Source organism: Aquarana catesbeiana, linkage group LG01, assembly GCF_042186555.1.
Source record: "Aquarana catesbeiana isolate 2022-GZ linkage group LG01, ASM4218655v1, whole genome shotgun sequence".
NCBI classification, from domain to species: Eukaryota; Metazoa; Chordata; class Amphibia; order Anura; family Ranidae; genus Aquarana; species Aquarana catesbeiana.
In genome coordinates this window covers 353,483,377-353,627,555 of record NC_133324.1, presented here as the reverse complement: position 1 = coordinate 353,627,555, position 144,179 = coordinate 353,483,377, and the positions used below count along the sequence as shown (strand labels likewise).

At 44.2% G+C, this 144,179-nt stretch overlaps 1 protein-coding gene across 5 annotated transcripts; it reads left to right on the top strand.

Annotated features, from left to right (window-relative positions):
- Positions 1–27,866: 27,866 nt before the first annotated feature.
- RABGGTA (Rab geranylgeranyltransferase subunit alpha) lies at positions 27,867–128,135 on the top strand. Of its 5 annotated transcripts, none has more exons than XM_073632813.1 (18): positions 27,867–28,000; positions 40,549–40,579; positions 41,348–41,458; positions 44,725–44,849; positions 46,073–46,260; positions 46,361–46,558; positions 50,448–50,531; positions 50,640–50,722; positions 53,447–53,539; positions 58,145–58,247; positions 58,336–58,387; positions 60,498–60,586; positions 92,534–92,622; positions 93,926–94,042; positions 94,126–94,239; positions 96,602–96,733; positions 109,151–109,238; positions 127,937–128,135. In XM_073632813.1, the coding sequence occupies exons 2-18, from the start codon at positions 40,577–40,579 to the stop codon at positions 128,083–128,085; spliced, it is 1,818 nt and encodes a 605-aa protein (XP_073488914.1). In that variant the 5' UTR covers positions 27,867–28,000; positions 40,549–40,576; the 3' UTR covers positions 128,086–128,135. The 5 variants fall into 5 exon arrangements, with proteins under 5 accessions (XP_073488914.1, XP_073488930.1, XP_073488924.1 ...); XM_073632823.1 differs by having other exon boundaries at positions 27,889–27,996; XM_073632828.1 differs by lacking the exon at positions 27,867–28,000 and adding an exon at positions 33,365–33,540.
- The last annotated feature ends 16,044 nt before the right edge of the window (positions 128,136–144,179 follow it).

The following is a 144,179-nucleotide window of genomic DNA, read 5'->3' as shown; positions in this document are numbered from 1 at the left end:
GGAGAGGCCCGGGACTTGGCTACATTAGTAAAATATATGGTTGCGTTATTCTGGATGCAGTGCAAAATATTTCTGAAAAATCATAGTGATTTTGGTCAATTTTAAAAATAGATATATATTTGAAAAAAAAATGCAACAGGGTGTATAATAGCACAGCAGGAGATATTGCTGCACCAATGTCGCAACACATGGCGATCTGTCAATCTTTTTCATTCAACCTGCTGGGTGTATCAGGCTTAATAAGAGAACCCAGCACCAGCTCTATTCCTTATCTAGACTTCCCTGTCTCTATTTTTTGAGGGCGAAGGGTAGGCTTCACTTTAATAAGTAATTCAGCTGACTCACTCGAGTTTGTATGATGTGAGATCCCATTGTGCATGTCTGTATTCACAGAATAGCGGCTTTATCCCAGCTATGACTCACACTCGCCACCTGTTGGCTGGACGAGGTAGATGTAAAATATTTACATGCAATATTTAAAATTTTTATGGCTAAAAAGAAATGTAAAAAACATGTTTGTGTTTGATCTCATCTCTCTAGGTGCAGCCACCAGAGCCATTCATTATAATGACAGGTTGCCAGTGGCTGCAGCTCTGTGTACAGCCAGAGATTACCTGGGGTGATCGCTGCTGGATGCACTTTGTGTGCGTTCAGCAGGGATCACCGCAAGCAATCGCTGACTGTGCGGACAGTCACAAAAATCTACAGCCGCCACTGACCTGCCATTATAGCAGCCACACCTAGCTGCTAAGAGCCGCAGCAGAAAACAGAAGATTCCAGCCCTACAATTCTCACTGGCCTTAACCACCAGTGTGAATATAGCATAAGTGATTCTTGAAACTTGAAACAGATACATACAGCACTGATGTTCAAGCTATTGACTGCCAGACATGTCCTACATGTCATGGGAAGCTGCCAACAGCAATAATAGCTATGATACTGTTTTAAAATCTGTAGAAGTGATCTGGGCAACTGTATAGCACCAATTCCTGGTAAATTCTGAAAAGGTATAAAGCGGCCATCAATTGAAAGACCAACTTTGACAGGGATGTACTAATCAGCTAAAAAAAATGGGTTTATGTGATATATTTTTACTCAAAAGGCTTTGACGATGATCTATTTGACGATATCTGTGGTTGCACTGTCAAAAGTACCCCATTGTTGGTACTTAACAAGGCCTTCTTTAATTTTGATTGGCCCCTGGGCACACATTTTCTTGGGTCCCCCAGGGGCACAGAAAAAAGTCAGCACAAGGGGCAGTACTTGCATATTCTCCCCCCCTTCCCCAACGTAACCATCTATTGGTCACCTCTGCACACCACTTTGCTTACCTCTGCTCCCTCATCCACAGCTCACCTTTGTACCCCCCTCCATCCACAGTTCACCTCTGTACCCCCCTCCATCCACAGTTCACCTCTGTACCCCCCTCCATCCACAGTTCACCTCTGTACCCCCCTCCATCCACAGTTCACCTCTGTACCCCCCTCCATCCACAGTTCACCTCTGTACCCACCTCCATCCACAGTTCACCTTTGTACCCCTCCCTCCATCCACAGTTCACCTCTGTACCCCCCTCCATCCACAGTTCACCTCTGTACCCCCCTCCATCCACAGTTCACCTCTGTACCCCCCTCCATCCACAGTTCACCTTTGTAACCCCCTCCATTCACAGTTCACCTCTGTACTCCCCTCCATCCACAGTTCACCTCTGTACCCCCCTCCATCCATAGTTCACCTCTGTACCCCCCTCCATCCACAGTTCACCTTTGTACCCCCCTCCATCCACAGTTCACCTCTGTACCCCCCTCCATCCACAGTTCACCTTTGTACCCCCCTCCATCCACAGTTCACCTCTGTACCCCCCTCCATCCACAGTTCACCTTTGTACCCCCTTCCATCCACAGTTCACCTCTGTACCCCCCTCCATCCACAGTTCACCTGTGTACCCCCTCCATCCACAACTCACCTCTGTACCCCCCCCCCCTCCATCCACAGCTCACCTCTGTACCCCACCATCCACAGTTTACCTCTGTACCCCTCTCCATCCACAGTTCACCTTTGTACCCCCCTCCATCCACAGTTCACCTCTGTACCCACCTCCATCCACAATTCACCTCTGTACCCCCCTCCATCCACAGTTCACCTTTGTACCCGTCTCCATTCACAGTTCACCTCTGTACCCCCCCTCCATTTACAGTTCACCTCTGTACCCCACTCCATTTACAGTTCACCTCTGTACCCTTCCATCCACAGTTCACCTCTGTACCCCCCTCCATCCACAGTTCACCTTTGTACCTGCCTCCATTCACAGTTCACCTCTGTACCCCCCCTCCATTTACAGTTCACCTCTGTACCCCACTCCATTTACAGTTCACCTCTGTACCCTTCCATCCACAGTTCACCTCTGTACCCCCCTCCATCCACAGTTCACCTCTGTACCCCCCTCCATCCACAGTTCACCTTTGTACCCCCTTCCATCCACAGTTCACCTCTGTACACACCTCCATCCACAGTTCACCTCTGTACCCCCCTCCATCCACAGTTCACCTTTGTACCCGCCTCCATCCACAGTTCACCTCTGTTTCCCCGTCCACGTTCACCTCTGTATCCCCCCATCCACAGCTCACCTCTGTACCCCTCTATCCACAGCTCACTTCTCTATCTCCCATCCACCTCTGTACCCCCCATTCACATTCACCTCTGTATCCCCTGTCCACCTCTGTACCCCCCCATCCATGTTCATCTCTGTATCCTTCTGTCCACCTCTGTACCCCCCCCCGTCCACCTCTGTATCCCCCCTATCCACATTTACCTCTGTATCCTTCCATCCACCTCTGTACCCCCCTGTTCACCTCTGTATCCCCCCCATCCACGTTCATCTCTGTATCCTTCCGTCCACCTCTGTACCCCCCTGTTCACCTCTGTATCCTCCCTATCCACGTTCACCTCTGTATCCACCCTATCCACATTCACCTCTGTATCCCCCCTATCCATGTTCACCTCTGTACCCCCATCCACGTTTCACCTCTGTACCCCCCTCCATCCACAGTTCACCTCTGTACCCCTCCATCCACAGTTCACCTTTGCACCAGCCTCCATCCACAGTTCACCTCTGTACCCCCCTCCATCCACAGTTCACCTCTGTACTCCCCCTCCATCCACAGTTCACCTTTGTACCCGCCTCCATCCACAGTTCACCTCTGTACCCTTCCATCCACAGTTCACCTTTGTACCCGCCTCCATCCACAGTTCACCTCTGTACCCTTCCATCCACAGTTCACCTTTGTACCCGCCTCCATCCACAGTTAACCTCTGTAGCCCCCTCCATCCACAGTTCACCTCTGTTCCCCCATCCATCCACAGTTCACCTCTGTACCAGGGCTGGACTGGGACAAAAATTTTGCCCTGGACTTCATCATGACCGGCCCACTTTAATTTTGAATGTCCCCAACAGCGCCCCCCTTACATCAGAGAGTCCCCATCAGAAGTCCGCTTCACATCAGAGTCCCCATCAGAAGTCCCCTTCACATCAAGTAGTAGATAAATGGCGTACTGTTTTTTGAAACGTAAATAAGGTCTGTTGTCAGATTATGGGTTGCTACGAGCAGCAGATGCTTAGTTTAAACGCTATTCATGAAGAAGAGGGTGGATGGAACAGGAAATAGTTGCATTGTGTACGTGTACAAGAAAACTAGAAAAGAGGAAGCTTAGTAGTCAGCCACCGCCCTATAATGGCGTCTGGTCCCCAGGAAGTAGACACTGCCCTTCGTCTACCGCCCCTCTGTTCTAAGTGACACCTGGAGTCCCCATCAGAAGTCCCTTCACATCAGAGAGTCCCCATCAGAAGCCTCTTCACATCAGAGAGTCCCCATCAGAAGTCCCTTCACATCAGAGAGTCCCCATCAGAAGTCCCCTTCACATCAGAGTCCCCATCAGAAGCCCCTTCACATCAGAGAGTCCCCATCAGAAGCCCCTTCACATCAGAGAGTCCCCATCAGAAGCCCCTTCACATCAGAGAGTCCCCATCAGAAGTCCCCTTCACATCAGAGTCCCCCCATCAGAAGTCCCCTTCACATCAGAGTCCCCACCAGAAGTCCCCTTCACATCAGAGTCCCCACCAGCAGTCCCCTTACATCAGAGAGTCCCCACCAGAAGTCCCCTTCACATCAGAGAGTCCCCACCAGAAGTCCCCTTCACATCAGAGAGTCCCCATCAGAAGTCCCCTTCACATCAGAGTCCCCACCAGCAGTCCCCTTCACATCAGAGTCCCCATCAGAAGTCCCTTCACATCAGAGATTCCCCATCAGAAGTCCCCTTTACATCGGAGTCCCCACCAGCAGTCCCCTTCACATCAGAGAGTCCCCACCAGCAGTCCCCCTACATCAGAGTCCCCATCAGAAGTCCCTTCACATCAGAGAGTCCCCATCAGAAGTCCCCTTCACATCAGAGAGTCCCCATCAGAAGTCCCCTTCACATCAGAGAGTCCCCATCAGAAGTCCCCTTCACATCAGAGAGTCCCCATCAGAAGTCCCCTTCACATCAGAGAGTCCCCATCAGAAGTCCCCTTCACATCAGAGTCCCCTTCACATCAGAGTCCCCACCAGCAGTCCCCTTCACATCAGAGGGTCCCCATCAGAAGCCTCTTCACATCAGAGTCCCCATCAGAAGTCCCCTTCACATCAGAGAGTCCCCATCAGAAGTCCCCTTCACATCAGAGAGTCCCCATCAGAAGTCCCCTTCACATCAGAGTCCCCACCAGAAGTCCCCTTCACATCAGAGAGTACCCACCAGCAGTCCCCTTCACATCAGAGAGTCCCCATCAGAAGTCCCCTTCACACCAGAGAGTCCTCCCTCTCCTCCCCCTCCCACATGTACTCGTTTTGAAGGCAGCTTCTCTCTTCAGTCATGTGATAACAAGTGATAAGGGGAGAGAGGAAGGAAAGTCTGCCGGCTGTCCATCTCCCCCTGCAGGCTGGAGGGAGCATAGCGCCTAATGCTCTCTCCAGCAAGTGACTGAAGCAGCTCCTCCTGACAGGAGTGAAATCGCGATCACTCACTGTCAGTGAGGAGCGGCTCCAGGACCGCACCTGACTGGCCCACTGAGCCATCGGCCCACCGGGAAACTCCCAGTAGTCCCGATGGCCAGTCCATGCCTGTTCTGTACCCCCATCCATCCACAGTTCATCTCTGTACCCCTCCATTCACAGTTCACCTCTGTACCCCACCATTCACAGTTCACCTCTGTACCCCCCTCCATCCACAGTTCACCTCTGTACCCCCCTCCATCCACAGCTCAATTCTGTATCCCCTGTCTACCTCTGTACCAGCCTCCATCCATAGTTCACCTCTGTTTCCCCGTCAGGTTCACCTCTGTATCCCCCCATCCACAGCTCACCTCTGTACCCCTCTATCCACAGCTCACTTCTCTATCCCCCATCCACCTCTGTACCCCCCATCTACATTCACCTCTGTATCCCCTGTCCACCTCTGTACCCCCCCGTCCACCTCTGTATCCCCTGTCCACCTCTGTACCCCCCATCCACCTCTGTACCCCCCCATCCATGTTCACCTCTGTATCCTTCTGTCCACCTCTGTACCCCCCCGTCCACCTCTGTATCCCCTGTCCACCTCTGTACCCCCCATCCACCTCTGTACCCCCCCCATCCATGTTCACCTCTGTATCCTTCTGTCCACCTCTGTACCCCCCATCCACCTCTGTATCCCCCCTATCCACATTCACCTCTGTATCCTTCCGTCCAACTCTGTACCCCTCTGTTCACCTCTGTATCCCCCCTATCCACGTTCATCTCTGTATCCTTCCGTCTACCTCTGTACTCCCCCCGTTCACCTCTGTATCCTCCCTATCCACGATCACCTCTGTATCCCCCCTTCCACATTCACCTCTGTATCCCCCCTATCCACGTTCACCTCGGTATCCCCCCTATCCACGTTCACCTCTGTACCCCCATCCACGTTCACTTCTGTACCCCCCCCATCCACGTTCACTTCTGTACCCCCCCCATCCACGTTCACCTCTGTACCCCCCCCATCCACGTTCACCTCTGTACCCCCCGCATGTTCACCTCTGTACCCCCCCATGTTCACCTCTGTACCCCCAATTCTCTGCACATGTGAATCCACTTCCCCTTCTCTCCACGGTGTTCTTTCTCACCTGATGACATGACGGTGCAACACAGTCTCTGCCTATCTGTCTCGTAGCACACAGCCTTAACACTTCACTCAGGTCTGTCAGGCGGGGGTGGGGTTGGGAGGAACACTGTCATTCCCTGTCACTCCGGTCCGCAGCTCCTGACAGAGGGAGAAGCGGGTTTAAACACATGAAGCCCGCAGCTGTCCCGCTCTCTTGTCATACTGTGGCCGCCGCTTGGGACAGCAGGGGGGGGTGGCTGCACCCGCTACTCCGGGGAAACAGCGAGCAGTGCAGGGCTTAAGTGGCAGCTGCTTTAGGCACCACAGCGATGACAGTGAATTTTGGGTTGACCCCAGAAATGTAATAAAGGGGAAATTTTCTAATGGGGTCGCTAGTACTGCTGACCTGGGTGTCCCCAAAGGATTTCCTTAAAGCAGAACTCTGGCCAAATTTTTTTTTCTATGTCCTTGCTGCTGATCTCCTACTTTCACCAACTTTGCCATCCATGTTCTTCTGAGCTCTGTAGTTCCTCTGTAATAGGCTGCTGAACTTGCTGAAAAAACGTTATTGCTTGGTGACTTCCCATTCGTAAGACCACTGGCTTCTTTCCCTCTCCTAAGCTCAAACAGCGGTTGTAGTCCTCTGAAAACGAGCAGGAGGGAAGCAGACATGTTGTGGGCGGAAGGGGTCTCACAGCCCCCAGTCTGTGCTGCCCATGGAGGAGGTGCAATCCGCCCCTCCACTCTGCGACCCCCCCCCCCCCGCCGCACTGCTATATCCGTGCAGAGTGGGGATTATCATGATTATGTGTATGACACAGCGGAGATCTCCCGTGGTGTCAGTTATTGTTATATGAGAACACTAATCGATGACCTCCCGCCCCCCGCTGTTATAGGAACAGTGCGTTGTCAATCATAATAACGGTGGGGGCGGAGCATCAGCGATCGGTGTTCTCATATAACAATACCTGAAACCACGGGAGATCCCCGCTGTGTCATACAAGTGATTTCTGATAATAATCCCTGCTCTGCGCTGGTGGTCCCTGACATGGTGGTCCCTGGCATGGCAGTCCCATGGTGGTCCCTGGCATGGTGGTCCCTGACTGGTGGTCCCTGACATGGCGGTCCCATAGTGGTCCCATAGTGGTCCCTGACATGGTGGTCCCTGGCATGGTAGTCCCATGGTGGTCCCTGGCATGGTGGTCTCTGACTGGTGGTCCCTGACTGGGGTTACCTGGCATGGTGGTCCTTGACATGGTGGTCCCTGACAAGTGGCACTGGTGGTCCCTGACATGGTGGTCCCTGACAAGCGGCACTGGTGGTCCCTGACATTTGGCACTGGTGGTCACTGACATTCAGCACTTCTGGTCCCTGACATGGTGGTCCCTGACAAGTGGCACTTGTGGTCCCTGACATGGTGGTCCCTGACATTCGGCACTGGTGGTCCCTGACAGTTGGCACTGGTGGTCCCTGACAAGTGGCACTGCCGGTCCCTGACATGGTGATCCCTGACATGGTGGTCCATGACAAGCGGCACTGGTGGTCCCTGACATGATGGTCCCTGACAAGCGTCACTGGTGGTCCCTGACATGCGGCACTGGTGGTCCCTGACATGGTGGTCCCTGACAAGCGGCACTGGTGGTCCCTGACATGGTGTCCATATCTGGAATTCAGCTTTAACATGACACATTGGTAGTTTTGGGCTCTTTCCTATGTATTGAAACACAGTATCCAACACAATAGTAACTGATAATTAGGGTGTGACGGTTATTTTATTATAGCACAAATTATTATGAAAGGCACAGGAGACTCATACTGGCAAACTAGCAGATGTGTTTATTGGATTCTACTAATGTATGCTAGAAATGCAAAACTTTGATTGCCATGAGTTTCTATATACTAAGAAAAAAAAAAAAAAAGTTATATCAGGTAATGTCCACATAAGCTGTCTATATTTTTTTCTTGATTTATCATATGAAATTGAGGTTATGTTATCCTGACCTGCTTTATCTGGTTACCTGTGATGAGATGACATAGGTTTTTTTCTTTTGGTCTACATCTGTCTTTAGCAAAACACCTAAAATTCAGATTTCTACATACGATATGCACACCCAAAAAATTATACATAGATAATATACAAGGTGTACATCTCAGCTTGACTGCACATGCCTTTACCAACACCCAGGCACAAAATTTACACTTATCACTGTTAAGAAAATGTTTACTTTGCTGTCTACTCATTGCCCCTAATATTGGAACATTACATTTCTGAAAATAAGCATCATTATGGCTTTTTGTATGTGATTAAAGGTAGATAGATGTATTACAAGTTTAGCTGTCAGACACATCCTGGGCACTGTAAACTGAAGAACAACATCGCCATCATCTGGTACAAAAAAAGAATGTATCTTTTAGCTTAGAGGTGTTCAACTCAAGGCCCACTAAAGTTGCCCAAAGGCATGAGATGACTGTCACTTAACTCAGCAAATACAGTAATTATTCTCAGCCTTTGCAGCTTTGTCTGCTCAGCAGATTGTGGGAAAAAAATGATCATTGGAAACGGATTGTCCCAAGCAATAACTCTAATTTTCCCAACATGAGACTAACCCCAGGGGTCTGTTATGTGCAAAAAATATTTTGGTTGAAATCATTGTACATGTTAATGGAAATAGTTGTGAGAAATATAATTTGGAAATAGATCTATAGTAAGGGTAATGTTGGACACACACTTGGCAAATTTCTTCCAAATTCAATTGCGTTCAACCACCTTGTGAATGTATAAAAATCAAATGGATCAAGATAGAAATTGCTGTTATATACATGGACAGAATAAGACACATTTTCCCCAACTACCTAAATACATACTGTATGTAGCAAGGTCTCTCCGAGTAATCTATGACTTATTGGACAATGCAGGTTAAGACAAGGTTTTTCGTTTTTTGAACTATCCTTTTTTTTAAATCACCACAGAACACTCCATGTTTTACATTCTCAAACAGATGGAAGAGGGTGATCTGAATTATCCTTAACCACCTCAATATCAGGCACTTACACCCCCTTTCTGCCCAGGCCATTTTTTAGCTTTCAGCACTGTCACACTTTTGTCACGTACACACTATTGGCATTTCCCACAACAAATGTTCGATGGGAGCTTGTTGTCGGAAATTCCGACCATGTGTATGCTCCATCAGACATTTTTTGTCGGAATTTCCGACAACAAAAATTTGAGAGCTGGTTCTCAAATTTTCCGATGACAAAATCTGTTGTCGGAAATTCTGACCGTGTGTACACAATTCCGAAGCACAAAATTCCACGCATGCTCTGAATCAAGCAGAAGAGCCGCACTGGCTATTGAACTTCATTTTTCTTGGCTCGTCGTATGTGTTGTACGTCACCGCATTCTTGACGTTCGGAATTTCCGACAAGCTTTGTGTGACCGTGTGTATGCAAGACAAGTTTGAGCCAACATCCGTCAGAAATAAATCCAGGATTTTGTTGTCGGAATGTCCGATCGTGTGTACGCGGCATAAGAATGACAATTGCATGCTACACTGTAACAATGTGAAATTGTTATCATTTTCTTTACACAAATAGAGCTTTCTTTTGGTGGTATTTAATCACTGCTGGGTTTTTTATTTTATTAAAAAGAAGAAAAACACTCATACGAGAAAAGACAAAAAATGGCTGCACACCCCAGATAAAATTGTCAAAAGATGGGATTGTCCCCATGAGGGTTTTTTTTAGCAACCGACAATGATTGAAAAATATACTAGTGTATTTTTCAATAATTGTCGGTTGCTAAAAAACCCCTCATGGGTTTTTTTTTTTTTAGGAAAAAATAAAAGACCATAAATTAAAAAAAAAAAAGTTTTTCTTAGTTTCTGTCAGTAAATTTTGTAAATAAGTAATTTTTCTCTTTCACTGATGGGCGCTGATGAGGCGGCACTGATAGGCTGCACTGATGGGCACTGATGAGGTGACACTTATGAGCACTGATGAGGCACAACTTATTGGCACTGATTAGCTGGCACTGATGAGGAGGCACGAATATGCCGCACTTATGGGCACTGATAGGTGGCACTGATATGTGGCACTGATGAGCACTGATAGGCGGCACTGGGCACAGATAGGCGGCACTGGTGGGCACAGATAGGCGGCACTGATGGGCATTAATGGGTGGCATCGTTTGGCAGCACTGATAGCCAGCACTGACTGGCATGACTAATGGCCACTGATTGCTGGTACTTGTGGGCACTAATTGCTGGTACTTGTGGGCACAGATTGGTGGCAATTGTGGACACCGGTTGGCACTGATTGCTGGCAGTGGTAGGCAAACATTGCTGGCCCTGGTGAGCACTAATTGTAATTAGGGCACTGATGATCAGTGTCCTGATTACATACCTAGCTGTCCCCTGTGAGGAGATCCCGCTGATCTGCTCTCCTCTCCTCACACTCTGTCAGTGTGAGACGAGGAGCCCCGATTACCTACATCTCCGTGTTTACATGTGACCGGCTGTGATTGGACACAGCTGATCACATGATTAAAAAGCCGCAGCCGCGCTCTTTACACAGATCGGGGTCGTGCCGTGTTCTAGCAACACGGCGGGGCTATGATCACCACACTGCGCGCCCCCGGGGGCGTGTGAGAACGGTCGTTCTGGGAGGCCATCATATGACGTCCACCCAGAACGAGAGCCGCACTGCCCAGCCGTCATATGACGGTGGGCAGGTGGCAAGTGGTTAAAGTGTCACTAAACCCACATCATAAAAAAAACTATAGATAAATGGTGTATTAAATGCTGTTCATACTCAGTCAGTCATTATGAGACTCGTTTTCTGTATTCTGAAAAAACCTGGTTGATCCTGTGGCTCTCTTCTGTTCATGTCCCCAATTCAGCTAGGGTTTTTGCAGCTGTGGTGGCAGCTCTGCACATGCTCAGTTTTCAGCATGAGTTTCTATGCTGAGCATTTCTTCCCTATCACATCTGAGCAGACCATGTGACTATAGAGTCACACATGTGGGTGTATACACAGCCCACTCCCTCCCTCCTCCTCCATGCCCATCAACCAGCTAAACACAATGGGGGCGGGATAATATGTGTCGATTAATGGAGGCTTCACTTCCCTCTTATTCCAGGACACAGGCTGGAAGGGCGTAACACAAAATGTGTCTGGCAAAAATCCTCCCACAGATTTGATTTCAAATATATATTTGTATAATAATTTTTTACATGTGACCAGCAGCAGAGGACTAGAAGCTCCTCCTGCTTATGTTTCCCTACAGACAGGCTGGGAAAGATCTGGGTCATGTGACAGCTGTATATTGATTAGTAAAAAGGTACTTACAGTATCTCACAAACGTGAGTGCACCCCTCACATTTTTGTAAATATTTTATTATATCTTTACACTGAACACTGAAGAAATGACACTTTGCTACAATGTAAAGTAGTGAGTGTACAGCTTGTATGACAGTGTAAATTTGCTGTCCCCTCAAAATAACTCAACACACAGCCATTAATGTCTAAACCACTGGCAACAAAAGTGAGTACACTCCTAAGTGAAAATGTTCAAATTGGGCCCAAATATTTTGTGTGGCACCATTGTTTCCAGCCCTGCCTTAAGCCTCTTGGGCATGGAGTTCACCAGAGCTTCACAGGTTGCCACTGGAATCCTCTTCCACTCCTCCATGACGACATCACGGAGCTGGTAGATGTTCAAGACCTTGTGTTCCTCCACCTTCCATTTGAGGATGCTCAATAAGGTTTAGGTCTGGAGACATGCTTGGCCAGTCCATCACCTTTACCCTCAGCTTCTTTACCAAAGCAGTGGTTGTCTTGGAGGTGTGTTTGGGGTCGTTATGTTGGAATACTGCCCTACCGCCCAGTCTCTGAAGGGAGGGGATCATTCTCTGCTTCAATATGTCACAGTACATGTTGGTATTCATGGTTCCCTCAATGAACTGTAGCTCCCCAGTGCTAGAATCACTCATACAGCCCAAGACCATGACATTCCCAAGACCATGCTTTACTGTAGGCAAGGCATACTTGTCTTTGTACTCCTCACCTGGTTGCCGCCACACATGCTTGATACCATCTGAACCAAATAAGTTTATCTTGGTCTCATCAGACCACAGGACATGGTTCCAGTACGGCTTCACTTGCAGATACCCTCACCGAGGATGGCAGCGGCAGCCGAGAGTCGACGGACAGAACAGCTTCGGCTGCTGTCATCGCGGGCTCCCTGGACAGGTAAGTGTCCATATATTAAAAGTCAGCAGCTGCAGTATTTGTAGCTGCTGGCTTTTAATATTTTTTTTTTCAGAGGACCTCCGCTTTAAGGATTGTAAGCTTTAACATATTCAAAATTTTTTTTTGGCTTTAAATACAGTTTAAGTCCAAGGTCCTGTCTGCTATTAGAAAGTTGAACCAGGAAACCCTCATGTATAATCCCACATAAACATAACTTTAAGGCCTCTTTCACATGTGCTGGAGTTTATACCAGCCTCTGAAGAGATCCACAGCGGAAGGCCTTCAAGAGGGTGATTGACAGGCAGCTGTAAAAGCATATGTTGCCTCCACACCATCTGTTTTAACCCCAAAAAAAATCTGTACCACCACCACGCAACAACAAAATTAATTACATGAAAAAATTATTTTAATGAAAAAATATTGGCGCTAGGTTCACCTCAATAAAGTGATTCCAAAATCTAATATAATGCTAATGTAGCACATATGTGTGTCCATCCAAAAATCCAAATAATTAAAACCAAAATCTAAATATCAAAAAAGTGTATATATAGTGATAACCAATATAAACAAATAAAAGGAAATAAATGCACAATTTACATGCATGAGTGAAAATCAAAAAGTCCATGCAAATTGAATATTAGATATTTCACACAGAGTTCATTAAGTGCTCTTCTTTAAACACTTTAAACTTTGCCTTCCACCACATCAATTGTGACTGTGAATCAATCCAATGGAACCGCACTCACCCCAAGAATATGCCTTGCACTCTCATGCTCGGCATATGTGCTTTGTTAACACCCCACCAGGGTTAAACAGGCTGAGTGAAATTCCTCGATCTCCAGCAGTGTTTCAAAAAAGATACATCTCCAATTTGACATGAAATGAAATAATAAAAGTGCCTCCAATAGTGTGATACCGTAAAGAAGGGATTCCGTGAAGAAGTCGATGTGACGAAACATGTCGGGGCGTGGCTATACGGCAACCTAGTCCAACGTATGACGTGTGACGCTGTGACGCTGTGCGTTGTTCGGACGAGACGGGGTTGTTCTGCTGACTGGCTATACGAGTGGAGGGTGAGATTGTCAACTGCATCCCGGGTCCGCCGTGACCTTAGTACACCACTTATGCTCAGCTATAGGAATTACCCAGATATGCTTTTTTTTTTTTATTGGAATCATGTGAGTGCAACAGTTGAAGATTGTGTGTATGTGTTTTAATAAAGTATTTTCCGGTATCACACTATTGGAGGCACTTTTATCATTTCATTTCATGTCAAATTGGAGATGTATCTTTTTAGAAACACTGCTGGAGATCGAGGAATTCCACTCAGCCTGTTTAACCCTGGTGGGGTGTTAACAAAGCACATATGCCGAGCATGAGTGCAAGGCATATTCTTGTGGTGAGTGCGGTTCCAATGGATTGATTCACAGTCACAATTGATGTGGTGGAAGGCAAAGTTTAAAGTGTTTAAAGAAGAGCACTTAATGAACTCTGTGTGAAATATCTAATATTCAATTTGCATGGACTTTTTGATTTTCACTCATGCATGTAAATTGTGCATTTATTTCCTTTTATTTGTTTATATTGGTTATCACTATATATACACTTTTTTGATATTTAGATTTTGGTTTTAATTATTTGGATTTTTGGATGGACACACATATGTGCTACATTAGCATTATATTAGATTTGGAATCACTTTATTGAGGTGAACCTAGCGCCAATATTTTTTCATTAAAATAATTTTTTCAGGTTTATTTTATTTTTAGTTGGCAGCTTTTAGGGATATTTATATATAAGAGCGCAGAGGGGTTAAGAACAGGTTGGGTGCGCGGAACTTGTCTACCGTTTGTATACAAATTAATTACATGCAGTTGCAAGGTGGTTGCAGCATGTCCCCATTTACTCGAATGGGTCACTGAACGTGACATGGGGTATTGTTTTTTCCACTGCCAAACCATGTGTACAACGCTGAGGGGTTGCATGTTCTCTTTTAGGTAGAGATGGTTGGGAGGGAGAGGGTGGCAGTAAAACTACCTTTTTTTACGACCCCCCAGAATCTGATGAAGGTAAAGTTGACTATAAAATTAAATAAAAAGAGGACACCTAGGATCTACTATTCACAGAGAAATTATGCATTGCAATTTCTGATACATACATACCTCCCAATATTTTGAGATGGAAATGAGGGACACCTACTAGCAAACGTATGTAGGCATAGGACACGCCCCCTGCCACACCCCTTTAAAGGAGAATTAACCAAAAAAAGGTTAATTAAGTCCACAAGAGCTTTTTTTTTACCACTACTATTCCTTTATATTGGCTTTAAAAATTTACAAATGCAGTCATTTAGAATTTGGATGAAAGGTTTAGCCTTGGGAAACACTTTTTGAAAGATAAAAAGTGCATTTTATATACAACTATGAGGATCAGACCAAAATGAGGGACAAATGAGAGGGAAAGAGGGACAGAGGGACATTGCTCCAAATCAGGGACAGTCCCTCGAAATCAGGGACAGTTGGGAGCTATGCATATATAAGCATAGATATATCTGTCTAATAAGAATGTATGAGGATAAGTGCATAGAGATGACAAAGCATTATAAAAAAAATTCTGTATATATTATATACAGAATAGTATACTATAGTATGCTATAGTATATACTATTTATATATAAATAATTAGTGCCTAATGTATTAATAAATAAATACACTGTAAAAAAAAAACTATATCTGTACGAATAGTAGACTTTTAAATATATAAATTATATAGAAAATATTCCGTACGAGATGCAGAAATCACAAGTCCATTGGTGGCCAATGTTAACACATGACCACTAGAGGGAGACAGTGTGCTGTATGAAATGTGATAATGGAGAAAAAATAATGGACAAATGTTTTACAGCAGATTGCAACATAACAGTAATTCTACTGGAGGGTACAATCCAACTATCATAATAAATAATATGTAGCAATTTCTTAGGTACCTTTCTGGTATGCCTGTCTGTTTTTCAGGTGGACCCCATCGGACCCTCCATTCTACTCTAAGGAGCGGCGGATATAAACTGACTTGTGTCCATTTACCCTGCCTACCTCCAATCCGGTCCAATCCGCCAAAAACAAACAGAAGGGGACAGTGGCGACTGGAGCTGAAATTTTTTTGGGGGGCGCAAACAAACTGAAAAATTCTGAAAAAAAAACCCCATCAATTGCAGCCTCACTGTGCCCATCAAACGCAGCCACTGTGTCCATCAATTGCAGCCACTGTGCCCATCAATTGCAACCACTGTGCCCATCAATTGCAGCCACTGTGTCTATCAAACGCAGCCACTGTGCCATCAAAAGCAGCCACTGTGCCCATCAAACACAGCTACTGTGCCATCAAACGCAGCCACTGTACCCATTAATATCAGCCACTATGCACGTCAAACGCAGCCACTGTGCCATCAAACGCAGCCACTGTGCCCATCAAATGCAGCCACTGTGCCCATCAAACGCAGCCACTGTGCCATCAAACGCAGCCACTGTGCCCATCAAATGTAGCTACTGTGCCATCAAATGCAGCCACTGTGCCCATCAAACGCAGGCCACTGTGCCCATCAAACGCAGCCACTGTGCCTCATCAAACACAGCCACTGTGCCCATCAATTGCAGCCACTGTGCCCATCAAACGCAGCCACTGTGCCATCAAACTCAGTCACTGAGCCCATCAAACGCAGCTACTGTGCTATCAAATGTAGCCACCGTGCCCATCAAATGCAGCTACTGTGCCATCAAACGCAGCCACTGTGCCCATCAAACGCAGCCACTGTGCCCATCAAATGCAGCCACTGTGCCATCAAACGCAGCCACTGTGTTCATCAAACACAGCCACTGTGCCATCAAACGCTGCCACTGTGCCCCATCAAACGATGCCACTGTGCCCAATCAATTGCAGCCACTGTGCCCATCAATAGAAGCCACTGTGCCCATCAAACACAGCCACTGTGCCATCAAACACAGCCACTGTGCCCATCAAATGCAGCCACTGTGCCCATCAATTGCAGCCACTTTGCCCATCAATTGCAGCCACTGTGCCCATCAAACGCAGCCACTGTGCCATCAAACGCAGCCACTATGCCCAAAAAATGCAGTTACTGTGCCATCAAACGCAGCCAATGTGCCCATTAATAGCAGCCACTGTGCCCATCAAATGCAGCTACTGTGCCATGAAACGCAGCCACTGTGCCCATTAAAGGTAGAGACTGTGCCATCTAACGCAGCCACTGTGCCCATCAAATGCAGCCACTGTGCCATCAAACGCAGCCACTGTGCCATCTAACACAGCCACTGTGCCCATCAAATGCAGCCACTGTGCCATCAAACGCAGCCACTGTGCACATCAAACTCAGCCACTGTGCCATGAAATGCAGCCACTGTGCCCATCAAATGTAGCTACTGTGCCATCAAACGCAGCCACTGTGCCCATCAAATGCAGCTACTGTGCCATCAAATGCAACCACTGTGCCCATTAATAACGGCCACTGTGCCCATCAAATAGTGCCACATCAAATGGTGTCACTGTCCCCATCAAATAGTGCCACATTAAATGCTGTCACCGTGCCCATCAAATAGTACCACATCAAATGCAGTCACTGGCCCATCAAACGCAGCCACTGTGCCCATCAAACCCAGCCACTTTGCCATCAAACGCAGCCACTGTGCCCATCAAATGCAGCCACTGTGCCCCATCAAACGCTGCCACTGTGCCCCATCAAATGCTGTCACTGTGCCCATCAAATGCTGCCACAATGCCCATCAAATAGTGCCACATCAAATGCTGTCACTGTCCCCATCATATAGCGCCACATCAAATGCTGTCACCGTGCCCATCAAATAGTGCCACATCAAATGTTGTCGCTGTGCCCATCAAACAGTGCCACTGTGACCCCCCCCCCCCCCTCCGCTCCTTCATGCTGGAGGCTACCATTTTGTTAACCACTTCAGGACCACCCACTCTCATTATACGTTGGTACTTTGAAGAAGGATATTGTTGTTATGGCAGCAGCTAGCTGCCATAACCCTGGTATACTCTTCTTCAGTGAGCAGTCCGGTTTAAGATAAAAGAGGTCTCTGCGGCGGATTCGCCACGTGATCACTTTTATAGGTCGCAGGAGAGGGGCCCTACACCGCTTACTGGAGCTGTCGGCAGCGGCGGAGGCAATGGGATGTTACCCCTTGCTGGGTATGGAGACGAGTGAGGGGAAGATGGCCTCTACCCGTCTCCATAACATTGCAGGGCGGAAGCGACGTCAAAACGTCACTTCTGCCCATAGCTCCTAAATGTTTTTTTTTTTTTGTTTCATTTTTTTAAATGACAATTGATTTTTTTGTAATTGCATTTTAGTGTAAATATGAGATCTGAGGTCTTTTTGACCCCAGATTTCATATTTAAGAGGTCCTGTCATGCTTTTTTTCTATTACAAGAGATTTTTACATTCCTTGTAATAGGAATAAAAGTGACACCATTTTTTTTTTTTTTTTAAACAGTGTAAAAATAAAAGGTAAAATAAATAAGAATTAAAAAAAAAAATTTTGCTCGCATGCAGAAGCGAATGCATATGTGAGTAGCGCCCGCATATGAAAACAGTGTTCAAACCACACATGTGAGGTATCGCCGCGATCGTTAGAGCGAGAGCAATAATTCTAGCCCTAGACCTCTTCTGTAACTTAAAACATGCAACCTGTAGAATTTTTTAAACGTTGCCTATGGAGATTTTTAAGGGTAAAAGTTTGTCGCCATTCCACAAGCGGGCACAATTTTGAAGCGTGACATGTTGGTTATTAATTTACTTGGCATAACATTCTCTTTCACAATATAAAAAAAATTGGGCTAACTTTACTGTTGTCTTATTTTTAAATTTTTTCCAAAAAAAGTGCGCTTGTAAGACCGCTGCGCAAATACAGTGTGACAGAGAGTATTGCAACGACCGCCATTTTACTCTCTAGGGTGTTAGAAAAAAAATGTATAATGTTTGGGGTTTCTAAGTAATTTTCTAGCAAAAAAAAATGTTTTTAACTTGTAAACAACAAATCTCAGAAAGAGGCTCGGTCCTTAAGTGGTTAAAGCTCAAAGCCCCAGCAGTAAATCATGAACGAGACTAAACCCATCGATTAACCGGTTTCATAAAACAGTTTGATTTGAGTGTCCTCAACCAAACTGTCAAACCACCAGATGGCTGGTGTCCTAACTGATCACATATGCAGCACCATGGCAGTTGCAGATCAAACTGAAGCAGCTTCCTTGGCCGTAAAAGATAGGAGGGTTTTATTCTGCTTTCAGCAGATTGGTCTCTACCAACTCAGCAGTGCTTAAAAATGCCTAAAAATGGAGAGCAACTGAGCACGAGCAGAGCAGGGTGAGACAGTGTATTACTGGATTTTACACAGTATAGGCAATTATTTTTAATGTTTTACATAGCTATACCTGCAAAAGGGGCCAGCATGAAGTGATCTAGCAGGACTTCATTTTCTGACTAAACTTTCACTTTAGACCCCTTTCACACTGAGGTGGTTTTCAGGTGTTTTAGCTCTAGAATAGGGATGAGCTTCGCGTTCGAGTTGAACCCATGTTCGACTCGAACATCGTCTGTTCGATCATTTGCCGAATTGCGAACGATATGGGCCGTTCGCGCCAAATTCGCGTGGCGCGTCACGGCCCATAATTCACTGCGGCATCGCAGTGCATTGCTGGCTGATGATTGGCCAAGCATGCACTATACTAATGGGGGGCTCTGCACTGAGGGGGATTCTATACTAATGGGGGGCTCTGCACTGAGGGGGATTCTATACCAATGGGGGGCTCTGCACTGAGGGGGGATTCTATGCTAATGGGGGCTCTGCACTGAGGGGGATTCTATACCAATGGGCTCTGCACTGAGGGGGGATTCTATGCTAATGGGGGCTCTGCACTGAGGGGGATTCTATACTAATGGGGGGCTCTGCACTGAGGGGGATTCTATACCAATGGGGGGCTCTGCACTGAGTGGGATTCTATATTAATGGGGGTTCAGCACTGAGGGGGATTCTATACTAATGGGGGCTCTGCACTGAGGGGGGATTCTATACTTATGGGGGGCTCTGCACTGAGGGGGATTCTATATTAATGGGGGTTCTGCACTGAGGAGGGATTCTATATTAATGGGGGTTCTGCACCGAGGGGGGATTCTATACTAATGGGGGGCTCTGCACTGAGGGGGATTCTATACTAATGGGGATTACAACATCTCTCTGCTGCCTGTCTCTGGGACACAAGAGACCACCTTAGCAGGTGGCAAGTGACAATCTTCATCTGGTGACAGGCGACGTGGCAAGAGACAATCCGCAACATGTGGCAGGAGACGTGGCAAGTGACAATCTGCATCTGGTGACAGGTGACGTGGCAAGTGACACACTCGGGGCTCCCACTGATTCTGCATTATGGTGAGTTAAACTATTTAATTTTTTATAACAATGTAATAATAGTAATAATGCGCTTTAATCATCCTGACACCATAACCATAACCATGGTGCCGTGATGATTGAAGCGCCAACACCAGCCATTTCCCCGATAGATGTACCCCAAAAAAATATATTTTCTGGCAGTGCCCCTCCCGAGACTAGACTCTGGATCCGCCCCTGCTGCACTTACAGTGTATTGTGTATATATATATATATATGCATCCCAGGTGTTGTGTGTGTATATATATATATATCTATATATATATAAATATATATATATACACTGTATTCAGTTTAGCTAGATCCGTTCCTGTTATCTTCCTACTGACAGGCAGGCTTGTCTTGTTACAGTATTTACAGCTACCTGAAGAAAATTGCTGGTGTTCTTTTGATCCTATTAGTACCACAGTCAGGCAGCTAGACTATTTACAGTTAGTGTAGTGCGTCCTCCTCACAGTGTTCAGTTAAAGCTACAAGTTAGTTTAGTGTGGCCTATGCACAGTGTTCAGCTAAAACTACAAGTTAATGTAGTGCGTCCTCTGAACAGTGTTCAGCTAAAGCTACAAGTTAGTTTAGTGTGACCTCTGCACAGTGTTCAGCTAAAGCTACAAGTTAGGGTAGTGCGTCCTCCTCACAGTGTTCAGCTAAAGCTACAAGTTAGTGTAGTGTGACCTCTGCACAGTGTTCGGCTAAAGCTACAAGTTAGTGTAGTGCGTCCTCTGAACAGTGTTCAGCTAAAACTACAAGTTAGTGTAGTGCGACCTCTGCACAGTGTTCAGTTAAAGCTACAAGTTAGTGTAGTGCGTCCTCTGAACAGTGTTCAGCTAAAGCTACAAGTTAGTGTAGTGCGTCCTCCTCACAGTGTTCAGCTAAAGCTACAAGTTAGTTTAGTGTGACCTCTGCACAGTGTTCAGCTAAAGCTACAAGTTAGGGTAGTGCGTCCTCCTCACAGTGTTCAGCTAAAGCTACAAGTTAGTGTAGTGCGTCCTCCTCACAGTATTCAGCTAAAACTACAAGTTAGTGTAGTGCGACCTCTGCACAGTGTTCAGCTAAAGCTACAAGTTATTGTAGTGCGTCCTCCTCACAGTGTTCAGCTAAAGCTACAAGTTAGTTTAGTGTGACCTCTGCACAGTGTTCAGCTAAAGCTACAAGTTAGGGTAGTGCGTCCTCCTCACAGTGTTCAGCTAAAGCTACAAGTTAGTGTAGTGCGTCCTCCTCACAGTGTTCAGCTAAAACTACAAGTTAGTGTAGTGCGACCTCTGTACAGTGTTCAGCTAAAGCTATAAGTTAGTGTAGTGCGTCCTCCTCCCAGTGTTCAGCTAAAGCTACAAGGTAGTTTTTTGCGAGCTCTGCACAGTGTTCAGCTAAAGCTACCTGTAGAAGGTTGGTGGTGTTTTCTTGATCCTATCACTACCACAGGCAGCTAAATAAGCTACAAGCTATTTTTTGGCGAGCCCTGCACAGTGTTCACATAAAGCTACCTGTAGAAGGTTGGTGGTGTTTTCCTGATCCTACCGCAGGCAGCTAAATAAGCTACAAGTTAGTTTTTTGCGAGCTCTGCACAGTGTTCAGCTAAAACTACAAGTTAGTATAGTGCGAGCTCTGCACAGTGTTCAGCTAAAGCTACCTGTAGAAGGTTGGTGGTGTTTTCCTGATCCTATCACTACCGCAGGCAGCTAAATAAGCTACAAGTTAGTTTTTTGCGAGCTCTGCAGTGTTCAGCTAAAGCTACCTGTAGAAGGTTGGTGGTGTTCTCATACTACAGGCAGGCAGTTGATTTTGCTAGCTGCAGTATCAGTATATATATATATAAATATATATATATATATATATATATATATATATATATATATATATATATATATATATATATATATATATATATATATATCTCAGCTTAGTGCAGCTACAGGCCATTAGTATGTCTGGAAGGCCAACAAGGAGAGGCAGACAGTCACAAGCCAATAAAAGAGGGCAAGCAGGCTCTGTGTCTAGAGGCAATAGTGCTGGTCGTGGAGACGGTGCATCCTCATCAGCACGTGGCCGTGGGACACGCTTGGCCTTTTTTTTGGCAGCTGGCCGTGTTGAGCCGTCCTCATCCTCCTCATCCTCTCTCACCCATGCTCAGGGTACTTTGTCTGGCAAAGCAGCTGCCAACACGGCCTCTTCTCTCAGCTCAATGGCATCAGTGACTCCTTCCCTAGCCCCACCATGTCCTCCTGAGGAGTCCCTCGAACTGTTTGACCACAGTGTTGGGTACATGCTCCAGGAGGATGCTCAGCGTTTAGAAGGCTCTGATGATGATACTGAGATAGATGAAGGCAGTAATGTGAGCACGGACAGAGGGGGTGCCCAAGAAGGATAGCAATCTGGCAGTCATGCTCCCCCTGCTGCAGCATACTGCCAGGTTTGCTCCAGTGATGAGGAGGGAGGGGATGATGAGGTCACTGACTCAACGTGGGTGCCTGATAGGAGAGAGGAGGAGGCACATCACCAACGAGGCAGAATGCCCTCCAGGGGCCAGCCTAAGGGCAGCACACTGACTGCATCACACCCAAAGCTCCGCATGTGCAGGGCGCTGCTGTCTCTGTGCGTTATTCCAAAAGTTCTTCGCTGTGGGCCTTTTTTGAGACGAGTGCATCAGATCGCACCGCTGCTATTTGCAACATATGTCTCAAGCGTATCTTGCGTGGCCAAAACATCTCCCGCTTGGGCACCACATGCTTGACCAGACATATGTTGACCTGCCATGCAGTTCGTTGGCAAGCGTATCTAAAAGACACACACCAAAGAACAAAGAGGACCTCTCCTTGCTCCTCATCAGCTGGGATCTCCAACCCCACTATACCTTCAGTCCTCTCTGAGACTTGCACTGAGAGGAATGAAGGTGTAGAATTAGGTGTGTCACAGCCAAGTACTTGTGGGCAATCTGCTTTCGGTACACTGACGTCAGATTGTACACGGCAAATTTCCCTGCCCTAGCTGCTGCACCGCTGAAAGAAGTTCGCTCCCAGCCATCCACATGCCCAGCGGTTGAATGCTAGCTTGGCAAAATTGCTAGCACTTCAACTGCTGCCTTTTCAGTTGGTAGACTCTGCCCCCTTCAGTGAGTTTGTGGAATGTGCGGTTCCTTAGTGGCAGGTACCCAAACGCCCCTTTTTCTCACGGAAGGCGATTCCGGCTCTCTACTGGCATGTGGAAGGCAATGTTCATGCATCGCTGGACAGCGGTAAGGTGCATATTACCGCTGACTCATGGTCCAGCAGGCATGGACAGGGACGTTACCTAAGGTTCACGGCGCATTGGGTGACTCTGCTGGCAGCTGGGAAGGATGCAGGACAAGGTGCAGTAGTGTTGGAGGTTGTTCCGCCACCACGCCTCCAAAATGCCACTACTAATGATTGTGACACACCTCTCTCCTCCACCCCCTGCTCTTCTTCTTCCTCCATGGCCTCTTCCTGTGCTTTGTCCTCGGAACCAGCGGTGCTCCGTAGCTGTTCAAGGGGCTACGCAAGTATGCAGGCCAAAAGATGCCATGTGGTGCTTGAGCTGGTGTGCTTGGGGGACAGGAGCCACACTGGGGCAGAGGTTCTGTCAGCTCTGCAGGGGCAGGTTCAGAGGTGGTTGACACCACGCCAACTTAAGGCAGGAATGGTGGTTTGCGACAATGGCACCAACCTCCTCTCTTCCCTCCGACAGGGACAAATGACCCATGTGCCCTGCTTGGCTCACGTCCTTAACTTGGTGGTGCAGCGGTTCTTGGCCAGGTACCCGGGCTTACAGGATGTCCTGAGGCAGGCCAGGAAAGTCTGTGTGCATTTCCGCAGGTCATATAATGCCAGTGCTCGGCTGGCAGACCTCCAAAAGGAGTTTAACCTGCCCAAGAACTGCCTAATCTGTGACATGCCCACCAGGTGGAACTCAACGTTATCCATGCTGCAGCAGCTGCATACGCAGCAGAGGGCCATCAATGAGTACCTGTGTGAGTATGGCACCAGGACAGGGTCAGGGGAGCTTGTTTTTTTTTCCCCATGCCAGTGGGCCATGATCAGGGATGCATGCACTGTCCTGTCACCATTTGAGGAGGCCACGAGGATGGTGAGCAGTGACAGTGCATGCATCAGTGACACTGTGCCCCTTGTCCACCTGTTGGAGCACACGCTGCATGGAATAATGGACAGGGCACTTGAGGCAGAACAGAGGCAGGAAGAGGAGGACTTCCTTAGCTCTCAGGGCCCCCTTTATCCAGACAGTGTTCCGTGTGCCCGCCGATCCCACAGGTAGAGGAGGAGGAGGAGGAGGAGGATTGTGTCAGTATGGAGGTGGAGCCTGGCACTCAGCATCAGCAGCAGTCTTTAAGGGATCAGTCCCAAGAAACACATGGACTTGTATGTGGCTGGGAGGAGGTGGCTGCGGACCATGTCGTCCTTAGTGACCCAGAGGACTCCGGACCGAATGACTCAGCAAACCTACGCTGCATGGCCTCCCTGATCCTGCAAAGCCTGCGTAAGGATCCTCGTATTCATGGTATCAAGGAGAAGGACCAATACTGGCTGGCAACCCTCCTTGATGCACGTTACAAGGGTAAGGTTGCGGACCTTATCTTGCCGTCGCAGAGGGAGCAGACGATGAAACATCTTCGGGAGGCCTTGCAGAAAGGTCTGTGCAACGCGTTTCCAGAGACTGGGAGGTTACAAGCTCCTGTTTCTGGACAACGTGTTGCTGAGGCTTCGGTCAGTCAAAGAAGGAGCGGTGGTGCAGGAATACCTAGGGGCAAGATCTGACTTGGACACCTTTCCCACCGAAAATCCTCTGGGTTACTGGGTCTTGAGGATGGATCACTGGCCAGAGCTTGCACAGTATGCAATTGAGCTACTGGCCTGTCCTGCATCTAGCATTCTTTGGGAATGCACATTCAGTGCTGCTGGAGGCTTTGTAACCGATCACAGGATGTGTCTGTCCACCGACTTGTTCGATCGACTGACCTTCATAAAAATGAATCAGTCTTGGATCACCACCAGCTACCAAGCACCTGATGCTGATGTAACCGAATAATTTTTTTTGAAAACTCAGATCCCTTCAAAGACTGCCTATGCTGATGCTGAGTGACTATCCTGAGTAATTATCCTCTTCCTCCTCAATGATCACGCTGATAGCTTGTAAGAACATTTTTGGTTCTGGGCGCCGCCACCAGTGCCTTAAGCCCAATTTTTTAGCCCCTGTTTAACAGAGGCGTGTAATTACAATTTTTGATGCAATACTTTGCAGCAGGGCTCGTTCCTGCGTTCCAACTAGAGTATCTGTGAGGGGTTGCAGTGTTGTGGCACCAGCTCCAGTGCCTAAGTCCCAATTTTTCAGCCCCTGTTTAACAGGGGCGTGTAATTACAATTTTTGATGCAATACTTTGCAGCAGGGCTCATTCCTGCATTCCAACTAGAGTATCTGTTAGGGGTTGCAGTGTTGCGGCACCAGCACCAGTGCCTAAGGCCCAATTTTTCAGCCCCTGTTCAACAGGGGCATATAGTTACAATTCTTGATCTAATATTTCACAGCAGGGCCCGTTTCTGCACCCACCAAGAGCGAGTGAGGACTTACAGTGTTGTGGCACCAGCAAAACCACCACCAAAGGCCCAATTTTTCTGCCCCTGTTCAACAGGGGCATGTAATTACAATTCTTGATCTAATATTTCACAGCAGGGCCCTGTGATGGCTTACAGTGTTGTGGCCACAACAACACCTAAGGCCCCAATTTCTGCAGAGTATATAGGGCAGGCCCCTACTTTCAAACATCCAACTTACAAACGACTCCTACTTGCAAACGGAAGGAGACAACAGGAAGTGAGATGAAATCTACCCCTAGGAAGGGAAATTCTCTCCTGTAAGAGTTAATATGGGAAAAAAATTTCTCCTTTCCACTGATGCTTTATCACCAATCCTTGTTTCACAAAAAAACCCAAATTTTCAAAAAACATTTGTCATTGGGACAAAAAGTGAGGTGAAATCTTCTGAAGAGGAGTACAGACAGCAAAACAAATGTCACAGGGGTGATAACCCTTCCCTATGTTTTCCAAAAAGCTTAAAATAGATTTTTTGGCTGGAGCTAAACACGTTAAAAATGTACCAGTTCAAAATTACAAACAGATTCTACTTAACAGCAAACCTACAGTCCCTGTCTTGTTTACACCGCCTGTATACTGCTGTTCAGAGTACAGAGCCTGTATACTGCTGTTTCCTTTTTTAATTTGGGTGCGGGGTTCCCCTTAATATCCATACAAGACCCAAAGGGCCTGGTAATGGACTGGGGGGTACCCATGTCGTTTGTCTCACTGATTTTCATCCATATTGCCGGGACCCGACATTACATTAAAGCTGCAAGCAGTTTTAAATGACTTTTTTTCCTTTAAAAATGACATTTTGTGCAGGGACTGTTCTAAGCACAGGAAACACGTGCCACTTTACAGGCATACTATAGACACACCCCAGGTACGATATTTAAAGGAATATTTCACTTTTTTTTTTTTTTACTTTAAGCATCATTAAAATCACTGCTCCCGAAAAAACGGCCGTTTTTAAAAGTTTTTTTTGCATTGATACATGTCCCCTGGGGCAGGACCCGGGTCCCCAAACACTTTTTAGGACAATACCATGCAAATTAGCCTTTAAAATTAGCACTTTTGATTTTGAACATTCGAGTCCCATAGACGTCAATGGGGTTCTAACGTTCGTGCAAATTTTCGGTCCGCTCGCAGGTTCTGGTGCGAACCGAACCTGGGGGTGTTCAGCTCATCCCTACTCTAGAAATAGCCTCTAAATAACGCCTGAAAACCACCTCCCATTCATTTCAATGTGTCTTTTCACACTGGGGCGGTGCGCTTGCAGAACATGAAAAAAAGTCCTGCAAGCAGCGTCTTTGGGGCGGTGTAGGAGCGGTGAATACAGTGCTCCTTCACGCCCCTGCCCATTGGAATCAATGGGCAGCGCTGTCAAAGCACCGCAAAACTGGCATATTAACCCTTTCCTTGGCCGCTAGCGGGGTTTAAAACCCCACCCCCTGCTAGCAGCTGAAAAACGCTGCTATAACAGCAGTAAAGCGATGCTAAAACTAGTAGCGATTTACCGCTAACGCTCCCACACCACCCCAATGTGAAAGGGGTCTTAAGCTTTGACAATAAAACCTGGAAGCTGATTGGCTAACATGCATAGTTGCACCAGATTCTAAGGCACCTTTCACACGGACGGCTGTTCTGCCGCAGTTAAAAGCATATAATATGTTCTGTGAAATTCAAGACTCCAGGCACGGCGATCAGTTGCATTTGTACAGTGAGATTACCTGCGTTTACATGCGGCTGCGTTTAGCTGCGTTTAGAACATTCTTGCCATTTCTGATGTGTTTCCTGTTGCTTTTCTTTCCTTGTTGCCGTTGCTATCTACAGGAGAAATAATACACTGCGATTACCTTCAGTTATGTGCAGATAGCTGCGCTAAATCGCTCCTGGACGCAGTCAATTCTATTTTTTCTATCCGCACCAAACCGCATGTAACTAAATCGCAGCTAAACGCAGTGTGTGAATGGGGCCATAGGAAAGCATTGTGTGCTTTTAGCTGCAGTAGAAAACTAGAAAATTCGCAGCTAAAAGCACAATTTTATCCGTCTGTGTGAAAGGGGCCTAAATGCTCCAGTTTTAGTAAATCTCCTCCATTGCATATACAAAAACCAATTGTACTGAAAATATACTGAAAATATGGGTTTGATAAAGAATTGTGCAACATAAACATTGGAAGCTATCATCTTTTTATTCTACAAGCCCTCTGCTTTTAGAAAATATAATATTTGGGGGAGGTCAGTCATTTTTAGGGCAAAACTGCACATTTAAACATGCATGAGGGAAATAGAGAAGGGAATCCACCACACAAAGGGTTACGTTGTTTCCTGAACAGTACAGTCCCCGCCTATTCATCCGTGGTAGCCAATCAGGGACCTGATGTCATGTCTGTAGACTACATGCTTTCCTACTGGTGGCTGAGCGGAGGGTCACGAGGGCAGTTCTCTAGCGATGATTGGTGGGAGTGTCTAGCTGTATTTCCAAGATAGGACATTACAAGGAGCTGGCTGTCACAGGCAGGTAATTGGAGTGTTCATTCATTATATGGGAAGATGGTTGTGTTGTTAGGACTGCAGTCATCAGCAGCACCCGACATTCTCTGTATAGTCTTCATTGTATAACCCTGGGCTTCAGACGTGTACAGTCACAGCACCTCAGGCTTCCATATCTAAAGCGTTGTAATGCTTCTATGTGGCTCACTCACACTGTGCCAACACCCATATGTAGCACCAATCAATAGTGAAACCCTTTATCCAATCCTAGAAGAAGAAAACTGCTAAATGATAAAGTGGAAATGTTCTTTTTTTTTTTTAACCACTTGAACTTCAGAAGATTTTACGCACTTCATGACCAGGCTATTTTTTGCTGTTAAGCATGGCGCTACTTTAACCACTTGCCTACCGGGCAGTTTTACCACCTTCCTGCCCAGGCCAGCTTTCAGCGCTGTCACACATTGAATGACAATTGTGTGGTCATGCTACACTGTACCAAAAATACATTTTCATCATTTTTTTGAGACAGATAAAGCTTTCTTTTGTTGGTATTTAATCACTACTGGGTTTTTATTTTTTGTTAAACAAAGGAAAAAAGTCCGAAAATTTTGAAAAGAAACATTTTTCTTAGTTTCTGTTATAAAATGTTATAAAAAAATAATTTTTCTCCTTCACTGATGTGCGCTGATAGGCAGCACTGATGGGCACTGATGGGTACTGATAGGCAGCACGGATAGGCAGCACTGATGAAGAGTCACTGTCAGGCACCACTGACGGGCACTGACATGCATCAGTGATAGGCACTGAAAGGCATCACTGATGCACAAATGATGGGCACTGAAAGGCATTACTGATGAGCACTGACAGGCATCACTGATGGGCACTGACAGGCATCACTGATGAGCACTGACAGGCATCACTGATGGGTATTGACAGGCATCACTGATGGGCACTGAAAGGTATCACTGATGGGCATTACTGATGGGCACTGAAAGGCATCACTGATGGGCACTGACAGGCATCATTGTTGAGCACTGACAGGCATCATTGTTGAGCACTGAAAGGCATCACTCATGGGCACTGAAAGGCATCACTGATGGGTATCACTGATGGGCACTGACAGGCATCAGTGTTGAGCACTGACAGGCATCAGTGTTGAGCACTGAAAGGCATCACTGATGGGCACTGAAAGGCATCACTGATGGGCATTGCTGATGGGCACTGAAAGGCATCACTGATGAGCACTGACAGGCATCACTGATGGGCACTGACAGGCATCAGTGTTGAGCACTGAAAGGCATCACTGATGGGCACTGAAAGGCATCACTGATGGGCACTGGCAGGCATCACTGATGGGCACTGGCAGGCATCACTGATGAGCACTGACGGGCACTACCGATGGGCACTGAAATGCATCACTGATGGGGCAACTGATGGGCACTATAAGGCATTACTGACGGGCACTGGAAGGCATTACTGATGGACACTGAAAGGCATTACTGATGGGCATCACTGATGGTCACTGACAGGCATCACTGATGGGCACTGAAAGGCATCACTGATGGGCACTGAAAGGCATCACTGATGGGCAACTGATGGGCACTGACAGGCATCACTGAGGAGCACTGACAGGCATCACTGAGGAGCACTGACAGGCATCACTGAGGAGCACTGACAGGCATCACTGAGGAGCACTGACAGGCATCACTGATGGGCACTGAAAGGCATTACTGATGGGCACTGAAAGGCATTACTGACGGGCATCACTGATGGGCACTGACAGGCATCACTGATGGGCAACTGATGGGCACTGACAGGCATCACTGATGGGCACTGACAGGCATCACTGATGGGCACTGACAGGCATCACTGATGGGCATTATTGATTTGCACTGAAAGGTATTACTGATGAGCACTGACAGGCATTACTGACAGGCATTACTGATGGGCATTACTGATGGGCACTGAAAGGCATTACTGGTGAGCACTGATGGGCATTACTGATGGGCACTGAAACGCATTACTGATAGGCACTGTTTGGCAGCACTGGTGGACACTGTTGGGGCTGTACTCATAATCAGGACATTAATTATCAGTACCCTGATTGTCAGCCTCCCTCACGCGCTGTCAGCGTGGGGAGTGAAATGTCGATAATCGTCATTTTCCTGTTTACACTGTGATCAGCTATGATCGGACACAGCTGATCACATTGGAAAGAACCTACGTCATAGGCTTTTTACTGTGATCGGTAATGCACTGTCTGTGATCGCCGCGCTGCGCGCCAAGAAAGGCATTCCATCACATGATGTCCTCCCAGAACAAGAATGCTCCCACCCATCCATCATTTCACCATACATCGGGTGGGAAGCAGTTAATTGGCAATTGTGCGGTCATGCAACGCTGTACCAATACGAAAATTATATAATTTTTTTTTCACACAAATAGAGCTTTCTTTTGGTAGTATTTGATCACCACTAAATTTTTATTTATTTTTTGTGATATAAACAAAAAAAGCGACAATTTTGAAAAACATATCCAATAAAAAAATGAAAAAAAAAATGTATTCATTCATTTTGGCCAACATTTATGTTTTTGATATAAAAAAAATCCCAAAAAGTTCATATTGATTGGTTTGTGTGAAATTTATAGCATCTACAAACTATGGTTTATATACTGGAGTTTTCATATTTTTAAAAATACTTTTAATGGCAGGGATCAGCGACTTATATTGGGACTGCGATAGTGTGGTGGTCAATCTGACACTAACTGATGCTGAGGGGAACTGACTAACTGCCACTGTCATCACCAGTGACATTAATACAATAATCAGTGATAATACTATACACTGTCACTATACTAATTACACTGGCTGGGAAGGGGTTAACATCTAGGCGCGATCAAGGGGTTAAAAGTTTGCCTAACTATGTGTAATGTGTTTACAGTGTACTGATTTTTACTATAGATATCTCAGTTTCTCATCCCTGCTTTGCAGGGATAAGAAACTGACAGATCACTTACTCTGCACAGAGCTCTGTATTGTTTACCAACTGAGCTCTGGGCTGTGATTGCACACAGCCAGTCAGCAGGTCTGGGGTGCGAACCCGGAAGTAGGCAGCGAAGTACGGGTGCAGTATGTTGCCCCATGCACATCGGTGAATTGAGAGCGGGCTGCAGGGGGTGGGGGGCTGCATACGTATGGTTTTTTACCCTAATGCAGAGAATGCAATAAGGTAATAAAAACCTTCAGCCTTTAGAACAACTTGAGGCTTGGTTCACATCTATGCTAATTGGTTGTGGGTTTCCCCGCATCTAATTCGCATAGTAGAAGAATGTGACTAGCTCCCTATGGAGCTGGTTCACATATTTCCATTGCGGCTGCGGAGCGCACTGCACAGAAACGCTGTGCGTCTTTGGCTCCGTTTCAGGGCCGAATTCAGGCATAGATTCGGCCCTGGTTCGTCCCTGAAACGGGGAACAGGGACACACACCGCTCCTGTGCGACTCGCAGCCGGTTCCAGTGTGAAACCGGCCTGAATTCCACAGTATCTTACAGCAGCAATGTCCTTAGCCACATCCACATTGGGGCGAACTAAAGCATACCCCTGTGGAGGGCCGTGTTTACCCACATGGAGATGCACAGATGTTCCATACATCCCCCTTGCAGGCAGTCCTGTCAACTGCATCGCAGTGGCTGCACCGACACAGCTGCTGGTCCCAATTTGACATCTGTCCCTGAACCCACACTGTGTGAGTTCAGGGACACGTACCTGCACCCAAACACCTGTCAATTTGGCGGCAGCAGCAGCTGTGTCCATGCAGCCACTATGTACCAATAGACGTCAGTGGGGCTGTTTGCATGGGGGTGTATGGAACACCTGTGCATCTTTGTGTGGGTAAAAATGGCCTTCCATGGGGGTACGCTCTAGTTTGCCCCATGTGAACAAGGCCTTAAGATCACCACACACTTTACAATCGGTATAATTTCCTTTAGCTCTTAAAAAAATATGTAGTGCATGGGCTTCCCTAATTGGATTGTTTAGGTAGATCCTTGTATTACATCATTTTTGTAGATCTAAGTGTCACCATACACATTACAATCTGACGATAAAATCTCTATACAGTCAACTTCAGATCTACGAAAACTGTAATGTGAGGACCTACCTAATTTATCAAATCAATGTTTATTCAATCAAACAGGCCCTTGCACTACATAAGTGTTGGTATATCAGAAGGCGATTGTACAATCAAAATGTAACTTGTTTGGTGAGCTTTAGGTTGATAGTAAAGAGATTGTGTGGTCAGATTGTAACCTGTATGGGGAGCCTTGAGATGGCTTTGATAAACTATCGATTTCTCTTGTGATAGGAATAATCAATCTATAGTCAACAACAGGGATATGATCTCAGGTGTGTTTGAATACTAGTCGGAACCCACCTGAGCTATCCTGTCAGAAAACTGTCACTGTACTAGGCTAATAATAAGCAGCCGAGGACCCACAATTACACGTATACAAGGGGTGTGCATACGTATCACACATTCACATCATCACAGGGCCACTACACAACCCAGAAGAGACAGCTGACCTCCTAGTGATATCAGAAGAAGATGGTGGTGCAAGACTGGGGGTGCTTTGCTGAAAAGGGGGATCCCTAGAGAACATCACTGCATCACCAGGATTGTGAGTAAGCTTTTGAGAAAGAACCCAGCTATACAGATAAGAGGGAATAAGGAAAAACAGGCAGCGAAGCCAGGAGTTAATGTCCTTTTTACATTTTCTGTTGTCTTTATGTAAAACGTGAGTGCAATATAGTTATCTTTCCAGCAGCTCGTGTCTTGAAATGCTGGCGCTTTATTGGTCACTGCAAACATTCAACAAGTTGGATGGGTCAAATACCTGTTACCCTTCTGTACACTGAGGTTCCTTCCAAAGAGCTTATACGTCCTGTAGTGTGAACAAGGCAGCGGGAGAAACCACAGCATGCAGCGGGGGAGTGTGTATTCCACTAGCCAGAAAGTAAAGAATAGTGGCAGCAAGAAAGATCTAGTGATGCTCTGGTGGCTCCATTTTAAAACTGTCAAATGTAATGTAAGCATTTATTGATAACTCTCAACAGTAAAGTGTGTGTGTGTGTGTGTGTGTGTGTATATATATATATATATATATATATATATATATATATATATATATATATATATATATATATATATATATATATATATATATATATATATATATATATATTATACACACACGCGCACATTTTTTTAGCAGGTATGTTATTGTATAGAAGCGACCCTATAGTGACAGGGTCACTTTAAAGTCTCCCAAACAGAATTTAGAGGATTGCAATCACATGACAAGCAGAGGAGCTCAGAATGAGGCTTGGTTCTGGAAGGGAGCCACAAAGTAACTCAGAGTGAGGCTTGGTTTAGAAAGAGCCCAGTAGAGGAACTAATATCAAGGTTTGGCTCTGGAAGAGAAAGAGGAATTGATTCCAGGAAAAGATACACCACGCTGGATGTGTAATGTTGAAGTGTGCTGTCTGAAGGACACTGCTCTGATCTGCTGTAAGGTACTTTGGATCTGTATTATCATTTACCAGTTTTCTTTATCAATGCCTTGTATAAGTTTGAAAAAGGAGCACCTCGTGCTTGTCACATCAAATGCAGCAAATCTTCTGTCATCGAAATGATGTGCATGGTTTTAGATATTCTTTTCATGGAGAAAACTATATATGTTTGTATTGTTGGTATTAATATTATTATTTTTTGTTTTTTTCAGAGAAGCTGGTATCATATTTATATATACACATATTCCAACCACAATTAAAAAAAAAAAAAAAAAGCCGCTTTTTCTTTAAGTTAAATACTTTCTGTGAAATTGACCTAACACCGGGGAAAGTATAATGTAACAAAAATGTAAATTGGAGTGCCATACCACTGCTAAGTGGTTTAAATACAACTTTTATCAATAAAAATCAGGGGGACAATCCAAAAAGTAACCAATGTGTTTCAGGGGTCAAAGAGTGCCCCCTTTATCAGGACTAGAAAAAAACATATTGACATCTCCACATCAATCTGATATTTAATACAATATCCCCACCTCAGGATCATATTTAAAACCAAATAACCAATACTATTGGAAGTCTAAAATTCATGTCAGGTGACATTGAATAGATAATATGCAAAAAAACACAGACAAATGTGGGAAGATGAATAATAACCCATACCATTTCATCTATTGGGTAAAAATACATTTGAACATTTACCCTCCTATGGACCACACTAATATACCCCCTCCCCTACAGTATGTGTTAACCAGAGATCCATTTTTCATCACCTGGCACTTTGGAGTATCGATACTAATCATCATTTCTCAATAGAATGCATTAAGATAAAAAAAAAAACTTCTGCCTTCACAGCCACTTTAATAACTAAAATGCATTCAGAATAAAATATAGACCTAATAATGATAAATGTTTAAAAATTAATAAAATATATCAAAAACTATACTATAACAAAGATACAGTATCTCACAAAAGTGAGTACACCCATCACATTTTTGTAAATATTTTATATCTTTTCATGTGACAACACTGAAGAAATGACACTTTGCTACAATGTAAAGTAGTGAGTGTAGAGCTTGTATAACTCTATAAATTTGCTGTCCCCTTAAAATAACTCAACACACAGCCATTAATGTCTAAACCGCTGGCAACAAAAGTGAGTACACCCCTAAGTGAAAATATCCAAATCGGGCCCAATTAACCATTTCCCTCCCTGATGTCATGTGATTCGTTAATGTTACAAGGTCTCAGGTGTGATTGGGGAGCAGGTGTGTTAAATTTGGTATTATCGCTCTCACTCACTCATACTGGTCACTGGAAGTTCAACATGGCACCTCATGGCAAAGAACTCTCTGAGGATCTGAAAAAAGAATTGTTGCTTTACATAAAGATGGTCTAGGCTATAAGAAGATTGCCAAGACCCTAAAACTGAGCTGCAGCACGGTGGCCAAGACCATACAGCGGTTTAACAGGAAGGGTTCCACTCAGAACAGGCCTTGCCATGGTCAACCAAAGAAGTTGAGTGCACATGCTCAGTGTCATATCCAGAGCAGTACAAAGACAAGTGTGTCTTGCCCACAGTCAAGCATGGTGGTGGGAGTGTCATTGTCTGGGGCTGCATGAGTGCTGCCAGTTCATTGAGGGAACCATGAATGCCAACAGGTACTGTGACATACTGAAGCAGACCATGAGCCCCTCCCTTCGGAGACCGGACCACAGGGCAGTATTCCAACATAATGACCCCAAACATACCTCCAAGACGACCACTACCTTGCTAAAGAAGCTGAGGGTAAAGGTGATGGACTGGTCAAACATGTCTCCAGACCTAAACCCTATTGAGCATCTGTGGGGCATCCTCAAATGGAAGTTGGAGGAGCGCAAGGTCTCTAACATCCACCAGCTCCATGATGTCGTCATGGAGGAGTGAAAGAGGACTCCAGTGGCAACCTGTGAAGCTCTGGTGAACTCCATGCCCAAGAGGGTTAAGGCAGTGCTGGAAAAAAATGGTGGCCACACAAAATATTGACACTTTGGGCCTGATTTGGACATTTTCACTTAGGGGTGTACTCACTTCTGTTGCCAGCGGTTTAGACATTAATGGCTGTGTGTTGAGTTATTTTGAGGGGACAGCAAATTTACACTGTTATACAAGATGTACACTCACTACTTTACATTGTAGCAAAGTGTCATTTCTTCAGTATTGTCAAATGAAAAGATATTATAAAATATTTACAAAAATATGAGGGGTGTACTTACTTTTGTGAGATACTGTATATGAAAGATGGTTAAATGCCCCCTTACATCTAGGGGATCGGAAAAAGCAGTTTTGCTTACCCTCCATTCCCACAGACTCCACTGCATTGCAAAACTGGTTCCCTATGGCCTCTTTTCCCCTGCTCTCCAGCAGTCCATGGTCCTCTGACATCATTAAAACTGATGTAGGGCTCATAGCCCTACATTAGGCATGAGAGCATTGATGAACAGTCCACCACTGGAGCATAGGAAAGCACCATCTCCCAAAAAAGCAGAGGATTAGGTAAATAAAACTGCTTTTCCCATCCCATCGACCTAAACGAGCATTTAACTCATGCAGTGCAGAGACAGCCCCACTTCAAGGGAGAATTTTTGCTTTAACCCAGAAATTGACTTTAAAGGAAAAGTACAGCCAAAACTATTTTCTATAGCGATACTTCTATGGATCACAGGAGTGCAGTTCATTCTGCACTCCTGTGACCTGTTTTCAGCCAACAGCGGGCTCAAGCCTGCTGTTGGCTGATGTCACAGAGCCGATCCAGGCTCTGGAAAGATCTTGACTATATGGTCAGGATCCACCCAGAAGCCTGAACCAGCACCTGGCTCAGCCTCTTACAGTCTGCCAGGAGCCTGAGCCAGCCGCCCCCCCTCCACAGCCCCTGACAGTCACGGCTCTCTGTTCAGAGCAGGGGGGGGGGGGGGGACTGAGCGATCAGCAGTCTTTGATCACTCAGTTCTCACTGCAGAGCCAGCAGGGGACAGATACAGCATCGGACCCGTGCTGTATCCACCTAGGTGAGTATAAAGATTTTTTTTTTTTTCAAATACCATACGTCTCTTTCAATGTGCTGTGAAATCATATTCCCACTTTGCTTTCCCAGCAGCTAAACTTCCACTAGCAACAGCAAGAATTGAAAGTTCACAATAGGTGGGGCATGTGTGAGATTTTGTTTGTTGTCGGCTGTGGGCAGATGAGGCTGCCCAGAAAATGAACTGGTGGGCTTATGAAAGATTGTGCTAGCTTTAGGAACAGAGGGCTTTGGCAAGGACTGAAGCATTCTTACTGTGCATCTAGAATCAATTGGGGAAATTATGATTATAGGTAATATTTTATAATCAAATATGCTGAGTAAGTTATAGTGCATGGATGTGGTGGGTCTTTAACACAGTTTTTTAACACAGTTTTAACGATCATTAATACATTATTAACCATTTGACTACCAAGAACATGTCCTATAAAATTTGTAAGTGAGCTTGCTGTTTTAAGAATGAATATTTCAACTCTTGTCTAAGCCCTGCAATGGCATGTTCACTTTAAAGTGGAGTTCCACCCAAAAGTGGAACCTCCACTTATCTGCTTCCTCCCCCCTCCGGTGCCACATTTGGCACCTTTCAGGGGGAAAGGGTACCTGTTTTTGACAGGTACCCTTCCCCACTTCCGGAAGACTGCGGCATCGTCCCTCGGAAGGTTGTTCCCCCCTCCTCCTTCCTTCACCGCCGAGCCCGTTAGAAAGTGTTTGGCGCATGTGCAGTAGGGAACAAGCTGTGAAGCCAAAGGGCTTCACTACCAGTTTCCCATACTACGAATGGCGGAGGCAGCACCCGGTAGGCGATCCGAAAATTGGCTGTGGTGCCAACATCGCGGGCTCCTTGACCAGGTAAGTGTCCATATATTAAAAGTATTTGTAGCTGTGGACTTTAACATTTCTTTTACTTGGGCGGAACTCCTCTTTAAATTCTAAATGAAAAAAATAAAGGTCTAGAGCAGAGGTGTCAAACTCAATTTCATTTGGGGCTGCATTAGCATTATGGTTGTCCTCAAAGGGCCGTTTGTATCTGTGAGATTATATAAATTCATGCAGGGCTTTTTTTTCTCAGAGTATAGGTGCAGGAACTCAACCACGTCCCCCACCAAACCACATTGAATGATGGGTGTGGCACAATTGCAGTGAGAGGATCTTAAAGGGGCAATAAATACCCAAATTGCGTTATGTGTGGCATTCAGGGGTGTGCTACATACAGAGTGCGGTGTTCAGGGGTTCACTACGTACAGAGTGCAGTGTTCAGGGGTTCTCTGCGTACAGAGTGCAGAGGTCGGGGGTTCTCTGCGTACAGAGTGCAGAGGTCGGGGGTTCTCTGCGTACAGAGTGCGGAGGTCGGGGGTTCTCTGCGTACAGAGTGCAGAGGTCGGGGGTTCTCTGCGTACAGAGTGCAGAGGTCGGGGGTTCTCTGCGTACAGAGTGCAGAGGTCGGGGGTTCTCTGCGTACAGAGTGCGGAGGTCGGGGGTTCTCTGCGTACAGAGTGCGGAGGTCAGGGGGTTCTCTGCGTACAGAGTGCGGAGGTCAGGGGGTTCTCTGCGTACAGAGTGCAGAGGTCGGGGGTTCTCTGCGTACAGAGTGCAGAGTTCAGGGTGCAGGAATCAGCTGTCTTTCACAGGCTGTTAACATGTCACTTCCACTCCTCCCCCTGGGTGCCAGGGCCACGTGAAATGGCCTGGAGGGCCGGATTCGGCCCGCAGGCCTTGTGTTTGAAACATGGTCTAGGGTGTGCATTTTTTAAAGAAACTGAATATTGTCATTTGCTTCCCCTTAATATTTTGTAAGGTTACTTCATACAGTACCTTGGCCTACATTGAAGGCCTATTCATAAAATACATGCCACTATATGGAGCCTGTAGTGTCCTGTAGAGTTCTCTGTGCTTAAACTATACTGTATGTAAACACAAACTTTCAAATCTTAAATACGCAGTAGGCTGTAGCACCCGCTCTGCTCAGGTTTTAATAGATTAGATTAGAAGAAGGTAGAAAAGTTTTTATTGAGCTTACAAAAGCTAAAACATAAGGTTCAGGTGCCAGATAACAAAGAGCAAGTATTAATAACTATAACTATAGCAACAAGTATAAAAATATTGCTTGCTTACATAATTGGCTTTCTTCCCTTATCTATTGTCTGGCTGTTTGTTGTTCTGCTAAAACTAAAATGGCTGCCCATCCTTTTTGTGGGAATTTTCCATCATCTTTTAAAATTTAGAAACATTATAAGCTGTGGGGGGGGCTGCTTGCCAAGGACCACTCAGTTCCAAATACAAGAAAAAAACAAATCTTTTGTGTTTACTTCCACTTTAACCAACCATCAGATTTGGAAAACCATGCCATCATCTCTGTCATGGATGTAACACAAAGTGGAGTTAATTTACTAAAACTGGAGAGCGCAAAATATTTTTCTCTCAAAGCTTAAAGTGGATGTAAACCCAATGTCATCCTTTCTAAACTACTGCCATAGGGGTTATCTATAAGGATATACATGCCTCCTGCATGTATCTTTACCTGTCAAATGTCTCCCCTCTGTCTGTTATGAGACCTGAAAAACTGCATATTCTGTGGGTGGGTCTGTTGTCTGGAGCTCGGTGGGTGGAGTCGTGATGTCAGTAGACTCCCCGCCCACCTCTACACTCCCCTTGTCAATATTCATTTTCTCCTGTGTATTTCTAACACTGAACTTCTGCTATGATCTCTAACATCCAGTGAAAAGACAGGAAAGTAACCACATGACTTCAGCATGCCAAATCATGCTGAAGTGTGGAACAGCCAATCCTTGCAGAGCTGCTGAAGAAAGGAGTGGGGGAGGGAATTAAAAAATAATGCATGTCTTAGGCTAGTGCACGAGATGTAAATCACCTGTCACTCACAGCAAGGGGGAGGATTTGACAAAGTTTTTCTCAGTTTGTCAAGATTTATCTCACTGAACAATAAAAGAGGATTGCTCAGAGATGGATTAACTCTTTGTGGCAAGACTGGGCTCAAATGATAGGAAATCTTATACTCTACAGTATGATATAAAAAAAAAATTCGGGTTTACATCCACTTTAAATGAACAAGCTAAAGTTAGAAGCTGATTGGCTACCATGCCCAGCTGCACCAGATTTTGCACTCTCCAGTTTTAGTAAATTAACCTCTGTCAGTCATTTTTTGCCAAGCAACATAGTTGTTCTATCCTTAACTGTTATATTTTATATATATATCGTGTATTACACTAATCAGAAGCTTCATTCACTGTCAGCATATCCTAAACTGCTTTCATATGGCCATTGAGTGGGATTTGTGCCTAATAAAATCTGCCTTTCAGCATCGGCTACCCAAGGGTGTGGGGGTATTGGCACTATCTTTATGAGAGTATAAATACCCTTAGGGAAACCACTCACATCTACTGGAAACTGAAATATCAATTAGGGGTAGACTTGGGTTTATGGGATGTGTACTGTTAGTAAAATTGTAAAGGTTATAAAGCCCAGCCGCACCCAAACTAAAAAAATGTAATGCCTCATCGCGTCAAATAAACTCTTTGTGTATTTCTCAATTTTCCCCCAACTTGGCAGGGCCATTTTGCACTGGTATAAAGTTCTCTTTATTGTGACGGTGGAAGTTTCCAGCTATTTTCCTACCCTGTAGTAGACTTAGATAAACTGTCTATATGTAATAAGCAGGTTACACTGCTAGGTTTAAATGACTTTTTTCTTACTTAAAATGTATTTGCGTATTTTTTTTTTATTACATGGTTCTGTGTTCTATTTATTTCAACCAAATTTATTTTTTAATCAATGGTTACATTTTCTACAGTTTGGTTTACCCATACTACACAAAACTAAGGATGGCCAAATTTGAAATACTGAATGGCAGGGTTACATTTCTGTAAATGATTACACACATATTTTATTTACCTCTACTAAGCCATGTTGAATTTCTTGATCTTTTGCAGGTCTATTTTTCTTGAGTCCTGAAACAAAATGGTATGTAAAAGCTCCACTTACATCTCTTGTGTGAATATTCCTCACTTTGCTTGGCTGGATCAAATAATGGGTTATCTTAGGTTCTTAGTAAAATAGTTTTGTCTTCTGTACTTAGTGAGGCAGTATTTAGTTGATGCAGTCCATGCTACCCCAGTTCTGCCTAACATGCCACCTGGTGGTTTCAAATGGTACATATGAAAATATGTAAGAATGTATATATTTCAGTAAAAAACATACTGTACATTTTCTTTTAATATGGGCAGTTAAAGTGATTGTAAACAATAAAAACATTCCATTCAGTTTAAAATAGAAATGAAAGGCAAAACGTGTATAGATATAACATTATACAGTCCATTCCTTTTTTCCCTTTATTATAAGTGATCACATTCCCTCTATTCTCAGCTGCATAAGAGCTGCGGGAGGAGAAACAACAGTACACTGATCTTCCCTATGAAAGGCTGTGCGGAGGGGGGGGGGGGGAGCGTGTCAGGACAAGTCTGATCATTGGTGGAGAGCAGGATGACTTCCCGACACAGCTAGAGAACTGACCATGATGTGTTCTCTTGCCTAGTATGGTCAGTTTTTAATAGGAAAGCAGAGGGACTGGCAAGAAACACCGGGATTTTACACAAAGGAGGCAATACAAAGAGACCAGGATACTACAAGTACATGGTACAGCAGGTACATATCAGGAATATGAAAGGTTGGGGTAACAAATGCTTTAAGCTTTGTTTATTGAACAAATCACAGCTGAACCTTTATTTCTAGCATGGGCGAGTTAAAGTAAAGACTACGCTGGAACAGCAGGAGGCGAAACGGAAAGAGAGGGAAAAGAAGCTAGAGCTGTATGTGAGTGCCACTCAGGCTGCATTGAACAAGGTAGGAACCTTTTACTGTTTTGTAATTATTAGGGTTCATATACACTGGTACTAAAATTATATTAAACAGAGAACACTTACTGTAGTGGCCGAAAACAAAGTACTGTGGACTGATGGTAAATTTTGCAGCAAAGGCAGGTTTTGTTATTTTATCTTTTAACCGCTTGCCGACCAGCCGCTGTAATTTTACTACAGCAGGTCCGCACAATCCCACAAACCGTCGTAGCTATACGTCAGCTCGCAGGATAGGGATAGCAGGTGCTGCACTGCGGGGGGTGCCGATGCTCGTGGCCAACGGTCGCTATGACCGTCTGCCACGAGCACGAGGGACAGAACACGGAAGTGTGTGTAAATCCCTGTTCTGTTCTGAGAGGAGTGACAGATCGTGTGTTCCTATTAGCTAGGAACCACGATCCGTCACTTCCTCTAGTCAGTCCCCTCCCCCTTCAGTTAGAATCACCTACCAGGGAACACAGTTAACCCCTTGATCGCCCCTTAGTGTTTATCCCTTCCCTGCCAGTGACAGTAATCGGTGCATTTTTATAGCACTGATCGCTGTATAAATTCCAATGGTCCCAAAATGGTATCAAAAGTGTCCGATGTGTCCGCTGTAATGTCGCAGTCCCGATAAAAATCACAGATCGCCACCATTACTAGTAAAAAAAAAAAACCCAAACCAATCAACGCTTATTGCGATTTTTTTTTTTTTTTTTCTTTTTTTTACCAAAAATATGTAGAAGTATACATATCGGCCTAAACTGAGAAAAAATTAGCTTTTTTCAAAATTGTCGCTCTTTTTTTGTTTATAGAGCAAAAAATAAAAAATGCAAAGGCGATCAAATACCACCAAAAGAAAGCGCTCTTTGTGGGAAAAAAAGGACGTCAATTTTGTTTGGGTGCAACGCCGTAGGACCGTGCAAATGTCAGTTAAAGGGACGCAGTGCCGAATCGCAAAAAATGGCCCGATCGTTCAGCGGCCAAATCTTCCAGGGCCGAAGTGGTTAATGGGCTATTCCCTTTTATCTTCTTATTATTGACTGGAGTTCTGCTTTCATTTTTACATTTCACAACTTGATTAAAAGGTATATTTTTTTAATCATCTCGAGTTGTGCTTTAACTATGTTGCAACAGTGATAACATAAATCTTCCAGTGTAGGCAGCTTAAAGTGATAAAGTCTCCAGCTTTCTCTAACTAAAATACAAAAGATTGTTATACTCACCTGCTCTGTGCAAGAATATTGCACAGAGTGGCCCCGAACCTCCTCTTATGGAGTCCCCTGCCAGCGCTCTCCACTCCTCTTCTCTGTGTACCCCCATAGCAAGACGCTTGCTATGGGGGTACACATGTGGACACGCTCCCTGGCCAGACTGTGCGTGTCTACAGAAACACATAGCATAGCTCGGCCCTGGCCCCCGATCCCTCGTCACAGGATTTGATTGACAGCAGCAGCAGCCAGTGGCTTCTACTGCTGCCTCTGTGCTTGTGGAGGAGAGGGAGAGAAGACAACCGCTGCTGCAGATGGGCACAGCACTGGATCGATACAGGACTTGGGTAAGTATTTTTGGGAGGAGGGGGGAAGCAGCTAGTGGAAGTTATATTTTACCTTAATGCAGGTAATGCCTTTTGGCTTTAAAACCACTTGAAGTTTTTTTAAAGTGATATATTGGTGGACCTAACCACCACTAGCACTGGTATACATGATGTACCACCATGAAGTTCGGAGACATATTGGGGTTGATTTACTAAAACTGGAGAGTGCAAAATCTGGTGCAGCTCTGCAAAGAAACCAATCCGCTTCCAGTTTTTTTTTTTGTCAAGGTTAAATTGAATAAGCTGAAGTTAGAAGCTGATTGGCTACCATGCCCAGATGCACCATATTTTGCATTCTCCAGTTTTAGTAAATAACCCCCATTGTGTTTTTTCCAGCATGTGTATTATACTTACCATCAGTACTTTATCTATTGTAACATAGCAATGTGCATACCTTAAAGTGATTGTAAAGGCAGAAGTTTTTTTACCTTAATGCTTTCTGTGCATTAACAGAAAAGTATGGCCAAAGCTTTTTTGGCCATACTTCTCCTATGGATTGCAGGAGTGCAGTTCGAGAGCTGACAGTTCGTTTTGTCGGCTGACATCACAGAGCTAGTGCAGGCTCTGAAAAGATGCCAACCATATGGTCGGGATCCACCCAGAAGCCTGGATTGGCAGCTGGCTCAGCCTCTCAGCAAACCACTGAAAGGCTGAGCCAGCCCCCTCCACAGCCCAGCATTCCAGTAAGAGCTGGAGGGGAGAGCAGAGAGCCGCTTACAGACAGTCGCAGCTCTCTGCTCAAAGTGGAGAGGGAGAACTGAGCAATCGGCAGTGTTTGAGCACACAGTTCTCACTGCAGAACCAGTGGTGCTCAGATTGATGCTGCATCCACCTAGGTGAGTTTTTTTTTTTTTAACCCCCGAACTTCTCTTTTAAAAGAGAAGTATGGGGTTTATTTTTTTTGGCCCATTTATACTTACCTAGGTGGATGCAGCATTGGTCCGATGCTGCATCTGTCCTCCACCGCCTTTGCACTGAGAACCGAGCCATCGAATATCGCTGATGCCTCAGTTCTCACAGATCCCCCGAGAGGAGAGCTGGTGACTGTCAATCAGTGGCTCTCCTCTCTGCTCCTCCACGCTCACTGGAGCGCTGAGCTGTAGAGGAGCGGGGAGCGGCCATCTCAAGCTCTCAGCGGCTCGCTGAGAGGTTGAGACGGGCACCGGTCCAGGCACCCCCCAAATACTTACGATCCAACATGGTGCCCGACGAGCAGTGGCTCTCTCCTTTCTCTCTCTCTCTCTCCTCACTGGACATGGAAACGGCAGTGGAAGCCATTGGCTCCTTGTGCTGTCCATCCCAGGCTGTGAGGAGAGAGTGGGGTGCGGGGCTGAGGCATGCTGTGTGTGCCAATGGATACACAGAGCTCAGCTGTGGATTAAGCCCGTACGAGCACCCCCAAAGCAAATGGCTTGCAATGGGGTCACTCGGAAGGGGAGAGGAGCCAGGAGCACTAGCGGGGGGACCTCAGAGGATCTGGACTGATCTGCAAAACTATTGCACAAAGCATGTAAGTATAACATGTTTGTTATTAAAAAAAAAAAATTTTTACCTGTACAATCACTTTAAAATTCACATGAGCACATTTTAAAACTAGGGCAGTTTTTAAAACAGCTGATATATTTCTCTTGTTTTTGTCATAACCTGAGCCCACTCTTATGCACTGTTTCCTGCAGCGTGAAGCTGGGCAGTTGGATAAAGAAGCACTGGAACTAACAGCTCAAATATTGGCATTAAACCCAGACTTTGCTTCCCTATGGAACTTGAGACGAGAAGTCTTTCTTGCACTTGGCACTGAAAGGTAAATGCCAAACTATTTCTGCTGCCTTTAGCTAATAATCAGAATGCAACTAGAAAAAAAGAAGCTGAAAACAAACATTTAATAAAATCAATGTGCTGCGCTATGCTTTGCAATCAAATACTTCCTGTGAATTTGTGCAATAATAAATATCCAGTGCTCAATATTAATTGACAAAGTGTATAGTACAATATGATTCCATTCCAAACATGCATAAAGTGCTAATGTGCTAACAAAAGATACAATAGATATAATTGCACAATTTGCAAACGTATTTATGTTCTATCCCATATGTGCACTAAAGTGCTTAATAAGAAAAGTCCATCAATCAATATTCTCAAAGATTTTCAGTTGAAATGGATCCTTGTGATGGTGCTCCAAACTTATCCAAAGTGCCAACACTCTCGAGCTCCCCCCCCTTTGTGATTCTCCTCACCTCAGGGCGTGTGACCGCATAGTTAAGTTTGGTCAAACAGTGCTGTTGAACCACCCCTGGGTTCTGTGATGTATAGACTGCGGATTGTATCCTCTGTGTATATATAAAGAAAAGCTACATGGTGCTTTATTGTTTAAACCACATTTATTTAAAATATTGATCAGGGTACTCGCACATCAAAGGTGCTTTTAGCGCACCACTCTGTAACACACAGATCTGTATATAACCCAAATGAGGCTGTATGTCTATTTGGTTTATGTGCAGCTGCTTGTCCTAGCAATGCTGCTGCTGCTTACACCACCCTGTCCCCTCCCCAAAGCATGTCGATGTGGGGATCACGTGTCTTCCTCAGGGGGATTGCTGACATTCCCCCTGCTTTGATTCCCTCCACCACCTATAATTGCCACGAGCTTCCTGCCCCTCCATTTACCTGCCTGAGCAAAGGGAAACATCCCTGTGAAAGCTCTAAATTGATCGGATTGTAGTTTATACAAGCCTATGGACTTTCGCCTTCTTACCCTAATGTGATGATGCTAAAGTCTGTCAATTTACCTTCCAGGCATCCAGCACTGCTTAATACTCCCTTATGGCCTGAAGTGCTGAGTAATTAGTTTTGCCCTGATGGATGAATAGAGCAACATGTGAGCAAACTGGTACTATAAGCCCTGAAAATGACAAAGCACAGGATCATCATAATGTCTATTTTAAGGCAATAGAAGCAATGGACATAAACAGGGTCATAGCAGAAGACAGGTGTGTTTCTAGATGTTTTTCCATTTCTACCTATCAGGTCAGAAGAGGAGATACGCACTCTTTATGTGGGAGAGCTGTCCTTCCTAGAGAGCTGTTTACGTGTAAACCCCAAGTCTTATGGGACGTGGTACCATCGTTGTTGGGTAATGCAACATATGCCAGAGCCAGATTGGTCAAGGGAACTGCAACTCTGTAATCGTTTTCTGGAGATCGATGAAAGGAACTGTAAGTAACACTTGGTATATAAAGAATTTCTCAAGAAATGTCGAAAAAAGGTTTAATAACTTAAACTCCCATTACCTATTTTTTTATAACCTTTTCACAGTTCATTGCTGGGATTACAGAAGAATTGTAACTCACTCATCACAGGTCCCTGATGCTGATGAACTTGATTTAACCAGTAGTCTTATCACCAAAAATTTTTCCAACTACTCCTCCTGGCATTACCGCAGCAAACTGCTCCCACGGATCCACCCTGACCCAGAACGACATGGCAGACTGTCAGAAGAGACCTTGCTTTCTGGTGAGACAAAATTATTAGAGGAAGACTAGAAATGTAGTAGAGACTCACATTGATCAATTTAAAGTGATATTAAAGCCTTTTTTAAATAACAAACGTGTTATACCTACCTGCTCTGTGCAGTGGTTTTGCACAGAGCAGTGCGAATCCTCCTCTTCTCGGGTCCCAGCCCGGCGCTCTCTTGCCGGGTGCCCCACAGCAAGCAGCTTGCTGTGGGGACACCCATCCAGGCACGCTCCTGAGTCGCAGCTCTGTGTGTCCCTTCACACACGGAGCCGCAGCTCGGCCCCATCCCCCCTGTCTCCCTATTGGCTTACTGTCTGTGATTGACAGCAGCGAGAGCCAATGGCTCCCGCTGCTGCCAAAAGCCAATCAGGTATGCGAGTCCCCAGAGAGGCAAGGCTCTCGTGGACATCGCTGGATCAAGAGGTGCCTCAGGTAAGTATTTGGGGGAGCTGCTGCACACAAAAGGTTTTTTACTTTAGTGCATAGAATGCATGAAGGTAAAATGGAAGGTAAAAAACCTTGTGCCTTTACAACCACTTTAACCACTTGCCATCTGCCCACCGACGGAGGGACGGTGCTGCTCTCATTCTGGGAGGACGTCATATGATGGCACCCCAGAACAACCACTGCCGCGCGCTTTTGAGGACTGCTTCTCTGTGATATCTTCTGACCAATTGGACCATCTTCCTTCCTGATCTGGAGCCCAGATGTGGAGGTTCCATATATCGGTGTTTACACCACATGCCTTGTTGATTGAGCTTATGCCCATTTGAGTCTTCTTACTCCAGTAAGCCTCCTCTCTAACCGGTGGTGGTTTCATTATCTGTGTCTTTACTCCCAACACTGATGGCATGTGGAATCCCCTTTCTGGTTATATTGTTTTTCTCGCTGGTTATCCATGGATTGTTGTATTCACGGTTTAAAAATCTTTATCTGATGGAACACGGACTTTAGTTTGGGTGTGAATTTCACATAATTTTTCACTGTTTTATTTTTGTGGACATTTCACATTATACATTAGTTTGTGTGTATATATATATATATATATATATATATATATATATATATATATATATATATATATATATATATATATATATATATATGTGTGTTGCATGAATGTTTGAGCACTGCACAAAATGTATTTTTCACAGTGCCCATCAGTGAAGGAGAAAAATTACCTATTTACAAAACTTACTGACATCAACTAAGAAAAACAATTATTTTCAACATTTTCGGTCTCCTTTTTTTTTTTTAAATAAAAATCCCAGCACTGATTAAATACCACCAAAGAAGAAAGCTCTATTTGTGTGAAGAAAAAAAATGAAAATTATTTGAGTACAGTGTAGCATGACCACGCAATTGTCATTCAAAGTGCGACAGCGCTGAAAAATGGCCTGGGCAGGAAGGGGGTGAAAGTGCCCTGTATTGAGGTGGTTAATTGATGCTGAGTAGAAGAGGAACATTTCACCTGTTCCACTGCATGTAAAGAATGAAATTACAAACGCCCAATGAAACCAGGTATTAAGCTTATTTTTATTTTGGATACAGAGAATCTTCAGAAATAAATTAACCACTGCATCTATGGAAGATTTTCCCCCCTTCATGACCAGGCCATTTTTTGCTGTTTGGCCCTGTGCTACTTTAACTGGTGATTGTACCCAAACTAAATGTGTATCTTTTTTTCACACAAAAAGAGCTTTCTCTTGATGGTATTTGATCACTACTGGGTTATTTTATTATTAAGACCAAAAATTTTGAAAAAAAAAACAATATTTTTACTTTCTGCTATAAAACCTATCCAATAAAAAAAAGAAATCTCATAAAATAATATTCCTTCATAAATTTTTGCCAAAATGCATTCTGCTACACGTTTTTGATTAAATTTAAATAAAAATAAAATCCTAATAAGTGTATATTGATTTGTTTTGTGTGAAAGTTATAGCACCTACAAACTATGGTATACTGTATATACTGGATTTTTTTTTTTTTTTTTTTTATACTACTGACAGTGATTGCGATATTGCGGCAAACAATCTGACACTAACTGAGGGGAACTGACTAACTGCCACTGACATAATACAGTGATCAGTGCTAAAAATTTATACTATCACTGTGTTAATGACACTGGCTGAAAAGGGGTTAATTACATGCCTAACTATGTGTAAAGTGTGCTGCTTTTTACTAATGATCCCTTGGTTTCTCAGGATCTTATCCCTGCTTTGCAGGGATGAAAAACTGACAGATCACTCTCCCTGTACAAAGCTCTGTGTTGAATGTCAACACAGAGCTCTTGGCTGTAAGTGTACACAGCCGATCAGCAGGTCTCGGCCGTGAATCTTTGCCTGGGACTTGCTGACAGACTCCCGCTGTGTACAATCACAGCGGAAGCCGACCGGGGGGTGCTTGCATATGCTCTAAACCCCTAAGTAAGCAGCAACGTACCAGTACGTTGCTATGCCTACAGCGGCTGCCCAGCCCCAGTGCAGTGCGAGTGGGCAGTCGTTAAGTTCTTAAAATGTAGCTAAACTAAGGAACAAATATGTAATACATTGCAGTTTTCCAGTCCTTAGACATGGGGGGGGGGGGGGGGGGCTGCAGTCGTTTTCTTTTTCTGTTTTTTTTTTTCTTTTGATCCTGCTAGTAGAATAACTACATTTACTCACTGTACTGTATCTATGGAGGTGCAGTGTTTGTCCTCCTAGGAAGAGAAGTGTGTTTGGACTACAGAAATCCTCCTTGTCTCCTCATCTCCATAACATGTGGGAGGTGTGCAGTAGTCCTTACACGTCCTAACTGCTTTCTTTAGGTTAACATTGCAGAGCACATGGGATGCAGAATGACACTGGAATTCTCACATGATCAACAGGGAGTTTTTGCACTTATTAAACAGATATAACCAAAAGCTTTTGAGCTGAATCGTATGGCAGAAGTCACCAAGTTGTGAGTGATACATTCCACTTTGCAACCCTTTGGCATATATTCTGAACCCTTACTACCAGTTTTCATAGTTAAAGTGGTTGTAAACCCATATATATATATATATATATATATATATATATATATATATATATATATATATATATATATATATATATATATATATATATATATATATATATATATATAGCCAGTGAAGTGACTGACCTCAGGTGATTCACAGAGATGAAACAAATCATCCTAGTTGTACCTGTTTACCTGCAGTCTTGTCTTCTCTACATCTGTTTTGAAGTGCTGAATTATTATAAAGCTTGACTGAGCATTTAGAAAAAAGGGGACAGGGAGCTGAAGTTACACTACACAGAGCTCAGTGAGGAGAGATCTGAGAGGTGATTGGAGGGAAGGGACACACCCCCTGAACAATGGAACAGAACCGAGGCTGTCAATCAGCTGGAGATCCCTCCGTCACCTTTTTTCTCTTGGTGTCAGGAAAACTTGTCAGAAGTGATTCATGCTGATAGCAGAGTAACAAAGCAGCAGACAAAAGTGACACTTATTGCTCTTAATTGCGACAAATGCATACTATAGAGGGATACTTTGTTCATATTTCATGTCTTAGCTTTACAACCACTTTAATGCACAGTTAACAGTGAAATGCACAGGCTTCAAGGATTTACTGGTATCAGTACCAGTATTGTGAACTTTGCAGGTGTGTAGCCTAAGCAACAAATCCAATTAATGTATTATTAAGGTTATCTGACTTTCATATTAAGTGACATCTGTAGGTCTATGGGTTTTCCCCCCCCCCCCCACCTATTTATATAATGTTATGATTGTACACTATGTAGTGCATATGAAGTATTCAGATTTTATTCCTATGGAGCTCACAATCTAATATCCCTACCAAATTCACACACCATATTAATAAGTTGCCTTTTGTTGACAGAACTGGAGCTTGTACAAAATGCCTTCTTTACTGATCCAAATGACCAGAGTGCCTGGTTTTATCATCGCTGGCTTCTTGGAAGAGGTGAGCAATCTGAAACCAGGTTATGTTTGTTTTACAGTAAACTGTTTCCCTTGGTATTATTATTTCTTTGGTAAACACTGAATAATAGCTGTTTGTTTTTTATGTCAGGTGATCCTCCACTTTCCATTCGATGTATCTTAGCTGATCTGGAAGTTCCTTTTGTAACTGCCACTTTTTCTCATCCAGTCCTTGTAAGTTAATGCTTCTGATTGACCATTTTATTTCTCAAGAATAGACCTACAGTGCATCCGGAAAGTATGCACAGCGCTTCACTTTTTTCACATTTTGATATGTTACAGCCTTATTCCCAAATTAAATTCATTATTTTGTTCAAAATTCTACAAACGATACCCCATAATGACAACGTGAAAGAAGTTTGTTTGAAATCTTTGCAGATTTATTAAAAATAAAAAAGTTGAAGTGCTTGGCAGGAGATTTTTTGCATTTGACCCTGCAAAACAATGCAGCAGCAATCAGTTGATTGTCCATTTTTTTGCAAAATGGATGCATTAAAAAAAAAAAAAAAAAAAAAAAATTATATATATATATATATATATATATATATATATATACCCCCCTTCATGACCAGGCTATTTTTTGTGATACAGCAATGATTGGTTTGTGCATCCGTTATCCGCTGATCAGCTTCTGCTGTGACTAATTACAGCAGAATAGGTGCACACGGGCTCGCCCCCTACCCAGAACTGCTAAATCACAGGAGGGGTTGAAGTAGTGGTTTATATTGCTTGAGGAGCTTGGGTGTTCTCTAAACCTTAGTAGAGTGACTACTAAAATGTAATGAAACACCAAGTGGGCATTATGTTTTGTAAACTTTCTGGGGATCTTTATCTACAGTAAAGTTCTGCTTTAGGGCTAGTTCACACCATATGCAGTCCAGTGCGTTTTTTTCTGCATCACAAACGCATGGAAAGTAGGTTATATTCCATGGCATAGTTCACACCAGTGCTTGTAGTTCCAGTGCGTTCCAGGTCCAGAAAAAATAGAACATGCTGTATTTTTCCTGCACTGGACTGTACTGGAACGCTGTAAAATGCACCAAAAATGCACTGGAACATACGTGTCTTTAAGGTTAAGAAAATAGTGGGGGGGGGGGGCACTGGACTGCATCAAAAATTCACCGAAAACGTACTGGAATGCATCAAAAACACACATGCAGAAAAACATCTGGAACGCATCTGGACAGCGTTTCTATGGTGAGAACTGGCCCTCAATCTAATCATTTTCCACGATTTCTAAATAATCAGTTGACAAGTGCTCTCAAGGGATGTACTGCAAATGGACCAAATGGTCCCTGAATCCTTGTCCCAGACATGTTTTCCTGTAAATCTTACTGACCACAATATCTCTACTTACATTCAATTATAATGACACTTAGAAACCTAAAAATGCCTACTTTGGAAGAAGTATAAGCAGTATAAACCATTAGGAAGAGTAGGTTTTTAAGCACAATGCAATATTTGAGGTGCTTCCTTTTGTGGTCATTGTTGCTGCCCATTTATTCACCGTGAGGAAGAGGATTTTTTTTTTAAATTCCTAGCACATCATGTGGCTTCCTTCGGGGTGGGTCATGTGGAGTCTGGCTACATAATGATTCATCCGTGCAGCAATAGTATTTTGCACAAACTTTACTGCTAAAATAAATGTTTCTGTACTCCACATTGCTATTAAAGTAATGAATTGGAATGCTATAGCGGAATGGCACTGTTGTTGTAGTGGATTGTTTTCACTGTGGGTGTTGAATAGCTGGAAATGGTTTTGGAGTGAGTTCCTCATTACCTCCAGATATGCCCCTGTTTTTATAATGTTTTAAATGTGTGAACCAATTACCGTATTTATCGGCGTATAACACGCACATTCCTTTTAAGAGGGAAGTTTCAGGAAAAAAACTTAAATTTTAAATAAGGGACTTTGAAGCAAAATAAGGGTCAGTGCCCATCTGCAGCCTCACAAGTGCCATCAATGCAGCCTCATCAGTCTACATCAAAGCAGCCTCACCATTGCCATCAATGCAGCCTCACCATTGCCGTCATTGCAGCAGCCTCACCATTGCCATCAATGCAGCAGCCTTACCATTGCCATCAATGTAGCAGCCTCACCATTGCCATCAATGCAGCCTGATCGATGCCCATCTGCAGCCTAGAGGGGACAGGGAGGGGGGCGGGATGAGCGCCGACAGATTACATACAGTGAGAATCTCCTATGATAGACAGAACAGTGGTCCAATGGCAGCCCAGGAGATGGGCCTTCTTTTTACAGAGGCAGCCAAGTAAACAGGAGATTCTCACTGGACGTAATCTGACGGCGCTCGTCCCGTCCCTTCCCTGTCCCCTCCGAGGCAGCTAAAATTGAAGTATTGGCGTATAACACGCACACGCTATTTGCACCCGATTTTCATGGTAAAAAAGTGAGTGTTATGCGCCAATAAATACAGTATATCAAAAGTGCAATGCCTTTAGGGCTAGGGCTAGTTCACACCACAGAAACGTAGTCCGGATGCAGTTCTGCAAGAGTGCGTTTTTGATGCACTTTTGATGTGTTCCTGTGGGGTTTTTTTTTTTTTTTTGCTGTAACACATTCCAGTGCATTTTTGTTGCGTTTTAGATGCATTCCAGTGCATTTTTGATGCATTTTGCCACTTTCCAGTACAGTGTCTTGCACAAAAAATGTAGCATGTTCTACTGTTGTTGACTGTACTGGAACACACTGCAGTGGTGTGAAATTTGCCATTGAAATCTATGTAACCTACTGTCCATGCGTTTTTGATGCAGAAAAAAAACATGCTGGATTGCATGTGGTGTGAACCAGCCAGTCCTTAAAGAAGACTAACATTTCAGTCCATATTTGTTGTCGTGTATGTCCTCAAATCACCTATATTCTTGTTCCAAATGTCCTAGGTGGGGAGTGATTTAATACTGTTTATTGATGAGAGACCGGTCATGGTCACCTGGAAAACTCCTGAAGGCAAAGAAAAGCCAAGTTTAGTCTGGGTAACAAAATATTAATTTACATTGTGTGCTGATTATTAACTGTGTTTCTCTTGTGTTTATTGATCTTTCTCATAGTCCTGATCTCAAGTTTCTAGAATTTATGTTTTTTACATGTTCTGGCCTCACTTCACTCATAGGGGGGCATCTCAAGAAGCTGATTCTAAAAAATAGTTACACAAGTAGCTTTTTTTTTTTTAAATCAGGAAGGTTTTTATTGTGTCACAAGATCAAATGTAAAATATAAACAAATACATTAATATATCTTCAGGGTGTACGTTAATAACAGCATAGTATACAGATGGTGGCCTAGAGCAAAAAACGTGGATATAATATTTATAACAGGTGTGCTCTGTCTTTGCTTTTAGCACTGTGCATTTTACTAGTAAGTTGATAACTATGTAAGTGACACACTGATATTCATAAACAAGAGGAAACTGAAGTTGAACTAACTACCTTCCAATAGGAAGGTGAAACTAACCGAAGCTTCTTATCACAACCAAGACCTTGTTGGGACATAGCAGTTTATATCGCTGGCAGGCCAGGAAAAAAGGGGGATTTTAAACTGATCCCTGATTCCTTGATCAGGCTCAAGACTTTATGCTATCTTGATATGGTGCAGATAGTTAATGAATGTTTTACGGATCTAGAGGGTTACATTTGGAGCAGTCTATTGAGAACTAGCTGGGAGGGTGCCAGGCCCGGGGAGTCCAGCCAAGGCTGCCAGATTTTATAGAACTTATTGACCCCATTTCTGTGTTGGTACGTCAGCTTTTCTTTAATTAGTGTATTATTGACCTGTTCAATCTGCTGTTTCGTTGTTGGGCTAAGCTGTGATAGCCATAAACGAGCTATCTGCTTGTGGGCAATATACAACAATCTTGAAACAGCTACATTAGTTGGGGGGGTAAAAATTTCCTCATCCACCGCGCCCAGCAAGCAAGTGACAGGGTTTAGTGGAACAGTGGATTGATAGACCGATGATATGGTATTTGTTACCGTCCTCCAATGTCTGAATAGTTTGGGGCAGCGTCACATCCGGTATATTAGATCCCCATTAGCCCCCCCACATTTGGGGCACAGAGAGGACTCCCTCCTGCCCAAACTGTAAAGCAGCACCGAGGTACGGTAGGTTCTATGCAAAATGAATAATTGGGAGAGCCTATACGATGGCGATACCGAGACGATCAGCAGAGACTGTAAACATAGATCCCAGTCCTCGCCCCCAATCTCCCCCATGTCCTGCTCCCACCGGTGTCTACACGGCAGTTTGGCTGCGTCCTGTGTTCTAGATGAGAGTGTGCTGTATATTTGTGAGATCATACCTTTTTTATGCTGTTTGTTAAGTATGTGGGTTATTACCGGATGTTCTATGTGTACCATCTTAGACAATTGTGTCTGCGATTGCATAGCATACCGAAGTTGGAGGTACCTGTAGAAGTTATGTTTTGGTAGCCGAACTCCTCCTGTAGATCTGAAGGATTTAAAAATGGTCTGTGTATAAAGTTGCGATATATACCTAAGGCCTTTAGCCTCCTCAAGACTAGAATCCCTCTAATTTCAGCAATTCTGTGTAACAAGGATTATGCCACAGTGGAGTGTGGATCGTGAAGCCCTCCATACCCAAGCTATGTTTAATGAGGCCCCATATTTTGGACAGTAAGTTTATGGTAGGCTTCGATTTAGGGTGCTGGGGGAGATCTGCCTCCAGATGTGAAGCGGCGGGAAGGCCTAGTGAGCCATGGAATAGGATATTACGGATAGGGTCTGCCATATTAACTCCTTCCCAACCCCCTAGATGCTGAAGCTGTGAGGCCAGAAAATAGAGTCTCATGTTGGGTACTACCAACCCACCCTGGTCCTTGCTATACTGTAGTGTGGATAGTTTAATTCTAGCTATCTTTTTTTATCCATAGGAGGCTTCTAAATATAGTGTCGATGCGTGTGAACCATCTAAGTGGGATCCATTGCGGGGAGATATGCAATATGTATAATAGCTGAGGCGCCCACACCATCTTTATGAGATTGGCTTTACCGGTGATAGAAATGGGTAGCTTACACCATGCGCTGCATTTGATTTGTAACTTAGCGATAATAGGGAGCAATTTCAGGGTTAGGTATTTGGAGGCATCCGGAGTAACCTGTACTCCCAGGTATTTAAAGGTGGAGACAACCTGAAGAGGTTGGGCGCACTCTGGCAGTAATGCTGGGAGCTCATCCAAGGGTAGGAGGGCTGATTTGCTCCAGTTTATGGAGAAGCCAGAAAAGGTGATTAGAGACATCCCGTTCTGTAGTGAGGTGGAGGTATCTCCCAAGTATAATAGTGTCGTCCGCATATAGTGATATTTTATCGACTACAGGGCCCCTCACGAATCCGCATATCAATGGTGATGCTCTCACCCTCTCCGCCAACGGTTCCAAAGCGAACAGCAGGGGCGACAATGGGCACCCCTGCCTCGTACCTCTGAAAATAAGGAAAGGGTCAGAGAGATCACCATTAATTCGCAGTCTGGTGGTAGGGTTTGTGTAGAGTAACTGAACCCATCTAATGAAGTTTTTCCCCAGACCGAACTTCTCCAGGACTTCCCATAAATATGGCCACTCGACGCTGTCAAAAGCCTTGGCAGCCTCAAGGAATAGCACTGCCCTATTACCTGGGTTGTCCACTGGGATCTGTAGATTGAGAAATAAACATCTTATGTTTAGTGCCGTAGATCTGGAGGGAATGAACCCCGATTGATCACTGCGAATGAGTTTTTGAATAACAGACGCTAGACGAGTGGCCAGCACTCTGGCCAGAAGTTTCACGTCTGTCATTAGCAGGGAGATGGGCCTATATGAGTCCAGGAGGAGGGGATCCTTGCCTGGCTTAAGTATTAAAATTATAGTGGCCTCCGACATGGATGGGGGCAATTGGCCTAGTTCTAGGGACTCAATTAAAGTCTGCTTTAGTTGTGGTAGCATAGTGTCAGCATATTTTTTGTATACCTCCGCCGGTAGTCCAGCTGCTCCCGGGGACTTACACAAGTAGCTTTAATCGGTATTCTAAGATGGTTGCCTGCCATCAGCTCTGCAGTCCAACATGGCGTGCAAAGGCCATGGATAATGATTTGTTTGAAGCAGTTGTAGCATTCTGAATACTAGGAGAAACTGCATAAAACTCTTGGCTTTCTCACCCAAATCAAGCTTGGTGAGCTAAAAGGGGTCTAGTATGTCACAATAACATGGACAAGATTTATTCTGACTGCCTCTGCACACATTAAACAGTAAATCCATAGTAGAAAAAATGTAGTGCATGTAAATCAAGTGTGAACGAAGCACAAACAGTACTCCTAAATTGTGCCTCAATCAGCGAAATATAAGTGACTCATAAACCAAATAACATGTGATATGTGTATAGAGTCCATAAGGTAAAATGAATAAAGGGTTATAGTGTCCCACTGGATAAAAATGGATGAAGTAGAAAGAAGCTGATGTTCCAACGTGGGCAGAAGATTAAATCAGCAGGGAGGGCACATCAACCAAAAGAGAATCATGGTAAAGGTGGTGTGTAGAAAACCCTTACCAGATCTTGTAGATTCCCTTGTCAGCGACAGGGAATCACATGAGCAGGGTGCCACTCAGGGCATTGGAAAGGATGTCCCGACACTCGAACCGTCCAGGCTGGACTCTGCATGGATCTCCGGGGGCCACCGGGTAGGTCCTCACAGTGGATAACCAAGACACAGATCAGAGGAGCCAAGACATCTCACGTAAAACATTCATTGCACAGAAGGAGGACACATCTCGATGTCTGCAGGAGTTATGTCAGTTTGGATTCTTTTCTGGTTGATGTGCCCTCCCTGCTGATTTTATCTTCTGCCCATGTTGGAACATCAGCTTCTTTCTATTTCATCCATCTTTATCCAGTGGGACACTATAACCCTTTATTCATTTTACCTTATGGACTCTATACACATATCACATATTATTTGGTTTATGAGTCACTTATATTTCGCTGATTGAGGTGCAATTTAGGAGTACTGTTTGTGCTTCGTTCACACTTGATTTACATGCGCTACATTTTTTCTACTATGGATTTATTGTTGTTGTAACACTGTACTGTATGTAGCTGCTTTTTCTTTTTTTTTTGCATTTTTTGATAGTGCAGTGTTTACTTTCATACATTAAACAGTAAAATGAAATAACATGATAACCTTTAGAATTTAAAGTATGATTTACATAGTTTGGAAATTCTATGTAAAACAGCAGGAAAGGCTTTTCAAAACGGTAAACAGACAGCAATACTTCTACAATACTTCTAATGCAAAGGTTACCCCCCCCCCCTGCACTGCCTGGCCCGAATAACACATTGCAGTATTTTGATTAGTAATCAAGCCACCTGCATCCTTTTTGTTTGCGTTTCTCCATTAATTTCTATGAACTGAGCACCTTGCCTCAGTACTGCCGCAAACGCGAACAGAGCTTCCTTAGACCTGGTCAAGTCACAAATCTTTTATTCTGTCTTAAATAGCCAACTAAGGCAAAACTGGATACTGTAGACTTGGTTGACTGGACCAGTGTAAATATGTTTTGCCGTCTGACATGATATCTGCATTTTCTTTATAGGTCTGTGATGTTCCCAAAGACCGTTTAAGTGCCCATTGTCAGCATAAGATCAAGGTAATCTGGAAAGATGGTGAAGCTAAGAAGGAGTGTTCCTCATATCCAGGTGACCAGCAGACCTTGTAATCAGTGCAGTGCATCTGTAAATGTATTCATCCTCCGTATTGGAAACTGATGTTTTTGCTTTAATATAGGAAAACGGGTTACATGGTTTAGAGATTCTGTAACAGAAGATAAAATTTTCAGGTAATTTTTTTGTTTCTGGTGTAGTGTCCTTTTCCTTTTTTGTGCATTTCTTATATTCTAATACTACTCCAAAAGTATAGTTTACCCCACACACACTCTCTAGTGGAGCATATATAAGATAGGATCCAATTCAGATTTTTTAGTAACATGGAAGTTCTGGGAAAAAAAGAAAAGGTCTGAGAAAAGAAGTGAGAACAGTAGGCAGAGACCTAACTAGAACCTTCAAGGCCCCAGTGGAAGAAACCATGAAGGGCCCCTTGGTCAGGGCCCTTAACTCCGGGCCCAGGGTCCTTCCCACTGATCACAGAGCCCTTTACTTCCATTATGGGGCCCTTTATTACTGTCCCGCAACGGGACCCTTTCACGTGTTCTGCAGCGGCCCGTTCCTGCCATCTTGCCCCCCCCCCTCCCCACGGTGCCCCACGGTGGTGGAACACAAGGACTTGGTCGCAAATGTGACCTTTGCAACTCTGGTAGTTCTGCCACTGGTGTCAGTAGTTTTTATTTTGTTTTATAACCATTTTATTTTTTTAGGAGCCTCATTGGGGGCTTTGGTGAGATTTCAGAGGTCTAAACAGACCTCTGATGTTCCAGCTTTGAGACAGTGAAAGGAGGTTGAGAACACAGCCCACAATCTCCATCTCTGCAGCCTCAGCTGCACAGAATGAATGGACAGGAATATTTCAGTACAGAGCTTCCCCTTCATTCACAAACAGAAGCATAGTAAACAAGGTTGACTATGTTTCAGTTATGAATGAACAGTCAGTGATCGGTACCAATCACTGACTCTGTCCACCCAGAAAAGGAAGGAGCTGGTAAATTACATACAGCCAGGTCCATAAATATTGGGACATGGACACAATTCTAATCTTTTTGGCACTATACACCACCCCAATTTGAAATGAAACGAACAAGATGTGCTTTAACTGCTGACTTTCAGCTTTAATTTGAGGGTATTTACATCCAAATCAGGTGAATAGTGTAGGAATTACAACAGTTTGTATATGTGCTCCCACTTTTTAAGGGACCAAAAGTAATGGGACAATTGGCTGCTCAGCTGCTCCATGGCCAGGTGTGTGTTATTCCCTCATTATCCCATTTAAAAGGAGCAGATAAAAGGTCCTGACTGTATTTGCCAGCCCTTTCACCACTCTCCCATCCTAAAAGCATCTCCTACAGCAGCTGACCGGAGAGGGAAGGGGGGAAGTCGGCAGAGCTGTGGGAGAAGAGGGGGGCCAGGAGAGTACAACAGGCCCTGGGACAGCAGGACCTGGATAGGAGGGATGGCAGCAGCGACATATAGAGGAACTGATGCATTCCATTTTCCTCCTGCAGCCACTAAATGCCCGCTTCTCCTCCTCTCCCTCCCGCAGGCATTCAGCAGTTACAGGAGGAAAATGGAGAGGATTGGTTCCTCTATATGCCACCCCTCATATCCAGGTGTACAGGGGAGCCGCACAGACCCCCTGGAGCATGGGGCTGGGTTGCAATTGCGACCCCTGTAGTTACACCCCTGATTGCAGGCTTACTTTGGTGACAAAAAAGCAACAGTCCCCAGAAATTTATACTAAGCTGTAACTATCCTCTGCTATTGATTTATAAACTATAACACTCACTGTGATGGTGATTCTCTGCACAAATAGAAATGCTCTGCAAAAGTTCCACATTCAGTTTCCTGGTGAAGTTGAACTTTTACTTTTTATTTTATTTTCATCTGGTAATACTGCCAGCAGCACTATTCTTGTCCTAGTGTGACAATCATAGAATTGTCAGTCTAGGACAGGGTGTGTGTTAAGACTACATAAAACCTCCCACTCTTCTCCATAATGTGGAGGCTCACAGAGAAAGTAGGCAACAATACATAGGAAGAGAGTTCAAAAGTTTCAGCTTACAAGATTTCCAGCTGGATGAACAGCTACATTTATATTTGTATTTGTTAAACAACAAAATGCACTCAATGGTATATTTAACCGAACTAAAGTGAGCAAATAAGATTAATGTATTGTTAGAGTTTACCATATGCTTTAATGACATAATAATTAGCCATTTCTTTTTCTATTGAGAAAGCCTTTGATGGTTCCATCTTAATAGTGTTGCCATTTTTCTCTAGCTTGGAGCTCTCTGAGGGGAAGAGCAATGTCCTGCAGCGAGAGTTACAATCCTGCAAGGAGCTTCAGGAACTGGAACCTGACAATAAGTGTAAGTTTTTTTTTTTGTTTTTTGTTTTTTACTGTAGATTGCTGATGTTATAGGAAATAAATGCCTTTTTTGTTATTCACTCAGTATACAAAGGCATTTTTATGATTTTATAGTAAAGGATACCTTTCTACATACTTTACATGCCCAGTTGTACAAAGCACATGAAAAAATTGCCTGTGTTATATTTATGGTGTGAAGAGTCAATCTGAGACCCTGGTTGATGAAGCACAGAGCATTGTTTGTCTGAAGTCTTATGACTTTTATGGTTGAGTAAAGCAGTTTTACAAAATCCATCTCTCTCTCTCTCTCTCTCTGTGAGGACGTGCAACTATGGCAGCTCCATGATACACAGTGCAAACCTTATTCCTGACCAGACAACGGCACTGGAAACTTTTACCATGTAATCTATATGAATTTGAAATGGGATGTTATATATATTTTCATTTAATCCAAGGCCCACTTAAGTGCAGGTGAGGCTTTCAGGATTTATATTAAAGAGTAATTCCACTTTTTTGTTGAGAAAAAAACATTTCCCGCTGGGTGATCTATGTACATTTAACAAACTTTGTTGCAGATTCCTACATTTTGCTATTCTAAAGAAATCACTGTTTGTTCCTCTGTGCCAAGTGAGTCTAATGGGAGTAGTTTCATAATCATCAACCACCTGCTGCAGTGTCAGGGTCTGCATCCCTTTAGACGTGATTTCCTGTAGGGAGTATCTTACCAAAAATTATGTTTTTGTTGCAGGGGATGCCAAAAATCTGACTTGCATCTTAATGTAGGCTTCTGGGAAAACCGGTGAGCCAATTACACAAGCAGGAAATTATGTTTCTGGCAGGCGTTCTATACACATTCTGTGTACAGAACACCTCCAGGTAGCCATATTGCATTGCATTTTACAGAAATTTACAGCGCTGCAGATTGAAAAGGAAAGTTAATTTTTAATAACATTCAATGACTTGAGTCGCAACTGTATATGCTATTTTTTTTTTCCCCATGAAAGTGGAGTTACCCTTTAAAGGAAAATGAACCCTATTTGTAAAATAGATCTTTATTGCACACGCATGAATTACAGTATGTACTTTGCAGCCACGCTTATGATGAAACCCCATTCTCCTGTAAAGGACAGCTCCTAATCACTATGCTACCTGGCATCAATTAACATCTCAACTCTTTTTAAAACCATGGTAGTGGAAAAACTATCCCATCAGTTCTTAGCTAGCCTGCTGTGTGAAGCAGTATTGGCAGTGTTTTTTAAATAAAACTTTTGATTAATAAAGCACTGACATGAAAGAATCAAAATGGTTTTATTGGAAAAGTATAGTTTAGTGGAGACCTGTATGACAGACATATGTAGACTGCCATTGCCTTTGGCTGTCCTTCTGACCTAATGGCTTCAGTATTTTCTGTGTCAGTGAGTTGGAACAAGTATGAAGATCAGGTTTTCTGACCTTATGTCTAACATTCCTGAGCTGCCTACTTTTTACAGACAGGATTGAAGATTGGGGATACATTTGGGACATTTTCAGAAATGGATCAGTAATGGCAGCCTTTACATTTCTCTCAGGATGAACTTCCTTTAATAACCAGCAGGTGTCACTGTCCATGAAGAAGTGCTTTACGTTGTATTTACAGTTATATAGGCTATTTTATAGCCACATTGGGATAGAGCATACAGTTCCTTGAAAAAGTATTTGTACCCCTAGAAATTTAACACATTTTGTCATGTTACAACCCAAAACGTAAATGTATTTTATTGGGATTTTATGTAATAGACCAACACAAAGTTGCACATGATTGTGAAGTTGAAGGAAAATGATAAATGGTTTCCAAATTTTTTACAAATATCTGAAAAGTCTGGTGTACATTTGTATTCAGCCCTTCTGAGTCAATATTTTGTAGAACCACCTTTCGCTGCAAATCTTTTTGGGGATATCTCTACCAGCTTTGCACATCTAGAGAGTGACATTTTTGCCCATTCTTCTTTGCAAAATAGGTCAAGCTCTGTCAGATTGGATGGAGAGCGTCTGTGAACAGCAATTTTCAAGTCTTGTCACAGATTCTCAATTGGATTAAGGCCTGGACTTTGACTGGGTCATTCTAACATATAAATATGCTTTGATCTAAGCCATTCCATTGTAGCTCTGCCTGTATGTTTACGGTCATTGTCCTGCCGGAAGGTGAACCTCCGCCCCAGTCTCAAGTCTTTAGCAGACTCTAATAGTTTTTCTTCTAAGATTGCCCTGTTTTTGGCTCCATCCATCTTCCCATCACCTCTGACCAGCTTCTCTGTCCCTGCTCAAGAAGAGCATCCCCACCACATGATGCTGCTGCTGCCAGCACCATGTTTCACGGTGGGGATGGCGTGTTGAGGGTGATGTGCTGTGTTAGTTTTCTGCCAAACATAGCGTTTTGCTTTTAGGCCAAAAAGTTAAATTTTGGTCTCATCTGACCAGAGCACCTTCTTCCACATGTTTGCTGTGTCCTCCACATGGCTTCTTGCAAACTGCAAATGGGACTTTTTATGACTTTCTTTCAACAATGGCGTTTTTCTTGCCACTCTTCCATTAAGGCCAGATTTATGGAGGGCACAACTAATAGTTGTCCTGTGGACAGATTCTCCCGCCTGAGCTGTGGATCTCTGCAGCTCCTCCAGATAGCAAGGATAACTTTCCACAAATTTGTGGCAGTGTTGAATTGTAAGTCTCTTAACTTGCTTCACATTTTCACTGGCAAGTTGTACACTTGCAAGAGCACTTGAAGCTCAAGTTCTAGTTGACACTTTTCCAATTTGTAGCAAATGTGTGTAGCAAGTCTCTAGCAAGAGCTGTGCAAGTCCACAGCATGAAAATTCAACCACAGTGACCCCTCTGGTGGGATGACTATTGTACAACATAACTGAACCAGAACTTGCAGCAGAGTTGCAGAGTGTTTGCAAAGAAAGTTGATCTGGAGTCATGTGATGGGGACTTGCTGCAATTGTGCAAAAAACTTGTGAAGCCTGGCAAGTCTAGCAATAGCTTGTTTTTTTAACAGATGAAAGTCTAGCAATAGCTTAGCAAGTCATTTTCAAACTTTCAGCACAATTGTTTGCTATCTGGGACCATGGGCCTCTTGGCTGCTTCTCTGATTAATGCTCTCCTTGCCCAGCCTGTCAGTTTAGGTGGACGGTCATGTCTTGGTAGGTTTGCAGTTGTGACATACTCTTTCCATTTTCGGGTGATGAATTAAACGGTGCTCCATGAGATGTTCAAAGCTTTGGATATTTTTTTATAACGTAACTCTGGTTTAAACTTCTCCACAATTTTATCCCTGAAGAAGAAGAGGAATTGATTGCACACTAGAGTCCAAAGGATGCTGTTAAAGTTTTCATTATTGTCAAAAGCCAGACAAACTTGCAAGGATGAATAGTTAATATAGTCTTGACTATTCACCCTTGCAAGTTTGCCTGGCTTATGACAATAAAGAAAACTTTAACAGCATCCTTTGGACTCGAGTGTGCAATCAATTCCTCCTCTTCTTCTTCATACTACTAACGGTTGTGAGCCAGGATTAGCACCTTGAACCTTGTCCACTTTTGTTGCCTGAAGCGGCGTGTGCCCTTGCTTGTTTCCTGATTACAACTTTATCCCTGACCTGTCTGGTGTGCTCCTTGGCCTTCATGATGCTGTTTGTTCACTAAGGTTCTCTAACAAACCTCTGAGGGCTTCACAGAACTGCTGTATTTATACTGAGATTATACTAATTAGGTGACTTCTGAAGGCAATTGGTTCCACTAGATTTTAGTTAGGGGTATCAGAGTAAAAGGGACTGAATACAAATGTACGCCACAGTTTTAAGATTTTTATTTGTAAAAAAAATGAAAACCATTTATCATTTTCCTTCCACTTCACAATTATGTGCCACTTTGTGTTGGTATCACATAAAATCCCAGTAAAATACATTTACGTTTTTTGGTTGTAACATGACAAAATGTGGAAAATTTCTAGGGGTATGAATACATTTTCAAGGCACTGCACTTTACATTTTTTTTCACTCACATAGCATAACCTGAATCAAAATAAAAACTGCTGCTTCAGTTTTACTTACTGTTTTCTAAAAACATCAAAAGTGATGTTTCCTCTGCAGAGCTGTAAAGTTAGTGTTAACCATAAATAACCATGTCTGTACTGTGCTTGCAGATTTCATTATCATTTGTAAACAGTCTGATCAAGGTTAATGAGGAGAAACTGTGTATTCCTCTTTGTCAGTGGTGACAGATTGTGTTCCGTTTACAATGGCACTTTATGCATTGACATGCCTCTATAGATTCAGTCTGCCTGTACAGTCTGGTCATCTGCTGACTTGGCACCATCCATAGGCAGCTTAACTCTGTAGGACACTGAAGTTGAATCAAAACTGCTTTATTTCAGATAATTGCAGTACAGAGAATGTTTTCCAGTCTTTTGAACTATAAGAAGTGAGATTTCTAAACCAAACAAACACTGAGAAAGTTAAATATGTTTGTATTACATTTAGGTATGTTGTGTGAATGCGAACACATAATAAACATATAGTGGGGTTTTCTCAAAAATTACTAAAGTGGAAATACCCTTTACAGATTCCTGATATGTGCCTGCTGTGCCATGTACTTGTGTTAAAAAGTTTTCTGTTCTTTTTGTGTTGCTCCCTTTGTATGAAATACCTGGTGACCCAGTCCCCTTGCTTTCCTAATTCAAACTGACTACACTAGGCATAGAAGCACATTCCCAGCGTGGTCAGTTTTCTGGCTGTGCTGGGAGCACAGCCTGCCTGTCCTCTAACAACTAAGACATGTATTGTCACACCCCTTGCACAGCTCTTCACTGGGAAGATCAGTGTATTGCTCTTTCTTCCTGGTACTATTCTAAGGTACTTATGCTGGAAATGAAATTAAAGTGTGTGTCAAGCAAAATAAAATAAAAAATGTATTTATTACACCTCTGGAATACATGCACTTTTCTCCATGTTTTATTCCTATTAAACATGCTGCAAGTACAGAACAAATAATTGTGCTGGATGAATGGTGTATTTTGATTACTGAATATAAAAAAAACTGTCATGGTCAGGCTTGGAGACCAGTAGCTATAGCAGTAGAGAGGCTCCCACCACCCAGCTGGTACGCAAGCAAGTACACAAGCAGGTCACCCTGGCAGATGATGCAGGCTCCCTGAGGTGCAGGGGCTAAGCACTAACTGGTCTTGACCAGAGCTGTTGATAGTGGAAATGGGTTTTGCTGCATTTTAGTGCCAGGTTGCATGCCCCAGGATCACTCCACCAGGAGGTCTGCAAGCCGGGCTCCAGTAGAAGGTAGGGATCAAGCAGATATAGCAGGTAGGGATTAGGCAGAAGTGTAATTAATAAGCCAAAGGTCAGTAACTAGTGGTTGTAGGTTGGGAGCAAGTGAAAACGTAGTCGAGGAATAAGCCAAAGTTTAATAATGAGTGGTAGAGAAGATACGGACGGCAGCAGTAGTGAAAGGAGCAAGATATTGGCTGGAAAAGGGTACAATAATCTGGCAAACAGGAAGTGCAAAGACATGGGGTAAATTAGGAAGTTCATGGGAGGAGCAAAGAGTTCAAGGTTTACCAGAGACAAGGTACAAGGAAGGATTGTCTAAGAAATCAGGCAGGAAGCTGTCCAGCATCTCAGGTGGCACACTGAGATGATCTACAGCCAGACCCTGAAAAAACCTTGATATCAAGGAGTTTTCCATTCTCACTAATAAGTAATGAACTCTAATTGATCTTACTTATAGAACATTACTATGGTAGATAGAGACCATTTTCACCAAAAGAGAACAAAGCTGACTGGCCAGTAATAGGCTTTGTCAACACTGGTTTATCAGGAAAACATTCAAAAAAGATTATTCACGAGACAAAGGGGCTTTCCACTTGATTCCTGAATATGAAAAAAACTTTGAACCCTTCAAACTTCAACTTTTTAATTGATGCTAAGGTGTTTATTATTAGTTAAAGTTTTTCTAAACGAATTGCCTTAATACGTTCTCTACATTAAAAACCTTCCAACACCAGACTAGAAATAATTATAATACAATGTGGAAATTAATATATGATTTTAGATTTTGACCATAGATACGCTTTAAACAATACAGCCCTGGGATCTGTATAGTCCTGGCTATAAAAGCCCTTTTAGTGAGTGCAAGTCTGTTTATAACACTCACCACTTAGTAATTGGTCTTTTTGCTGTGTTTCAGCAGTTTCTTTATCGTACATCACGGGACACAGAGCCATAGTAGTTACTATGTGGGTTATAGGCCACATTCAGGTGCTGGACACTGCTGGCACACCCTAAGACAAGAAGTCCACTCCCTATATAACCCCTCCCACTACTGGGAGTACCTCAGTTTTTTCGTCAGTGTCTTAGGTGTTGGTCACGAGTAAAGATGTGCTATGCTGAGCTCCACTGGAATACTCCTTACTGGGGCAGGCTATGCAACCGGATCCATTCAAAGTGTCTTTTCAGGCCCAATTGAATGGTACTCGGGCCTTGTGGCAGAAGAAACGAGGTTTATCCCGTAACGCTTCTCTTTTTAGAGCGCTAGACCCCAGGATCCAGTGCTTTTGGTTTTTTTCAGCCATAAAGTTTCCTGGCGGGGTGTTTTACGGGTCCAGGAGTGTGGATCCCCCGATAAAAAGGGGCCCCGGTTCCTGAAGGTTTTTTAACAGCCCACCGTGAGGGGTGAAGATTGGGTCTGTTGGTTTTACCACAGAATCCCTGCGGCGGGAAAGGTAAGTGGAGATTTCTAAGGAATTTTAAATTCTATTATGAATTGTCTCCTTTTAAAATGTAAACGTTGTCATGCCTAAAAGTCACCACTGGGAGGTGTATAGAGCACGTACCTTTCATGCTTTCCTCAGATCACTCTGTAATCAGCAGAAGCTGCAGACTTCCCTCCGGCGAGCAGTCCCAGGCCTCCAGTAAAGTGTTGGGGGGGAATTTTTTTCCTAAAAAACACCCCCCACCTGTACAGAGGCCCTCCCCCCCTCTCTGGATAGAGGGAGAAACCAGAAACGATTGGCGGATGCCGCTCCATTTTCACCGCCTTCGGTCTCATGGCGGCGCTTTGTCAGCCTCCTCTCTGCCCCCCAGCACACACATGCCGATCCCTTCGGATCGGAGGCCCGCACTCGCGTGGGGAACGCTCTTTTTTAAAAAAAAAGAGAGAGGGGGGCGTGGCTTAGCGCGGCGTTGGTGTGCAGCAATGTCCAGCGCGGGAGAACTTTTAAAGAGCTCCATTATGCTGGCTGCAAGGTGTTGGAGGGACACAAGAGCAAAGGGGGCATGTAAGTGGTGACACAGGCATTTCCTTGGCACATTTACTAAAGCACCAAGCTGAGCACTAATAGCAGCGATAGTTGCTGGACTATTTACTCAAGCAGTGGGTGCAATTTCTTCTGGTAGTACCTCTGCATTTGTGCATCGGGCTATGGTCAGAGTGGGAGGTAGAAACACCCCAAAAAAGGGCGTTTAAGAGGGACTCCTTCAAGCTCTAAAAAGCCTAAACTCATCTCTACAATGGCATCCTCCCCTGAGAGATCTGAGGTGGCTGGTCTGAGTGAGCCATCAGGGTCGTCAAGTGTTGCAACTGTTTCCAACACTGCAGTCCCTGTCTATATTACTGAAGAAGTTTTTTGCTGCAGCCATGATAGGTTTGGAAGCATGGGCATCCGCAGGTAGGGGCAAGGGGGGTCAAGTGCCCCCCTTTGGAATGAGGGATCGGATCGACACATTCAGCACAGTGGCATTGCTATGGGGGTGCGGGCAGCCAGGGGGTGACACCATCAAGGTGCTGTCAAGCCCCCCATCAGTGTAGTGTGACTGCAGGCTCTTTTCCCTGCTCAGTCCAGCAGAGAACTCAGCGGCGCTGTGTCAGGAGAAAGGTGAGCTGCGGGCTGTCATAGGTTTCCCCCACTCGCCCTCCTTTTCCTGTCAGGGAGAAGCAACGGCGGCTCTGACCAGGTTCCCCACCTAGCTTCCTACCCGCTCCGTTCCTTCCCCATTGGCCATAACTGAGGACCAATCAAAAGACACTAGGAACGGAGAGCATCATGGGACATGTAGTCCCGAAGATTGGTGGCTCCATTTTCCACAGGAAGGAGGCTACAGCTCGATCAAGAGAGAGATTGAGAGACTGCAGCCTGGAAAAAAGCTGGACAAAGAAAGAGGCGTGTGCTGGGCAGAAGCCAGAGAGAGAGCCACGCTACCCAGCACCACCAGAGAGAGCCACGCTACCCAGCGACACCAGGGAGAGCCACGCTACCCAGCGCCACCAGGGAGAGCCACCCTACCCAGCACTACCAAGGAGAGCCACGCTGCCCAGCACCACCAGAGAGAGAGCCACGCTGCCCAGCGCCACCAGAGAGAGAGCCACGCTGCCCAGCGCCACCAGAGAGAGAGCCACGCTGCCCAGCACCACCAGAGAGAGAGCCGCGCTACCCAGCACCACGAGAGAGAGAGCCACGTTGCCCAGCACCACAAGAGAGAAAGCCACACTGCCCAGCGCCACCAGAGAGAGAGCCGTGCTGCCCAACGCCACCAGAGAGAGAAAGACTGAGCCACTGCCAGGGTGCAGACATGCTACACTACTGACCAGAATCGACCCCGGGGAACCCAGAGTGAGCCATCGTCCACCCGGAGGGATCACTGCTGTAGTTTCGCTAGGTCTGGTAAGAGGGCCTGTCGGCCATTATCCATTACTTATTCCTAGGGACTGTACTACGCCTGCTGTCTCTGACCATGACAATGTGATAATGACATTGTCGAAAAGGGGCAGCACATGGGTGATCCTAAAATGATGCCCCCCCCAAAAAAGTTCTGCGGACGCCCATGTTTGGAAGATAGGTTAGCGGCTTTAATCGCATCCCAGTGTGGGACAAAACACGACAGGTCCCCTTCCATTTCCCAGGACCCTCAAACTGAGGATCTCGGGGTGGGGCAAGATGAATTTCCTTCAGGGGACCATGAAGACCCTCTTCTGAGGGGTCAAATGCGGAAGGATCAGCTTCACAATCTGATAGATTGTTGGTGCAATCTCTTACTGAGATGGTCCGTTCCACATTTTTGCTACCCTTAACTGAGTCGGTTGATAAGCCCACTTCTTGTTTGGGTTCGCTCAAGCCATGCATGCCTTTCCTGTCCATTCATTGCTGGAAAAGCTTATGTATTCTGAGTGGGATCACGCAGATAAGCATTTTTTTCCTCCTAAAAAGTTTTCAACACTTTATCCTATGGAAGAAAAATTTACTAAGAAGTGGGAGATACCAGCAATTGATGCTATATCCTCTGTGAATAAAAGTTTGACTTGTCCGGTAGACAATGCTCAAATGCTTAGGGATCCAATGGACAAAAAGTTGGAATTCCTATTAAAAAACACTTTTTTTCTCTGGCAGGTTCAGTGACTCAGCCTGTGCTGGCAGCAATTGGTGTATGTCAATCCTTGAGAGACCAGTTTAAACAAGTGCTCAAGGTTATTCCTGATCAGCAGGCCTAGGATTTAGCCGAACTACTAGCTGCGTTATGTTTTCGCAATAGACGCCATAAGAGATTCTATTCTTCAGGCCTCACGCCTTACGCTTGGGCTGGTGCATATGCGTAGAATCTTATGGTTAAAAAATTGGTCAGCCGAGGCGCCATGCAAAGAGCTCCTGGCTAGTTTTCCTGTTCACGGTGAACGGCTGTTTGGGGATGATATGGATAAATACATCCAAAGAATTTCTGGTGGAAAAAGTACTCTTTTGCCAGTGAGGAAAAGGAGTAAACATGTTTCATTTAAACAAGCTCCTTCTCCAGTGCCAGGGGCATCAGCCTCCAGGTAGTCAGGACGGCCTCTGCCGTCAGGTTCAAGAGGTAAACTTTAGGGTCAAAAGAAGTCCTGGGGGAGAAAACCTACAAAACAAAATACTAAAGCCTCCTTATGAAGGGGCCCCCCCACTTGCTCGAGTGGGGGGAAGACTTCTGCAGTTCTCAAGGATCTGGCAGGAAGAGTGTCGAGACAAATGGGTGACTTCTTCAATAGCTGCAGGCTACAAACTAGAGTTCCGAGATTCCCCGTCTCAGCGTTTTCTCAGATCAAACGTTCCCAGGGATCCAGAGAAAAAGAACACTCTCTTTTCAAGCATTGGACCGTCTTTTGTCTCAAAAAGTGATCTCAGTGGTCCCCATGCAAGAGTAGGGATTGGGGTTTTATTCAAACCTTTTCATGGTGCCAAAACCAAATGGTGATGTCAGACCCATTCTGGATCTCAAAGATCTAAACCGTTTCCTAAATATCTGCTCTTTCTGCATGAAGTCAATCCGATCAGTAGTCTCCATCCTGCAAGGAGGAGAACTTCTGGCGTCAATCGACATCAAGGATGCATACCTCCATGTGCCGATTTTCCCCGCTCACCAGAAATATCTACGCTTCGAAGTAGAAAATTTTCATTTTCAGTTTGTAGCTCTGCCTTTCGGTCTAGCTACTGCACCTCAGATGTTTACAAAGGTCCTGGCCCCTCCTCTAGCCAGATTGAGGGCCCAAGGTATAACGATTATAGCGTACCTAGGCGATCTACTCTTGATAGACCAGTCTATTTCTCTATAAAGAACCTGTGGATGTGTCTAATGTAGGATAGCCTTATATTGTTGGGGAGATACATTTCCTTTGAAAATGTTGAGTCACTTTACTCTGGCTATGAAATTGCCAGTTGATGACAAGTGACACTTTTTAACCATGTAGATGGTTTCCATTGATTTTCTTCCCACTTTTGATCTTTTGTTAACCGGAAACTATGAAACCATGCTTCTTGAAATTGCTAAAATATCATCTTGTGTTTTCATAGTTTCTCAGAATAGGAAGGAACTAATGAAACACTTTCTTCTTATCATGCAAACTATTGTGAAAATAGCAAAGGCACCTATTGCATAGTGTATTAGGTTCGTTATCTTGACACAAATGGGTTTATTTACTAAAGCTGGAGAGCGCAAAATCAGGCTCGCTTTTGCATAGAAACCAATCAGCTTCCAAGTTTTATTGGCAAAGCTTAATTAAACAAGCTGATTTTAGAAGCTGATTGGTTTCTATGCAGAATTGAGCATGATTTTGCAGTCTCTAACTTTGGTAAATAAACCCCAAACTTTGTTGTGATGCTAATATAAGAAAAGTATGCAGTCAGAACTTCAACTCTGGACCTAACTGAGTACATGGAAATAACAACTTTGAATTTGGCTCCATTTGCATGGGTGATTACATACCCTACGTTTTCCAACTATAGGAATCTGCAGATTCCTGCAGCTGGAGTTGACAAATGTGTGCAAATAGCCTGTGCCACTAAGCCCATATAATGCAATGAAAGGTTATTGGCGGCCACAGCTATTTGTGACCATTCGGACAGCCCTGATTTCCTGTAGTGATCGTTGCTGGATGCACTTTGTGTGCGTCCAGCCATGATCTCTGCAGGTAATCTCTGGCTGTACAAACAGTCACAAAGTTGCCACACAACTTTGTTTACATCTGTCAATTCCAACTGCAGGAATCTGAAGATTCCTGCCACTGGAAATCAAAGTGTGTGAGAGTGGAATGCTCTGAATCATAAAGGTCCTAATTCCTCAGATGTTTTCTTATGTTTTGCATATGTCACATGCAGTTCATCATTTATCTTTGCAGAGCTAATGTCAGATCCCTAGAATTAGGGGCATACCTACAGGGGTTTCAGGGGGGAAAATGAAGGGAATTGGTTCTTCAGGTCCTGCTGCCCCGGGCCAATGTGCACTCTTCTTGCCCCCTTTCGCTCCCCCTCCCACACACACACAGTGCTGCCTGGTTCCCTCCCCTCTCCCTACTGAAGCTGTGAGGGATGTGACAGGATGGAGAGCGGGGAACAGGGCTGGTAAATATGTCATTTACTGGTCCCTTCCTTTTCTGAATAGACATTCTTACCGATTATTGACTCTATCCATTCATAACTGAGTCATAGTAAACCATGTTGAATGAGCAGGAAGCTCTGTACCTAGGTATCCCAGTCCGTTCATTCTGTGCTTCTGAGGCTGCAGAGATGTAGATTGAAGGCCTCAATCTTCTTTCTCTGTCTCAAAGGTAGAACATCAGTGGGGCCCCCAACGGGTCACTTTAAAAATTGTAAAAAAATAACAAAAATGGTAAAAAAAAAAAAAAAAAAAATTTTATTAAATTTAACCACTTGACGACCGCCTCACGCCGATTTACGTCGGCAAGGTGGCACGGACAGGCAAAATCACGTATATATACGTGATTTGCCTTCCGCGGGTGGGGGGTCCGATCGGACCCCCCCCCCCCGGTGCCCGAGGCGGTCGTCTTTGGTCCCACGGCGATCGGAGATGAGGGGGAGGCCATCCGTTCGTGGCCCCCCCCTCGCGATCGCCGCCGGCCAATCACATCATTCCTTTGCTGCTGTATGCTAAACAGCAGCAAAGGAAATTATGTCATCTCTCCTCGGCTCGGTAATTTCCGTTCCGGCCCGAGGAGAGAAGACAGGTATGTGAGTGCACCAACACTACACAACACAGTAGAACATGCCAGGCACACTAAACACCCCGATCCCCCCCGATCGCCCCCCGATCCCCCCCCAATCACCCCCCCCCTGTCACAAACTGACACCAGCAGTTTTTTTGTTGTTTTTTTTTTTTTTTTTTTCTGATTACTGCATTGGTGTCAGTTTGTGACAGTTACAGTGTTGGGACAGTTAGTATTACCCCCCTGTAGGTCTAGGATACCCCCCTAACCCCCCCTAATAAAGTTTTAACCCCTTGATCACCCCCTGTCACCAGTGTCGCTAAGCAATCATTTTTCTGATCGCTGTATTAGTGTCGCTGGTGACGCTAGTTAGGGACCTAAATATTTAGGTTCGCCGTCAGCGTTTTATAGCGACAGGGACCCCCATATACTACCTAATGTTTTAACCCCTTGATGGCCCCCTAGTTAACCCTTTCACCACTGATCACCGTATAACTGTTACGGGTGACGCTGGTTAGTTTGTTTATTTTTTTTAGTGTCAGGGCACCCACCGTTTATTACCGAATAAAGGTTTAGCCCCCTGATCGCCCGGCGGTGATATGCGTCGCCCCAGGCAGCGTCAGATTAGCGCCAGTACCGCTAACACCCACGCACGCAGCATACGCCTCCCTTAGTGGTATAGTATCTGATCAGATCAATATCTGATCCGATCAGATCTATACTAGCGTCCCCAGCAGTTTAGGGTTCCCAAAAACACAGTGTTAGCGGGATCAGCCCAGATACCTGCTAGCACCTGCGTTTTGCCCCTCCGCCCGGCCCACCCAAGTGCAGTATCGATCGATCACTGTCACTTACAAAACACTAAACGCATAACTGCAGCGTTCGCAGAGTCAGGCCTGATCCCTGCGATCGCTAACATTTTTTTGGTAGCATTTTGGTGAACTGGCAAGCACCAGCCCCAGGCAGCGTCAGGTTAGCGCCAGTAGCGCTAACACCCACGCATGCACCGTACAGCTCCCTTAGTGGTATAGTATCTGATCGGAGCAATATCGGATCCGATCAGATCTATACTAGCGTCCCCAGCAGTTTAGGGTTCCCAAAAACGCAGTGTTAGCGGGATCAGCCCAGATACCTGCTAGCACCTGCGTTTTGCCCCTCCGCCCGGCCCAGCCCAGCCCACCCCAGCCCACCCAAGTGCAGTATCGATCGATCACTGACACTTACAAAACACTAAATGCATAACTGCAGCGTTCGCAGAGTCAGGCCTGATCCCTGCGATCGCTAACAGTTTTTTTGGTAGTATTTTGGTGAACTGGCAAGCACCAGCCCCAAGCAGCGTCAGATTAGCGCCAGTACCGCTAACACCCACGCACGCACCGTACACCTCCCTTAGTGGTATAGTATCTGAATGGATCAATATCTGATCCGATCAGATCTATACTAGCGTCCCCAGCAGTTTAGGGTTCCCAAAAACGCAGTGTTAGCGGGATCAGCCCAGATACCTGCTAGCACCTGCATTTTGCCCCTCCGCCCGGCCCAGCCCACCCAAGTGCAGTATCGATCGATCACTGTCACTTACAAAACACTAAATGCATAACTGCAGCGTTCGCAGAGTCAGGCCTGATCCCTGCGATCGCTAACAGTTTTTTTGGTAGCTTTTTATTGAATTGGCAAGCGCCAGCGGCCTAGTACACCCCGGTCGTAGTCAAACCAGCACTGCAGTAACACTTGGTAACGTGGCGAGTCCCATAAGTGCAGTTCAAGCTGGTGAGGTGGCAAGCACAAGTAGTGTCCCGCTGCCACCAAGAAGACAAACACAGGCCCGTCGTGCCCATAGTGCCCTTCCTGCTGCATTCGCCAATCCTAATTGGGAACCCACCACTTCTGCAGCTCCCGTACTTCCCCCATTCACATCCCCAACCAAATGCAGTCGGCTGCATGAGAGGCATTTTCTTTATGTCCTCCCGAGTACCCCTACCCAACGAACCCCCAAAAAAGATGTTGTGTCTGCAGCAAGCGCGGATATAGGCGTGACACCCGCTATTATTGTCCCTCCTGTCCTGACAATCCTGGTCTTTGCATTGGTGAATGTTTTGAACGCTACCATTCATTAGTTGAGTATTAGCGTAGGGTACAGCATTGCACAGACTAGGCACACTTTCACAGGGTCTCCCAAGATGCCATCGCATTTTGAGAGACCCGAACCTGGAACCGGTTACCGTTATAAAAGTTGGTTACAAAAAAAGTGTAAAAAAAAAATATATATATATAAAATAAAAAAAAATAGTTGTCGTTTTATTGTTCTCTCTCTCTCTATTCTCTCTCTCTTGTTCTGCTCTTTTTTACTGTATTCTATTCTGCAATGTTTTATTGTTATTATGTTTTATCATGTTTGCTTTTCAGGTATGCAATTTTTTATACTTTACCGTTTACTGTGCTTTATTGTTAACCATTTTTTTGTCTTCAGGTACGCCATTCACGACTTTGAATGGTTATACCAGAATGATGCCTGCAGGTTTAGGTATCATCTTGGTATCATTCTTTTCAGCCAGCGGTCGGCTTTCATGTAAAAGCAATCCTAGCAGCTAATTAGCCTCTAGACTGCTTTTACAAGCCATGGGAGGGAATGCCCCCCCCCCACCGTCTTCCGTGTTTTTCTCTGGCTCTCCTGTCTCAACAGGGAACCTGAGAATGCAGCCGGTGATTCAGCCAGCTGACCATAGAGCTGATCAGAGACCAGAGTGGCTCCAAACATCTCTATGGCCTAAGAAACCGGAAGCTACGAGCATTTTATGACTTAGATTTCGCCAGATGTAAATAGCGCCATTGGGAAATTGGGGAAGCATTTTATCACACCGATCTTGGTGTCATCAGATGCTTTGAGGGCAGAGGAGAGATCTAGGGTCTAATAGACCCCAATTTTTTCAAAAAAGAGTACCTGTCACTACCTATTGCTATCATAGGGGATATTTACATTCCCCGAGATAACAATAAAAATGATTAAAAAAAAAAAAAATGAAAGGAACAGTTTTAAAATAAGATAAAAAAGCAAAAAAATAATAAAGAAAAAAAAAAGAAAAAAAAAAAGCACCCCTGTCGCCCCCTGCTCTCGCGCTAAGGCGAACGCAAGCGGCGGTCTGTCGTCAAACGTAAACAGCAATTGCACCATGCATGTGAGGTATCGCCGCGAAGGTCAGATCGAGGGCAGTAATTTTTGCAGTAGACCTCCTCTGTAAATCTAAAGTGGTAACCTGTAAAGGCTTTTAAAGGCTTTTAAAAATGTATTTATTTTGTTGCCACTGCACGTTTGTGCGCAATTTTAAAGCATGTCATGTTTGGTATCCATGTACTCGGCCTAAGATCATCTTTTTTATTTCATCAAACATTTGGGCAATATAGTGTGTTTTAGTGCATTCAAATTTAAAAAAGTGTGTTTTTTCCCCAAAAAATGCGTTTGAAAAATCGCTGCGCAAATACTGTGTGAAAAAAAAAATGAAACACCCACCATTTTAATCTGTAGGGCATTTGCTTTAAAAAAAATATATAATGTTTGGGGGTTCAAAGTAATTTTTTTGCAAAAAAAAAAAAACTTTTTCATGTAAACAAAAAGTGTCAGAAAGGGCTTTGTCTTCGAGTGGTTAGAAGAGTGAGTGATGTGTGACATAAGCTTCTAAATGTTGTGCATAAAATGCCAGGACAGTTCAAAACCCCCCCAAATGACCCCATTTTGGAAAGTAGACACCCCAAGCTATTTGCTGAGAGGCATGTCGAGTCCATGGAATATTTTATATTGCGACACAAGTTGCGGGAAAGAGACAAATTTTTTTTTTTTTTTTTGCACAAAGTTGTCACTAAATGATATATTGCTCAAACATGCCATGGGAATATGTGAAATTACACCCCAAAATACATTCTGCTGCTTCTCCTGAGTACGGGGATACCACATGTGTGAGACTTTTTGGGAGCCTAGCCGCGTACGGGACCCCGAAAACCAAGCACCGCCTTCAGGCTTTCTAAGGGCGTGAATTTTTGATTTCACTCTTCACTGCCTATCACAGTTTCGGAGGCCATGGAAAGCCCAGGTGGCACAAAACCCCCCCAAATGACCCCATTTTGGAAAGTAGACACCCCAAGCTATTTGCTGAGAGGTATAGTGAGTATTTTGCAGACCTCACTTTTTGTCACAAAGTTTAGAAAATTGAAAAAAGAAAAAAAAAAAAGTTTTTTCTTGTCTTTCTTCATTTTCAAAAACAAATGAGAGCTGCAAAATACTCACCATGCCTCTCAGCAAATAGCTTGGGGTGTCTACTTTCCAAAATGGGGTCATTTGGGGGGGTATTGTGCCACCTGGGCATTCCATGGCCTCCGAAACTGTGATAGGCAGTGAAGAGTGAAATCAAAAATTTTCACCCTTAGAAATCCTGAAGGCGGTGATTGGTTTTCGGGGCCCCGTACGCGGCTAGGCTCCCAAAAAGTCCCACACATGTGGTATCCCCGTACTCAGGAGAAGCAGCTAAATGTATTTTGGGGTGCAATTCCACATATGCTCATGGCCTGTGTGAGCAATATATCATTTAGTGACAACTTTGTGCAAAAAAAAAAAAAGTGTCACTTTCCCGCAACTTGTGTCAAAATATAAAATATTCCATGGACTCAATATGCCTCTCAGCAAATAGCTTGGGGTGTCTACTTTCCAAATTGGGGTCATTTGGGGGGGTATTGTGCCACCTGGGCATTCCATGGCCTCCGAAACTGTGATAGGCGGTAAAGAGTGAAATCAAAAATTTACACCCTTAGAAATCCTGAAGGCGGTGCTTGGTTTTCGGGGCCCCGTACACGGCTAAGCTCCCAAAAAGTCCCACACATGTGGTATCCCCATACTCAGGAGAAGCAGCTGAATGTATTTTGGGGTGCAATTCCACATAGGCCCATGGCCTGTGTGAGCAATATATCATTTATTGACAACTTTTTGTAAATTTTTTTTTTTTTTTTTGTCATTATTCAATCACTTGGGACAAAAAAAATAAATAATCAATGGGTTCAACATGCCTCTCAGCAATTTCCTTGGGGTGTCTACTTTCCAAAATGGGGTCATTTGGGGGGGGTTTTGTACTGCCCTGCCATTTTAGCACCTCAAGAAATGACATAGGCAGTCATAAACTAAAAGCTGTGTAAATTACAGAAAATGTACCCTAGTTTGTAGACGCTATAACTTTTGCGCAAACCAATAAATATATGCTTATTGACATTTTTTTTACCAAAGACATGTGGCCGAATACATTTTGGCCTAAATGTATGACTAAAATTTAGTTTATTGGTTTTTTTTTTATAACAAAAAGTAGAAAATATCATTTTTTTTCAAAATTTTCGGTCTTTTTCCGTTTATAGCGCAAAAAATAAAAACTGCAGAGGTGATCAAATACCATCAAAAGAAAGCTCTATTTGTGGGAAGAAAAGGACACAAATTTCGTTTGGGTAGAGCATTGCATGACCGCGCAATTAGCAGTTAAAGCGACGCAGTGCCAAATTGGAAAAAGACCTCTGGTCCTTAGGCAGCATAATGGTCCGGGGCTCAAGTGGTTAAAAAACTGCAGATACCAGTGGTGAAACTACTAGAGTTTCAAAGGTCACACTTTCGACTGGTCCTTGGTGTTCTGCCACAGTGGGGGGGCCAGCTTCAGAACATGTGACAGGGTCTTGCTGCAGGACCGTAATAAAGGGTCCCGCAATGGGAGTAAAGGGCCCCAAGATTAGTGGGAAGAGCCCGAAGGAAAAGGCCCCGGCTGGGAGTCAGGGGGCCCTTCATGATTTCTTGCACTGGGGCCCTGAAAGTTCTAGTTACATCTTTGCCTAGAATCACTGTTGGAGCTTATTCACATCAGATGCAATGTCATGCAGTTTGCTGTGTTTGTGATCTCTGCGACCGGTTAAACAAAAAATTCAGATTCCAGGACCCATGCAAGAAAATGTGGATGCAGGAATATCTAACGCTGAGTTTTTGTATTCTGAGAGCGGAATTACCCCCATCCCATCAGAATACACTGATCAGCGCTGCAGCCATTGGCTTTAACGACCGATTGAATGCTGTTTTTGCAGCAGGACCATTCCACAGAAGCCAGTCGTTAGAATAGACCCAGCTACACACGGATCAAAATTAGTCCTGTTCTTGCAAAACCGGACAAATTTCGATATGTGTGTATCCAGCTTAACATTTGTGTGATTAGGGCTCTTTTCATTAGAACAGTGCTTTGTGTGACATTTTGAAAATATCTTGCATGCTGCATTTTACCTGCTATGATCTGTATATTCCAAATCAATTCAGAAAAAGATGCATCAGAGTGCATCTGACAATGCATGTGAGTGCGTTTAAAAGTTGCTTGGGTTTTCAATCACATCTGCTGGGAAGGTACCTTCTGTCTCAAGGTTATGTACGTTTTCTGTATATATTGCATATACAGAGAATTGTAACCTATTATTTTTTTTTTTTTACTGTATTTTTCGTTCACTTTAGCAAAGCAAGGAGTCAGGTTATTGTCTCAGAGCTGAATGTAAAAGGACATGTGGAATATTTTAGGTATGCTTTTGATACCCATACATTCTCTCTTTTTGGTTTAAAAAAAAAAAAAGGGTTTTATTAAAGAAATAAAACACAGAACAAAAACAATACAGAGAAAGTAATGCCAAGACATCTTCACAAATACAAAATATCCAATTGTAAACACAATGTGTATATAGACGCACATATAAAACAGCAAAAAAGAAAATACAGCCCAGCGTAGCCATCCATGAATCAGTACAGCATCCACCCCAGTAAAGACTTTTAATGAAACCACCCTTCCCCTGGTATCTATTAGAAAATTGCATAGTTACATTCTGAGAAAATAAAACAAGAGAAGGACCTAACCAATGAGTAATCTGTCTAACACCAGCTCCAGCAGGCTCAAACTTGGGGTATCCAGCCACTGACCCCATATACCCATACATTCTTAAAGTGTTTGTAAACCCCATTCATGAAATATGACCTAGGCACATATATCTGTGTTTACCTATCTCTCGCCAAACCTCTGAGTTCTGTGTTCTCTCTGGTGCTTCGTTCCTCTGTTATCAGCAGAGTCACTTCTGACAAGTTCTCTGACACATGAGATAGCAGCTGAAAATTGGTCTTGGGGAGGGTGCTTAGAGGAAGGTAAGCAGAGAGCTGGTCTATTCAGACTACAGCTCTGCATGTTCCTTTGGTCCTTTGCCTATGGGGGGGGGGGGGGGGGCCTTTCCTCCAATCAGCTCTCACAGTGTAAGCCCAGACTCCCCGCCCACTGCTGAATGAGAAATAAAGATCTGTAACATGATCTGCACATTTCAAAGAGTGTAGAAATTGGAAGACTGCAGATATATATGTAAAACGTATGTAGGATGATTTGTTTCATCTGAGGTTATTCACTTCACTGGGTATAGGATAGGGTTTACAACCACTTTAATAGACAAAAGCCTATTAGACCCAATCTACAAATAATTGGTCATCATGTGGGCTGTTCCTGACAGTTAACAGCTAACATACATCAGTCTGCATAATAGCGAAGGTGGAAGATGTGTTCTACAATGGCTGCATAGATGCATCCTTGGTATAATCCCTTCTGTCTTGTATATATTACTAGACTAGTTACACATTTAATTCCTGGCTTACCCGAGGCTATGGATCCTACTTCTGGCTCTGATCGAAGACATTCACTCCAATGAGTCTGAACACTCATACTTTATTTTTTGAGTGCATCCATAAATCATAATGAAATGAATTAGTGTGTAAGAAAGAAGTTGGTAGAACTGTTGAAGGCAGATAATTATAGTGTGGCTCTTCTTACTTCAATCCATGTATTTCTAGATTGTAAGCTCTAGCGAGCAGGGCCCTCTGATTCCTCTTGTACCAAATTGTAATGTAACTGTGCTGCCAGCCTTCATTTTGTTAAGCGCTGCACAAACTGTTGGCGCTATATAAATCCTGTATAATAATAATAAGGATAATCTTGTGTGTGTGTGTGTGTGTGTGATTACAGTCTGGTTTATTTCCTAGTCATAGATCTGAAAGCTGGAATAGATGAAAACACATATGGCTATTGATATGTACATATCTTTTACTGAATATTCACAAATTAAGCGTTCTAAAAAATAAATATGCCTAATAATAAATGCCATTATGGAGATCCAATTCAACAGTATACTTTATGACAATATAAAAGAAGTCTAAGCCTATAGTATAACCCCTTCCCACCGACCGTACGCAGATATGCGTACTCGGCTTTCCGGGGTTATACCGGGATGATGCCCGCAGCTGCAGGCATCATCCCGGTACCGTTGTTTACAGCGGGCGATCGGCTACCCGTGTATAACAACCGATGCGGCTAAAAGCCACTCGGTTGTTATACCGGAGGAGCGGGAGGGGACATCCCCACCCTCCCGCCGCCTCCCGCCGCTGTTACCGGGCCTCCCGTGCGATCGGGAGGCCCGGTGTCCAATCGGGTACCTTCGGCGGCTGGGGGCGGGCTGGAACAAAGCTGTGAGCGGCTTCGTTCCAGCCTTCTTGTTGTAAACGCGGAAGCGACGTCATGACGTCACTTCCCATTTACTCGGCTGCCAATGGCGCCGAATTTAAAAAAGTACACCGTATTCAGAATCGCCGTTTTCGGCGATCTGAATACTTTGAAGTGTAAAGGAGGGATGGGGGGTCTTTTAGACCCCTGATCCCTCCATAAAGAGTACCTGTCACCACCTATTACTGTCACAAGGGATGTTTACATTCCTTGTGACAGCAATAAAAGTAAAAAAAAAAAAAATTTTTTTAAAAACACAATTTATAAAGTAAAAAAATAAATAAAATAAATAAAAAAAAATAAATTTTTTTTTTAACCACTTAAGGACCGCCTAACGCCGATTTACGTCGGCAAGGCGGCACGGGCAGGCAAAATCACGTACATGTACGTGATTTGCCTCTCGCGGGTGGGGGGTCCGATCGGACCCCCCCCCGGTGCCCGAAGCGGTCCCGTTCTGTTCCCCGGCGATCCGAGATGAGGGGGAGGCCATCCGTTCGTGGCCCCCCCCTCGCGATCGCCGCCGGCCAATGGGAACACTCCTTTGCTGCTGTATGCTAAACAGCAGCAAAGGAAATTATGTCATCTCCCCTCGGCTCGGTATTCCGTTCCAGCGCCGAGGGGAGAAGACATCAATGTAAGTGCACAACACACTACACACACAGTAGAACATGCCAGGCATACAAAACACCCCGATCCCCCCCCCGATCGCCCCCCGATCCCCCCCCAATCACCCCCCCCCCCCCCTGTCACAAACTGACACCAGCAGGTTTTTTTTTTTTTTTTTCTGATTACTGCATAGTGTCAGTTTGTGACAGTTACAGTGTTGGGACAGTGAGTATTACCCCCCTTTAGGTCTAGGATACCCCCCTAACCCCCCCTAATAAAGTTTTAACCCCTTGATCACCCCCCATCGCCAGTGTCGCTAAGCGATCATTTTTCTGATCGCTGTATTAGTGTCACTGGTGACGCTAGTTAGTGAGGTAAATATTTAGGTTCGCCGTCAGCGTTTTATAGTGACAGGGACCCCCATATACTACCTAATAAATGTTTTAACCCCTTGATTGCCCCCTAGTTAACCCTTTCACCACTGATCACCGTATAACCGTTACGGGTGACGCTGGTTAGTTTGTTTATTTTTTATAGTGTCAGGGCACCCGCCGTTTATTACCGAATAAAGGTTTAGCCCCCTGATCGCCCGGCGGTGATATGCGTCGCCCCAGGCAGCGTCAGATTAGCGCCAGTACCGCTAACACCCACGCACGCAGCATGCGCCTCCCTTAGTGGTATAGTATCTGATCGGATCAATATCTGATCCGATCAGATCTATACTGGCGTCCCCAGCAGTTTAGGGTTCCCAAAAACACAGTGTTAGCGGGATCAGCCCAGATACCCGCTAGCACCTGCGTTTTGCCCCTCCGCCCAGCCCACCCAAGTGCAGTATCGATCGATCACTGTCACTTACAAAACACTAAACGCATAACTGCAGCGTTCGCAGAGTCAGGCCTGATCCCTACGATCGCTAACAGTTTTTTTGGTAGCATTTTGGTGAACTGGCAAGCAAGCACCAGGCAGCGTCAGGTTAGCGCCAGTAGCGCTAACACCCACGCACGCACCGTACACCTCCCTTAGTGGTATAGTATCTGATCAGATCAATATCTGATCCGATCAGATCTATACTAGCGTCCCCAGCAGTTTAGGGTTCCCAAAAACGCAGTGTTAGCGGGATCAGCCCAGATACCTGCTAGCACCTGCGTTTCGCCCCTCCGCCCGGCCCAGCCCAGCCCACCCAAGTGCAGTATCGATCGATCACTGTCACTTACAAAACACTAAACGCATAACTGCAGCGTTCGCAGAGTCAGACCTGATCCCTGCGATCGCTAACAGTTTTTTTGGAAGCTTTTTATTGAACTGGCAAGCACCAGAGGCCTAGTACACCCCGGTCGTAGTCAAACCAGCGCTGCAGTAACACTTGGTGACGTGGCGAGTCCCATAAGTGCAGTTCAAGCTGGTGAGGTGGCAGGCACAAGTAGTGTCCCGCTGCCACCAAAAAGACAAACACAGGCCCGTCGTGCCCATAGTGCCCTTCCTGCTGCATTCGCCAATCCTAATTGGGAACCCACCACTTCTGCAGCGCCCGTACTTCCCTCATTCACATCCCCAACCAAATGCAGTCGGCTGCATGAGAGGCATTTTCTTTATGTCCTCCCGAGTACCCCTACCCAACGAACCCCCCCAAAAAGATGTTGTGTCTGCAGCAAGCGCGAATATAGGCGTGACACCCGCTATTATTGTCCCTCCTGTCCTGACAATCCTGGTCTTTGCATTGGTGAATGTTTTGAACGCTACCATTCACTAGTTGAGTATTAGCGTAGGGTACAGCATTGCACAGACTAGGCACACTTTCACAGGGTCTCCCAAGATGCCATCGCATTTTGAGAGACCCGAACCTGGAACCGGTTACCGTTATAAAAGTTAGTTACAAAAAAAGTGTAAAAAAAAAATATATATATATAAAATAAAAAAAAATAGTTGTCGTTTTATTGTTCTTTCTCTCTATTCTCTCTCTCTATTGTTCTGCTCTTTTTTTACTGTATTCTATTCTGCAGTGTTTTATTGTTATTGTTATTATGTTTTATCATGTTTGTTTTTCAGGTATGTAATTATTTATACTTTACTGTTTACTGTGCTTTATTGTTAACCATTTTTTTGTCTTCAGGTACGCCATTCACAACTTTGAGTGGTTATACCAGAATGATGCCTGCAGGTTTAGGTATCATCTTGGTATCATTCTTTTCAGCCAGCGGTCGGCTTTCATGTAAAAGCAATCCTAGCGGCTAATTAGCCTCTAGACTGCCTTTACAAGCCGTGGGAGGGAATGCCCCCCCCCCCCCACCGTCTTCCGTGTTTTTCTCTGGCTCTCCTGTCTCAACAGGGAACCTGAGAATGCAGCCGGTGATTCAGCCAGCTGACCATAGAGCTGATCAGAGACAAGAGTGGCTCCAAACATCTCTATGGCCTAAGAAACCGGAAGCTACGAGCATTTTATGACTTAGATTTCGCCGGATGTAAATAGCGCCATTGGGAAATTGGGGAAGCATTTTATCACACCGATCTTGGTGTGGTCAGATGCTTTGAAGGCAGAGGAGAGATCTAGGGTCTAATAGACCCCAATTTTTTCAAAAAAGAGTACCTGTCACTACCTATTGCTATCATAGGGGATATTTACATTCCCCGAGATAACAATAAAAATGATTTAAAAAAAAAAAAAATGAAAGGAACAGTTTAAAAATAAGATAAAAAAGCAAAAAAATAATAAAGAAAAAAAAAAAAAAAAAAAAAAAGCACCCCTGTCGCCCCCTGCTCTTGCGCTAAGGCGAACGCAAGCGGCGGTCTGTCGTCAAACGTAAACAGCAATTGCACCATGCATGTGAGGTATCGCCGCGAAGGTCAGATCGAGGGCAGTAATTTTTGCAGTAGACCTCCTCTGCAAATCTAAAGTGGTAACCTGTAAAGGCTTTTAAAGGCTTTTAAAAATGTATTTATTTTGTTGCCACTGCACGTTTGTGCGCAATTGTAAAGCATGTCATGTTTGGTATCCATGTACTCGGTCTAAGATCATCTTTTTTATTTCGTCAAACATTTGGGCAATATAGTGTGTTTTAGTGCATTAAAATTTAAAAAAGTGTGTTTTTTCCCCAAAAAATGCGTTTGAAAAATCGCTGCGCAAATACTGTGTGAAAAAAAAAAATGAAACACCCACCATTTTAATCTGTAGGGCATTTGCTTTAAAAAAATATATAATGTTTGGGGGTTCAAAGTAATTTTCTTGCAAAAAAAAAAAACTTTTTCATGTAAAAAATAAGTGTCAGAAAGGGCTTTGTCTTCAAGTGGTTAGAAGAGTGGGTGATGTGTGACATAAGCTTCTAAATGTTGTGCATAAAATCCCAGGACAGTTCAAAACCCCCCCCAAATGACCCCATTTTGGAAAGTAGACACCCCAAGCTATTTGCTGAGAGGCATGTCGAGTCCATGGAATATTTTATATTGCGACACAAGTTGCGGGAAAGAGACAAATTTTTTTTTTTTTTTTTTTGCACAAAGTTGTCACTAAATGATATATTGCTCAAACATGCCATGGGAATATGTGAAATTACACCCCAAAATACATTCTGCTGCTTCTCCTGAGTACGGGGATACCACATGTGTGAGACTTTTTGGGAGCCTAGCCGCGTACGGGACCCCGAAAACCAAGCACCGCCTTCAGGCTTTCTAAGGGCGTGAATTTTTGATTTCACTCTTCACTGCCTATCACAGTTTCGGAGGCCATGGAATGCCCAGGTGGCACAAAACCCCCCCAAATGACCCCATTTTGGAAAGTAGACACCCCAAGCTATTTGCTGAGAGGTATAGTGAGTATTTTGCAGACCTCACTTTTTGTCACAAAGTTTTGAAATTTGAAAAAAGAAAAAAAAAAAAAGTTTTTTCTTGTCTTTCTTCATTTTCAAAAACAAATGAGAGCTGCAAAATACTCACCATGCCTCTCAGCAAATAGCTTGGGGTGTCTACTTTCCAAAATGGGGTCATTTGGGGGGGTTTTGTGCCACCTGGGCATTCCATGGCCTCCGAAACGGTGTTAGGCAGTGAAGAGTAAAATCAAAAATTCACGCCCTTAAAAACGCTGAAGGCGGTGATTGGTTTTCGGGGTCCCGTACGCGGCTAGGCTCCCAAAAAGTCTCACACATGTGGTATCCCCGTACTCAGGAGAAGCAGCTAAATGTATTTTGGGGTGCAATTCCACATATGCCCATGGCCTGTGTGAGCAATATATCATTTAGTGACAACTTTGTGCAAAAAAAAAAAAAAAAAAAAAAAAAGTGTCACTTTCCCGCAACTTGTGTCAAAATATAAAATATTCCATGGACTCAATATGCCTCTCAGCAAATAGCTTGGGGTGTCTACTTTCCAAAATGGGGTCATTTGGGGGGGGGTTGTGCCACCTGGGCATTCCATGGCCTCCGAAACTGTGATAGGCAGTGAAGAGTGAAATCAAAAAGTTACACCCTTAGAAATCCTGAAGGCGGTGATTGGTTTTCGGGGTCCCATACGCGGCTAGGCTCCCAAAAAGTCCCACACATGTGGTATCCCCGTACTCAGGAGAAGTAGCTGAATATATTTTGGGGTGCAATTCCACATAGGCCCATGGCCTGTGTGAGCAATATATCATTTAGTGACAACTTTTTGTAAATATTTTTTTTTTTTTTTTTTTTTGTCATTATTCAATCACTTGGGACAAAAAAAATAAATATTCAATGGGTTCAACATGCCTATCAGCAATTTCCTTGGGGTGTCTACTTTCCAAAATGGGGTCATTTGGGGGGGTTTTGTACTGCCCTGCCATTTTAGCACCTCAAGAAATGACATAGGCAGTCATAAACTAAAAGCTGTGTAAATTCCAGAAAATGTACCCTAGTTTGTAGACGCTATAACTTTTGCGCAAACCAATAAATATACGCTTATTGACATTTTTTTTACCAAAGACATGTGGCCGAATACATTTTGGCCTAAATGTATGACTAAAATTGAGTTTATTGGATTTTTTTTATAACAAAAAGTAGAAAATATCATTTTTTTTCAAAATTTTCAGTCTTTTTCCGTTTATAGCGCAAAAAATAAAAACTGCAGAGGTGATCAAATACCATCAAAAGAAAGCTCTATTTGTGGGAAGAAAAGGACGCAAATTTCGTTTGGGTACAGCATTGCATGACCGCGCAATTAGCAGTTAAAGCGACGCAGTGCCAAATTGGAAAAAGACCTCTGGTCCTTAGGCAGCATAATGGTCCGGGGCTCAAGTGGTTAAAAGTGCCCCTGTCCCTGCGAGCTCGCGCAGCGAAGAAAACGCATATGGAAGTCGCGCCCGCATATGTAAACGGTGTTCAAACCACACATGTGAGGTATCGCCGCGATCCTCAGAGCGAGAGCAATAATTCTAGCCCTAGACCTCCTCTGTAACTCAAAGCTGGTAACCGTAAAAAAATTTTAAAGCGTCGCCTATGGAAATTCATAGGTATCGTAGTTTGTCGCCATTCCACGAGTGCGTGCAATTATAAAGGGTGACATGTTTGGTATCTATTTATTCAGCGTAACATCATCTTTCACATTATACAAAAAAATTGGGGTAACTTTACTGTTTGGATTTTTTAAAATTCATGAAAGTGTCCCTTTTCCAAAAATTTGCGTTTAAAACACCGCTGCACAAATACCGTGTGATAAAAAATATTGCAACAATCGCCATTTTATTCTCTAGATTCCCTGCTAAAAAAATATATATAATGTTTGGGAACTCTAAGTAATTTTCTAGCAAAAAATACGGATTTTAACTTGTAAACACCAAATTTCAAAAATAGGCTTAGTCATGAAAGGGATAAGTGAATATGATGTTGTATTTTTTATGCCTTCAGATTATCTATTAAAAGTGAAACTGACAAAAATGAAAGGCAAACTGTCATGAGGAAAAACATAAAGGTTGCCATTGTTCCAGGGCCGATCCTAGGGTCACAGACGCCTGGGTGCAGAAATATTTCTGGCGCCCCCACATGGGCGTGGTCATCTTACCAACTCCTCCCCTTTACAAATGATTCTATGGCAACGACTCAAACACAGAGCTGCTCCCCTAAGAAGTCTTTGTTACCCTAGTATCCTCCCACGATCTCTTAACAATAAAGAAAATACAGGAAGAGAGTACACTAATGAGACCTGGAGGGGAGTCTCTCTGATGCACACAGAGAGGGCTGTCTGTTAGAAAGAGTCCCCAGACATAATACAGGATACGGTCAAAGACTGCAGACATGATACAAGAGACAGTCAGAGACTGCAATCATAGTACAGGAGATGGTCAGAGACTGCAGACATAATACAGGAGATAGTCAGAGACTGCAGACATACTACAGGAGATGGTCAGAGACTACAGACATAATACAGGAGATGGTCAAAGACTGCAGACATGATACAAGAGATGGTCAGAGACTGCAGACATACTACAGGAGACGGTCAGAGATTACAGACATGATACAGGAGATGGTCAGAGACTGCAGACATAGTGCAGGAGATGGTCAGAGACTGCAGACATAATACAGGAGATGGTCAGAGACTGCAGACATGATACAAGAGATGGTCAGAGACTCCAGACATGGTACAGGAGATGATCAAAGACTGCAGACATGGTACAAGAGGTGATCAGAGACTTCAGACATGGTAAAGGAGATGGTCAGAGACTGCAGACATGTTACAGGAGATGGTCAGAGTCTGTAGACATAGTACAGGAGATGGTCAGAGACTGCAGACATAGTGCAGGAGATGGTCAGAGACTGCAGACATAGTACAGGAGATGATCAGAGACTGCAGACATGGTACAGGAGATGATCAGAGACTGCAGACATGGTACAGGAGGTGATCAGAGACTGCAGACATGGTACAGGAGGTGATCAGAGACTGCAGACATGGTACAGGAGATGATCATAGACTACAGACATGGTACAGGAGGCGATCAGAGACTGCAGACATGTTACAGGAGATGGTCAGAGTCTGTAGACATAGTACAGGAGATGGTTAGAGACTGCAGACATAGTGCAGGAGATGGTCAGAGACTGCAGACATAGTACAGGAGATGATCAGAGACTGCAGACATGGTACAGGAGATGATCAGAGACTGCAGACATGGTACAGGAGGTGATCAGAGACTGCAGACATGGTACAGGAGGTGATCAGAGACTGCAGACATGGTACAGGAGATGATCATAGACTACAGACATGGTACAGGAGGCGATCAGAGACTGCAGACATGGTACAGGAGATGGTCAGAGTCTGTAGACATAGTACAGGAGATGGTCAGAGACTACAGACATGATACAAGAGATGGTCAGAGAGTGCAGACATAGTACATGACCCAGCGATACAGCAACGGTTCCTCTGATCAGGAGTCAGCTCACTCTGAATTGCCCGTGGCGACTCCGCTGGGTAGCACCCAGATCTGTATTCCGGCAATGACTCCATTCCTTTCTCCACCAGGGATGGCGCTAGGCTGTGTGTCTTTCCCTCTGGTGGTGCAGGGCAGTGGGGTTTCCTCTCTGATGGTATTCCCTCAGCACTGCCCTCTCCCTCTGGAGTCCAGGGTGTACTTCCCTGAAAGCTTTCCCAGACTCCTGTCTCTCTCTCTCCCGTTCAGCTGAGCATGCTGTGTAGGCTGCAGTTTCCATGTTACAGTGGGGCTGTCAGTCCTCGGGACTACATGTCCCACAATCCTCTTCTATGCTCCTTTTTCTATTCTATTTTTTCTTTGGCTGATATGAAGGCAGGGGAAGAAACATAGTGGGAGGCTGTGCCGGCCAGCACCGCTCACTAGTATAGCAGTGCACGTGCGGAGGAGAGGGAGGGGAAGGGGCAAAAGAAGAGCCCATTAGTACAGACCCCCCCAGGAGAACCCCCCCTCCACTAGTACAGACCCCCACAGGACAAACCCTCCCTCCATTAGTTCAGACCCCCCACCAGGACAAACCCCCCTCCATTAGTACAGACCCCCCAGGACAAACCCCCCTCCATTAGTACAGACCCCCTGGACAAACACCCCCCCTCCATTAGTACAGACCCCCCAGGACAAATCCCCTCCATTAGTACAGACCTCCCCAGGACAAAGCCCCCCTCCATTAGTACAGACCACCCCCCAGGAGAAACCCCCCTGCATTAGCACAGACCCCCCCAGGACAAATCCCCCATTCATTAGTACAGACCCCCCCAGGACAACCCCCTTCATTAGTACAGACCCCCCAGGACAACCCCCCCTCCATTAGTACAGACCCCAACAGGAAAAACCCCCCCTCCATTAGTACAGACCCCCCAGGACAGACCTGCCCTCCATTAGTACAGACCCCCCCTAGGACAAATCCCCGCCATTAGTACAGACCCCCACCAGGACAAAGCCCCCTCCATTAGTACAGACCCCCCCCAGGAGAACCCCCCTCCATTAGTACAGACCCCCCACCAGGACAAACCCCCCCTCCATTAGTACAGACCCCCCCAGGACAACCCCCCCATTAGTGCAGACCCCCCAGGACAAGATCCCTCCATTAGTACAGCCACCCCCAGGACAAATCCCCCCTTCATTAATACAGACCCCCCCAGGACAACCCCCCCTCCATTAGTACAGACCCCCCCAGGACAAGCCCCCCCCATTAGTACAGACCCCCCAGGACAACCCCCCCCATTAGTACAGACTCCCCAGGACAAACCCCCTCCATTAGTACAGACCCCCCAGGACAACCCCCCTATTAGTACAGACCCCCCAGGAAAAATCCCCCCTTCATTAGTACAGACCCCCCCAGGACAACCCCCCCTCCATTAGTACAGTCCCCAACAGGACAAGCCCCCCCCCATTAGTACAGACCCCCCCAGGACAACCCCCCCATTAGTACAGACTCTCCCAGGACAAACCCCCTCCATTAGTACAGTCCCCCCACCAGGACAAACCCCCCTCCTTTAGTACAGACCCCCCAGGACAACCCCCCCATTAATACAGACCCCCCCAGGACAAGCCCCCCCATTAGTACAGACCCCCCCAGGACAACCCCCCTCCATTAGTACAGACCCCCCACCAGGACAAACCCCCCTCCATTATTACAGACCCCCCCCAGGACAATGCCCCCCCTCTATTGGTACAGACCCCCCACCAGGACAGCCCCCCCATTAGTACAGATCCCGCCAGGACAACCCCCCCATTAGTACAGACCCCCCAGGACAAACCCCCCTCGATTAGTACAGACCGCCCCAGAGACAAACCTCCCTCTATTAGTACTCTAGAGACCCATTAAAACCCGGGCGGCAGCTAGAGAGGACAGTGTGCAGCCGCGCCGCCCGGGTGAAGAGCAGTTGTCTAGACAGGCTTGGGCGGGCCGCGGGAGTGAGAGACAGAGGAGGAGAACCTATGTCAGCCTGTCAGACTGCAGGCACAGACCGCTCTCCCCCTCAGCGAAGTCACTGAGCGGCTGGTCTCTCTCCACACAGAGACCAGCCGCTCCGATCTCCGGCGGCTGCTCTCCTTCTCTGACAGGAGAAGGAGGGAGGGGGGACGGGCTCTAGCAGCAGCGAAAAACACAGCGGCCGCACCGCGGCCGTGACCTGCGGAGAGAGCCTGCTCTGGACACGGAGAGGAGGAGGAGGAGGAGGGAGGGGAGCACTCTGGCGCTTCAGCGCCCCCACCTCTCTGGCGCCCGGGTGCAGTGCACCCGCCTGGGATCAGCCCTGCATTGTTCTTCTTTCCTTCTGAAACTGTTAGGACTCTTTCACACAGGCATTGAAACTAGGCAGTTGGGTCGTGTTTTTAATGCTTCCCAAACACCTGTCAATGCCACTCAAAATTGTTACAATGGGGAGCGGATGAAGGCGTTCACACTGCAGCGTTAGCCTTGCTTCGCTTTGCGGCAAGGCAAAAATACCGATGCCTTCCCTTAGGCGCATGACTGTGTTGTTGGCCGCCTTGCTTCAATGTTTCAAGGCACTGACTTTAAGCAAGTATACAGATAAGGATATCTGATTTTAGTCTGATATTCCTCATCTCTATAGTTGTTTTAAGGTCTGTTTCTTAGAAAGCAGTGAATCTACTAAATCAGCATGGCAGACAAATAAGTAGCATTTTATAAGGGGTCCAGATATTTATGTCATGATGGGTAAATTCATAATGTACATATCTGAGCATATAGCCAGATTTATTTTCAGAAGATAACTTTTTTTTCAGAAAATTAAGTGGTATGTCTGCACTTTTTATCTCATGTGCCTTCTTTTTCCTTCCCCTTTTTGTCTTCCTTTCAGGGTGCCTTCTAACTATAATTCTGCTGATGAGAGCTCTTGATCCATTGCTTTATGAAGAAGAGACTCTCCATTATTTTGAAACACTGAAGGTATGCACAATTAGTAAAAATGAAGCCCACATGTAAGAAGCTAAGGAAGGCTTATCTCCATTGTCATAAAGCTGAATTTTCACATTTAGTACCTGAGCTTCTGATTCTCATTCATCACATGCCTAATGAAGTGGTCCTGCGTGTCTTCGAAACGCTGGGATGTGATCATGCAATAAACAATCCGTTTTGACGCTACTACGTTGATCCATGGTGTGCTGGCAAATATCTCCTTTTTTGTTCTTTGAGCTTCTGATTCTGACACCTTTCTGTTGTACTGTTTTACAAAACCCTTGTAAGCATCAGTGGGAATCCCACCTTGTTTAACTGTGACCTATCTTTATATATGGCAAGTCATGTATTGATACCAGACACTAGTATAGGCAAAGAGTGATAATTTAAAGTAAATCTGTCACTTTTGTTAATGTTGAAACTAGCCACAATGGTAAAATACAGGTACCAATATAATGTCCATGAGTTCCGAATCTTGGGGTGCTTTCATATTAACACTTCCTGCGGTGTCGAAGGCTGCCTCATTATTAGGGTTCTCAGCACACTGTAGAAAACAATTGAATAATATTGTCTATATATATTTTTATATACAATATATATCAGCTGGATATAAATAATTTTATCAGTGCAAGCTGATTAAATAAGTTTGTGTATATTTCTGTAATTATTATATATATATATATATATATATATATATATATATATATATATATGACAGATATATTTTCCTATGGCCCATCTAATGAAAATCCTCTGCGTCCAAGTCGTTGCATATATTCAACCAGGTGGATGGTTTGAATACTTGTTCCCCCTGCCACGTGCTGCAGTCTCTCCTGTTGCACTCAGTTTCTCCTGTTGGCTTGTATGCCTTGTAGTGACGTATGGGACACCTGTAAGGGATGCATATTACCTTTTTGGTAAAAGTGATGCTGTGGTGACAGATTCACTTTAAAGTGGTTGTATACCCTTTTTCTTTTATTTTTACCTACAGGTAAGCCTATAATAAGGCTTACCTGTAGGTAAAATGAATATCTCCGAAACTTATACGGTCTAGGAGATATTCACTGTGCATGCAGATGCTGCCGGACCTTGCCGGGAAGAAGACTCCCGTGCGTATGCATTCCATTTGATCATGTCTCATAGTTAGATTCAAAATTCTACATCCTCAAGCAAAAGTACAGGCATTCCTAAAATTCCTATCTTCTTTTTGTAACAATCTGTCAGTTTGTCTAATTTTAAACTAGTTATTGGTTACACAGTTAGCTGAGAAAAAAAAAGTGTTATTCCATTGCAGGCTGTGGACCCAATGCGATCTGGCTACTATGATGATCTTCGCAGCAAGTTCCAGATGGAAAATGCCATATTAAAAATGGAGTATGCAGAGTCCAATTTGGTTATTGTTGTAGATAAGGTAATCTATGGGAAAACTTTACAACAAGCTATATGTTAGATATTATCAATAGCAACTTCTAACACATGCTATTTTGTTCTCAGAAGCTAACAAGATTATGCCACATAGACCATTTGGTATTAGTCAGTCACATGTGTCTGTCAAACAATCGGCTTCGCTCCCTTCCCAGAGACATTTCCATGCTGCTAAGTATTGAGGTATGTGGATTGCATCAAGAAAGGTAGGGTCTTGTGTATGTGGATATATATCATTCTTAATGTAGTTTTTACACATGTATGGTATAAAGTTGCATGACATTTTTATAAATCAGATGGAAATCCTATTAGTAAAATACTGCTGAAAATATGTAAAGGGTTCTCTAATGCATTGCACCTGCAAAAAGGATGTTTTTACACTGAAGGCTTTGCCATGACACCAATGTTTGTCTGCTCTGTATGTTACATGTCTTGGAGATTTGGTAATATATTAAAGTGGAACTTTATCCTTATCCTAAATAGGGAAGTTCTTCTTTATGTCGTCTCCCCCCTCCCCTTTTTTTTTTTTTTTTTCAGGGGTGGGGGAGCGGGTATCTAGTTTTGACATGTACCCGCTCCAATTTCCGGTTGGATCACCCAGGTGATTTCGCGGGGAGTTCAGCAACTATTCCCCAATTGCAGTTTTTTGGGGAGAGAAAATGGCTAATTGGCCCAATTTGGACATTTTCACTTAGGGGTGTACTCACTTTTGTTGCCATCGGCTTAGACATTAATGGCTGTGTGTTGAGTTATTTTGAGGGGACAGCAAATTTGCACTGTTATACAAGCTGTACACTCACTACTTTACATTGTAGCAAAGTGTAATTTCTTCAGTATTGTCACATGAAAAGGTATAATAAAATATTTACAAAGAGGGGCGTGACTGGAAGCAGTCCTGGATGGAAGCCTGACTCTCCTGCTCTCTCTCAGCCCGTGATCCATAGGCACATTTGGGGACGTTTTGACGCAATTTAATGGGCAGACCCAGGACCACAAAAGCCCAGGGATCATCACAACCACCGCCTGGTTCCTCCACAGACCTCCGGTCCTTCTTCCCACGGACATGCCTCCCGGAAGAGCCAACAAAATGGCGCCGGATGCCTCCACGGCCCGTTCCCGGACCTCAGTACAGCTCTCCCCGCCAGCTCACACATCAAACCGGACCTCTGAGGGTCCTCCGCCGGCTCCGATAGGCACCATGGACATCCCTTCCTTCTCAGGAGCAGTGAGTCCCCCCAACCACTCCCTCTCCCCTGAGGCCTTACCGCATGGCTTGCAGCCCGCCATGCCCAGCCCCCCTCCTCAACAATACACTCAATGCTCAGATGCATCCCCCCGTTTCCTGAGGACAGCATCAGACCCCTGTATGCATGGAACTGACCCTGGATCCCCAGCATCCTCAGATTTCTCTATAGACTTCCCAGCCCTGCCAGGCCCTATGTACCCATCCAGCCAGATACTACAAGAGCCTGCGGGAAGCCATGCGGCCTTCAGTACCTCTGCACCTGAACCACCTCCCCCTAAAGCCCAGAGACTGTCTCACTCACATGCCCTCAGCTCCCCCAGGGAACAGGCTGCACCACCAACCACCTATGCACAGAAAGTGTGCTCCCCTGCTCACCACCCCTCTGGAGCAGAAAGCATGAAGGCCCCCCTGCTTGCTCAGGCATCGACCTGGGGAGAGCAAACCCCAATGCCAGCCTAAATCCACCCCGTACCTCCACAATGGCATTCATATCTACAGGCGATGCCCACTAAGGAAGACTTCAAGCAGCTAATAGAAGACGTAAAGTCCACATGCCTCTCAGAAATACAAGTGCTCCAGTCAGGCCTTAAGCACCTAGCAGACAGAGTGGAAATGGCCAAAGAAGAAATACAGGAGACTAAGCTGGCAGTCCACAGAGCCCAACTCCAGGGAGCAGACTATCGTACCCTGCTGAGAGACATGCAACGCCACATGGAGGACTTGAACAACAGGGGGTGCAGGAACAACATCCGAGTGAGAGGGGTCCCGGAAACTGAGGGCCCTGAGGACATACAGAATACTTTGCAGAATGTGTTTAACAGCCTCCTAGGTGAGCCTGCCACCAAACACATTAAAATGGACAGAGCCCACCGAGCCCTGCATCCTAAGAGCTCCACCTCCAAATCGAGGGATATCATCTGTAGGATTAGTTCCTACCCCCTGAAAGAAGAGATCATGCGGCAAGCCTGCCTAGCATGCAAGGTGACTTTCCAAGATATCCAAGTCCAACTGTATCCACATCTTTCATGGATTACCTTTGATATCTCCCGAGAGAGTGGGAATTCTCATGCTTACCCCCCCTGTTAAGTGACTAAAGTTACCGTAGTTTTACTGTTTGTATTCTATATGACCAATTTAGGGCTCCCTTACATCCACCTGACCTATCCCCTTGGATTAAGGTTGGGGAGACCCCTGGGAAACCGTACTGACCTAGGCCTTACAGCCTCTCAAGGTCATGTGACAACATTTGCTCTAATCTCTCAATGTTTATTGTGTATTGTTTCTCTTTTTCTCTTTCAGCTTCCTCTTCTCTTTTCTTCTCTCTCCCGTGATCGTGTAGCTCACCGCGTGGGTCGCGGAATTTGCCTGGATCTCCTCCTGAAGTGTGCCCGCTCCTGGCCTCCATTTTTCGGAACCTCATCTCCACATCAGGTAAGATACCTTCCCCCTCCCCTTACCCGACACCATGGCTAAGGTCCTCTCTCTGAACGTCAACGGTCTAAATTCCAACAGAAAAAGACATCTGGCACTGAGGGAGTTTAGACATTAAGGCGCTGACATTATCTTTTTCCAAGAGACACACTTCAATAAAGGGGGCTCCTTCGCATTCGCCTCTAAACAATTCCCCCAGATCTACCTTTCCTCAGGACCTCATAAGCGAGCTGGGGTCGCCATACTTATCAAGCACGGGTCCCCATTCACCTGTTTGGAACACTATAGCGACCCACAAGGCCACTTTGTCATTCTTAGGGGTCTGTGGCAAACACAGGAGATCACTTTCTGTGCCCTATATTCCCTGAACTTTAAACAATATAAATTCCTTGCCTGCCTCTTTCGGTCTGACCACAGGTTTTTAGTGGTGGGGGGCGACTTTAACTTAACCCATTCTGCAACTGCCGACCGCCACGTGGTTAGCCCCCAGACATCGTCGGCCCGAGCCCTTAGGGACTCGAAGCTCTTCCACCAACTCTCTAGATGATATGTCTGGAGGGCTCTCCACCCAAGGTATCGTCAGTACATATTTTACTTGGCACCCCACCGAACACACTCCCGTATTGACTATTTCTTTATCAACAACCCCACACTTAGAATAACACGTGAGGCACGGATACTCCCAATCTCATGGTCTTACCATGCCCCTATCTTGCTTACATTAGATCTAGGCTCCCCCAACCATAGGCCCTACAACTGGAAATTGGACACATTCCTTCTCCAGCACCTCCCATCAAAAACGGAGCTAACCTCCACCCTAAAATTTTACTTCGCGGAAAATAACACCACCGACATATCCCTCCCTACACTCTGGGAAACCCATAAGGCGGTCCTCCGAGGCAGATGTATGCCTCCGCCATGAAAAAAGATCCTCTGGCCACAAAGCTCCAAATCGAGAAGGAGCTTAGGGATTTAGAACATCAACTACAACTGTCCCCCACCCTATCCCTCCTTAAGAAAATTACAAAACTACGGGCGACTCTAAGTGATCTTGCACTGGGCCGTGTAGAAAAGGCTTTGCTTAGACTAAAACAAGTATATTACGACAAAGGTAATAATGCCCACTCCCTACTGGCGAAGAAGCTACGTGACAACTCCCACATGTCCACGCCTCACCAGATTAAGAACAAATCAGGCTGCCTACTATCCCACCCCAAAGACATTGCCCATACCTTTGCAGAATTCTACACGGACCTCTATAACAATCCTGACATCCCCAGTAACCCCCCTCCCCCCTGGCCTCTCCCATCGCATGCAACAATATCTTGAACAGAGTGGAGTCCCCCAACTCCAAGCCTCTGACCTAGCCACCCTAGACACACCAATTTCCGAAGAAGAAATAGAACAGACCGTTAAATCTCTACCGTCCCACAAGTCCCCAGGCCCAGACAGACTACCTTACGAATACTATACGTCTTTCCTTCCGCTCCTACTCCCCCACATGTGCAAACTCTTCAATGCCTTCCTCCAGGACACCCCCATCCCAGCAGACATGCAACGATCTTTTATTACTCTAAACCCAAACCAGATAAAGACCCCATCCTATGCGCCAATTACAGACCCATCGCTCTGCTGAACTCTGACCTTAAGATCTTTACAAAACTGCTCTCAATCTGCCTGAATGTAGTTCTCCCCTCTCTCATCCACAAGGATCAGGTGGGCTTTGTCCCACTTAGACAGGCGGGCAACAATACCAGGAAGGTGATCGATCTGGTGGACATGGCGAACAGGGAGAACTCGGCATCCTTGCTACTTAGCCTGGATGCAGAAAAGGCCTTTGACGTTCTTGGGTGGCCCTTCCTGTTCGCCACGCTACAACGTGCTGGGTTTAGGGGGCCTTTCCTACGAGCGATCCAGCACCTCTGCTCCCACCCTCATCCCAGTGTAGGACTCCCTTTGCTCTCTCCCCCTCTTTCTCCGTAACTAAGGGCACCCGGCAGGGATGCCCACTCACCCCTGCTATTTGCGGTGTGTGTTGAACCCCTAGCTGCCTCTGTTCGAAATAATCCGGTGACTCGGTTAAATTGATGATAGGCAACTCCTATCCTCATATTGATTAGTGGTTCCAAATTAATAATAACTACTGCAGTAGGGAACAGACACAAAAGATACGCTCAGCATCTTTCCAAATTACTGTTCTGCTTTATTATGACGCAATTGAAGGTTTTTATGCACATGATTACGTAGGTATCACATTAATATTACAATTGTACATTTATGGTAACAAGGGGCGTTACATAGGCAGGCTAATTCTAATCAGGACTCGAAAGAATGTAAACATTTACTGAAAACATTATTAGTGCCGTGCACAGTGAGGGCAGTGTGCAATACATACAAAATACAATACAATTATATACAGAACGTACAAATTTCCATTACAGTCTCCCCTCTTTTGATCAATATTTTGATCACTAACCATACCTGCTATCACCTTTAACCTGGAACCTCCACACGCTTAGGTGGAGGTAGTCCTGGCCAAAGAGGCAAAAAACTCCATTGTGGAGAAAATAATAGCTGAGCAACTTTTTCATTACAAAATGACTTTTCATTGTGAAAAACAAATGATTGATAAGACATATTTACAGAGTACTGGCTGTACACTCCTGTGGCCAGAATGGCCTTCTAGCTGAATTGTGGACATGCTGACTTATCAGCATATGTAAACACAGACAATTCTACATATAATGGAAGACATACAAAAGACAAATATGACTTCAACATGGCTAAATATGACTTCAACTACTTTTCAAATATATATATCCCTTACAATTAAAGTAATTGAATCAAAAAGTACCCTAGACTGTGATCACAAGAGGGAAACAAATCAAACACAGAGATTTCTTTAATTTAGTCATTTTTGCAGTGTCTGGTGTGGATCCAGGTGACTTTTCCTTCAAGTTTTGCAAAAACTGTACATGAAATAGATGCAGTATTGAGTCTCCAAACTTTTCCTTATATATAAATGTCTCTTAACAATCCAAAAGTCACCTGGCTTTAGTTTTAGATCCTTCCAAACTTTTAGGATCTGGAATTGGGGAGAAAACACATAAATGAGTTTGTCAAAAAACCTTAAAAGATCAGCAACATTCTCTGTGAGATCCGAATGGAGGACTTCAGCTGCTGAGACAAAATATTAGCAAGTGAGTAACACACTCCCAAACCAAATCCCATAGGGAGAGAGTCCAACATCCCCCTTAGGGGCTTCATAAAATATAAGAAAACATTCAGGCAAAAGTTTTCTAGTTTCTTACTCTACTTTGTCCGCTACATTGTAGACAGTAGGGGGTGTAAAAATAAAACCGCAAAACTTCTAGTAAGGACTCTCCTATAAAAAATGATTTCCTCTGTTACTCTCTGTACTTTCTGGCACTCTGTACTTACAAACTACTTCTGATAACACTTTTTACTGTGGCCTTTGCAGTAGCATTTGCCACTGGACATCCAAAAAACATGTCCATACAGACAAAATGCATATTTGTAAGATCCTGACTTGGGCATCTGGATATATCTTTTTTGTAATCTCTGGGAGGGATGTTCAGCTTTTGGTAACACCTTTGGTAACAGGTAAAACAAGAAGTGGTATGTTATAAAAACAACTGTGGAGAACCCTGGCTCTATCCCACGCTCATTTACTAAGGCAGCCATAACTGCTTGTGACTGATGACACGGTCCATGTGTCAAGCTGAAGGGAAAAGAGTGGCTGGCAGACATAAATGATCACTTTTTCCAAAGTCCTGTTTCATAAGAAGTTGCCCCCTGTGGACCACTTGTTCTTCTCGTTCTGGGGTCCTTAAAGTTGAATTATTAATCCCAGCTATACTGGGCCAGAACTAGGGTGGAATCTGTGAGTTGCACAGACCCATCAAGTGTCCGGGGCTGTAAATGCAGCATCCTTAGAGTCACCTGGTCTGCTTCCATGTGTGAAAGTTAATATGGCTACCTCAGCAAGAAGCTGGAAGGCTGAAAACAGCCAATCAAATTAACTTGGCATGCTTGGTTGGTTTACCTGCCGAAGTAAAAACAAACTTCTGGCCCTTCAAATGGAACCAAAAGCTCTCTATATCTCGACTATCTATATAAATATACACTCTTTTTATAGCTCACAGGCTTTGCTAAAACATGGAGCTCTGCTTCTTGAGCTGGGCAAAAAGGATCCAATGACTTTGAATACAGAGTATCTTTCTGGGTGATAAACTGCATACTCAAATCTACAAAAAATGTAATATCTGGGTCTTCAGGGAGTGTGTCCCGCACTGGGCTCACAGCAGCTGATTCCTACGTCATCAATTTAACACATGTGGTTTTTCCTTTCTTTTGAATAAATGTCCACATTTTTCATTGTTAGATTTGTACATAAATAAACTCATATTTTAAACCTTTCATTAGACAAACATTTAGTTATCTGTATATTTGCTGCGCAGAATGTCGGACCATTGACCAAAACAATATCTAACTTTGTCTAATAGCACCTTTGCATAAAAGCTACAGCTCTGATATATCAGGATGAACCCTTCATTACTGGGTCCAGCTTGCATGAATATATTACAATGGCTTGTTTTCTATCATGCTATTTGTGTAAGAACTCCAGTTTCATGTTTCAAAAGACAACTTCTTCCTGGCAATATTATAATAAATGATAACAATACCCTGCGGTCATGGAGAGATGCCCATAAATCCAAAATATTCTTCTGCTTATACCACTGTACTTTACAAGAAAAAGGGGCACATCATTTCACAATCCACACATTCTGCTTTGGATTTCAAAAATAAAAATAAATAAAAACAAAAGGATCAATAATCTGTATGATGGACCAGAAAGCATCAAAAACTATAACACAACTGGCTGCAGGTGGCATCTATCCTAACAGGGTGTGTGGACTTGATGTGATGGGTCTGTTATATTTAAATTTTATTTATTATTACTCTTACATCATGGACCGCACATCAAGTTATTATCAAAAACCTTACAATATCATTTTTGTAGAAGAACTTCTTATGTATCCTATCCATCTTGGCTTTGTTAAATATTATGGCAGCTTTATTCCAAATAACAACCTCATCTTAATCTTTTTTTTCTCTCAATAAGGGCTTATTGAATAAATGTAAAATTACAAAATTGTTATCTTAATCTAAACTAATCCCATTTTTACAAATTTCCCCAATAACCTGGATTTCATTTCCAACCAAAGGTTGTCTAAACCAGTTTCAATATATCTATATAATTGTTAAACTCATATTAGAAATTAATACTCATTATTACTTAATTTTACTTAATTTCCCTTTTTTAAATGCACTGTTTCCACTATCAAAGGATATTCAATTTGTGTAATACACGGTTAAATGTAACCTTCATTTTACCGTGTTTGGAAAACAGATTCAAAATAATTGTGATCACATTGTTTACCATTAGATTCGTTAACCCGGCACATTTTGTTATAAATGTTTTGTCTAAAAAACAGAAATTGGCATGGTGTCTTTCCAGCTTATCACTAACCTCTCATCCCAGCCACATTTCTTTCAGGAGAGCACAAAGGAGGGGGTCACATCTGCGTACATGGCACACACAAGCAATAGAACTAAAGGTCCCAGCATTCGCACATACATTTTTCCCATTTGTACACAACATGTGCATATCATTCTCTCACTTTCTTTTAACTCTTTAATATTTCCCTGCCTAAATTCTGCTTTCCTTATTTTGTTTAAATAACTTTTATATCTAGCTTCTATGATTCTATGATTCTATGATCAGATGGGGAGCCACAGTGCTCATCCCATCTTCCCTCTCTGACAACATATAAAGTATTCTGTTTTAACTCTCATTTCTCTGTTTCTGACTTTTACTAGTAGTGCCTGACCCCAAATTCATCCCACAACTTAACATGAAAATGTCCCTTTCTGTCTAGTGTTAATGTCACCCTTGATCCATCCTGCTCACATAGATAACTTGTTTCTCTAGCTGTTTACTCTGCATTATTCTTAGTCCCTGTGGACCTTGGTAACCCAATTACCTATTGTGGATCTCTGTCCACTTTAACCATTAATATAGGGGCTCAGTATAGGCGGAACCACACCTTCGGTTCATATATAGCGCTTCTCTTGCGCTGGGCATTTTTGAGGGTCTCTTACCCTTCATTCCCTTACTTAATTCAATGCCCATAATGACTGGCCAGTCTTCTCTCTTCTCTACTTGTGCCTATACCCTCTTGCCTCTAAACTACTTTATCTAGCAGATGTACTACATATACCTGTGAACAGTACTATTCTTCCCTTTCTTATTTATAACACTCCGATGGACAGTAGACAGTGACAACATAACATATAACCACCAATCAATACAGTTCGATTAAGGGGAGTAAAATAGGTACCCTTTGTCCCGAAAATGCCTTACCGATCAAGGAAGTCTGATAACTCAAATGTAAGCAAAAGGCTTACCTCAGCCGGCTGATTATCAGAAATTCCCGGATCGTCTCAAGCTCCTCGTTTCGGATACTCAGGGTCACCTGGAATCCCCTCCTAAGGCAAAGCTCGCCATGCATGACTCGGTTAAATTGATGATAGGCAACTCCTATCCTCATATTGATTAGTGGTTCCAAATTAATAATAACTACTGCAGTAGGGAACAGACACAAAAGATACGCTCAGCATCTTTCCAAATTACTGTTCTGCTTTATTATGACGCAATTGAAGGTTTTTATGCACATGATTACGTAGGTATCACATTAATATTACAATTGTACATTTATGGTAACAAGGGGCGTTACATAGGCAGGCTAATTCTAATCAGGACTCGAAAGAATGTAAACATTTACTGAAAACATTATTAGTGCCGTGCACAGTGAGGGCAGTGTGCAATACATACAAAATACAATACAATTATATACAGAACGTACAAATTTCCATTACACCGGCTATCCAGGGTGTATCGGTCAGGGGCAGAGAGTTTAAGATTTCACTATTCACTGACGATATTATCCTCACCCTGACACAGCCTAGAATCTCCCTCCCAAATCTCCATGCAGAACTTGACCGCTATGGAGCCCTCTCGGGATACAAAATGAATACATCTAAATCAGAGACCCTCCCAATCAATATCCCCGACGCGGAAACTACACACCTAAAGGCCAATTTCTCCTATCACTGGAAACGTACCACCTTGAAATATCTGGGAATACACATCACCCCAAAATTCACCACTTTATACCAGGAAAACTCCCCCCCCCCCTTCTACTCGATCAGAACCCTGCTCCTACAGTGGAAAAAGCACCACATCTCCCTCCTAGGCCGACTGCCTCAGTTAAGATGACGATCCTCCCGAAGCTACTATACCTTTTCCAAACGCTACCTATTTCTGTCCCCTACAAACACCTGAGATGTGCTCCACACCATCTATCCCACTAGTTCGGATCGATTCTGGCGATGCCAGGGAGATAAGGGCACCCTCCTCCACATTTATTGGAGCTGCCCACTAATTACCCCCTTCTGGAATGCGGTCCAGCAGTTGCTGACCCGTCTTCTAGAAACACCAGTCCCCTTGACCCCCAAATTTTTCCTATTGGGCTTATCGCCAATAAGGGTCTCCACACCCTACAAAAAACTAGCATGCCACATCCTCACAGCTGCACACTGTCTTATCGCCCTAAACTGGAAAAAACGTCCCCCCCCCCCCGCCCCCCTACTCCTGAGGCCTTTTACGCCAGAATTAAAGATGTGGAGTTGATGGAGAAGATGACGGCCAGGATGCAGGACAGGCTGGATGCTCATGACAAAGTCTGGGAGCTGTGGCACCTTCGGGAGGACCCACCATGACCAGGTAAATGAGCTGCTCCGATGACCCCTTCCTTTTTCTTTTCTATCCCTCTCTTCTTCCTCTACCTTGAGTATTCTTGTGACTCTCACTACCTTACATAAGATGCTACATGTTATTACATGACACTAAGATGCATATACAACAATTTCAGATATGTGACTACTACTGTCTTAGAGCATATTGAAAGAAATTTCGAGCAAATGTCTGAAAAAATTGATGCATAATACGATCTGTATTTTTTCATTTTACGTATTCCTGTAATGCAAATAATAATAATAAAATGTTATTTGGAAAATATTTACAAAAATGTGAGGGGTGTACTCACTTTTGTGAGATAATGTAAATCATATTAGCCAGAGAGGACAGGAAAAAAAGTGTGGGGGGGGGGGGGTTCATGGGGGGACATCATGAAACACAATGGGCCACCAACTACCACCTCAAGTGGTATATAGCTAGACTTACCCAAATTGTATATATATTATCAATAAGCATTAGATATCTTGAGCAAACCCTTTGAATGGCCCAGGAGAGGAGTTGAAAGTCTGCAGGGCTTCCCAGGGGCCCCAAAAACACAAAATGGCCCTAGTGATGAAGTAGAGAACAGCAAGCATATGTGTCTGAAAGGTAGATGATAATATTAAGCCTTAAGATTAAAAAAATCATATATTCACCAAAAAACCTACAAACCATAAAAAGCTCATATTCTCAAACAACAACCTCTACTGCAACACACCTTTTTAGAGGTTCTGTATGAACACATTTTTTTCAAAAGGTAAATTCCTTGTATGTGCTGGAGGAAGAGAAGATGGAAATCTAGGAAAATTGCGTAGCCCACATCAGTGTGCCCTGAATGAACAAGAACAACCCACCCATATTAGTTAGAAACGGGCAGGATATAGCAAGTGATCAAAAGCTCAAAATGGTTGAAATAACCCACATACCTTGATATCATTTGTTTGCACTAGAGAAAAGATACCCGCTCTCAGAAAAAAAAAAGCTACCGGTAAATATGGGGGAGAGGAGGAGGATATGTGGAACTTTCGCTTTTACAATACTGCTTCGGTTAGCAAATCGTGTTCCAGCCAGGGGCGGACTGATAACTCATGGGGCCCCCGGGCAATAAGAGATTATGGGGCCCCCAGGCAATAGGAGATTATGGGGCCCCCAGGCAATCAGAGATTATGGGGCCACACAGTATACACACACACAGTATACAATCACACAGTATACACAGACAGATGTAAAAAAAACACAGATTTATACATACTGTCCCTGTTTTTACTGAGGCTGGCAACCCTGATGGGGCCCCCTAGTGGCCCAGGGCCCTCGGGCAGTGCCCGAGTGGCTCAATGGTCAGTCCGCCCCTGGTTCCAGCCTTCTCAATCTAGAGCAAGAAATGAAGTCTAGCTCAAAAAATATTGTAAATAAAAGAGGGAATCACCGCGCTATATGATGTAAACAATGAGCAATCAAGTAAGTAAACAAATGACAAACAATTGAAAAGAAGAGCAGCCGCTTATATGTGAGATACACACATTAAACAGTAAATAAACAAACAAAAGAAAGCAGCGCTGTAATTTGAAATATAAATAAATCACAAATAGTGAATAGTGATAAATAAAAGTCCAAAACAATCAAGTGCCAAATAAAGTCCAATAGGTGAAAGGAAATCTTCAAAGTGCAATGGATAAACCGGGCAACTGAGCCCCTTGATAGGCAAATAAGGTGGAACTGGATGGACCTTCACCACACCACAGTGTTAAGTATAAAATGGGCGCTTACCAAATGGCAAGCTTAAAGAGCTTGTGACCTTAACCCGGTCGGGGCCTTTCTTGAGAAGGGGACACCGTTTGGACACTTCCTCAGACCGTGGATGGCTCACTATCCTCCGCAAAGGAAACCAGGATGCAGGGAAGGCTATGCCCATAACCTGGAGTTAATCTCACAAACAATGCCCCAAAAAAGAAGGAAGAGCAACATAGCGTAATCCTGGATGGATATTTATTTAAAAGACTTTAAAATTACACTTACAGTGTGTTGAATAAAAAACAGCATGGAAAGCCGGCCGGCTAGCACGAACACCCGTCCTACAGACGGTGGATACGGCACGTCAGCACGCCCTGGGCGTGCTGACGTGCTGACGTGCCGTATCCACCGTCTGTAGGACGGGTGTTCGTGCTAGCCGGCCGGCTTTCCATGCTGTTTTTTATTCAACACACTGTAAGTGTAATTTTAAAGTCTTTTAAATAAATATCCATCCAGGATTACGCTATGTTGCTCTTCCTTCTTTTTTGGGGCATTGTTTGTGAGATTAACTCCAGGTTATGGGCATAGCCTTCCCTGCATCCTGGTTTCCTTTGCGGAGGATAGTGAGCCATCCACGGTCTGAGGAAGTGTCCAAACGGTGTCCCCTTCTCAAGAAAGGCCCCGACCGGGTTAAGGTCACAAGCTCTTTAAGCTTGCCATTTGGTAAGCGCCCATTTTATACTTAACACTGTGGTGTGGTGAAGGTCCATCCAGTTCCACCTTATTTGCCTATCAAGGGGCTCAGTTGCCCGGTTTATCCATTGCACTTTGAAGATTTCCTTTCACCTATTGGACTTTATTTGGCACTTGATTGTTTTGGACTTTTATTTATCACTATTCACTATTTGCAAAAAATATTGTGTGGGCTTTGGGCAACAAATTAGTTATTATACAGTTTTTTGTTATTATTACAGTGAAATGTCTTTCCTTGATTAGAGAAACTTCCTCTTTCTTGAGGTTTTTCAGCTTTGCAACATTCAGGAAAAGCTACAACTTCCATGAAGGAAAAAAAAACATAGCAGAATTATTAAACTTGACATTATGTACAATATGTTACTGGTAGTTTTTTATTCCGACCAAATGTGTGCATACTACACAGCAGGGACGTGTGGTGAGGTCAGTGGCTGGTGAGGCACTGGCTAGTATCAGAGCCAGATACAAACAGGTTACATACGCCGTGAACGGTAGAGCAAGAGCATTAATTCTAGCACTAGACCTCCTCTGTAATTCTAAACATGTAACCTGTAAAAAATGTTAAAGCGTCGCCTATGGAAATTTTTAAGTACCAAAGTTTGCCGCCATTCCACGAGTGTGCGCAATTTAAAAGCGTGACATGTTAGCTATCTATTTACTTGGCGTAACATCATCTTTCATAGTATACAAAAAAATCTGGCTAACTTTAGCCTTTTTTTTTTTATCATTCATGAAATGTGTTTGAAAAATTGCTGCGCATATACCGTGTAACATAAAAACAACCACCATTTTATTCCCTGGGGTGTCTGCTAAAATATATATATATATATATATATATATATATATATATATATATATATATATATATATATATATGTATATAATGTTTGGGGGTTCTGAGTAATTTTCTAGCAAAAAAAATGATTTTTACATGTAGGAAAGAAGTGTCAGAATTAAGTGTCAGTAATATACAAATAAATATTATATATTGTTTTTAAAGTAATTTACTATATATTCAAAAACTGTACTCAAGCAGGTGGCTTAACCGACAAATTACTGAAGTTTGAAGTTATAACTTCAAACCAGTGATTTCACAGTAAATAGATAAATAATAAATGATTATGTTATAACATATAGCATAATAATATATGATTTAACTTGATTAAAACAATACCTTTTCAGCAGGCGGCAGATCCTTGTTCTCCCTCTTAACTGTGTGAGAAAAACATGGGATTATGGGTAAATCTTATACCCATAAACTCATGATTTTTCCATGTAGTTAAGAGGGCTGGAAGGGAGCATTTGTCTTTTAGACAGATGCCCCCTTCTATGACACTGCAGTGAGAGGACAGCCTCCACTGCAGCATTTTTATTGGACAGCTTGTTCCAATAGTGCTTTTACCATTGGTCCAAGGCTCCAAGCTGTCCATTAAGTTCAGTGCTTCTGACAAGAAGTGAGGAGAGGCACTGCGAGCTCAGTCTGCCAGCTTGTATTTAAATTGGCTGCTCTGTATATAGCTTCTGACAGGCTGCACAAGAAGCTCTGTATCTCTGGAACCATAAGTGGCAGGACCCCCAAATTTTGACCAGTGGTGGGGTAGGACTTCAGCTACCTACCTCCTAAATCTGTGACCCCAGGTTGCTGAGCTACGACCATCAAAGCTCGATCCTTCTTTTTTTTTTTTTTTTTTGGTATTTTTTTATGGTTATGGCAGGTGCCTCCCCTGACTGCCTCTCTGCTACACAGTAACTTTCAGTCAGAAGTATCCTGACCCAGGACAACTCATGAAAACAGTGGAGTGGTCTTTGCAAATACCAAGAAGTTTACATTAAAGAGATTCTTGAAAATGTAAGATGAAGTAATAAAAAGGAAAAAGTAAGATTTTAGTCTGTTTTTTCTGTAAACTGAAATGATTATTTCAGCATTGAGTATGTGTTAGAGATTTGTGCATTACTGTAGCTATATGAAGAAGATCTGTAGATGTCATCTCCATGCTTGAAGCTGATATCCTGCAGTTGGTTTTATTCTATTCTAATATTTTGTTTTGCAGATACTTGAAGTTGATGATAATGAGGTTTCACATCTGGAAGGAGAGTGGAACTTACCACGTCTAGAGGAATTGTCCCTACAATGCAATAGTATCCTTTATATTGGTATAACATGTTCTTTGATATTGGTAAGCTCTGGGAGAGGGATGTACTGTTGAACAGAATTTAGTAAAAAATGTAATAAAATAAATCTATAAGGGTAGAAACATGGAAGCTGCCATTACAGACTTGTTTTACAAGGGGCTATCCTGTTATAACATCACTACCAAGTCATGGACTCTGAACAAACATCAGCATATCAGATGTATCGGTGACTATATGCCAGTTTCTGTTTCAATACTCAGTAGTAGTGAAACAAGAAGCTTATACCTTTTAAAAACAGGGTAGTAATGGCAGCTCCAATATGTCTAGCGTGATGGGTTGCCTTTAATTGGGCAAAACGCTTATCCTATCCCAATCTTATTTTATCTTATTCCTATCCTATCCTAATCCAATTAATATTTTTTTCATATTTTAAACGTTGTATCTTATATGTGACCTAAAATTGTTCCATCACTTTTGGATGTGACTTTACTATATTATGTGTGTTTTGCTTTTTTAATGACAGTTGAAAACATGGCATACAGAAGTGTACACACCTTGTGTGTACTTTAGATACCTGTAATGCTATTTACATTGATGGTTGTGCTGCATTGCTGTGCGAGATATGGAGGATATTGACTGTATTTGTAATTTTAGCTATGAACTAAAAACAAAATAGGTGTTATGTGATCAGCAAGTTGAAGATTCTGCCTGCCACTTACTCCAAATTTTCGGAAATCTTTCTGGCATCCTCTGTGGTCATAGATTTGTTTGTTCTGCGGAAGCATGTTACTAATCTCTGGTTTGTGTTGTTGTAAGATAGTCAACCAAGCTTGGATCCACGTCATAGCTATCAGCCTCAGGGCAGTAAACAATATGTTATGCAAAAATATGTGCAGATGAAAGTTTAATTCTAAAGCCTAGTACACACTATTGTTTTGTTTTTTCGTTTAACCCAGCTGGCTGAACGAAAAAAAAACCTGACGAGTTTGGGAGGGGCCACTGTACTAATCATGCGCGATGTTAATACAGCAATCTCCCTGCTTAGCTATTTTGTTCTGACAGGAGACGGCCCCCCTGCCAGAACACAGCAATCAGCGCTCTCAGCCACTGGCTGAGAGTGCTGATTGGATGCTGATCAGCAGACCTTTTTCGGTCATGCCCCTTTTGACTTTAGACCAGCTGCCATACACATGGGCCAAATGTCAGACGGTTTCTATTGAACCAGCTGATGCTGCCCATTATTCGGCCTGTGTGTATGGCCCTGAAGACTCAGGGGGACCCAGGAGACATAGCCGAGGGTCTAGTTGTACCTGGGAACCCATGACATAATGCAAAGAGGTTATTATTTGTCTTCAATAAGCCTTTATCTGTTAGCAGGTGAAAAAGCTTAGGGCGTAATGGGTTCCAAGACTGTTTATATCTTGCTAAATGACTTGGCATCAATTGTGTGCAATAAATAGATGGGTGAGCTTATCAGTAAGTTTCAGGGAGACTAACCATTGGCTGGTTAGATCCTTTTCCCAGGTCTCATCATCAATAGGTCCCAAGCAGCTTTCCACAAAATGTTTCTATTATAAGTTTGGGGTCGTGCCATGCAGTCTTGGAAGGATGCGTAGAATTACAAAGCTCTAACGATTATCTGCAAGCACAGGTGAAGGACCCAAAGCTATAAGTCTTTTACAAATATTGAAGTGTAACTATGTACAAAATCAAAAATGACCTATTTGATACAGTCTATCACTAGGATTAAAGGATAGTTCAACCAAAGGACAAAATGTAATATAGTGAAGCTTACCAGCCCTTCGATGTGATGGATACATGATTAATTTTCATATTGCAGGGTAAGAACATTTTCAGCAAGTACAGAAATTACCTGTTCATCTTGCCAGAAATTCAGTGTGTGTATCACTCCCTGTGTATTGAACCAAAGCAACAAAAATGTGGCTTTGGTTAAGCACACATCTCCTTTTAAGCGATCTTCTATGAACTAATAATGCCTTCCTGACATGTATTAGAGATGAATAAAAAAAGAACTGTTTGAATCAGGAGAGCACCTCAGTGACAACTGTGGCTCCCTCTGTAGATGCAGTGAATAGTGAGCATACCCACGCAAAGACAGGATGTGTATTATTTGGAGGATTACCAAGTGAAAATAAAAGTAAAAAATCTAAAGAAGAAACTTATTGCAGCCAGCAAATCCAAGGACTAGTAAGCTGCAATAAATGTATTATTTATTCAGGGCCATAGATATTTTTTTTTCCTGTGTGGTTCAGCAATGGGCACCCAGAGGGAAGTAATTAGGTAGTGCACGAGCCTTCCCGGCTGGCAGGACACATTGATTGCGGCTAACGGCTATATCTTCCGGTAGTAATCACATGGCAAAAATCTGACAGACTGGTTAAAGTCAATTGATGGATCGACTTGGGTAAAATCAACCTGTCCATACATGGATCGAAATTTGGCCAGGTCCTGCTGAACCAGCCAACATTCGATCCATGTATAGCAGGCTTTAGACATAAGAACATGCAAAAACACTCAGGTGTGAACGGGGGCTCGGGGTGGCTGAAGGCCTCACACCACATTCATGCTGCTGATGGCCATCAGTCTCATGTACTCTGTCCCAACCAGGCCAAAGGTAGCCTGCAAAGCCCTGGGCTTCCCCCTCAAGCCTGCATCTAGAGTTGACATGGTCCTCTGGTTCAGCAGTCCATCTCCTGATGGCTAATCTTGTCGACTATATAAAGTCAGAAGAGGTAGGCCACACTATCCGTTTTTAATATAACGGAGAGAGTCAGTATCTGGAGAGTTTCTAAAGAGTTTAGTCTCTCAGGTTCTTTACATATGGACTCTTCTTTATACTTTGGGCTGAGCTGCTGGCTAGTTGGGGTATTCGGGCTGTGTACAGGCAGAGCTGCGTTTCCCCTGTCTGTCTCCAGACTTTGCTACTGCTTCCACATGGTTTGCATCTTCCCCACACAACTGCTCTCCTCCCCAGCTCGCAAACAATCATGCCTTTTTCCAAGGGTTCTTTCACCCCACACAACCTCACCTGTACTGTGGGCCACCTCTCCGATTTTCACTGTGGTCTCCCAGGAGCATTTTATGCCAACTGTGTGTCCTTCCAATCCCCTCTAGCATCCCACACTTTCCCCTGCACGTTCTCTGTGCCAGTGAGTGGGGCCAAAACTCATCTGCCAATGCGTCCAATCCGTATTCTCTTCGCTCGTTAGCACACTGTTCTATCAGCGGTGGTGAGGAGATAAGCTGCTGTGTTGAGAATGTTTGGGTGTGCAGCTCTTGTGCCTGAAAGGCTACACTAGCCTAACTGTTGTGCCGCGGATGTATGCTATTGGGGGATTGCACTCCCCATATCCCCCTTTTTATTTACTCCCCTGGTTTTTTTTTTTTTTTAGGGTTTGTTTTTCTGAGTTTATTCTGTAACATAGTTTAATACTTGTTAATACTGCCAGTAGAACTATTATCTTTACACTTCATTTAACAGGGTGACCACATTGTTCCTTCTGCAGTAAAGTCACACAGCAGCATTATTACCTTGCGGATGGGGTAGTCTGATATAAAGATGTAGATTGAAATGCAGAATAAAACTTTTTTTTTTTTTTTAAAGGTAAATTTTTATTTTGTTTTTTTTGGTACAAAACGAACAAACATTTATACATACACATATTCTAAGCGAACATCGCTCATTCCAATACAGAATACAAAACACTGGTATACACTTGGTAAACAGGTTATCATATTTTACAGTTGCATGTCTGCTCAATTTCTATTAAACTTTGTAACATTGACCCGTATTTCCTTATAAGCTTCATATGGCAGGTGTAATAGTATTTTCAGAGCTAGTCCACAAACCCCATATTTTTTGAAAATTTTTGGGCATCCTCTGGCTTCATATGTTAGTTTGTATAACGGCGGTATAGCCTGATTAACAGTGTTCAACCAAAATGCTATCGTGGGTGGGGATTGCGATTTCCAATGAATAGTGATCGATTTTTTAGCATAAAACAGTACGATTCTCAGAAATGTTTGCTTATTTTTAGATATACTTTCATCGTCCACATAGCCCAGTAAACATCTCAGGGGGTTGCAAATATTAGGTCAAGGAACTGATGAAGGCAGTGACCCCCGACCAGAACTGTCTGATCACAGTGCACTCCCACATCAAATGGAAAAAAGTAGCATCCGCAATACTGCATCTGGAGCACATTGCCGATGAAAGTCTGTTGAGTTTGAATAATAAGGATGGCGTAAAGCAGGGGTCTCAAACTGGTGGCCCTCCAGCTGTTGCAAAACTACAAGTCCCATGAGGCATTGCAAGGCTGACCGTTACAAGCATGAATCCCACAGGCAGAGGCATGATGGGACTTGTAGTTTTGCAACAGCTGGAGGGCCGCCAGTTTGAGACCCCTGGCGTAAAGTATGATCTATATAATAGTTTGGTCTGTATGACCTTATCCCTGGAAGAGATGACAGAGGGGACCTGGAGGGGAAGTATTTCCTGCCAGATGTCCTCCGTCAGCTCAGGGATATCAGCTTTCCACTTGTTGATTGTGTTGCTGAGTCTGAGCGTTGTGGAGTGCAATAGAGATTTATAGTATGTGGAGACCAGTTTGTTATGAGAGGGATCTACTAGTAAGTGTTCTAGCGGAGATAGTTGAACAGCTATATTGCGCAGCCCAAACTGCGAGGTTGCCGTGTGGCGTATTTGCAAGTAAAGAAGGTAGGCCGTGCGTGGCAGCTTATAGTCCTGGCGAAATTCCTCAAACGACCGAAACGTATTATTTGAGAACAAATGCATTATTGTTTTTACCCCTTTTTTCGACCAGAATTCCCCATCTGTCCTACGGGCGAATTCCTGTAAATTTGGGTTCCCCCATAATGGAGTATTCGGCGAGTAGGTTCGATGTTCGGTTGCTGGCAGCATTTTAGTTAGTTTAAAAATTCGTAAAGTCATTTCAAGGATTTTAGTGCTCTCCCTTCCTCTAAAGGATAGACGGTGGATCAGGTACTTTAGGGATTCATAAGAGGTGAGTATGGCTGCTTCCAAGGCCGTAGCTGCATTGTTGGCTTCAGGAAAAAAACACCAATGCGCATGAGCCAGTTGTGAGGCAATATAGTATATCTGGAGGCATGGCAATGCCAACCCCTCCTCCAATACCGACAGTTGAAGAGTATTTTTTGCAATTCTCACTGCTCCCCCCTTCCAAATGAAGGTGGTAAGGATCGAATCAATCTCCTTAAATTTGATTTCGCAACGTATACTGGTGAGTTACTCAGGATATACAGGAATCGTGGGAGGAATATCATTTTAAAAATGTTTATCCTACCTAATATTGTTAAGGGGAGATTGGTCCATATCTTTAATGTGGTCTTCATTCTGTTAATAAGAGGGTCTAGATTATTCTTGATATAGGAGGAAAAAGGATGTTGGATCATGACCCCCAAGTATCTGAAGGAATCAACTATCTGTAGTGGGCAAGAGGGAGGGAGTGTGAACACCGCCTCCCTATCTATCTTAAATAAAAGGGATTTATCCCAGTTAACCTGAAACCCTGAGAAGAGGCCAAACTTTCGTATAATTTCCAGCAGGGGTGGGAGAGACGATTGGGGGTCCGCCAAATATATTAGCATGTCATCAGCGTATAAAGACACTTTCTCTTCTAGGCCCCCGATCGTCAGTCCCATTATCTCCCCATTGGATCTTATCAATGCCGCCAGAGGTTCTATCGCAAGCGCAAAAAGTAACGGCGATAGGTGGCATCCCTGCCTGGTACCCCTTTTGATCAGGAATGGATCAGTTACAGATGCATTTATCCTCAGCCTAGCGGTAGGCTTCGAATATAGCAGTTGAACCCATTTGATGAAGGTATTGCCAAACCTGAATTTCGCCAGGACTTCCAGCAAATAAGGCCACTCGACCAAATCAAATGCCTTGTGCGCATCTAAGGCCAGTACGGCTCTGGCTCCCACAACATCATGAGTGGCTTGCAAATTTGTAAACAGTCTCCGCAAATTAATGGACGTTGATCGCCCCGGAATGAATCCAGTCTGATCCGCCCCAATAATGATGGTAATAACTGAGTTCAATCTCCGGGCGAGCACTTTGGCTAAAATCTTGACGTCTGAGTTAATCAATGATATTGGTCTATATGACTCACATAGTAGATGGTCTTTATGAGGTTTGGGAATGAGGACAATCAGCGCCTCTGACATAGAGGGCGGTAACTGCCCTGTCTTCATAGCAAAATTGTAAACTTTTAGTAGATGAGGTGTTACGAGTTCCTTAAATTGTATATACCATTCTATAGGAAAGCCATCCAGTCCCGGCTTTTTGTTTCTGGCAAAGGACTGTATGGCTTCCCCAATCTCCTCCTCTGTCAGGGGGTCATCAAGGACGCTTCTTGAAGCCTTGGTAGTGAAGTATCAGCCAAGTAATCATCTAGTTCTACAATAGTATAATGGGCTTTAGTAGCATATAACGAGGAGTAGAATTTCACAAAAGCATCCACTATCTCCTCACTCTGTTCCACCACCTCAGGCACTATATTTTTAATTCTTGGAATACTGCACGGTTGATAATCAGGCCTAGACAAATAAGCCAGTAGTCGGCTATTTTTGTCCCAGAACTCGAAGAGTGGCTGGTTTTGATACAGCAATTTCTTCTGAGTGCGCTCCAGAAGGACTAGGTCCAGGTCTCTGGATTTATGTTTCCAGGTCGTATATGTCATTGGGGTGGGGGTTGTGGAATAGGCGGCCTCTGCTGCCCTGAGATCCTCCTCCGCGTCCTTTAATTTGGACTGGGATGCCTTGCGAGCCTGCCCAATCGCCGCTGCAAAGGTGCCACGTGTGGTGGCCTTAAAGGCATCCCAGGTTAACGGGACAGAGACACTCTGACGGTTACTCAACCAATATGATTTCATTTCCGCTGAACTTTGATCTACCACCACCTGATCTGCTAGCCACAAGGGGCTCAGTCGCCACATTCGGTATGAGGTGGGGGGGCCCAGGGCAAGGTCCACAATTAAGGGGGAGTGGTCAGACACCGCCCTAGGGAGATATTTGGCCTTGACCACCCTATTCAACAATTCAGACGAAACTAGACATAAATCAATCCGGGATAGAGTACCGTGCGTTTCAGACTGACACGAGTACTCCCTCCCGTCCGCATGTTTCCACCTCCAGGCCTCCAACAGGTCAAATTGGGTCAAAAAAGAACACAGGAGTGTGGGGGACAATGTAGAACACTTGAACCTGTCGATAGAATTATCGAGTACTTTGTTACAGTCCCCTGCTATCAGTAGAGGGCCCTCTGCTATTGCCAAAAGGGAACTCATTACCCGTTCGAAAAATATTTTAGTGAAGGGTGGTGGGACATATAGACTTGTAACCGTGTAGGGCTTACCCAAAAATTCAAGCACCACAATAACAAAACACCCGTTAGGGTCAATTTTAATATGTTTTATGTTGACAGGTGCCGATTTTGCTATAAGGATTGACGTGCCTCTGGCATACGTGGAATAGGTAGAATGTATGGCATAGGCAATTTTTGCTCTCTTTAGAGCCATTACCCTTGACCCCTGAAGGTGGGTTTCCTGGAGGAGGATCACGTGCGGATTGTGTCTCGCCAAATATTCAAACATCAATGACCTTTTGACCTTGGGGTTAAGGCCCCTAACGTTCCATGAGACTAAACGGAGTCTAGACATGTGTATAGGTAAGTTATTACTGTTGGAGCCCATCTCTCATTGCTCGCCAGAGCCCATCCCAGGACGAGGTCTAGCGAGCCCTGAGAAATACACCAAGATATGAACATCTCCGATATTTGAATCATCAATCCATTAATCTTAGCTTTGGATTATGGAAACTGTCAGACCAAAAAATCATTAGTGAAGTATACATATGCAACTAAGTACCAGTGTCGTTTGTAGATAACCTTGACAATAAAGAAAAACCCCACAAAAGGTTCCCCAACAGATTTTCCCTCCCTAACCCTCCCGGCTCCCACCCCCCCAACATATGAGAGCTTTATTCCCGTAACCAAAACTATTCAGTAGAAGGGCCATGGCTCAGACCCCCAACCAACTAGTCCCAGAAGACGTGTATAAGTCCACAACTCTGGGTCTCCATCTGCATTTGTCCGCACAGATTAAAAATATATGATATCTCTTGGCCTGAAAAATCATAGTGTCAAAAAATAACAGTAAAAGAAATGAAAAACAGAGAGGATGGCATGCTATTGGTTGGCATCCAAGAATAGCACGGGAGATATCTTCTACTTCAGGGGATTCAAGATGCAAAGTCCCATATCGGCTGTATAGAGATGGGGATAGATGAAGTAAAGGGAGCAAAATAAACAAAACCCCTCCAGGTCTCCTTGTTCCCATGCTTCTCCTATCCGCCGGCAATGGAGCATAATGAAGATGGCTCAGCGAGCTTCATGTAAGGTGAAACACTAATGGGGAGGAGATCTCCTATCTTGGCTTCTGCGATTCGGATGACCCAAAGTGTCCACCCAATGTGATGCCTCCTTGGGATCCGTAAAAAAGTAGGCCTTGCCCTGGTAAATGATTCGCAAACGTGCAGGATATAACATGCCATATGGAAGATGAAGCTCCCGTAACCTGCGTTTGATTGCTAGGAAAGTGGCTCTTTGCTTCTGCGTTGCTACGGAGAAATCTGTGAAAATGGTAATGCCATTGCCATTAAAGGAGACTTTGCCCCTCTCTCGAGCCACTCTGAGAATAGCCTCTCTGTCTCAGAAGTGGAGCAGCTTTATAATCATGGCACGTGGTGGGGACCCAGGTGGCAAAGGGCGCATGGGGATTCTGTGTGCCCTTTCTATGGCGAACATTGGTGAAAAGGTGGTGGCACCAAACTCATTCATCAGCCATTTTTCCATGAATGTTTCTGGTGTTTTGCCCTCAACACCCTCTGGGAACCCCAAGAAGCGTAGGTTGTTTCTCCTTAAACGGTCTTCCATATCAGTGATCTTATCTGTAGTGTACTCATGAGCCTGCCGCAGTTCCCTCACAGAGCTCTGTAAGGGACGCGTCTCATCCTCCATTTCACTAATACGTTGCTCAGCATTAGTCACTCTATGGCGGATAGTGTGGACATCATCTTTCAGAAAGGATAATTCTGTCTTGATAGTGTCCATTTGTGAGGTGAGAGATGCATGGCTGTGCTGGATGGCTGCCATAATCTGAGCTAGGGATGGCTCTGCAGGGCCTGCATCATCCCTGTCTGCTCTGGGGGAGGTAGGATCATGTCCTTCAGCAGGGGAAAACAAGAGAGGGTCTTCTGGGCTTAAGGTAGGGGGGGATCTCTGTGACTCACCCTTCCCCTTCAGCTGCTTCCAAGGTGTAGATGTGGAGGCTGCTTGTCTCTGTGTGATCCCCTCGTGCTGATCGGTGCCATCTTGCTGCGGCCTGCATGGCGGTAACGGCGGCTCAAATCCCGGGGTCTCCTCCATCGGTGGTCCGTATTTGACCATCCCCGGATGGTCACTATGCTCCCTGGGTGCTGTGGGGACAGATGGGACCCTCGGATGCCGGCCTGGATAGCAGGATCTGGTCAGGATGTGTGCGGTGCGGACGGAGCTCAGGCTGAGCATGTCCTCACATCCCAGTTGCTGGCCACGCCCTGAATAAAACTTTTTAACAGTTAGAGTAACAGGTTATTTTTTTTTCTTTTGGGAAAAAAACCCTTTACAACTGTATAACACATATGTGCAGTGTCCAGGAAGTAAGTTTTAAATTCTGGGTGGCGCATGTATGTGTTTCTCTGTTGATGCTGGAACCACAATCCATTGCGCATGCCGAGCTCTGAACCTGGGCTGTCGGTGACCCTCCTCATGAAGGGGTTAAAGCACACAAATGAAAAATGGCAACTGTAAACACCACCCTTGGTGCTCTATGATTTGTCCGAGCCCCTGTTAACTGAAGTGTAAAGTACTGGATCTACTGGCAGGGCCCACAGGTAATAACAATGCATTACAGGATGGACTCAGGAAAACAGCTGCTGTGTTAATGCTACTGGCAGAGTGCATTTATATATGTTATTTATTTGGCCCATGGTTCCTTCAAGGAATCAATGGAAGAATGTACAAAAAAGTAGCAATGTAATCTGCTCTTCTATTTGGCTTCATTTACTTGGGCGTACTTAAGTGTACACTTGTGAAAAGGGATATGTTTGCTCACACGGGATGCACAGACATTCCCTGCATCTGTGCAGGCAGTCCAATTCATGTCAGTTTGGATGCAGCGGCTGCACAGACAGTCACTGCTTCCAATTTGACATCCTTGTGGGTGGGGGTCCCTGAATGTAGACCGTGTTTTAGGAATATGTAGCTACACCTACATGGATGTCAAATTGGAGACAACAGCTGTGTCTGTGCAGCCTCTACATCCTATTTGACATGAATGGGACTGCCTGCATACAGGTTCACAGAACAGAACACCCCTGCATCCCGTGCATGAAAAACACAACCCTTACAAGGGTGTAGGCTTAAGTATGCCCATGTGAACAAGGCCCTAGGCTCCTATTAAATACAAATATATAATAATTTAACACCTATTGTAGTGTAAACTACACCCACAATACACTAAACCTATGAGTGTAAACAGTTATCAATATATTTGTTTATTCTGTATAATTTAAAAGCGCAGAGCACTTCCTATTTCCTGTCATTGTTAGTGGAGGGTCCTTGCATCCCGGCTTTACACCATCACGGGGAATCCAATACTTCGCTCTCCTCAGTGCTGCAGTAACCCGTTCTCAATTTTCCTTTTATCTTTTGCACTACCTTGCTCTGTTCTAAATAAAATAACACCTGATTCTCCAAAACAGACTTTCAGAACATGAAGCTGATGAAGTTACAGACACATAAATTAATTTTAGGATATTGCATTTACATTGAGGCCATTGTATATCTCATCTTTGTCAAAGTGGAGACAGACTTCAAAAAATTAATGTTGCCTGCTACTGCTAAACCCTGCTCTTTAGGTGCATATATGGGTAAGAAAAGCGTATGGACTCTACCTGTTGACAGGAAGTAAGGAGAGAGGTCTTATACCTTCCCTGCTCCTTCTTCACAATATTCTCTTGTCTGCTTTCCACATCCACAATCTTCAACTGTTGTCTACTCTTTGCTCACCTCCTGACCACAATCTGCTCCTGCTGACTCCTTTCACCCCTTGTTGTCTGTGATCTGCTGTCCAAAGACTCTCTTTCTGATTTGTTTCTATATCTCATATGTCCCATTCTTCTCAGCTGATCCCTCACCACTTTATTAACTCACCATAACACAAGCCTAGCTGCCCTACTCCAGCATTTCCTATCCCTCCTCCCATCATCTCCCATACCCCTCACCACCACAATCAGTGCCCGCCTCATCAGCTCCGATTACCCCAGGTTCTGTCATCTGGCTCCACCATCAACTTTTGCTACTTCCCAATGAAGGGATATGCATGCACTATAAAAATAGAACCATATTTTTGAACAAATATATTCTTGTCTATACACATTTCAGTTCAGTCATGTTGGTGAAAAATGGAACTGGGTGCTGACATTTAGTAAATTGCAGCCCGTATTCATGACAGTACATTGAAAAAGAAACAATTGTTTCACCCTGTTTCTAAAGTATATAACATGTGCTGTATATTGAACATTTTCTTTTTCTGTTACAGTCTTTTATGGTATCATTTGATCATATGGAAAACACCCTTATGCCCTGTACACATGATAGGATTTTCTGATGAAAAATGTGTGATAGGACCTTGTTGTCGGAAATTCCGACCGTGTGTAGGCTCCATCACACATTTTCCATCGGAATTTCCGACACACAAAGTTTGAGAGCTTGCTATAAAATTTTCCGACAACAAAATCCGTTGTCAGAAATTCCGATCGTGTGTACACAAATCCGACGCCCAAAGTGCCACACATGCTCAGAATAAATTAAGAAACAAAATCAATTGGCTACTGCCCCGTTTATAGTCCCAACGTACGTGTTTTACGTCACCGGGTTCAGAACGATCGGATTTTCCAACAACTTTGTGCGACCGTGTGTATGCAAGACAAGTTTGAGCCAACATCCGTCGGAAAAAATCCATGGATTTTGTTGTCGGAATGTCCGATCAATGTCCGACCGTGTGTACAGGGCATTTTTTTAAATATGATTGCAATAAGCCAGGAAATACACATATAATAAGCTAGTGAAAAAAAAAAAAACTCCACAATTATGGAAAGATTGAATTAGAAAAAAAAAATCTAAAAAATGTCAGGCTTCAGATAGTTTTGCCTCGTACAAAGAACAAAATCTGAATCTGACATGAAGAATTGCAATGGATTTATAGAGAAAAGTGTACCAACTCGTGAAATCATGAATAAGCACATTTGTTTGTGTAATTGTGAACACTTGATGTGCTTTATATTCTGTACACATGGTGAATAGTACTTAGTAAAAAGGGAGCAGCTTCACAACTCCACTATATTCCGTTCAGCTTGCACGGAATTCTAACTATAAGCTTTTCTTACAATGTATATTGCCATGCCTTTTACATTATTCACTATCAAAGCTCGGTTCACTCTGGAACTGGCTGCGGATCGCACAGGAACACTGTGCGTCCCTGTTCTCCAGTTCAGGGACGAATCTTTGCCTGAATTCGGCCCTGAAATGGAGCTAAAGATGCACAACAGGGATATGTAAACCGACTCCGTAGGTAGCTGGTCACATTCTTCTGCTATGCGAACTGGATGCGAGATAAAACCCGCATAGGTGTGAACCCGGCCTTAACATGTTCATTAAATTTAAAACTTTTTTCAATATTTATAAATCTGCAGCTTTCATTAAAATAATATCTGGTGATCCTTCTGTGAAGGTCCTTGTTCAGGCACTTTTCCTAATATGGTGATTGCGGTACAGTGATGATCACAGTAACAGCAATGTTTTAAACTGTCCTGAATGGGTTTCATTCATAACAACTGTGATTACTAGTGATCTGTGATGGGCTATAGCTAATCACATGGTACTGGGTGCTAGGATTGGCCCCAGTACCATGTAATAGGTGTGGGCCAATCACAGCATTACTGTATAGGAAGCACAGCTGTTATGAATGGCATTCTTTCATATGATCTTTGTTGACATTGTGATCATGTAATCGCATAGCGATTGAGAGTTGTCGTCTCCGGAACGGTGTGATGCATGCCCCAGGCTGGACGAAATACATGTACGTAATCCAACCAGCCCATGCCGCCCGCCCGCAGTAAATGTACTGTGGGCGGACGGCAACTGGTCAAACCATAGGCAATTGGATACATTTTTAAACGCTGTATGAATGCATCTGCAAGAAAATTATCATATTTCAATGATTCAAATTTACACCATTGCAGCACTTTAACCACTTGCCGACCGCCGCACGACTATATACGTCGGCAGAATGGCACGGGCAGGCAAAAGGACTTACAGGTACGTCCTTGCCTGCCCGCGGTCACTGTCACTTACAAAACACTAAACGCATAACTGCAGCGTTCGCAGAGTCAGGCCTGATCCCTGCGATCGCTAACAGTTTTTTTGGTAGCGTTTTGGTGAACTGGCAAGCGCCAGCGGCCTAGTACACCCCGGTCATAGTCAAACCAGCACTGCAGTAACACTTGGTGACGTGGCGAGTCCCATAAGTGCAGTTCAAGCTGGTGAGGTGGCAAGCACAAATAGTGTCCCGCTGCCACCAAAAAGACAAACACAGGCCCGTCGTGCCCATAATGCCCTTCCTGCTGCATTCGCCAATCCTAATTGGGAACCCACCACTTCCGCAGCGCCCGTACTTCCCCCATTCACATCCCCAACCAAATGCAGTCGGCTGCATGAGAGGCATTTTTATGTCCTCCCGAATACCCCTACCCAACGAACCCCCCCAAAAAAGATGTTGTGTCTGCAGCAAACGCGGATATAGGCGTGACACCCGCTATTATTGTCCCTCCTGTCCTGACAATCCTGGTCTTTGCATTGGTGAATGTTTTGAACGCTACCATTCACTAGTTGAGTATTAGCGTAGGGTACAGCATTCCACAGACTAGGCACACTTTCACAGTGTCTCCCAAGATGCCATCGCATTTTGAGAGACCCGAACCTGGAACCGGTTACAGTTATAAAAGTTACAGTTACAAAAACACAAACAAAAATATAAAATAAAAAATAATAGTTGTCGTTTTATTGTTCTCTCTCTATTCTCTCTCTCTCTATTGTTCTGCTCTTTTTTACTGTATTCTATTCTGCAATGTTTTATTGTTATTATGTTTTATCATGTTTGCTTTTCAGGTATGCAATTTTTTATACTTTACCGTTTACTGTGCTTTATTGTTAACCATTTTTTTGTCTTCAGGTACAGCATTCACGACTTTGAGTGGTTATACCAGAATGATGCTTGCAGGTTTAGGTATCATCTTGGTATCATTCTTTTCAGCCAGCGGTCGGCTTTCATGTAAAAGCAATCCTAGCGGCTAATTAGCCTCTAGACTGCTTTTACAAGCAGTGGGAGAGAATGCCCCCCCCCACCGTCTTCCGTGTTTTTCTCTGGCTCTCCTGTCTCAACAGGGAACCTGAGAATGCAGCCGGTGATTCAGCCAGCTGACCATAGAGCTGATCAGAGACCAGAGTGGCTCCAAACATCTCTATGGCCTAAGAAACCGGAAGCTACGAGCATTTTATGACTTAGATTTCGCCGGATGTAAATAGCGCCATTGGGAAATTGGGGAAGCATTTTATCACACCGATCTTGGTGTGGTCAGATGCTTTGAGGGCAGAGGAGAAATCTAGGGTCTAATAGACCCCAATTTTTTCAAAAAAGAGTACCTGTCACTACCTATTGCTATCATAGGGGATATTTACATTCCCTGAGATAACAATAAAAATGATTACAATAAAAAAAAATGAAAAAATGAAAGGAACAGTTTTAAAATAAGATAAAAAAGCAAAAAAATAATAAAGAAAAAAAAAAAAAAAAAAAAAGCACCCCTGCTCTCGCACTAAGGCGAACGCAAGCGTCGGTCTGGCGTCAAATGTAAACAGCAATTGCACCATGCATGTGAGGTATCACCGCGACTGTCAGATCGAGGGCAGTAATTTTAACAGTAGACCTCCTCTGTAAATCTAAAGTGGTAACCTGTAAAGGCTTTTAAAGGCTTTTAAAAATGTATTTATTTTGTTGCCACTGCACGTTTGTGCGCAATTGTAAAGCATGTCATGTTTGGTATCCATGTACACGGCCTAAGATCATCTTTTTTATTTCATCAAACATTTGGGCAATATAGTGTGTTTTAGTGCATTAAAATGTAAAAAAGTGTGTTTTTTCCCCAAAAAATCGCTGCGCAAATACTGTGTGAAAAAAAAAAAATTAAACACCCACCATTTTAATCTGTAGGGCATTTGCTTTAAAAAAATATATAATGTGTGGGGGTTCAAAGTAATTTTCTTGCAAAAAAAAATTATTTTTTCATGTAATCAAAAAGTGTCAGAAAGGGCTTTGTCTTCAAGTGGTTAGAAGAGTGGGTGATGTGTGACATAAGCTTCTAAATGTTGTGCATAAAATGCCAGGACAGTTCAAACCCCCCCCCAAATGACCCCATTTTGGAAAGTAGACACCCCAAGCTATTTGCTGAGAGGCATGTCGAGTCCATGGAATATTTTATATTGTGACACAAGTTGCGGGAAAGAGACAAATTTTTTTTTTTTTTTTTGCACAAAGTTGTCACTAAATTATATATTGCTCAAACATGCCATGGGAATATGTGAAATTACACCCCAAAATACATTCTGTTGCTTCTCCTGAGTACGGGGATACCACATGTGTGAGACTTTTTGGGAGCCTAGCCGCGTATGGGACCCCGAAAACCAAGCACCGCCTTCAGGCTTTCTAAGGGCGTAAATTTTTGATTTCACTCTTCACTGCCTATCACAGTCTCGGAGGCCATGGAATGCCCAGGTGGCACAAAACCCCCCCAAATGACCCCATTTTGGAAAGTAGACACCCAAAGCTATTTGCTGAGCGGTATAGTGAGTATTTTGCAGACCTCACTTTTTGTCACAAAGTTTTGAAAATTAAAAAAAGAAAAAAAAAATTTTTTTTTTTTGTCTTTCTTCATTTTCAAAAACAAATGAGAGCTGCAAAATACTCACCATGCCTCTCAGCAAATAGCTTGGGGTGTCTACTTTCCAAAATGGGGTCATTTGGGGGGGGTTTGTGCCACCTGGGCATTCCATGACCTCCGAAACTGTGATAGGCAGTGAAGAGTGAAATCAAAAATGTACACCCTTAGAAATCCTGAAGGCGGTGATTGGTTTTCGGGGTCCCGTACGCGGCTAGGCTCCTAAAAAGTCCCACACATGTGGTATCCCCGTACTCAAGAGAAGCAGCAGAATGTATTTTGGGGTGCAATTCCACATATGCCCATGACCTATGTGAGCAATATATCATTTAGTGACAACTTTGTGCAAAAAAAAAAAAAAAAAATTGTCACTTTCCCGCAACTTGTGTCAAAATATAAAATATTCCATGGACTCAACATGCCTCTCAGCAAATAGCTTGGGGTGTCTACTTTCCAAAATGGGGTCATTTGGGGGGGGGGGGGGTTGTGCCATCTGGGCATTTTATGGCCTTCAAAACTGTGATAGGTAGTGAGGAGTAAAATCAAAAATGTACGCCCTTAGAAATCCTGAAGGCAGTGATTGGTTTTCGGGGCCCCGTATGCGGCTAGGCTCCCAAAAAGTCCCACACATGTGGTATCCCCATACTCAGGAGAAGCAGCTTTGGAAATTTTATTTTTATTTTGGGGTGCAATTCCACATATGCCCATGGCCTGTGTGAGCAATATATCATTTAGTGACAACTTTTTGTAATTTTTTTTTTTTTTGTCATTATTCAATCACTTGGGACAAAAAAAATGAATATTCAATGGGCTCAACATGCCTCTCAGCAATTTCCTTGGGGTGTCTACTTTCCAAAATGGGGTCATTTGTGGGGGTTTTGTACTGCCCTGCCATTTTAGCACCTCAAGAAACGACATAGACAGTCATAAATTAAAGGCTGTGTAAATTCCAGAAAATGTACCCTAGTTTGTAGGCGCTATAACTTTTGCGCAAACCAATAAATATACACTTATTGACATTTTTTTTACCAAAGACATGTGGCCAAATACATTTTGGCCTAAATGTATGACTAAAATTGAGTTTATTGGATTTTTTTTAGAACAAAAAGTAGAAAATATCATTTTTTTTTCAAAATTTTCGGTCTTTTTCCGTGTATAGCGCAAAAAATAAAAACGGCAGAGGTGATCAAATACCATCAAAAGAAAGCTCTATTTGTGGGAAGAAAAGGACGCAAATTTCGTTTGGTTACAGCATTGCATGACCGCGCAATTAGCAGTTAAAGTGACGCAGTGCCAAATTGTAAAAAGTGCTCTGGTCAGGAAGGGGGTAAATCCTTCCGGGGCTGAAGTGGTTAAAGTATAGCATGGAACACATCACAAATGCATGTAAGTGTAATGTTTGCAGCACATTTTTGGTGTTATTTATTTTATGCAAACACATGGACTTCCTGCCATTCTCTGACTTCTCAAATGAAAGCAAATCTATACTTAAAGTAATATATGAGCTGCAGTTGCTGACCTTTCTTTCTGAAAATGCTAGCTGCGTAGTATAATTTATTTCTTTCTTGTCCTCTTAGTGGCTTTATTATCCCTGCTTTTTCTATATACACAGAGTGGTTGATTTACTTAGACTCCATTCCCACGTAGGCGATTTAAATTGCAGACGGAATCGCCAAAAGTCTGCCAGGCAATTCCACACTATTTCTTAATGGCGCCCCAAACGAAGAACGATTTTGCCGCGATTGTCATGCAAAAATTGCGGTAAAATCGTGCAAACAAAATCGCGGGTTTTGTGTAGCCCAAAAGAATTTCTTGAACCTCTTTTGGGCGACATGCGTCCCATGATATTGTTTGCACAATTTTGCCACGATTAGTCACGTCCCACGTTTACCGCAAATGTGAAATGTGATTCCGCCCGTGATTCAAATCACCTAGGTGTGAATGGAGCCTAAAACGGGACAGTGCAAAATCTGGTGCAGCTGTGCATAGAAACCAATCAGCTTCTAACTTCAGCTTGTTCAATTAAGCTTTGAAAAAAAATAAAACTGGAAGATGATTGGTTTCTATGCAGGAGCTGCACCAGATTTTGCTCTCTCCGATTTTAGTAACTCAAACCCAGTGTGTATGATGACAAAGAAAAAACTAGCAATCCATTTTCTATGCAGTTGTGCAAATGCATGCCACACTGCTACCTTACCTGAATTGTAACAGTAGGAAATTATTAAATGTATCACTTCCAGTTCCATAGTCCAGTCATTTAAATGTATTAGCTCTGGAATACTAAATGGCTTAATAGTGGAGGTGGAGTAAGTCACTGTTGTATTTCTCACAAGAAATATAAGCTATTTGAAAAACAATAAATCCCAATTTTTGCTGTTTCAGCTTCAGTAGAAGTTTCTCTGTTTGACAGATTCTACACTGTCTATTGATCTGGTGTGTTTCTTGTCTTGCATTTATGGTTACCGGACTTTTCTTCAAATATAAGATATGGTTGAGGACTGAGTCTACAATTCAGAAATCTGTTTTGCCTTAACTGGTTATCTTAGAAATATCGAAAGTTTCAGACCTCCAACCACTGGTCAGCTGTCGTCGCCTCTCGGTGCTACGTTTACAAGGAAATCCCCTGTGTGAAATCGCAGATGTACAAGATCAGTTGAAGGCTTTTCTTCCACAGGTGGACACTATTGAAATTTGACGTATTTATTATGGCAGTTCGTGTCCTACATCAATAAACCGTATGCACTAGCTTTTGTGGTCTTTATTGTGTAGTGGTGGTTTACCGTGGAAGGTCTGGGAAAAATCCTAATCTTAATCACAGGTGAAATACATATAAGGGAGCTGTTTTATCTGCCTAATAATGTATATTTCTGCCCATTCAGTCATGAGATTTACACAGCTCTGCCATACAAAACAGTCCTGCCTGGTGGAGGAGGAAGCGGATACCTGATTTGTCTGTGTGGTAGTTATAAGCCCCCCCCCCCCCACACACACAGGTGAATATTGGGCTGTATTGGCCGGTTCAGTAGAAACTGGCCAACATTTGGCCCTTGTGTACGGAAGCCGGTTCAGCAGAAGTCAGCCGAAGGGGCATGACTGAAAAAGGTCTTGCCTATCGGCATCCAGTCAGCGCTCTCAGCCAATGGCTGGGGGTGTTCCCCTGTCAGACCACAATAGCTCAGTGGGAATGATCGCTGTGCTAACATCAGATAGTTAGTACAGTGCCTCTTCCCAAGCTCATCAGGTTTTTTTTCATTCAGCCCACTGGGTTGAACAAAAAAAAAACTGCTAGTGTGTACCGTACCAGGGTTTACTCTCACTTACAGGACTTCTTCCCTCCTGCACCCTGTGACTTGACAGTAAAAGAAGGAGAAGAAGCATATTAAGGCTGGGTTCACACTGGTATGACAAACGCTCTGACATTGGGAGCTCATGTCGCATGACGTGTGAAAATCAATGTTTCCCTATGGAAGCCGTCTTAACTGGTCCGACACAAGTCAGTCCGACTTTGAAAATGCTCCTTGCACTACTTTGGTCCGACTTTGATCCTACTTCGGCCCATTGAATATCACTGAAGTCGGGTCGCAGTCTTGACTGATCCGACTTTGGCATGCTCTGATGATCTTACAGGGAAACTCCACACCAAATTTAAAAAAAAATTGACATGGGTTCCCCCTCCAAGAGCATACCAGGTCCTTCGGCGTGGGGGTGCCCCACCAAAATCCATACTAGACCCTTATCCGAGTACACAGCCTGGCAGTTTAGGAAAGGGGGTGGGGACAAGCGAGCGCCCCCCCCCCCAAACCGTACCAGGCCACATGCCCTCAACATGGGGGGGTGGGTGCTCTGGGGTAGGGGGGCCCTGCGCCCCCCCACCCCAAAGCACCTTGTTCCCATGTTGATGAGGACAAGGGCCTCTTCCCGACAACCCTGGCCGTTGGTTGTCGGGGCCTGCGGGCGGGGGGGCTTATCGGAATCTTGAAGCCCCCTTTAACAAGGGGGCCCCCAGATCCCGGCCCCCCCACCCTATGTGAATGAGTATGAGGTACATTGTACCCCTACCCATTCACCTAAAAAACATGTAAAAAATAAAACACCTTACACATGTTTTTAAAGTAATTTATTAAGCAGCTCCGTCGTCTCTTCCGATCTCTTCTGCCTCCTCCACTGACGTCTTCTGCCTCTGCCAGTTCTTCTCCCCTCTCCGGGTCTTCTCCTGCTCTTCGCTGAGGTCTTCTAGCCCTCTCCGGTTCTTCTCCCTCTGTCCGCTGTCTTCTGCCTCTGCTGGGTCTTCTCCAGTATCTTCTCGCTCTTTTGCTGGGTCTTCTCCGCTGTCTTCTCCCTCTGTTCTTCCTCCAATGTTGACTAGACGCTCTCTCCCGCTCTAATGCCGGGTGCTCAGTGTGCCACTACTTATATTGGCATGGGGCGGGTCACCGTGTGATGTCACCGCCCGGGGCATGATGGACGGTGAAGTCATAAGGGGTGGGCCTCCATTAAGCCCGTCCTATGCCAATATAAGTAGTGGCGCACCCAGCATTAGAGCGGGACAGAGCGTCGAGTCAACATCGGAAGAACAGAAGGAGAACACAGCAGAGAAGACCTGGCAAAAGAGCGAGAAGATACTGGAGAAGACCCAGCAGAGGCAAAAGGCAGCAGACAGAGGGAGAAGAACCGGAGAAGGCTAGAAGACATCAGCGGAGAGTGGAGAAGAGATCGGAAGAGACAACGGAGCTGCCTTATTAAATTACTTTAAAAGCACGTGTAATGTGTTTTATTTTTGATTTTTTTTTTAGGTGAATGGGTAGGGGTACAATGTACCCTATACTCATTCACATAGGGTGGGGGCCGGAATCTGGAGGCCCCCTTGTTATAGGGGACTTCCAGATTCCGATAAGCCCCCCCGCAGACCCCGACAACCAACGGCCAGGGTTGTCGGGAAGAGGCCCTCATCCTCATTAACATGGAGACAAGGTGCTTTGGGGTGGGGGTGATCTCTCCCCCCCCCTTTCCTGACCTGCCGGGCTGTGTGCTCAGATAAGGGTCTGGTATGGATCTTGGGGGGGACCCCAACGCCGTTTTTTGGGCATGGCGGTTCCCCTGAAGATCCATACCAGACGGAAGAGCCTGGTATGCTCCCCTAAGGGGAACCCATGCCGGTTTTTTTACATTGTGTGTAGAATTCCCCCTAAGTATTCATATCAGACACAGTGCCTGGTATTATCAGGGATCAAAGTCGTGTCGTACCAGTGTGAACTCGGCCTAATGAGATCATCTATCTGTCACTCTGCTCTCTCCTCTTATTAGCATGTTTCTTGTGCTGCTTCTTCCTCCCTCTCTCTGGACTCTGCTGTACAGTAGACTGCAAAAGGCAGACACCATTTAATGATGTGTTCATGAGTATAGAGCTACATTAATTTGTGCCTTTTACTATATATCTGCCTGGAGCTCAATTTTTAAACATTCCTAATGAAATAGTGCCAGGAAAAGGAAACAGACATACTTACTACCATTTTATATAACCATTATAGTTCCACTATGAATACAACATATTGTAGCTCCAACACATGTCTTAAAGCCCAACCCTGGGCACCAATATTGTCCAATTATTAGAGGCGTAAATAGTTTTTGTTAACTCTCCCCGCTTCTAACTCATTTTTAAATCACTCTGTGTCATTCTGCTAGATGCTACAGCTCCCACTGTACTTCTGGTCCAATCTGGACTTGAGCGCTGTAAGTTAGTACCCGACTCCCTGTTTTCAGCCACAAAACACAAGACTGAAGGCGGCGAATGGAGAGATACCACACCAGTACTGAGGTCTATGAGTCCTGCAGCGCTCATTGCAGGTTGGACCAGAAGTAAAGCGGGAGCTGTACTATCCAGAAGAATGACAAAGAAAGAGTTACCAGTAGTGTGAAGCAACACAATGCACATCAAATAATTGGAAAATAGTGGTGTCTGGATTTAAGCTTTAAAGCGAAGCTATGCTCTGCCAATAAAGGTAAAAAGCAATAGGTATTCTTTATTGCCCCCCACCTTAGTAGCACACAGGGCTGCCATCAGGGGGGTACAGCTGGTACACAAGTAAGGGGCCCAGACCACGGGTCACAACTCAGACCATCTTTAATAGGAGGCAGCTGCCGTCAGAGCAGACCGGCTGCCAAGATGCAGGGCAGGGTGGAGAGGTGGGTGGATCCCATGTGTGTGTGTGGATCGGGGCCCACTGTCAGGCAATGTGTGGGATGGGGTGAGGTCAGCTGCCAGGTCGGAGGACCCCATTGAGGAGGTCATCAAGGGAAAGGAGCCCCCTGCTCTTTTGTGCATGCAGGTCGGGGCCCGCAGTTACAGTCAGGCAGGCTCCGGTCAGGTACCAGTGTGTGCCAGGCTGTGCGGGGTGGGTGAGGCCAGTTGGTGCCAGCGGAGGGCCCCATGGAGGAGGAGGTCAGGGTGGAGAAGCCTCCCGCTCTTTCTTGCAGCTGTCGCTGGAGATCCTGGTGGAGATGGGACATAGGCTCAGCTACCCTTCCTGGCACTGCAGGACAGGTGAAAGCTGGGAAGACTGGTGCTTCCTTAGGTGTGTGTGACACTGCCCCTACCTGTCCAGATGCCCCCCCACCTGTCCAGCTGCCTCCCACCTGTCCCACTGCCCCTCTCCTTTGACAGTACCACCTACCTATCCCGCTGCCTTCCACCCTGTCCTGCTGCCCCCTACCTGTGACATTGCCTTTCACCTCCCGCTGCCACCCACCTGTGACACTGCCTCCCACCTGTCCTGCTGCCCTCCACCTGTGACACTGCCTTCCACCTGTCCCTTTGCCCCCCACCTGTGACACTGCCTCCCACCAGTCCCGCTGCCCCCCACCTGTCCCGCTGACCTCCCCCATGACACTTCCCCGTCCAGTTCCACTGCCCTCCCCCGCCTGTCCCGCTGCCCCCCTTCCATCCGGCTGCCGCCTCCTGTCATGCTGCTCTTCTCCTGTGACACTCCCCCCCTCCTAACCCACTGCCCCCCAACTGTTCCCCTGCTCCCTTCCTGTCCCACTTCCCCCCTTCTGTGGTAGGAGAAGATGGGACTGGAAGAGGAAATGGGATGGAGGAGATGAGATTGGAGGAGGAATGGGGTAGAGGAGATGGGACTGGAGGAGGGATGGTAAGGAAGAGATGGAACTGGAGGAGGAGGAGGACATGGGATGGAGGACATTTGACTGGAGGAGGAGGACATGGGATGGAGCAGGAGGATGAAGAGGACATGGGGTGGAGAAGGAGGAGGACATGGGATGGCCAGTGGGAGGATTCAATGGGACAGCCAGTGGGAGGGCCCTGGGGAATGTTGTTGTTAAGGCCGGGGCCTAAAGCTGTGTAAGGGGCCGCACAATTTCTAATGGCTGCCCTGGTAGCACATACTCACCTTTCCTTGAATTCCCATGGCTCTGCCAGGAGCAAATAAAGCAAACTTTGTGTGACTTTCGAGTTGCTCTAGTAGAAGCATAAACAGGCTGAGGACTCTCTCCTCCCCATGTGGTAAACCCAGGGCTTTTTTTTAGCTGGAACCTGGTAAAACTCTGTTCCACCACTTTTGGCTCAGGCCCTTTGCTCCCTGCTCACTACTGTCACTTGGAAATACAGAAGTCTGGCTTCCTGTGTTTTCTAAGTGCAGTATGGGGACAAAGGAGATGCAGGTGCCTGGGGTGCAGTGTGGTTGCTGACACCCCCTTTGGATGATCTCCCTGCAAGTGAGAGAGTGGCGGAGCCACTTACACTGTGAGAGGAGGTAGATGCCCCCCCCACCTGTCCAGCTGCCTCCCACCTGTCCCACTGCCCCTCACCTTTGACAGTACCACCTACCTGTCCCGCTGCCTCCCACTTGTCCCACTGCCCCCCACCTGTGACACTGCCTCCCACCCTGTCCTGCTGCCCCCTACCTGTGACATTGCCTTTCACCTCCCGCTGCCACCCACCTGTGACACTGCCTCCCACCTGTCCTGCTGCCCTCCACCTGTGACACTGCCTTCCACCTGTCCCTCTGCCCCCCACCTGTGACACTGCCTCCCACCAGTCCCGCTGCCCCCCACCTGTCCCGCTGACCTCCCCCCATGACACTTCCCCGTCCAGTTCCACTGCCCCCCCCCCCGCGTGTCCCGCTGCCCCCCCTTCCATCCGGCTGCCGCCTCCTGTCATGCTGCTCTTCTCCTGTGACACTCCCCCCCTCCTAACCCACTGCCCCCCAACTGTTCCCCTGCTCCCTTCCTGTCCCACTTCCCCCCTTCTGTGGTAGGAGAAGATGGGACTGGAAGAGGAAATGGGATGGAGGAGATGAGATTGGAGGAGGAATGGGGTAGAGGAGATGGGACTGGAGGAGGGATGGTAAGGAAGAGATGGAACTGGAGGAGGAGGAGGACATGGGATGGAGGACATTTGACTGGAGGAGGAGGACATGGGATGGAGCAGGAGGATGAAGAGGACATGGGGTGGAGAAGGAGGAGGACATGGGATGGCCAGTGGGAGGATTCAGTGGGACAGCCAGTGGGAGGGCCCTGGGGAATGTTGTTGTTAAGGCCGGGGCCTAAAGCTGTGTAAGGGGCCGCACAATTTCTAATGGCTGCCCTGGTAGCACATACTCACCTTTCCTTGAATTCCCATGGCTCTGCCAGGAGCAAATAAAGCAAACTTTGTGTGACTTTTGAATTCCTCTAGTAGAAGCATAAACAGGCTGAGGACTCTCTCCTCCCCATGTGGTAAACCCAGGGCTTTTTTTTAGCTGGAACCTGGTAAAACTCTGTTCCACCACTTTTGGCTCAGGCCCTTTGCTCCCTGCTCACTACTGTCACTTGGAAACACAGAAGTCTGGCTTCCTGTGTTTTCTAAGTGCAGTATGGGGACAAAGGAGATGCAGGTGCCTGGGGTGCAGTGCGGTTGCTGACACCCCCTTTGGATGATCTCCCTGCAAGTGAGAGAGTGGCGGAGCCACTTACACTGTGTGGGGAGGTATTAGAGAAGAAGTCAGGTGAGATGTGGATGGGGGATGCAGAGGTAATCAGCTGTGGAAGATGCCTGAACTCTGCACCCTGTATGTAGCACACCCCTGAACTCTGCACATAGCAAACCCTTGAACTCTGTGTGTAACCACACCAAACTTTGCACTCTGTACATAATGCACCCTCCCACTGTTAGTGAAATTTGACCATACCCGCAATTTGATGCATTTTTGAGTGTGTGTGTGTCGGGGGGGGGGGGATTTTGGGGGGTTGTGGTTGAGTTTCTGCACCTATTTTCTGAGAAAAAAGCCCTGGATAGACCTACCACCAGTGCTTTCACATAGGAGTGAGAGTCATCATACACATTATAATCTTGACCATAGAATCTTCGTACAAACAACTTTAGATTTATCAAAACTGTAATATAAAACCCTACCTAATCTATCCATTCAGGCAAGCAATTGCTCTATGTAGTTTTTCGTAGATCTAAAGTAGATTATAACGTGTATATTGAGCTTGCCCATTCAAATTTAGAACTGCCAGGTATTTTCTTTGATCCCAGCAGTTGAATGGGGCTAGACGTAGTGACCGAAATGTATGTGCTGCTAGTAAAGTTGAGCTTAGGCATCCTCCAAACCCATCTCTAATCCGAATTCCCACTATTCCAATGAGCTACGAGGCAGGAAATTAATCAGAAAAGCCTGAGTTTGGGTTAGAAATTAGTTTGAAGGATGCCCAAGCTTCTCTCCAGCTGCTAGTAGCACATGGAGGATTCAAGCAACACTGCTACTTTGCCCTGTATGACCAAGGCACAGGTTTGCTTTAAACACTATTGCAAAAGCTATATTTTTTTAAAATGCAATATACATGTCTTTGGTAAAAAAAAATCCCAATAAGAGTATGTTAATTGGTTTGCGCAAAAGTTTTAACGTCTACAGACTATGGGATATATATATATATATATATATATATATATATATATATATATATATAATATATATTTATTTTACTAGTAATGGCGGCGATTAGCGACTATTGCAGCAGACAAATAGGACACCTAACTGACACTTTTATGGGAACCAGTGACACTAATACACTGATCGGTGCTAAAAATATGCACTGTCACTGTACTAATGACACTGGCTGTGTGCCTAGCTAATCTCAGTGTAGCGGGGGAGGTGCTTTTACTAGTGGATGGCATGCACGGCGGGAGCGAGCCGTCGGTGGCATGCATTTGTGCCCAATATTTCGGAAGTACAGATTCACATATATAGTAAGGGAAAAAAGTATTTAATCCCCTGCTAATTTTGTACGTTTGCTCACTGCCAAAGAAATGCTCAGTCTATAATTTTATTGGTAGGTTTATTTTAACAGTGAGAGACAGAATAACAACAAAAAATCCAGAAACACGCATTTCAAAAAAGTTATAAATTGATTTGCATTTTAATGAGTGAAATAAGTATTTGACCCCTTCGCAAAACATGACTTAGTACTTGGTGGCAAAACCCTTGTTGGCAATCACAGAGGTCAGACATTTCTTGTAGTTGGCCACCAGGTTTGCACACATCTCAGGAGGGATTTTGTCCCACTCCTCTTTGCAGATCCTCTCCAAGTCATTAAGGTTTCAAGGCTGACTCGAACCTTCAGCTCTCTCCACATATTTTCTAAGTAAATAAGATCTGGAGACTGGCTAGGCCACTACCTGAGTAAATACACAACACATTTGGTTGTGCATGTGATAAGTGATCTAATGGGGTATGTGGCTCCTGTACCACTAGAAGTAAACTCCGTTATTCTTCTATCCCTTAGTGAGTTGATACTGCAAACATTACATCTCCTGCAGGGGGAGAACCCTTTTAAATCACCAAAAAACGTAGGACGTTTAGGTGGAACAGGAATATTCGGTGCTAGCAGATGCCTAAAACTGGTGGCTCCCCTAAATAAAATTTGCGGTTTATCCGACAAAAGGGGGCCCAAAATTTGATCGTTTTTAATAACAGACCAGTGTTTTTTGATTATCCTTTTAATGGCCCAGTGTTGGCTTGAATAGGTCGTGAGGAAAGCTAACCCAAAGTCCTCCCTGTCCGCTATCTGGGGGGGTTTATCACGTAATAATTCCTCACGCTCCCTATTTCCTATCTCAACAATCAGAGAATCAAGCATAACGGGATCGTAACCTTTGATCGAAAATTTTGATTTTAGAATTAGAGCCTCTCTATGGTACTCATTGATATCAGAACAGTTTCGTCTTAGACGCAGGAACTGGCCCTTAGGTACAGCAGACAGCCAAGATTGATGATGACAAGAATCGAGTGGTATAAAACTGTTCCTGTCTGTTGTTTTAAAGTAAGTCGAGGTGGTAATAACATCATTAACAATGGTGATAGCCAGATCCAAAAAATGGATTTGAGTAGAGCTGGCTTCATGGGTTAGTGATATGCCTCTATCATTATTATTAAGTACAGACAGAAAAGTGGTTACAGAATTGATGTCACCGTCCCAAATGAACAGGACATCATCAATGAAGCGTCTCCACATAACCAACTGGGGTGGACTGTCCTTTAGTACCACATCCTCCTCCCACTTGGCCATGAAGAGGTTGGCCATACTGGGAGCAAATTTGACTCCCATGGCCACTCCCTTTGTTTGTAAATAGTGTGTGCCACCATACCAGAGATGGTTATGCTCCATCAAGAAGTCCAGTAGCTCCATCACGAAATTACATTGCGTGATGGAGATACTGGAGTCCCGATAGAGGAAGTGCCGTACAGCCTCATGACCTAAACTGTGGGATATTGATGTATAGAGTGACGCTACATCTGCTGTCACCAGCATATATGTAGCCTTCCACTCTATTCCTCTCAGTATATTGAGGACATGCTTAGTGTCCCTAAGGTAGGAAGGGGTGCCCACCACCAGTGGTTGTAGAAAAAAATCAATATATTTTCCAACGCGTGAGGTTACTGAATCAATACCACTGATGATGGGCCTCCCTGGTGGATTGATCAAGGTCTTATGAATTTTCGGTAATATGTACATTACCGGTAGCCGAGGGGCCAGGGGGACCAAGTACTCCCTTTCTTTTTTATCAAGAATCCCTAAATTATAACCTTTATCAATCAGGACTTTTAGTTCCCGCTTAAAACCAGAGGTTGGGTCAGAAGGTAAAGGAGAGTACGTGTTTGTATCCGAAAGGATTCTTAATATTTCATTGTTATACGAATCATGATCCAGGATTACTATCGCCCCGCCCTTATCCGCGGGGCGTATAACGATGTCCTTCCTATTCATCAAAGCCTCCAAGCCACTTTTAATATTATGTTGAGTCCGTACTGATCTAATATTTAAATTAGCCAGATCATTCAGTACCAAATCGCGAAAAACGGTGACATTCGGTGCCGTGGTACTGGGAGGGTTAAAGAGTGACGCATTCCTCAATCCTGAATGTGCAACCACAGAAGCCTCTCTACTAAGTTGCCTAGCCGGATTACTTAGAATATATCTTTTTATATTTAATTTGCGCGTGTACTTTTGCACATCAATGAACGTTTGAAACTTATTAAGATTTCGTGGTGGTACAAACTTCAAGCCCTTGCTAAGGGTAGAGAGTTCATCCTTAGAAATTACTTTTGTGCTTAAATTGATGATGCCACTTATATCCTCCTCCTTTTTGGAGTGAAGCTTCCTCCCCCCTCTGCACCCTCTCTTGCATCTCCGTTTCTTTTGGGTTATTGTGTTTTAGCTGCAGGATTTCCTTCACGGTTTTTTATCATTAGTTCTCATATATATCTCAGAACATATTACCAATATCAAACAGGGTTTCGATAAACACAGTGTCTCTAGGCACTATGATGCAGTACATGACAGGAATCCTAAGGGAACTGTGTTTATCGGCATTGAAAAGTATATTCCCCATTGGCGGGGTAGCAATGGAAAAAGAACCATCTCCAGGTCTGAAACAAGCTGGATCTACAAACTTGGTTCTCATGCCCCCAATGGGTTGAATATAGAATGGGATATTAATTGTTTTATTAACAACAGTTGAAAGGAACTTTTGGGTTGATGATTTGGAAATAAATATACATCCTCTCCTTTTTATTAGATTTATCTTTAGACATATTTGGACAAATAAAAGTTTCCTCCCTTTGGATATACATTATCATTACCCCCTCTTTTACATATTCTTTTTTTACATATTGTAAAAATGTTTGTATTCACCGATTTTTTATTTTATTTAAATTTGCGATAGGTCTTGGCTGATGGAGAACTTAAATTCACTCGTAATTTTTATACACCTCTCTTTATGCACTTTAATGGGTCCCATACTGGTGGTTCTTTCCAGCCACCAGATGGTAGTGGGCAATACATATTTCCTTTTTATAAGAGTGCTTGTTTGTTTACACATTTAACAAGTATTCATTTTATTTTTTTTTGGAATATGTTTTGGTTCTGCTCTTTTTCAACCCCTAGATGGCAGTGTAACACATGGTCTTGCCCCAGGTGAACATCTCTTTATCTAAAGCGAAGAGGAGGTGTGTATGTGTGGGCGGTCTCACTGTGCTGGAGTGATTGACAGCACTGGATTCAGTGGATTGATGTCCGCCCTCGTTCTCCCTCAGCCAATGAATAAGCTATGGCGCTACGGCGCTTGTGTATTTATAGCGCATGCGCGAGCGTGGCCACGTACCCCTGATGACGTCAGTTGTGACGAAACGGCCGTAGGGTCACAACGTGAGCTCGTGTCGCGCATGCGCGATTTGATTTTAAACGGCGGTGGAGTTTGTTTTTGTTACCATCCCCTGCCAGAAGTTTTGTTTTTATATATATTTGATGGCATCCTTTTAAATAAAGCAGTAAGATTGGTCTGCACTATCGGAGTCCTTTTTTTCTTTTTGGGGCACCTGCTGACAATACTGTTGTACTTTGCCTGGAACCCCTCGATTTGCCAAGCGAGGAACACCTCTGGAAAGTATCCGGTGACCACAAGCAATATCTTCCTGTGGAGCCCTTCTAGGTGAGATCTACTGGACCCATACATCTCTACTGAGCCTGTTTAGACCCCCCTGAATAAGGGTGGTCGCAGGCTGTCTGGTAAGCCTCCAGCCTTATTCTCTTGGTGATGGGCTACAGTTGCAGTGGAACACTGAATTGAAATTATATGCTGGAATTTCATCAACTTTGGGACTCTACACTTATTTTATAGTATATGAACTTTTTGGGTGGTTCTAACTTTTCCACTCCTTTATTCATATATTTTTCACTATTTTTTGGGTATTTTTGTCTTTTGTTTTTAGCATATGATTAACTAATAATTTTAATATTGTTAAGCACTAAAAAGTTTTTTTTGGAATAATCAACATCAAGTGGTTGACATATTTTCCTAATTACATATTACCAATCATAACGGTATTGATCTTTGTTGTTTACGTTGATATCTAGTTCACGTAATATATCCACATCATATACACGTATTTGTTCATATTATTCACTGTTCATATACCTATATAGGTTTATTTGAACACTTTTTAGAGTCACACATGTGTGTTTGATCACTTTAGAATAGTGACATATAGCCTTCTTAAATTTACGGGTTTTAGTATATTCGCATATATCAATATATGCGCTTTTTCTCACAATCCAGCGCTACACTGTTTTTTATATTGTTTAGTTTGTATGCCCCTGTATTTGGGTTATTGTGTTTTAGCTGCAGGATTTCCTTCACGGTTTTTTATCATTAGTTCTCATATTCATATTGAACACCGAGCGCAATTTCTTTTCCCCTATTTTTGCTTTTTCTTTTAAATACTTAGTTATTGCAGCTGGTATTCCTGCAAATGGATATTTTTGAATATAGGTCTCAGTTGGTTATAGATACCACGGGTGTTTTTGATGGCAGAGAGGACCCTGGGGATGACTTAGCAGGGTGCTTTCTCAGATTGAAAAATCTCACTATTTCTGAGGTTCACCTAAGATGGGATATTGCATATTTAGAAGAGTATGTAAAAGTTAATATGGTCCCGAGAAGTCTAAGGTGGGAGGTAAACCCCCAAAAGGAGGATAACGAACTTGCAGAATGGTTCAAATATTTTAATGAAGCAGGTGTGGGGTTTTTGCAATTTTTAATAGCCAAAAAGAAACGTAGGCTCTCTATGTTGGACATAGAGATTAATATTATTAAGGCTAAACTCACACCATTTAAAGAGAATCAGGAATACACTCGTAAATCAGAGTCTCTGAAGACACTTCTGATCAAGGAGGAGTCAGAACAAAAAATAAAAAAGAGGAGGAAATATAATAGGGACGCCAAGGACTATAAGGACAACCTGGTGTTTAAGTGGCAAGTTCCGGCTTCCACGGACCCCCCCACCCCCATTACTTCTAATAATATTTCAGGCGCCCAGGTTCGGTCTGTGTCCCAAGGCATACAGGGGAACACTAGGGTGGAGACACCTCGAGGTCATTTTCCCTCCCCCCATTTACGGGGAAATGGGAGATCTCGAGGACACCCTCATCAAAGGAGAGGTGGAGGAAGTAGGAGGAATTCCTCCTCTCGATCACGACGTCGGTCCCCTTTACCATGGAGGAGATTGAATGATCGGGAGGCCCACCATAATTGTGGTAGTAACCAACCATTTCCTGATTCCCATGTACAGAGGCCCTGGGAAAATTATCGTGATAATGATGAGGTACGCGACCAATATGGGGTCAATGTAGGGAACAGATTTTCCCCTTTACGTGATGGTATGAATGATAACATATCAAGTTTTAATAGGAATTATAATTCTTTAGATTCCTCCCAGACCCGACATACTGGAAACAACCATTCTAACCGGGATTTTCAGTTGGTCGGAAAGGGAAGGAACAAAAGAAACGGAGATGCAAGAGAGGGTGCAGAGGGGGGAGGAAGCTTCACTCCAAAAAGGAGGAGGATATAAGTGGCATCATCAATTTAAGCACAAAAGTAATTTCTAAGGATGAACTCTCTACCCTTAGCAAGGGCTTGAAGTTTGTACCACCACGAAATCTTAATAAGTTTCAAACGTTCATTGATGTGCAAAAGTACACGCGCAAATTAAATATAAAAAGATATATTCTAAGTAATCCGGCTAGGCAACTTAGTAGAGAGGCTTCTGTGGTTGCACATTCAGGATTGAGGAATGCGTCACTCTTTAACCCTCCCAGTACCACGGCACCGAATGTCACCGTTTTTCGCGATTTGGTACTGAATGATCTGGCTAATTTAAATATTAGATCAGTACGGACTCAACATAATATTAAAAGTGGCTTGGAGGCTTTGATGAATAGGAAGGACATCGTTATACGCCCCGCGGATAAGGGCGGGGCGATAGTAATCCTGGATCATGATTCGTATAACAATGAAATATTAAGAATCCTTTCGGATACAAACACGTACTCTCCTTTACCTTCTGACCCGACCTCTGGTTTTAAGCGGGAACTAAAAGTCCTGATTGATAAAGGTTATAATTTAGGGATTCTTGATAAAAAAGAAAGGGAGTACTTGGTCCCCCTGGCCCCTCGGCTACCGGTAATGTACATATTACCGAAAATTCATAAGACCTTGATCAATCCACCAGGGAGGCCCATCATCAGTGGTATTGATTCAGTAACCTCACGCGTTGGAAAATATATTGATTTTTTTCTACAACCACTGGTGGTAGGCACCCCTTCCTACCTTAGGGACACTAAGCATGTCCTCAATATACTGAGAGGAATAGAGTGGAAGGCTACATATATGCTGGTGACAGCAGATGTAGCGTCACTCTATACATCAATATCCCACAGTTTAGGTCATGAGGCTGTACGGCACTTCCTCTATCGGGACTCCAGTATCTCCATCACGCAATGTAATTTCGTGATGGAGCTACTGGACTTCTCGATGGAGCATAACCATTTCTGGTATGGTGGCACACACTATTTACAAACAAAGGGAGTGGCCATGGGAGCCAAATTTGCTCCCAGTATGGCCAACCTCTTCATGGCCAAGTGGGAGGAGGATGTGGTACTAAAGGACAGTCCACCCCAGTTGGTTATGTGGAGACGCTTCATTGATGATGTCCTGTTCATTTGGGACGGTGACATCAATTCTGTAACCACTTTTCTGTCTGTACTTAATAATAATGATAGAGGCATATCACTAACCCATGAAGCCAGCTCTACTCAAATCCATTTTTTGGATCTGGCTATCACCATTGTTAATGATGTTATTACCACCTCGACTTACTTTAAAACAACAGACAGGAACAGTTTTATACCACTCGATTCTTGTCATCATCAATCTTGGCTGTCTGCTGTACCTAAGGGCCAGTTCCTGCGTCTAAGACGAAACTGTTCTGATATCAATGAGTACCATAGAGAGGCTCTAATTCTAAAATCAAAATTTTCGATCAAAGGTTACGATCCCGTTATGCTTGATTCTCTGATTGTTGAGATAGGAAATAGGGAGCGTGAGGAATTATTACGTGATAAACCCCCCCAGATAGCGGACAGGGAGGACTTTGGGTTAGCTTTCCTCACAACCTATTCAAGCCAACACTGGGCCATTAAAAGGATAATCAAAAAACACTGGTCTGTTATTAAAAACGATCGAATTTTGGGCCCCCTTTTGTCGGATAAACCGCAAATTTTATTTAGGGGAGCCACCAGTTTTAGGCATCTGCTAGCACCGAATATTCCTGTTCCACCTAAACGTCCTACGTTTTTTGGTGATTTAAAAGGGTTCTCCCCCTGCAGGAGATGTAATGTTTGCAGTATCAACTCACTAAGGGATAGAAGAATAACGGAGTTTACTTCTAGTGGTACAGGAGCCACATACCCCATTAGATCACTTATCACATGCACAACCAAATGTGTTGTGTATTTACTCAGGTGCCCATGCGGGTTGGAGTATGTTGGGCGTACGATTAGGAAACTTAACGTGAGGCTAGCAGAACATATTACCAATATCAAACAGGGTTTCGATAAACACAGTGTCTCTAGGCACTATGATGCAGTACATGACAGGAATCCTAAGGGAACTGTGTTTATCGGCATTGAAAAGTATATTCCCCATTGGCGGGGTAGCAATGGAAAAAGAACCATCTCCAGGTCTGAAACAAGCTGGATCTACAAACTTGGTTCTCATGCCCCCAATGGGTTGAATATAGAATGGGATATTAATTGTTTTATTAACAACAGTTGAAAGGAACTTTTGGGTTGATGATTTGGAAATAAATATACATCCTCTCCTTTTTATTAGATTTATCTTTAGACATATTTGGACAAATAAAAGTTTCCTCCCTTTGGATATACATTATCATTACCCCCTCTTTTACATATTCTTTTTTTACATATTGTAAAAATGTTTGTATTCACCGATTTTTTATTTTATTTAAATTTGCGATAGGTCTTGGCTGATGGAGAACTTAAATTCACTCGTAATTTTTATACACCTCTCTTTATGCACTTTAATGGGTCCCATACTGGTGGTTCTTTCCAGCCACCAGATGGTAGTGGGCAATACATATTTCCTTTTTATAAGAGTGCTTGTTTGTTTACACATTTAACAAGTATTCATTTTATTTTTTTTTGGAATATGTTTTGGTTCTGCTCTTTTTCAACCCCTAGATGGCAGTGTAACACATGGTCTTGCCCCAGGTGAACATCTCTTTATCTAAAGCGAAGAGGAGGTGTGTATGTGTGGGCGGTCTCACTGTGCTGGAGTGATTGACAGCACTGGATTCAGTGGATTGATGTCCGCCCTCGTTCTCCCTCAGCCAATGAATAAGCTATGGCGCTACGGCGCTTGTGTATTTATAG

Excerpts from the sequence above, each read along its gene's own strand:
- RABGGTA (XM_073632813.1), top strand. Across the intron at positions 44,850-46,072 it reads CTTGCACTTGGCACTGAAAG|GTCAGAAGAGGAGATACGCA; the intron begins GTAAATGCCAAA and ends TCTACCTATCAG. Across the intron at positions 96,734-109,150 it reads GAACCTCATCTCCACATCAG|ATACTTGAAGTTGATGATAA; the intron begins GTAAGATACCTT and ends TTTGTTTTGCAG.